This window comes from Sebastes umbrosus, chromosome 16, assembly GCF_015220745.1.
Source record: "Sebastes umbrosus isolate fSebUmb1 chromosome 16, fSebUmb1.pri, whole genome shotgun sequence".
NCBI lineage: Eukaryota > Metazoa > Chordata > Actinopteri > Perciformes > Sebastidae > Sebastes > Sebastes umbrosus.
The window spans coordinates 29,103,638-29,222,568 of record NC_051284.1 but is presented as its reverse complement, the minus strand read 5'-3'; the positions used below and the strand labels follow the sequence as shown (position 1 = coordinate 29,222,568).

Sequence of the window (118,931 nt, the reverse complement as noted above, 5' to 3'; positions counted from 1 at the left end):
ACTTCTATAGAACCAGAGGAGTCGCCCCCTGCTGGCCTGTTGTCCATTAGGTGGAACATTATACCTGCTAAAGCTTGACGTGTTAATATGATCATTGTGAGCATGTTAGCATTTAGCTCAGAGCATCATACTGTTCCTGCAACCTCAGTGCAGCTCTTTATTGCTATTCTCTATTTGCATCCTTATAATTTTTTATTTTCTCTTTACTTTTATACTTTAATAACCCAATTTCCCATGTTAGCATGTTGCCATTGGCATTTAGCTGCAAGCATCATTATGTACAGTACAGCCTCACAGAGCTCTAAACTTTATTTAGAAAGGCGCTATCTTGGTAAAGTTTATTATTGTTCATATTTGGATGTTAACTGCTGCTGTTTAGCAATAGCATATCAAGGTTCACTTTCTGGATGAGAAACAATCGAACAATAAAGAAAAGAGTTCAACGATCAAAGTCTTTATAACCTCAAAGGATTTACGAGGAATTTATGTGAAGTAGACTGTGAAATATTCAACTAAATATGGCCTTATTAAATAGCCTCTTTAAAGACCAGTTCAGAACAATGCATGATGGTCCTGCTAAACTTAAAGGAACAGTTCAGAAATTCTCAGAAATCAGTACAATAAAAGTATACAAATTTCAGAGATATTACTGATATTAACAAATAAAGAGGTTATTGCGTGGAGTTCTTGCTCTGTAAAAGTAACACATAATGTTTTAGATTAACTTTAATATTTCTAAATGCACCAACGTTGTTAACTGTACGATCATTCTGTGAGCGTAGGTGTCAATTTTTCCAGCCAGCGGAGGTTAAATTCATCTTCTTGAGTTTCTATTGTTAGCCAGATGTCAGCTGTGTCTGCATGCAGCTCATCAGTCAGAGCACACTCGTCCCCATGTTTCCCATTTTCTGAGAAAAGCACAACGCTCTGGATGCTTCTCGCTGCATCCCATGACACAGTGACTCATATATTATCTGCACGTACTCAAGAGGAAAATATAGATCTGGTTTTAACTTGTGGCCGCTCAGCTGGGACGCCCGGGATGTTGGAGCGGGAAGCACATCAGATTCAGAGTTGTTTCTCACTGTTTGGATCAAACTATTAGAGCCATATACATTTGGACGGGCTTTATATTAGTGATAGAAATAATGAAGTGAAGAAGCTCAAGTATCACAGGGTCTTGTTTACGAGTGAGGGTAAAATGAAGCGTGAAGAGGGAGCTGAGCCGGAAGGCAAAGCTTTGGATCCATCCCTCACCTGTGGTCATGAGTTCTGGGCAGTGACCGAAAGAATAAGGTCGTAGATACAAGCAGTCAAAATTAGTTTCCTCATCAATCCGACATCAGAGAACTAGCAGCGATGAAAGCCGACTGTTGCGTCGCCTCACGTCGTCTTTGTCTTGGCCGACAAGTTGCATTTGAACACACCGCAAAGACTACAGCCGACGGCCGGTTAGCCCATACGTTCTGCTCCTGCGTGAGAGGAAATAACTCTCCACACCAGCAGGCGGCGGTAGTCTGTGTTCATCATTCAAAAAGGGAAACCGGAAGACCGACGTGTATCAGGGCCGTTAGAGATGGGGTGAGGAGCTCGGAGTCATGGTTCAGGCATCTGATCAGGATGCTTCCTGGTGCCTTCCTTCGGTAGGAGACCTGGGGGTAGACCCAGAACACGCTGGAGAGATTATACATCTCATCTGGCCTGGGAACGCCTCGGGATCCTTCAGGAGGAGCTGGGAAATGATGCTGGGAAGAGGGCATGTCTGGAGATTTAAATCTGCAATGATTGAATGATTCAGATTTGGTGGTCAAAGGTCAAGGCCACTGTGGGGTGCGATAGTTTAACATTTTCCATCTGGCAACGCTGAGCTCTCTTCCTACCATCATGAGAAGACTCCGTTGTAGTCAGCGCTCGGCTCAGTTTGTCATTTGCTAAGCGATAGTTTGTGAGAGATTGTGACCATATTTCACATCAAGGTCGGACACTGAATTGGTGACACTAATCTTGGCGGCCCACCTTGAAACTGTGGTGATTGTATTGATCTGCTGTGTTGCCGGGTTGAAGAAGTGTGTCCACGTTTTAGTATTTGTAGCTTCTTTTCAGCAACATGTACATTTGAAGCATGCTTTATTGGCCAAGCATGTGAACATATTTGGACCTCAAGGTACTTATATGAGTCCTTCACTTCCTCTCTGTGGATGACAACCAGGACAGGAGGCCTCCTGTTCTGGTTTTGCTGATATTGATGAGGTGATTGTCGTTGCACCATGTGACGAAGCTCTCTATCAGCCCTCTGTACTCCTCTCTGGGACAGCATGGGAATTATTCACTGGAATTCTATATGTATATATATACATATATAAGTAAGTAAGTACGTAAGTAAGGTAGCACTACACCAGTCTGTTGCCCTTTAAAAAAGGTGTCGTCATCCTGTTTTGTTATCACAAGGTTGAGCGTCAGTATGTAAAGTCCTGCAGGCAGCGATTAGACCGACACTGAGCCGACATGCAGGTCACTGGGTCCTTGTCTCATATCGCCTTTTTATGACTTTTAACTTCCCCAATGACAAGCGTTTAAACATGTGACATCACCAGCAGCCAATCAGAAAGCCTGTAGCGATGCTATCACAGGTTTTTATACTGTATATATATTCTCCTGATAAACTGAAGGTTAGTTAAATTGAACATGTTGTAAAACTCTGACCAAAGAAAAGTTGAAATTGTATTTTTACAGATCAAATATGTCTTCTCTGTTCTATTTGTTTATTTCACTCTTTTGTTATCTTACGTTATTATGGTGTAATGTATTTTTTTGCCCATGTTGTTTTGAAAGGTGCTGCAAACGTAAAGTTCCTGCATTAAATAGATAATTTGTGCTGCTGAAAGGAGTCAGAAAATCCTCTTAAAAACAGCATTTAAAGATTCATGAGACACTCAAAAAAAACTCAAAAATAATGAAGTTCTTTCACCTGGGACGAACCGCACCTACACTGTAAAACATCACACAGGAATTTAGTGGAATCAACTCATCGGGAGCTCTAGGGTGCTGGAAGGTTTGGTTCTCCTAGATAATAAATCAAGAATAGCTCCACAACTACCAGGTCTATATGCATGATCTTGGTCTCTATGGATAGGTAAGACCTCAGAGAATTCATCCCCAGTGTCAGTAACATTTTGACTGTTACTATGCCTGCGTAAATTTTGATGAACCAAAAGGAAAGAATTAAATTTTTATCCTCGCCTCAAATGTTTTCTAGATTAGACAGTGGATAACACCATTATAGCAATGATGCCATGCACAGAGATGACACTGAATTCATTCAGCAACTCCTCGACTACAACTGTGACAAAGCAGATATAAATAACACATAGCACATAGAATCTACAAAGGTTTTAGTAAAAATAGGACCAGGAGGACTCTCCATTTGGCCACTTGGATACCCAAAGTGTGCCAAATGGGTTTCTACCTCTTGAAAGTGAATCTGGCTCTAAAATACTACTGATATCCACTAAAGGAGACTCTGTGCACACAATGGAGCCTTTGGCCATGACATTGACGTCTTTCAGAAACAATTAGTAAAAAAAGACCACCACGTTGAACCAGCAATTAGAAGTGATGTAAATGCTGACAGACGCAGATTAATCCAAAGCGTGAAAACTCATCTGTTAAGCGTCCTGATATTGTTTCCTTCAGACCATGATGTCACCTTATAGCTTTGACTCACACACAGTCACCTCTGAAGGAGTTACAGATAGCAGCATATCAGCTCTTATCTGTCTGCAGGCACAGAACAGGCTCCCATTTACTCTTTATTCAGATTAGATAAACTCAGATTAAATACTCTCGGTTGCAGTACTTTTCCTTCAGCTCCTACATGTACATGTTGTGAGGAAGCAACAACTCCCTCACTAACTGTTTGGTAAAGCCAAGTGGGGTTGATCACAGTTATCTTTGTTTTTCTTTTGTGTGTAGTTAAGAGGTTAACTGACTGACAGGGACTGAGTGGCTCCAAGTGTAATCAGGTGTGCTATGATTTCCCAGGTTCTCACTGCAGGTGTCTCCAGTCTGAGCTGATGGCAGTACTCGCCTGATAGGCCAGTTTGAACTGGAAGGGCTGATGTTAGGTTATATAACCATGTGTGAAAGCAGAGTTTTGAAAGAGCGGTAAAAAGAGCAGCACCAGGCATGTGGTGAGCTGTGTAATTGAATGCAGAGGATTTTTCCCGCCATGTGTTTTTCCTTTGTTTGATGGAATTTTTTCAGTCTGTAAAAATTCCATCAAACAAAGGAAAAACACATGGAGGGAAAAATCCTCTGCATTTAGTTACACAGCTCACCACATGCCTGGTGCTGCTCTTTTTACCACTCTTCTTCCCCCAAAACTCTGCTTTCACACATGGTCGGAAATCGGAAAAGATCGGGCACTCTTCACAGGAGAGAGAAGACTGTTGTATTGACGTTGTAAACAGACAAAATCATGCAGGTTCACGAAAAACTCCCCCTGCATCATGGGAGTTAACACCGACACCACGCTGCTGAAGGGCCACGCTGCTTTAAAAGCATTTAAATTGTTATATTTCATGCACGTTTTGTCACTTAAACCTCTAAAATGTTTGAAAAGTGCTTAATTTAGCTCCAGACACTTCTCCCCAGAAACATTTAAAAAACTGTGGGAAAAAAGCAGAACTTGTGACATCATGTGACATGAAATTCCTGCAGAGGAAAAGAGAAATGTGTGAATTCAGCTTCAAGTTCAAGTTTACAAACATGTTACTAAAACTGTATCAGGAGTATTTAATCTCCTGCCCTCTTATAATCCTCTCAGAGCTCTTTCTTTCTTTCTGTGGTCCGAGCAGAACACAGGATCCATTTTCAGAGCTGCACAAACTGTAACAAAGACTCAGCTGACGGCTCGGTGACGTCAGAGCGAGGCAGAACAAAAGCCTCGGAGAGAAACCACCGCCGATAACACACATCCAACACGAGGCAGCCAGAGACACAAAGACGTACAGTAACAGCAGCGCACACACACTCAGACTGTACTCATCTGCAGGCGTGGACACTTCCTGTCTGCAGATCTACATTTCATCATTTATATATATCTGATGATTATTGGGCACATTAAACAGAAATTAAATGTTGTTTTGGGTTTCTATAATCAGGAGGAGATTCTGCATGTGGCTGTTCTTGTTGTACATTTTGTCACTACACTGAAACCAGTGGTGGAAGAAGTACTACAGTAGTAATACTACAGTGTAAGTATAAGTAAAAGTCCTGCATTCAATGCAAACGCACTTCTCAGCTATTTGTATTTACTTATTTGCACTGTGGTTTTTGGTTATATACTGCACGTCTTAATGCAAATATTTGTACTTATTTCTTATATTCTCATTTTATTATTTTTAATTTTAGTATTTTTAGTACTTATATTTCTTTACATATATTGTGGCATTATGTACATATTTAAATGTTACTCGTTTATTTCTATTTTCTTACATTTCTTTATGTTTATAAAAGAACAAAAGTATTTTATGTGAAATATAATAATAATAATAATAATAATAATAATAATATGTTTTATTTAAAATTGTATATAATATATTTTATAATACTGTACATATTATATAAAAATACTATATATATTTAAAGTTCTCTATAATATATATATTATATAATATATATTTAAAATTGTATATAATATATATTATATTTTATATAATATATATAATATTGTATTTAATATATTATTATATATATATAAAATAGTATATTATATATTATATATATATAATTGTATATAATATATAATATATAATATATATAATATTATATATATATATATATATATATAAAGTGGCAGAAAATAAATGGAAATACTCAAGTAAAGTACAAGTACCTCAAACTTAGTTACTTTCCACCACTGATGGAAACCAATAGATACTTAAAATGGTATAACAAGTAGTTTTAAATGTGTAAAACACAGTTACAAACTTTGATTATGTAAATAAGAGTTGTTAAAAGTAAAAGTATTAACATCAAAATATACTTAAAATGTTAAATAACCATTATGCAGAATGGCCCATTTCAAAATAATGTATATTATATTATTTAAAAAATACTTCCAGAAATAGTTCTAGCATATAACTTTCCCTAAATACTATGTTTGTCTACAGATTAAACAAACAAGATTCCCCTGCGTCCAGTCTTTATCACATATATTTGTTATTTGTTCTGAATATGTTGTTATTGTTTTAGATTTTTTACCACTTGAATCTGGATAAATCTGATTGTTTCTGTGTATTTTGAGGTGTGAGAGTCTGTTTTTAAATGTGTCACTGTGTCTTTTCCAGGTTTTTCTAGCGTGTTCCTCTTGAACAAACTCCCCTCAAACAAAACTCTCTTTTCCCAGAAGCCATAATGGTCCCAGTGTCCCCACCGCTCAGTGCCCGTTCTCAGCGGTGGACTCCTGCCAACCAGTTCGTCCATTAAATGAAGACGAGCAGAGCAACGCTGATTAACCCCTCCATTGTTGTCCTGCTCGGTGGGTCGACCGCAACACCTCAGGGATGGAGACGATTGGCCGCGATCCAAATTGTGTCGCAGGAATGTCGGCGGGGACGAGCGTGGCGTTGTTTTTTAATGAGGCCGGTTCCCAGGGTGAAGATAAATGTCTCTTATGAGGCTCAGGGGATGGTTGAAAAAAACAGTGAAACTATCCTTTAAATCCTATTTTTATCTGCATTATATAAAACTTTTCTTTTCTTTACTGTTGACCCATTTATGACTCATGTTTCCAGACTGAAATCCCGTAAACTAAACTTAACTTGGAGTTAATGTAGCCTCTTCTGACCCTCATGTGATGGAAGAAATACACTTTGCGATCAGGCAATTTTAAAGATACAACTATTAAATAATACATAAACAATAAAGAGATATATTGATCGGTTGATAGACAAAAAACATTGACAAGTTTTGATAAATAATTGATCAAGAGTCTACAGATCTGTGAGGCTCTACTTTGAGCTAAATGCTAACATGTTGGTGTTTAGCAGATATATTGTTTACCACCAGTATCGTATGGTATCATCAAAACATGCTAACATTAGCTAGCTGATGGGAATGTCACTGGTTTTGCAGGTATTTGGCATAAACTGTATATAAGGACTGGACATAGTTTCTGAGCTGCCGTTTTGAAGCCTCAAGTTCAGCATTTTGTCCGTCGCCATCTTTGTTTTTTGCAACCAGAAGTGACAGGATATTGGATCCGTTTTTCCACAAGCAACATATCTTCTGCACATTCTGACACTAAAATTGCATATTTCAGACAGACAAATTAGGAGAAAATTAACTATTTTCAAGACCTTTCTCTGTCCCAGAAACACACTCTCGCGACATCTGGCAACTAAAGTTCGCTAACGCCCTAGCTAACTAATTTTCGTAATGCTAAATATTTCTTTCTGCTTTCATTCATTCGTTCAAAACACTTCCAAATGAGATGAGGTGTGAACACCACATGACCACGCCCACTTTAGAGACAGGAACTGTATACCATTTCAAACCATTGCCACCTGACCAAAGTAATGGACAAATTAAAATGTTGACCTGATGATGGCAAAAGAGGGAAAGTTAAGGGGATCGCCAAAGTTATTATAATTCATTCATTCGCTTGAGAGCATGAATGGTTGTACCAAATTTCATGGCAATTCATCCAATAGTTATTGAGATATTTCAATAAAAAAACACAAAAGTCAACCTCATGATGGCGCTAGAGGGAAAATCAGAGGATCTTCAAAGTCAGTAGGGTTCATCCTCTGGGGAGCATGAATGGTTGCACCAAATTAAATGGCAATTCATCCAATAGTTGTTGAGATATTTCAATAAAAAAACATAAAAGTCAACCTCATGGTGGCGTTAGAGGGAAAATCAGAGGATTTCCAAAGTCAGTAGGGTTCATCCTCTGGGGAGCATGAATGGTTGCACCAAATTAAATGGCAATCCATCCAAAAGTTGTTGAGATATTTCACTAAAGAAACACAAAAGTCAACCTCATGGTGGCGATAGAGGGAAAATTCGAGGATCTCCAAAGTCAGTAGGGTTTATCCTCTGGGGAGCAAGAATGATTGTACCAAATTTCATGGCAATTCATCCAATAGTTGTTGAGATATTTCAATAAACAAAACAAAAGTCAACCTCATGGTGGCGCTAGAGGTAAAATCCGAGGATCTCCAAAGTCAGTAGGGTTCATCCTCTGGGGGACGTGAATGTTTGTACAAAATTTCATGGTAATGAAGTTAACAGTTGTTGAGATATTTCAGTCTGGACCAAAGTCGTGGATCGATGGACTGACATTTATTAAGTTAAAAATGTAAAATATCTAATATATATATATATATATATAAAATGTGAGGATTTTCTGCTTTCTATATCATTATAAACTGAATATATATTTGGGTTTTGAGCTGTCGGATGGACAAAACAAACTATTTGAAAACCTTGTGCTCTGTTTCATTAATTTCTTTGTAGATTAATGTATTAATCAATAATTCATTGGGGGAAAAAAAACTGGGTGACAAAAATAATCACAAGTTCCAGTTCCTCATTGATGAAGCTTTCCAAGATGGAAACTAAGTAAATTATTCATCTACTGTACATACACACAATAAAAGGTAGAAAGAGGATATGTGTATATATCCAAATGAAATATTACAGATACATAATTATAAAACACGAAGGGACCAGCGTCCATCCAGCTCTCCATCCCAAAACTGATCGATAGTAAATTAGGAGACGAGTGGAACGGATTCAAACAAGCTGCTCATCAATATTTCATACAGTAATTAGACCAGAGAGGAGGCCGGTGGCGCTTAATGTGGAAACATTTGTCCCTCGATGAAACTGGGTCACTAACATGTTCATTTTAAATACTACTGATGGATCCTCAACATTATATAAGATTAATATGTTTCTGTCAGACTGAGCTGCAGGGAAATGATCATGTTTCCTTTTCACATACTGTGACCTCTGACTGTGGAGGTCAGCTTTTTAGGAACCGTTCTTACTGACATAAACACTTCATACACTCCTGACTTTCAGGTTCCCTTTGACTATTGATAAACGTCGTTATTGATCTGAATTAAAATCCATTTCTGCTGCCGTTTTGACAGCGAGATGACGATTTGCATAAGAGGTTTATTCAACAGACGCTTTACTCTCCGAGTCTCTTTTCAGCCTCTAATCTCATCATCGCTACTTTCCTCATCCCTCCCCACCCCCCCTCTCGTTTTCTGTTAGTCCCACCAGGGTTAAAGGGTTAAAAGAAAACAGCGGATTTATCGCATACTGTCAAAGAAAAACAGAATTGCAGCGTACGTACAAGTGAACTCCTGACAGGGAGGGATAAATGAACAAATTATATAAGATGAGCTGCAAAGCTGATAAGTGAATTTAAATAACTTAACATTTCATAACCACGATAATGAAAGAGATCTGAGACTCGTGTCTATTTTGATGCAGTTTTCTTCCTTGCAAACCACTCAGTTGCCCTTTAATTCAGTTAGCACGACCTTTAACTAAAAAACACATTAACATATTTAAATTAATGTGAAAGGAGTCGCTGATGGTAACAAACCCACAGAAGAGTTGTGTAAATAGATTTGTGTAAATAGACACAATTTTCCCTTTTAGCACGACTTTCAACAATATGCTTTTTCCTACGAATGTCCAGCAATACGTGACGCACGTCTCAATTTCCGCTCCAGTTTTTTCAAAATAAAAGTACTTAGTTAGGTTTAGGAAAAGATCGACTTGGTTAGGTTCAGGCAACAAAACTAGTTTGGTTTAGGAAAAGATCACGGTTTGGGTTAGAATAACTCGGAACTAACGGAAATAAGTAACGGAAGTGCCGTAACTTAATACGGAAGTTACGTGACAATTAAATCAACGTTGACTTCTGGATTTACACGAGACACAAACAGCGATCTCCTGTGTTCTCTCATCCACCCCGACCTCCTCCCTACACAGCGTTTATCGCACTTTGTCGCTTTGTTGCTGACCATATAGCAAAAAAATGCAAAATTTGTGTCTATGTACACAAATTAATATATTAACTTTTGAGACTTTCACGAATTGCTGTGCAACTGGGCTGTATATAGTCTTTAAGCTCATTGTTTTGGTGTCTCTCTCCGCTCTCATTGCGTTGTTTTTGGTACCAAACATGCTCAGCAACCACATATCTGACAAAGTTAGCAACTAGCTGGTGAACATAGTGGAACATCTGGCAGCTAAAAATACAGAATTAATGTCTCCTCTTTTACATAAAACCGCCTCTCTGTGAAGCATTAACTCAGTTACCAAGAAAGACTCAGCTATTTTTATCTTTAAAGCGAATGACTGAGTTCTTGTGTCCACTTTGGAGGCCTGACACGCCCTCTCGCCGTGATCTCGCCGTGATGTCGTAGCGTGCCCCCCCCCCGTCACATCTCGTGCTCCGTCTCTCTTGCTCTCTGACAGCGTTGTTTCAGGCCCGGGTGTTTGCCCGGTATCAGCGCTCGGCTCAGGGACGGCAGAAAGACAAGCTGATTAAACGGCAGGATTTCCAGCAGATCAGAACTGCTATTCCCGGCCTCGGAGCCGGGGCGGATTAAGACCCTCCGGAGCCGCCTGCTGCTTTCTGGTCTGCGGGGAGGGACGATTCGCTGAGTGCTCGGGCGTTAGTCCAGCTTTCACTCAATTACATGACTCCGGTTTTCTGGACGCTGACCAGAGAAGCTAGTATTTATTTAATGGAGGGTTGAATAACATCCTCATCAGCCTCCTGGTGGCGATTATAAGCCGCATGTGGGGCATCATTATCCCCCAGAAGAGCAGACAAGAGCATATTTAAATGCTGAAGTGTTTAACTGTTTCAGGCCTTCATCAGTTTCCATTTGGTATAAAAATCAAGTGTTAAAACTTGAGCTTGACCTCGTTATCCATCACAGTAAATATCGAGTTTGCTTTACTTTTAGTCAACGTTGCTTAATCATTGCATGGTCTGCAGGTCTGCACCGCATTACCTCAACAATAATGTCATTAATACAGCATGATGTTCACACAACTCCAGAGTCTAATAACGAGTGATACGGAAATGAATGGACACGTTGGAAACCAATGGATGTCTGGACGGGTCGAAAGCGTATATTTAAAGTTCTAAAACAAATTATTAAAAAAAAATTGTTGTACAACAGCCTGGTCTCATCAGGTTTATTTCTAATACTTGGTGGTGTAATTCACAAACTGAATCATCTGTAAGATTCATAGTTAACATTTTCCATCTGTGTTTTAACACAACAAGAAGATGAATGTGAAGGTTTAATCACAGAAACACCCACCTCCTCCTCCTCGACAGGGAGCGTTACTCACTTCCTCCACCCACTAACAGAAACACTCCCTCCTGCTGATAACCTCCCAACACAAACCACAAAACTCAAAGACATCCAATCAGTCATTACTCTAATTTAACCACTCCTCTGTTTCCCAGCTGTGGATTCATTTATGATCTCCGATCTTCCCACAACAACTCCAAGCATCACATCATTTACTGCTGTCAACTATTTACTAAATTTCTACTTGATTTTGCACCTTTTTGCCAGTAAATATTAGCAATGTATTGATAGTAAAACAGGCTGTTTTCGCTCAGTGAAACACTCAACCTGTCCAACACAGCAGACCAAAACAACCACAGTGCTTTTTATAACCCACGATAAGCTGCAGGATTATACCGTTAACAGGCCAGAAACGACCCGACAGCCTCTGAATGCAGCAGGAGGTTTTGACTAATAACAGCAGCAGCAGTCAGGTTGGAAAAAAAACTGATTTAATGAGATATGATCGGATAAAAAAGTGTCTCAAAATGAGTCTCAAAATGAGCATCTCCAGTCTTTAACACTGAAGCTTTGGAGAGAAAGATGAATGAGAACACCCAGAGTCCAGACTTAAATACAGCAGTAATGATTTTCCGGTGCTGCTCGGTGCTCCGGATCTCTTTGTCGACGTAAGGGGGAATGGGAACGCTCACGTTGGGACGGTGCAATCAGTCAGGATTTGGTTATGAAAGGTGACGGTGGCGGTGGCGGTATGGGAATCTGGGAGGAGGAAAAAAGCAGAAGCTCCTCTGTGTCCTCTGTGTTTAACTGCAGACATTTCTCTGCCTTTTTTGGTGCTGAGCTTCAGAGAAGAGAGACGCTGTGAGTTAACGGGAAACTTAAACATGTAAAAAGAGATCAGTAAGAAGACTTAGGACTTTACCTCGCTGTGAGACAGCCTTTTCTGACGGGGAACTGAAGTCGTTGTATCCATCTGTGCTCTCACCAAAGCCACAAGACTCCACTGAAAAAAACAGTAATTTTACTTCACAGAACAACAGGAGTTGCTGGTCTACCGCTGCCTCGATCAATTAGTTGGTTTGAGTTATTGTACGACTTTGGTGTTTTAAAGGGTTAGTTCAGATTCACTAAAGTCACACAATAACACAAACAAACCGATCAAGGCAGCGGTAGACCAGCAACTCCTGTGTTCTGCAAAGTAAAATTACTGTTTTTGTCAATGGAGTCTGGTGGCTTTGGCAATAGCATAGATAACAGTTTCAGTTCCCCATCGGAAACATGGACTGTATAGCCGTCTCACTGCAAGGTAAAGTGGTGAAAATATTCTAAATATAATTGATTTTTTTAGGTGTTTAAAATGTGTTTAGCTGCTGCCCCCGTCCACAGCAGTACATCACTTTGCTCCCGTGCTTGTACTCCTGTCTGTTTCTCTAAACTGGGGGCGTGTCGACCGTCATCTACTGTAGGTAAAACACTGACTATGGAGAAGTACCTCATACAACCCCACCAAAATCTGAACTATCCATTTAAGCATTGTCTCTGTGCTCCCTTTGTGGGCAGGTATGTCTTAAGGAAACTTTCAACTCTCAGTTAAATAAAAGGAACAATAAGGAAAAGAAGGCTTTCATTTAAAAGAATAACTTGACATTTTGGGGAATCTTTTCACACATTTATTGTATTTGCTTGAATACAAAAGTGCAAAACAAAAGGGAAAATATAAAAACGTTTCTTCCCCCAACGACTGAAAGAATTGATTAAAAGTAATTTATATAAAAGAGGAGACGTAAAGTGTAGTATAGAGTGTAGTATAGTACATTCTTCTCAAATTAAATCACCGTCGACTTGATTTTCACTCTTGCTTGATGCAAGCAACAAACCGGTGCCAAGAGACAGGAGGATAATATTATGTAACACAAAAGTGTAAATCCTCTTGGCGCTGCAGCGCCAGCCGGGACCTGGAGGAGCCTGGTGCCCCCGCTGGATTATCACAGTCTTATTAATGTACACCGCAGCCAACGGATTATACACCCCATCCTGTTCGCTGCTGGTGGAAATGAAGAAAAAATCACTTTAGGTTCTGGGTTTGGTAGCAAAGGTGAGGTACCCAGTGTGACCTGGTATGTCTCTGGGTGGGACGGTGATCTTCATGGTGACGGAGGCCTGGGCTGGAGGCGTTTTCTCTGCGGCGTCGTCGGGCTGAGCGGAGGGGTCGGGGCCAAAGTCGGGAAGCGGAAAGTAGGTGGTTCGCACGTCGTGGACTCTCAGCAGGACCTCCACGGTGCTGATCTCCTCGAAACCCTGATCCACCAACGCCAGGCACGTCTTCTGGACCTGCTCGATACACGGAGAGAACGAACACACCCGACCTCCTGGAGACGAGAGAGAGAGAGAGAGGATAGATGTTGAACGGTTAACGGCTCGTTCTCCAAAAATATTAAAGACCAGTCGGTTGTCAAAATTAGACATGCACATGTGTAACTAAAATCAGATTAACAGACAAACTGGATAATTTATACAGAAGTCTGTCTATAAAACTATTTAAAAACATATTTTTTGCTACTTAGTAGCGAAATCTACTGAAATATTCTGCTTAAATCCATATTTGTTGGCGTTTAGCCTTTCAAAACTTTAGATTATCATTGTAGTTGGATTGAAGGAGCTGGAAAACAGGACTCTTGTGTTTTTGCTTTAACGTTTTGGTACGAATGTGCATCTTAATTGGATGCATGTGCCTGTTTATATAGTCTGTATTTATTCTTAAACATTGACTCCATGCTCCCTTTGTGGTCATGGTTATCTTGAAAAAGAACATTTTAACTCAGGGAGACTTTTACTCTGTTAAATTAAAAGATAAACGATAGCATTAATTTAAAAAGGCATACTTTGGGGAAATTCATGTATTCATCTTCTTGCGGAAAGTTAGACGGATGGAGGGGTTAGAAGATGGATACCACTCATGTTTGAACGCTCAATATGAAAGCTGCAGCCGGTTAGCTTAGCTTAGCATAAAGACTGGAAACAGGGGGAAACAGCTAGCCTGGCTCTGTCCAACAGATAACAAAATCCACCTACCAGCACTTCGAAAGCTTAAATCCATATTTGTTGGCGTTTAGCCTTTCAAAAACAACATTTTTCACTGCGGTCAAAAAACTGTTTCCTCTCCTGCTTGACGCACACAAAGGGAAGCCCGCACCTGTATTAACGGGGCGGTCTAGCAGCAACAGGAGTCACTAACAGCTGTAATTATCTCTAAGTGATCCACTTAACCTGGGATCTCTGTTCATTTCGTCCTCTTAGGGACTATTAAACAAGAAGGTTTATGAATGAGGATACTCAAAAACACAATTTACTATCTTTTCATCAAACATCTCACAAAGGAGCGTAGAAGGTGATTTTCATTGTTATCTAAGATTTATGCTTAAAAAAAAACAGCCATGGACAAAGATAAATAATCTAAACCAGATTTATAAACTTAACATGGACTCTGGAGACATTTAGTCTACTCCAGGGAATCTGTGATACTACTACTACTACTATTAATAATTTGTTTTTCCAACACCCAAAAGCACTTTTCAAAGCATATTGTTTTCCTTAACAAAGCCGGCCTGTGACCCGTTGGGCTCCAGGCTGTAGTTTGGGGATCATCAGGGGATGAAGCGGCGCTCTAATAAACACAGATCACCTCTCGGCTTCGGCCTCTCGTTCTCTAAATGAAACCCCGCGGTGGTTCGCGGCGGGAGGTCGGAGCAACGAGCCAAGAAAACTCTCACGGGCCTGACCCGAAGAGCGAAGAATGTGACTCTGACCGGTACAGCTGGGGAGGGGAGGGGTTAACGAAACAAATCAAGTTTCTATAGGTTTTATACGCCGCATCTAAAGTGCTGGGAAATAATGTTGTCCTGGGGTGGGGGGGAGGAAGGGGGGGGATTTGTGGAAGTGTTAAGGCATGAAATTAAAAGATTTTCCAACCAGTCAAGTTGCAGTTTACATCCTCCAAAATGTAATCATCCCTATCCCGGCAGTGCCCGGCTGCAGCCCCGTGCGTAATGCAGCTTGTGGAGGCTTCTTCTCGGGCCTTTCAGTCCGAGCTTCGCATGGGTTTCGCTCCGACATAAACAACGGTGACGAGGGCTCTTGACTTGTCTCCATGACGCGACTCGGGAAGGACTCAGTCAGACATTTCTCCGTTCTTGGCTGAAATGGATGGCATAGCGTTGCAACACGTGCCTTTCGGTTTTATTAAAGGCGTTCTTTTTTAAGGATTCTGTTAATCGACAGTATTGTTGTTTGTATTACTGAATAAAAAGCATTTTCCAAAATGTTTGGTGTGTTTTATGCATGTTCGTAATCTCGAAAACCAAAATTGAAAATCGATTACCTACCCAAAGATAGAATAATCGTGTCAACAAAGCAAAGCCCTTTGACGCAAATTTGGGATAAATAAATAAAATTGTTAATTCGTTTCATGTGTTTTCTTTCTCCAATACAGTATATGCATGATTTCAAAAGCATTTAATATATTTTTCAGGTGCACTCAAGACTTCAAAAGTACTTCCACTTTGTAGTCGAGGCACTGCATACAACAGTAAACTAGTTCAAGACATCTATTCCTTCAAATCTTCCTTTTCTACCAGCCACAACTTTGTTTATTTTTCACCTAATGAGCATCAGAGGGTCACAGCTGTGCAGCAATCTGCTCATTTAATCTTTTCAGAGGTGAATAATCAGACAAACTGACGTGTGTCTGATTCATGTAATATAATAAAGAACAGGTCTGCAGAGGGCAGCCTCGTTGAAGAGTCCATTGTTAAACTTCGGGATGTTTCAGATAGCGGTCGTTCCTTCAGCCAACAGAACCAGCGTTCTCCCTCGAGACCTTGATAAACACAACTCAATGGTCTCCTAGCAACCAGGACGAACACACAGGGAGGGGTCGGGTTGATGATTATACAAGGGGCGTCTCAGGCATTATTAATAGCCTCAAACATCAATCGTACATCCACGACGAGCATCCATACATGCGTGAAACTATGATTCCTTATCGGGTTGTTGAGTGTTTGAGTTCAGGGGACATGTTTGCTTTTACGGTTGCGTAATAAAAGAGTCTTAGAGCGAGCAGGGGAGGGAGGGTTAGTCAGGATCCAGGGTCCTTTTCTCAGAGCATGATGGGCTGCGGGCCAAAACACTGGAAGAATTACAACTCTCATTCTGGCCGCCGCAGTAAAGCAGCAGCTTTTATTCATGAGCCTGAGAACAGATCTGGAGTCGGTGTGTGCGGAAACATTACCAACAAGGTGATGAATTTGGGCTGTGGGCGATACGTCGTGCCTCCTGTCGTTTCCACTCTGCACAACTCGTCTGCTAAAACAAGTTTCCCATCAGGTGGAGCTTTTGTTAACCTTTAGGTTGAAGTGTTTCTTTGGGGGGCAGCAGTGGTGCTCAGTGGCGCTCAGCTCAGCTTGCCACCGTCTCTCTGGAGAAAACATCCAGTCTGAGCAGTGGGAAGTAAATCAAGCCTTTCCTTATGGAGCCACAGCCACCAGCTCTCCCTCTCCCTGCAGCATAACCCTGTATGGTCATGGGACTGCTTCTACAATGGCTGCACTCTATTTATCTGTATCTGTGTGTGTGTGTGTGTGTGTGTGTGTGTGTGTGTGTGTGTGTGTGTGTGTGTGTGTGTGTGTGTGTGTGTGTGTGTGTGCATGTGAGGGTCAACAGCTCATGAAAGGAATATGTAGCAGTGGCACCATAAAAGGGATTCAGAGAGGAGGAGGGAGAGCAGCATTCCTCTTCATATTGGGGCTTACATTTTGTAAAATCACGCTGCATTAACGAGTCTCAGGAACACAAACCTCTGATGCTGTGCATCTTAACGCACTTTTTTTGTCAGTTCATTGGATAAATTGATTTTAATAAAAAAAGGTTTTGCTGGCAGAGTACAATATTGCTTTTTTTTAAGCCATTGTGACACAAAATATTATTAGGTATTTTCCTTCTACCAAACACTAAAACACCCAGGTGGCACTGCGAGGGATGTCGCAATAACCGCAATATTGCAATACCATGCTATTCACAAGTCAACCACTACAACAGCTATGTTCTAGGGCTGTGTAACTATATGTTCTACCTGTATCATATAAACCTGGACTTCATGTCTAAACACTGACCACCTCAGTGAACTGTCAACCTGCCCAGACATGCTGCTGCAGCTCGTCGTCACAGAAACATGACTTTATTCTGTCACCAGGAAGAAACAGTAAAACACACAAGGACAAAGTTAATGAGCGCTGTGTCGGCTCGGATCGATGGTCGTCGTGTTGAGTGCAGAGCGAGGTGTTGCGGCCGACGGGGGAAGTAAATTCACCGGCTGGTATTTTTAAAATGTGCTCAGTCACAGTCATGTTGCTGCCGTGTCAAGACGAGTCAGAGGCGTCAACATCTGGTGATGGCGACTGTTCCTCGCCATATATACACATTTTATTATTATCAGGACACTTCAGTAACCTCCAGTCATTCATTATTACCAATATACTGAGTTCATGATCACGTGAGACAAAGTAAATCCTCACATTTAAGAAGCTGTAACCATCAAATGTTTGGCATTTTTGCTTGAAAATCTACGTAAATCAAGTATCAAAATAGCAGACGATTAATTTTCGATTAATCAACTAATAGTTGCAGCTTTTGTCGCTGTTATCTGACAATGTAGAGACTAAATGATTCATTAAAAACAAATACATCAACACTGCTCATTGTTGCTGCTAGGGATGTTCATAACGACTAATTTCCCTCCCATTTAAACAAAAGGTCAAACTTAGATAGATCACAATTTAATCTGTAAGGTTAAACACTGTGTATAAGAGCCATTTGAGCTGGCGGGAGATCTCTACTGATGCAAAGTTTATGACACCTGTAGCACACAATCAGACGCAAGACTGATGTTTTTCTGGAGAGTTAACGTGCATCAAGACGCCGCTGGTTTGTGGGATTTTATATAGAAAACAACATCACAAACTCTCGGTTAAAATACCATGAAAAGTGAATCATTGGCATCCAACAGAAAAGTTATTTTTGGACAAAGTAAACGGTACTGAATCTTCAGATCTACACGAATCACAGGTGCCATCAAGCCTGCCTAAGGACAGCTATTTATTACAAATTCTATAACATTTAAAACAAATGTTCTTACTTCACTAGTTGCTTCCACATGCACCTTTCTTTAAGAACACACACTCAGTAAAAGGAGGCTAATAGTGGGAGCTTAACAGACTCCAAAGGGTCGAGTACTAATGCACTGGAGTCTTACCTTGTTTCTTGAGAGAAGCCTTGGCGTGTTTCACAGCCTCCCAGGGGCTGGGGATGTCCAGGAAGACGGCGTCCGCCACCGCGGTCACCCCGAAGCCGTCCTTGCACACGTCCTGGTTCCTGACGGTGACCAGGTGATCCACGCGGTGCTCCTTGAACTCCTCCTCCACCTTCTCCGCCCGCTGCTGGTGGAACTCCACCGTGTGCAGGTGACCCGTCGGGGCGATGGTGCGCAGGATGGCGTGGGAGAGGGAGCCGCTACCGGTCCCTACAACACAGACAACAACAGGGAGGATGAGTCTGAGAACAGTTTGATTCAAACAGTTGAAAACTGAAATAATGGGCTACAAAAGGCTAAAAAAGCTGATTAGACATGGAATGTTTCTCTGAGCAGGTTTGGCAGTATGCTTTATTTAGTATCAATACCAAATGCATCGCTTAATGAAGCATTCAAATATCTGTTATTTAAAACAAAAATAAACGGCATCGACTGCAATTATTAGTCAATCAACAGAAAATTAATCTGCAACTATTTTTTAATAATCAATTCATCGTTTTGAGTCTTTTTTAGAAAAAAAAACAGCCAAATTCTCTGGTTCTAGTTTCTGTAATATGAATATTTTCTGCTCTCATTAGTCTTCTATGATAGTAAATTAAATATCTTGTAAAAAAAACCAATATGATTGAAGATATCACAAAGGGCTTTGGGAAAATGTGATCAGCGTTTTTCACTATTTTCTAACATTCTAAGGGCCAAATGATTAAACAATCAATCCAGTCCTAAAAGGATTTTATATCTCATTTCCTCTAAATCTTAAAGGTCTACACAAAACACCCAGACAAAGACACATATATTACACAAAATTACTAATTATTAAAAAAAAAATTCAGACTTTTCTGAATAAAAACCAGCGAGCAAACCGTCCTCACAGATTCACTCATCATATATGAACATTAACAACTGCCTACTTCCATCCATCCCAAAAGTAAATACCCAATAATGTCAAGCGAAAACTAAAAAAAAAGAGAGGGGGAAAAAGATAACTGTTTACATTATTCACATTATTGGGATTTTGCCCAATTTTAAAAATAAGACTTAATAAGATTTAAGGTGTTTAAAGGGTGGATCTTTAGGGCGGGGCTACCTTGTGATTGACAGGTCTTTACCACGGCGTTGTCAAGTCTAGGAATTGTCTGTGTTTTCGTCTTACAACTTTAACCCTTTCACAGCGTGTTTCCAGTCCGTGAAAGTTAATTATAACCTTTTGGTCACCTAAAAATGTCTTATTCAGTGTTCGGTTGTACTTAGCTCCAACCAAGATGGCGATGGCCAAAAACCAAGACGGCGACGGCCAAATTGCCGAACTCAAGGCTTCAAAACAGCAGTCCACAAACCAATGGGTGATGCCACGCTGACTATGTCCAGTTCGTATATACAGCCTATGCCGTGTACATGCGCAAAACCTAATTATACATGACCTAGTTCTCGAGCTGCTGCAAGATTTCATATGAACACATTTGAGATAATACGGTACTATCCACCGAACGGTTGGTACAAGCATGAAGAACCAGGACAGACAAATCACCAGTGACGCGTGATTTGGGGATCTTTTGTGGATGTCATGTTGCATGTTGAATAAACACTTTGGACACTCAGATTTTGCTCACATCACTATCAGGTCTCAAAACCGAGATAAAGATAAAGGTCCAACTCTACTGTGCTGTGTAATCTCAGCAAAAAACCTCAAACGTACATCTTGTTATGTCTCTAAAATGACGTTCAGAGCTTCCCTCTGTCCTGAGGCAGTCTACACAAAGAGCTCACAGCTGTCACTACAACACACCCTGACTGCTTCTCCCTCCACTCGGCCTGATAATAAGTGGATGCTACATTTCTGAGTGTTACCCTCTCTGCCCTGCAGTGCTCTGGTTGATCCTGCTGCTAATGTGCTGTCTGTTGAAGAGTGATGTGTGATTTTACATGAAGTAAAATAACACCGGTCATGTGACTTGCCGTTACAGTAAGGCTGAGGAGGAGGAGGGGGGGGGGGGGGGGGTAATGAAGCATCGAGAGCACAGCTAGACGCCAGCAAATCCTCTTCCATCCCCCTCCTCTTCTTCTTCTTCTTCTTCTCCTGACATTACGTCACCGCCGCCTTTGTTCGAGCGGCGACAAAGAGGGCAATGTTTACCCCACAGCAACGCTTTGACTTGCTAAAACCTCACACTGCTGAGCCGGATGGAAACAACAGTAAATAGGGAAACTGTGGATGGACGTAGTAAACGGAAGGAATGAGGATAAACGGATGTAAATGTGTAGATAAAAACAACAACAGCTGTCTGTTATAAAACCACATCAGAGAGACAGAAAACTAATAACTCTCAGATAAGCTTTCTGTTTCAACTACCTCATTAATGATAAACACAGCTTTTTTATCGTTATGGGTGAAGGACTAACTGTGCTGATTGTCCTAACAGGACTTTATGTTGATATACATGCAGTGACTAAGTGTGCATGATGTAATGCAATCCAATACAAAAGTCCTGATATGAAAACTACCGTTTTGTCGACGCTGTTTTAAGGAGGTGTGGATTCAGTTCTGTGGAAATTTCTGAGGTTGTGTTTTTCGTATTGTTGTTTTATTGATTGCATTTTTATCTCCATTAAGGAAGTTTTGTTTTCGGCACAATTTATATTAAAAGGCACCAGGGTTCTGCGGCGATGTCGGCAGCCCACCCGACCTGTCTTGAACACGGACCAAGGAGTCTAACGTACGCGGAGTCAGAGGGTGCAAGCAAAACCCTGTGGTGCAATGAAAGTGAGGGCCGGCGCACGCCGGTTGAGGTGGGATCCCGGCCCAGCGGGGGCGGGGGCACACCTCTGTAAAGTGGCATCGGTGCCGTTGTATCGGAGCCGCTTTTCAAGTACAAGTACATGAGCGCAGTATCGGACCCGATACCCGATACTGGTATCGGTGCATCCCTACTTACAATGTCTGTTTCTGTCTGATCAACACTAAAAAATCTAAAGATATTCAAGTTACAATAAAAAAAAAAAAGAAGCAAATCTTCACAACTGAGAAGCTGGAGCCATAGAGCGGTTGGTTTTTGTTTGTTAAATGATTAATCGATTATCAAAATAGCTGTTGATTTATTCTTGGTTGACCAACTAATTGATTCATTTTTTTCAGCACTATTCAACAATAGATGAAACACCTTTCATCATCATGTGGCGCTACAGCAACATGGCCTTATGAACTAAACCACAAACTACAGCCTATCTTTGTTATACAGGCCGAACCCATTGCTCCTCGTCTGTAAAGCAGAGTTTACTATTGAGAGGAAATGGCGGTTCGTCTCCAGCAGAGTTCTGTCTGAGTGATGGTCGAGCCCGGAGCTCAAAATGCAGTCTGAACTCGGTCCGCATTAAACAGACGATCAATCAGCACAGAATCCGACTCCGGACCTCAGGCTTCATGCCAGGCGTCATGCCAGCGTGCTGACGGCTTCATTTTCTATCCAAGTGCATCGCCACCAGCAATACACTCAACATCAGCAGCTTTGTGTAAAAATCATGTCAGAAATTTATAAATTCAAAATGAAATGTGATTATAGAGCACAAATGTTTAACCTTTGTTCTAAAAATTGGTATTTTTCATTTATCAGCAGAGGGAACACAATGTGCATTTTCTGGGAAAGGACAAATCTGACAAAAAAAAGATCTGTTGTCTGTAGCTGGAGACAAATTATTACATTGAGAATATGAGACAGTCGTAAAGTCAAACTCTCCTCGAAACCAGGACTGCTTATAATCTGGTTGCACTCACAGGCTGAAACACTGTTTACTTCAGCTTAGGGAGGCACCAACAACACATTACTCAGTACTGGTTGTTTGTTTGATACGAGCCAAAAACAGATAAGTTCAGTTACAATCTGATTTGACGTATTAAGAGAAGAAGGAACATGTGATAACAACATGTCAGCTGTGTGGAGCTAAAAAAGGGAAAAATGGCACACAACTGATGAAGAAGAAGTATAATTAAAAGGATGCCAAGAACACAAGTCTTGGAAAGACAAAAATTGCTCCAAGCAACGATGAAGCACGAAAACACAACAAAAAAGTACAAAGAAAGTAGTGATAAACTCTTTCCGAGGATAAAATTTGTGATGTTTGACGCTGAGTCGGAGCAGCTGTTGAGTCATATTGTTTTGTCTCAGTGTTGACATTTGTATATTTGACTTTCTGCAAAACGCTTACATATCTTGACAAAGTGCATATTAATGGTTTATTAACAGTGTTGTAGCTTTTAAAAAGGAAACATGTCTGTAGTCATGCTAGCAGCTCTGTGAGGCTGCGCTTAGACACAGTGGAGCTTTGAGCTAAATGCTAATGTCAGCAATGATAATGCTAACATGTTGATGATCAGATATCAGATCATCACTAAAGTTACTAGGATTCGTCATCTGAGGACTATGAACGTCTGCACAATATTTGTCAAGAAATTTCAAGAACCGCAAATGTTTTTGTCCCAATCCATCCAGTAGATTAAGATTCTATGAAATTCCACTATTTCACTGGACAGGTCAAAGTTTGACCTGATGGTGGCGCCAGAGGAAAAATCAGATGATTACCAAAGTTACTAGGATTTGTCATCTGGGGATTATGAATGTCCGTGCAAGATTTAATGGCATTCCATACAATAGTTGTCAAGACATTTCCCTCAAAGCCACAAATGTCAACCTCAGAATAACAATTCAGTCATTAGAATTCATCATCTGGAAACCATAAATGTCCCAAACCATCCAGTAGATGTGGCGCTATTTCACTGGATAAGTCTAAGTTTGACCTGATGATGGCGCTATAGGAGAAGTCTTTACAAAATTTCATGAAAATCAATCCAAAAGTTGTCAAGAAATTTCAAGAACCGCAAATGTTTTTGTCCTAATTCATCCAGCAGATTAAGATTCTATGAAATTCCACTATTTCACTGGACAGGTCAAACTTTGACCTGATGGTGGCGCCAGAGGAAAAGTCAAATGACTACCAAAGTTATTAGGATTTGCCATATGGGGATTATGAATGTCTGTACACAATTTCATGGCAATCCATCCAATAGTTGTTGAGATATTTCAGTCCAGAACAAAGTGGTGCACCGACCGGTCGACCTTGTTGTCTCTAGAGGCATGTTGCTAGCTAAAGAATTAGCATTGTGTTAGTATCAGAATTGTCTGATACTTGATGTTGTGCTATCTGCATTGGTTCATGAAATACAGAAGTGTTATCCAACCACGTGCACTTCGGGGTTTCATGAAGAGGAAATGCAACTCTGTTTAACCCCTGATACGTGAGTCAGCTCAAAGACTTGTTAACCACCAGCTCTGTACAGAGGACAGAAACACGTCGACATTTCCTGTCACCGTTTACGCTTCTACAGTTTGCTGTAGGTGTACTGAGAGCAGACTATTATACAAATGATGATGAATTGCTCTTCAATGAGAACTTTGCTATGATGCAAATGGTCAAAGCAACCCGTGACTCATATCAGCGTTTCTAATCTTCTCACAGAACAAGAAGTCAAGTCAGTAGGAAGCTACTGTACGAGAAGAAAAAGGAGAAGAGGATGATGATGATGGGGGAGGGGGCCGTTGATCTGAACTGTAGATCATCTCTGCTTTCTGTTCTCTAGTGCCATCAGATACTATCATGGCGGTTTCCTGGATGAGAAGCAAGAACCAGACCAGAAGTCAAAGAATTTAACTTCCCAGCGGGCAAATTTAGAAAGTGAAAGTAAGAGAGTAAAGTCCTACAATCATTAACCCACTTCTGTCTCTGTAGACTTCAGTAAAGCCCATAAATGTTGTAGTGAAGGACAACTGTAGGTGGTTATTCTGGCCGATCTTGAGAACGACTGTTTTCTGCTATGAAATAAGGATTTTTTTCTAAAGCAGATTATACAGAAATCAATACATATTTCTGTGTTTAAGCTGCCATTTTCGGGTCCATCTGCGTTCTTTTCTGGGTTTTTAAAATGGAAACGCCCACTCAGCTGTTAGCAAAAAGCAATGACGTAGATTATCAAAGTAAGCTAAACAATAAGGTTATTATAGGCCTGACCTAAATGTTTCGAAGCTTTGACCTTTGTCATGGTAATTGGTAACCAGATTAGTATTTCAATGCTTTGTTTTGTTTGTTTATAATAAATAAATAAATACAAATAATTGACCCGCCCTTTAAACACTGGATCGCTCTCTTTCTCTGTTGGTGGGCTGTGCGCCCCCTGGTTGGTTGAACTTGTCATATTTGTGCGGCCTCAATGACTCAAAAGCCCTTGAGTTACAGTGAGTATTTGCCGAGTATACCGAATCACTGATACAGGTGGGAGGAAATAAAACATACTGTAAATAGTTAGCTTCAAGCACTCGGCCAAGGTGACTCCTCTACATGTAGGCCGAGGGAGAACAGCCAACAACATTATCACCTCTAATCGCTGCAAGTTTATGCAGCTCACTGACAAAAAGTCTCCACAGGACAGCACGTACTAGCTGGTTACAGACTATCAGACTGAACATTATGAGTCACAGGACGCTGATTGACACATAACGAAACTCAAGTGGCAGTTAATAAAATGCTGCATTCAGGAGGTAATTCAATAAACCGGGTATCTCATCTGATATTCAAACCACTATTCCTCTGAATTTAAATGTGATAAGACGTCCAGTGATGGTTTTTAATCTAATGCAAGCACAAGTGTTAAATATGCATTAAAAAAAAGGCCAGAATAATGTGATACCGATGCAGATAGTGCAGCCTTCGTGCTGACTAAACAGATCTCCTACTGAGCTCATTCATCACCCAGGAGACCCTTCCAACCTCACACACACACACACACACACACATACAATTTCCACTAAGTACAATCAATAAAGTGACATGCACAGGGCTGCCAGCAGTAAAACATGATGGAGCACTGCACCACCACACACATATATTAACATCACCCCCAACCCCCCATCACTGCCCTTTAAAATGCAGCGAGCCCGAAAACACGCCACCAACACACTCTGAGTGAGTGCAATTAAACAAATGGAGCTGAAGGCCAGAGACAAAAAAGTGACAATGTCAACAGATACTATATTACATAATTGTGTTAGGCACATCTATGAGCTATCACATGATGTTCAATATCACCAGCTGAGGCTCTGTGGGACAAAACATCCGACTCAAAAAGGTGTGAACAGGAAGATTAAAAACCAGGCGCTTCTTAAAGCTGCAGTGGGGACGACTGGAGGCCTCAATACGTAATAAAATATAGCATAGTATCCCATCCCCCTACTTGAGACCAGTCAGTGGCAGAAGAAGCATTCAGATGCTTTACTTAAAGGAACAGTGTGCAACATTTAGGGGGCTCTATTGGCAGAAATAAAATATAATATTCATAACTATGTTTTTATGAAACTAAGAATCGTTGTGTTTTCTTTATCTTAGAATGATCTATTTATATCTACGTGTTGCTCCGCCATGTTTCTACGGTAGAACCACAGACTGTATATAATAAGTGAACGTAGTCACCGTGGTTTGTCGACTGCCATTTTGAAGCCTCAAGTTCAGCATCTTGGTTTTTGGTCGTCACCATCTTGGTTTTTGCAACCAGAAGTGACACAAGAGGGTAGAGCTAAGTATAACTGAACGCTGAATAAGACATTTTTAGGCGACCAAAATGTTGTAATTAACTTTCATGAAGTAAAAACACACTGTGAAAGGGTTAAAGTTGTAAGACGAAAACACGGACAACTCCCAGACCGGACAACGCCGTGGTAGTGACCTGTCAATCACAAGGTAGCCCCGCCCTAAAGCATCCCCTGCTTTATGGTCTATCTGACTCTAAATGGGACCATAATTTACTAAATGAACATCATGCTGTATTGAAGAAGACTTGAAACTAGCAATTGAGACCATAAACTCATGTTTACCCGGAGGTTGCCCACTGGGTAGAACGGCTACCCTTTTGTCCAGCTGACTTTTAGTATGAAGCTTCACAAACATTAAAAACAATGATTAAATAAAGTTGTAAATCACACCAGGTTCTCTCATGATCAAACTATGTGATACTTTTTCTTGATTTAACCCTTCTAAAAAGCTTTTTACTATTACATTTGTCTTGAATCTGAAGTAACCCTCACCTGACTCGCAGACGACGGACCCTGGCTTCAGCTCCAGCAGCATGGTGATGGTGGCGATGTCGGTGGTGTAGAGGATCTGCGTGCGGTGTGGCAGGGTGACCGTCCACAGCTCGGGCGTGGGGTGAAGCACGTACAGCCACCCGCCTTTGCTGCAGGTGACCTTCGACCCATAGCGCTGACCGATCAGGTCTGTGGAGTGGCGGATGACTCCGTAGCGCGTCTGCGTTTGGGCGCCCTGCTGCACCTTGACTGGCATCATGGATTCATGGCCCAGGTAGACGATGGCGACGTCCCCGTCCTGAATGAAGTCGGAGTACTCCACAAAACTCATGGTAAGCACCGTCAGTCTGCAACACGGAGGTAGGAGATTGTTATTTAATCTTTAATGTACCCCCTTGCAACTGCAGAAGTACCCCCTGGGGCAGGGGTCATCAACCTTTACTAACAAAATAGCCATTTTAGTCAAAAAAAAAAAAAGATAATGTTTGGAGCCGCAAAACATTTAAGAAATTGTGATGAAGGTAACACAACTTATAGTCTAAGTATATAGTATATGTATTGTGTATTGCAGTGAGGGCCAAAGTGCAAATGTGCTACGGAGTATTAGGGTCACATTGAGGGAAAACAAATCTGAGATTTCCAGAATAACGTCATAACTTTAAGAGAGAAAAGACGTAATATTACGAGAATAAAGTAATAACTTTACGAGAGATAATACGTAATATTATGAGAATAAAGTCAGAACTTCACAAGAGAAAATACGTAATATTATGAAAATAAAGTCAGAACTTTACGAGAAAAAAGTTGTAATATTACGAGAATAAAGTCATAACTTTACGAGAAAAAAGTTGAATATTACGAGAATAAAGTCATAACTTTACGAGAAAAAAGTTGTAATATTACAAGAACAAAGTCATAACTTTACGAGAAAAAAGTTGAATATTACGAGAATAAAGTCATAACTTTACGAGAAAAAAAGAAAATAACTTTAAAATTACTACTTTATAATATTGACTTTATTCTCAAAATATTACAACTTTTTTTCTCATGAACTTTTGACTTTTTTCCTCAAACTTATGACTTTATTCTCATAAATTTATGACTTTATTCTCATAATATTACAACTTTTTTTCTCATTAACTTTTGACTTTTTTCTCATAATATTATGACTTTATTCTTGAAATCGCAGATTTATTTATTTTTTCCCTCAATGTGGCCCTAATACACCGTCGTACCATAGACCTACAACAATGATAAATAAAAATGAAAATGTAAACAATAAACAGTTATTCATTTCCATTCTTAAAAATCCACAGGGAGCCACTGGAGAGGAGCTAAAGAGACGCATGTGGCTCCGGAGCCGCAGGTTACTGACCCCTGGTCTGTGGTGTAATGGACACTTAGTTGGTATAAACAGACACTGGTGGCTGTGATGTTAACTGCCATTCTGTTTAAATATCCCAAACATCACGCGAGCACAACCGTTATTTTTTAAATCCAGCATATTTCAAACTGTAGAATAACGGTCGTCTCATTTTAAACTAGACTTCAGAGAGAGAAGGACGGATTCACTTTGTTTCTTTACAACAGAAAAAGAGGACGAAAACATGTCGGCCAACGTCGCGAAAATGTGAGTTAGATTAATTAATTAATAATCTTACATGTCTTTTGTTTCTTGGTGAGAAAAAAATCGGGGTTTGTGTCTAAGTCTGTTTCCAAAATAGTGTTTCCCGTATCGTTAGCTAGCTGTGTTATTTAATCTTTAATGTACTTCCTGCGGTATAATGGACTCCTGGTTGGGAATAAACAGAGACTGGTGGCTGTAATGTTAACTGGTGGATGTCATGTTAACTGGTGGATGTCATGTTAACTGGTGGATGTCATGTTAACTGGTGGCTGTCATGTTAACTGGTGGATGTCATGTCAACTGGTGGATGTCATGTCAACTGGTGGATGTCATGTTAACTGGTGGATGTAATGTCAACTGGTGGATGTCATGTCAACTGGTGGATGTAATGTCAACTGGTGGATGTCATGTTAACTGGAGGATGTCATGTCAACTGGTGGATGTCATGTCAACTGGTGGATGTCATGTCAACTGGTGGATGTAATGTCAACTGGTGGATGTCATGTTAACTGGTGGATGTCATGTTAACTGGAGGATGTCATGTTAACTGCCATTATATTTAAATATCCCAAATATCACGCACACACAACAGTTACTTTTTAAATCCAGCATATTTTGAACTGTAGAATAACGGTCGGTTCATTTTAAATTATAGAATAACGGTCGTCTCATTTCAAACTGTAGAATAACCGTCGTCTCATTTTAAACTAGACTTCAGAGAGAGAAGGACGGATTCACTTTGTTTCTTTACAACAGAAAAAGAGGACGAAAACATGTCGGCCAACGTCGCGAAAATGTGAGTTAGATTAATTAATTAATAATCTTACATGTCTTTTGTTTCTTGGTGAGAAAAAAAATCGGGGTTTGTGTCTAAGTCTGTTTCCAAAATAGTGTTTCCCGTATCGTTAGCTAGCTGTGTTATTTAATCTTTAATGTACTTCCTGCGGTATAATGGACCCCTGGTTGGGAATAAACAGAGACTGGTGGATGTAATGTTAACTGGTGGATGTCATGTTAACTGGTGGATGTCATGTTAACTGGTGGCTGTCATGTTAACTGGTGGATGTAATGTCAACTGGTGGATGTCATGTCAACTGGTGGATGTCATGTTAACTGGTGGATGTCATGTTAACTGGAGGATGTCATGTTAACTGGTGGATGTAATGTCAACTGGTGGATGTCATGTTAACTGGAGGATGTCATGTTAACTGCCATTATATTTAAATATCCCAAATATCACGCACACACAAGTTACTTTTTAAATCCAGCATATTTTAAACTGTAGAATAACGGTCGGTTCATTTTAAATTATAGAATAACGGTCGTCTCATTTCAAACTGTAGAATAACCGTCGTCTCATTTTAAACTAGACTTCAGAGAGAGAAGGACGGATTCACTTTGTTTCTTTACAACAGAAAAAGAGGACGAAAACATGTCGGCCAACGTCGCGAAAATGTGAGTTAGATTAATTAATTAATAATCTTACATTTCTGATGTTTCTTGGGGGGAGGGGGGAAATCAGGGTTTGTGTCTAAATCTGTTTCCGTATCCGTTAGCTAGCCTCGTGATTGGAGTTAACGTTAATCTAGGTTTTAGTTAGCTAGCTAACTCATTGGGGGTTAGTTCGGGTTGAAGTAGCTGAAGGGAAACACGCATCGATGGAGGAACAGACTTAAACACATGTAGTAGGTTTTCTGTAACGTTAACGCTAGCTAACGTTAGCCTAACTGACGCTACAGCTGACGGTTAGTGAGTAGAGTTAACGTTAAGTTAACGTTAAGTTAACGTTAAGTTAACGTTAAGTTAACGTTAAGTTAACGTTAAGTTAACGTTAAGTTAACGCAAGTTTAGAAATGATAACTTACATTTTCATTATCACAGTTTCTAACATCAAACCCACAGCAAAGTCACAGTGCAGAGATGTCGGTAAGCACAAAACGTACTAACGAGTGTTAACTAACTGAATATTGTGTTTGAAACGTTGGTTTGACTTGCTAGCTAACTAGCTAGCATGCTAACGCTAGCTGCCAGTAACCGTAACCAAGGCCCATATAAGGAGGTTGGGTCACGGGTCTTGAGGAACGGGGTTATAGCGCATGCGCAGTGTAACTGAAGCTGCGGCGGTACGTTGCGATTGGCTCAATTTCAGCGAGATTCTACTGCGCATGCGTAATACCCCGAATGCTATGACGCGTGTCCCAGCCTCCTTCAATAGGCCTTGACCGTAACCTGCCAGTAAGACTGTTAAGTTGCGTTAACGTTAAATTATTGAGTCACATTTTAATGCAAGTTTAGAAATTAAAACTTCAGTATCACAGTTTCTAACATCAAACCCACAGAAAGGTCACAGTGCAGAAATGTCTGTAAGCACAAAACGTACTAATGTGTGTTAGCTAACTGCATTCTTTAGTTATCTAGCTAACTCGTTGGGGGTTAGTTCGGGATAAATTTAGCCTCGGGTTAAAGTAGCTGAAGGGAAACAAGTCGATGGAGAAACAGACTTAAACACATTTAGTAGGTTTCCTGTAACGTTAACTAAGCTAGCTGACGATATAGTAGACCACATACACACCAACAAACTGACAATAACATGATATCAGGTGAAATTTCATTCATTCATTCTCACTGTGCAATATCATTTTCCACTTGTGCAATTTTGCTAATAGTCTGTTTATTGTCAATACTGTATATACTGCTCCTGTTTTTTATACTTCCTTCTATTTAAATGGTTCATATTTTGTTTCACTTTGTTTAGCTCTTTTTTTTAACTGTGTTAGCTGATGCTTCTTGTTTTTTGCACTATCCCCTTTGCTGCTGGACACTGAACATTAACCCACTGCGGACTAATAAAGGAATATCTGATCTGATCTGATCTGATATCCTTACTGACGGTTATCGAAGGCTGTTGAGTAGAGTTAACGTTAAGTTAATGCAAGTTTAGAAATTATAACTTAAAAGTCATTATCACAGTTTCTAACATCAAACCCACAGAAAGGTCACAGTGCAGACATGTCTGTTTACGTACCAACGAGTGTTGCTAACTGAATATTGTGTTTAAACGTTGGGTTCACTTGCTAGCTAACTAGCTAGCATGCTAACGCTAGCTGCCAGTAACTGTTAGCTAACTAACTCCTGCTCAGTGAAATAACCGTTGGCTGGTGGATTCTCAACCTACCGTATCCAGGAGTTCTTTCTGAGGTTCAAACGTTGGTCGTTAAACGGTAAGTTGTGTTCTTATAATGCTGTTGAATGTGAGCATGAGGTTCAGCTGCTGACAGCTACTCATTCATTCACCTCACACACACACACGTGGTGTTGTTTTCAGAGGAAGTTGAGGAGACGCGGACCGGATGTTGAGTTACTTCACGGACTAGTAAACTACTTTCACCGTCAAAGAGGCAGTACAGATGATTTGTAAATCTGCCTTTCACCTCCAGACTCTGCAAATAGAAAAAAGCTGTTTCCCTTTTGTAAACTAATATTACATCATGTTTAAGTTGTAAATTGGACACACAGAGAATAACCCACAATTCTCATCACCAGTAAATTTAATAGGGGTGGAAAAATACCCTTTATTTAGTTAAATAAGCAATACCACATTGTAGAACTTGAGGTCCTGTTTTTACATTTGTATTCAAGTAAAAGTACAGAAGTATTAGTGGAAAAAAATAAGTATAAAGTTATGCAAAAAGTCTTACATTATTATTATTATTGTTATTACTGATGCTTTCATGTGCATATATATATATACACCATTTTATTTATTTTATTTTTTATCTATTATTATTAATGGTGGTGCTAATTTGAACTGATTAATAACAAACATTTCTTATGTGTTTAGTATGTTAAGTAATACAACCCACTATTCTCATCACCAGTAAATTTAATAGAAGTGGAAGAAGACTATGCCATATTGTAGAACTTGAGGTCCTGTATATATATATATAACAATATTTTCAGAATCAAATATATTTTCAGAATCAAACATGTATTATTATACTGAATGTTTACTGAATGCATACACACTAGGGCCAATCTTTTGCATAACTTTTCACTTATTTTTTCTTGATTTCTTTTAATTATTATTACTGATGATTTCATGTGAAGCATTAGATTGTTTTTGGTCAAGTTGGTGCTACTTTTAACTGATTCACAACAAACATTTTTGCATGTTTACTATGTAAATTTGTGATGTAAAATATAACAACTACAAATAAACGTAGTAGAGAACAATGTTTACCTCTGAAAGGTAGTGGCAGTAGCATAAAATGGGAAGTACCTGTACTTAAGTATACTTAGACAAATGTACATGTACATGGTTACTTCGTTACTTTCCAGCACTAACAGTGAATTAATAGCACAAGTGCTTTGATTTAGTTTGATTAGTTGTATAATTAATAAATGTACATGCACTCAACTTAACAGTATGTTGGAAAAACAGGTGATTAATCTTATAAAGATAAATTGTTAGATTAGATCACATCATTTTATTTGCAAATTACAGTTTATTGCACATAAAGTTGAATTAGTAGAGTAATGTGTGTGTGTAGACGGAGTCCCTGTTCACTCAGAGCGCGTCCAATTAAATGAATGGACTCCAAATAGCGACCAATAGGAGCAGAGACGGTGTGATATAAACGAGGAGCTCCGGTCCTCATCAGACCGGAGATCTGCTGCTGGACGCTGCTGCTGTTTGAGAGCTCCTCAGTCGGAACAATAGGGATTTTTGTATCAACCCCTGGTAGTAATAGTAGTCCTCAAATCCGACAACAGGTAGGAATATTATTCTATTTCACGAGAAATTCCGTCACAGGCGGATTAAATTAGATTTTTAATGATTAAATAACGTCTGCGCGGTAGACAGATGATCTTGGCCCTTGGCCTATTTAATACATGCGATTTTTAACTACAAGGATTTCTTTTACATATTTGGAGTATTTTTAATAGAAAATGCGATGATTTGTCACATCTGCACCTGTTTAACGCATTCAGAACACTCTGTTCACTGCAGGACATTTCATCGTCTCGAGCTAAAATCCATAAGAATCTCGATTAAGATCCTCGATCCATACAATGCATGCGGGTTTGTGATTTGGCTGCTTTTTCACCGTCTCTCCTCCATCCTCATCCCCATCCTCATCCTCATCCTCCGCCTCAGGGATCAGCCATGCCTTTCGGTAACACGCACAACGAGACGAAGATGAAGTACGCCTCGGAGCAGGAGTACCCGGACCTCAGCAAACACAACAATCATATGGCCCGGATCCTGACTGCTTCCATGTACGAGCGGCTGAGGAGCAAACAGACACCCAGTGGATTTACTCTGGATGATGTCATTCAGACTGGGGTTGATAACCCAGGTAAAAACAAAAGCGGCTTTTCGGCGAAACAGCCATCTGTTCCGCCTCAACGAGCGCGTCTAGTGGCGCTGTGCGCTTTGTTCCTGAGAGGGAGGCGAACAGCTTTCTGCACTGTGACCTTGCCAAGGGGATAACCAACCTTAACAGACATACTGTACTGTATGGAGAGCTCACCCAATCAGGCATCCTCCTCTTTAAACGCGCCTCCATTATCAGAGCATATTCCACAGCTTTATAGCAAATGTTAAAGATTAGCAGCGTTACATAATGTATGCAGGGCGGCAGCTGATAATCCACTGCTGCTTTTATTATGTCACTTTAGAGCCTCTAGTGTAGCAGAATTTATCAACTGAACAGTGTTTAAACCAGATGAACCTGGTCCAGGGTTGGAAATTAGCACCAGCCAAACGCTGGTAAAATATGCAAGTGGCTGCTAGATTTGCTTCACTCGCCAGCCAAAAACAATCCATTGAGTGGCTGGTAAAATTTGGAATCCACCTGCCACATTGGCCGGTGGACAAAAAATAGTGAATTTCCACCCCTGACCTGGTCCCTGCAGAGTAGCAGGTGGCCCTGTCTCACCCTCTAGACTGTCTTTCTGTTTAGTTGTGAGAAAATGTCCCGTCTGAAGCTGAAGAGGCTGTCAGCAGAGGAGGAGTTCCCAGATCTCAGACAGCACAACAACTACATGGCCAAGGTGTTAACCCTGGACATGTACAGGAGCCTGGCAGAGCGGGCCACACCCAACGGCTTCACCATAGATGGTGTCATTCAGACAGGGGTTGATAATCCTGGTACAGTAACAACAGTCCTGAGACCTGATGAGCACATTGAGTTATAGTGAGGATGCTGGTCAGTCTGTCCTCCCGTCTCCTCTGTGAGTGACCCCGTTGACCTTGTGTGCAGGCCACCCCTTCATCATGACTGTGGGCTGCGTCGCCGGAGACGAGGAGACATACGAGGTCTTCAAAGAGCTGCTGGACCCCGTGATCGAGGACCGTCACGGAGGATACAAACCCTCAGACAAGCACAAGACTGACCTCACCGCCAGCAACCTGAAGGTACCGCAGCCCTCTGTTCAGGTAACATGGCTGACTGTAACACTGAACAAACTAAACATGTGTGTCCTCCTCCTCCTAAAGGGTGGCGACGACCTCGACCCCAACTACGTCCTGAGCTCCCGAGTCCGAACAGGTCGCAGCATCCGCGGCTTCTGCCTGCCGCCTCACTGCAGCCGAGGAGAGAGGCGTGCTGTGGAGAAGCTCTCCATCGAATGTAAAGGGGACACTTGAACCTCTTATTTATCACTGACAGTGCAGCTTCTTTGCTTCTGTCCACGCTGAGTCACTGACAGACTGAGTGCTCTGCATACAGATGGAGAGTATGTTGTGTAAACAGCGTTAGAGTAGAAGGCCTGAACAAGTGATGCTCAGTGAAGTCAGCGTGATGCTGGTTGGTCTCATTTGTGTAGCAGTGGGTTCCCTCTAGTGGTAGAAGCAGGAATAACAACATATCTTAGTAATAATAATTTTATTTGTAGTACAGAACATTAAAGGTTAACTTGAATTTATGTTTTGGTTTAGGAAATTTGAGATGTGTTGTTTTTAAACTTGTATCTCCCTCCCTGCAGCTCTGGCCTCCCTGAGTGGAGACCTGAAGGGGAAATACTACGCCCTGAAGAACATGACGGATGCCGAGCAGCAGCAGCTCATCGATGACCACTTCCTGTTTGACAAGCCAGTGTCTCCTCTGCTGCTGGCCTCAGGGATGGGCCGCGACTGGCCCGACGCCAGGGGCATCTGGTGAGACTTTATCATCTTTATCGCCACACAGCCTTGTGGGAGATTTAATTTAAACAGAAACTGAATAATTAATTATTTTCATGTCTAAAGGCACAACGATAACAAGACATTCCTGGTGTGGGTGAATGAGGAGGACCACCTGCGTGTCATCTCTATGCAGAAAGGCGGCAACATGAAGGAAGTGTTTAACCGCTTCTGCACCGGACTCACCAAGGTCAGCAGGAAACATGAAGTTTATCTGTTTACATGAGCCCCACTGAAAGAGGCGTGTTTTGTGTAAATGAGTGTTTCTTTATAGCAGCCCGTTGCTATGTATAATAAACCGTTGCTATGGGCGCAGTTCTGATGTCAGACACTGTTGTGAAATAAACCCCGACAGAGCCGTCCTTGCTGTACATTACCCATCACTTGTATGATCTGTACGAGGACCTGATCATCCTGGTTCTCTCGCGTTTTAGATCGAGAACCTGTTCAAGGAGAGTAACCACCCATTCATGTGGAACGAGCACCTGGGCTACGTCCTCACCTGCCCATCTAACCTGGGCACCGGCCTGCGCGCTGGTGTGCACGTGAAGCTGCCCAACATGAGCAAAAATGCCAAGTTTGAGGATGTTCTCAAGAAGCTGAGGCTCCAGAAACGTGGAACTGGTTTGTACAACCTTCATATTTTCTTTAATCTATAATAATGCTTGTAATGTTTTTATTTCTGTATTTTGAAACTGTCTATATGTTCATCTAGACTACAATGATGCAAAACTAAATTTCTGTCTTGTCCCATCAGGTGGCGTGGACACGGCCGCTGTGGGCGGAGTGTTTGACATCTCCAACGCCGACCGACTGGGCTTCTCTGAGGTGGCGCTGGTGCAGATGGTGGTTGATGGCGTCAAGCTGCTGGTGGAGATGGAGAAGAAGCTGGAGAAGGGCCAGTCCATCGACGACCTCATGCCCGCCCAGAAGTAAAACCGTCCCGACACCCAAACCCCCCCACCCCCGGTCCCCTCTCATCCCTCCCCTCTGTTTGAATGACTGTTTGACTCTCTGTCCCTGAAACACACTCTGTATCACACAGCTTGGTTTGTTTGTGTATTTAAGACGAAACGGTTCCTGTGAGGATGGTAATAAAATAAAAAAATGTTCTGGTTCAACTTTGATTCATGCACTGAGATTTCTTATGTTAACATCATCAAGGTATCATGAATCTCATCACCTTCATTATGTTGTAATGTTCAGTCTCTTACTATTGGTAGTTAATGTGGTTCTGTTCTGGAAACTGGTCATTGAGGTGTTTAATGACACAACTGAAGCGCTGAAGTTGTAGATTACATAATATAGATGACAAAACTCCAGTTTAAACCACCTTTACAAGGTTTAAATCTAGTTTTTACTACTCCATTATGTACTTGTATGTACAGCTGGGACCTCCAAGAAGATACAACCGTGGGTCCCTGAATGCAGCACGTTAGTCGATCACATGTTTCAGTAGTAAAGCAGCTTCAAGCATAACATTTACGCTTCAGATCATGATAAATGTGAAATGCAACATTTTAGTACAGTGTGTTCCAGGGGCTAAAGATGCTACAGAGTTGCATTATGGGAAATGTAGGCTCCAGTGTTTTTGCAGCTTGACTCCTACTAGACCATTCTGGATCTGTCTGCAGATATTTTTTTGTTTTGGTCTCTTTGACTTTCCCAACTTCAGTGCTGCTTTATTGCATGTGTTTATTCTGCAGAGTCACACTGAACCAAAAGCATCTTAATGAGCTGATTTGTCAGTGAAGTAGTTTGTTATGAAGTTAAGACTTCCTGTCCAGCTGTAGCGAGCGGACAGTCAGAAATATGTCCAACAAAATACTGGAGATTCAAACACAAATAATGCCAGAAATACACAATCAATCAGCTGTGAAACCTGAATAACTCAACATTTCATTAAGGGACAGTAAAGCGCGGTGTTTGGGATTTGTAGTCCTGAAGACATCTTTGTATCCGGGTAACAACTGGGCTAAATTAGGTTGAAGTTTTTCGGGTATTTAGACGTCTAAACTCTTGTTTTCCACCGAATTTAACCTCGACACAAAGATGTCTTTTGACCTGCAAATGCTTAGTGAGACTCTGTGGCACAAAAGACACAAAGAAAGGAGTACTTTTCCAAAACAAAATACTACATATCCTTCATTGGAAAGTCCAAGTTCAGCATCTCAAAGTGTACAGATGGAGAGTAACGAGATTTCCAAATATACTAAACCATGAAGTCACAGATGGTGTATTTCTATAATATACAAGCCCATATTTAAGGCTTTTTCAAATTTAAAATCATACACATTTTTTCCTTTTTGAAATCACTTTTCTTTTTAAACGCTGAACAATTCCATGTAAAAACTGGAACAAAGCTCCACACAGAAGCAGCGAAATCAAAGCAAACATCTCGTGTATGGCTACAAATAACCAACGTGAGACGTTCAAGTTGACAGACACTTTAATTGAGACATGAGTGACCCTTAAACCATGTGAGCATTTACACGGACTCCCCCGTCATCTCTAATTTATAACGAAATACAAAAGAAAAAAAAAAAGAGTATTGCAGTGAAGCCGTCTTGAAAGTAAAGATAAACATTATTTACACTGAAAACAAAAAAAACGCTACGTAATTTTTTTTCTTTTTTCCAATTAAGGAAAAACAAAAACAAAAAAAGATGAAATAAATAAGACTAGAAATGTTTCTTTTTTTGTCCACATTCACAGCATGACAAATCATATTCAACTCGTTAATGTCGACCCCGTGTGGCCAGAATAGACTGAGATATTAGTAGGTAATTCAGTGATTATTGCCAAAAGCCTTAATCTATACATTATAATATCAATACATACTCTGTATTTTTGTTTAAAAAAAAGGAGACATTTGGAAACTGCTACTTGGATGATTGTACAGCTTAAATACTTCTAGATATATATATGTATACTTTTAAACCCCCTTTTTGTTCATAGCTTTAACTCGTTGGATACTTTGGAAGCAATGTTTTTGAAAGCGATGGATGATCCGGATATCCGTTTGAACCTGACGCCGTTGAGGGAGAGACGCGGCAGCTTGCAAACCTCCATCTCCCACTGGACGAGGTTCTCGGCTCGCCCGTCACCGTGGACGCAAAGAAGCAGGAAACTCTCTTGCTGTTCGTAGTCGCAGTTGTTGGCGTCGAGCACTTTGCGAATCTCCCGCATGATGTCACAAGGCTCCATGGAGCTGGTGGTCCTCATACTCCAAGTGAATCTGAGGGAGCGGGGTTTACTGTCTTTATTTTCCCCTTTTTGATCCCCAGGTACATGGCGACTGGCCGGGAGAAAAACAACAAAACAACACAAAGGAAAAGTTTTAATATCACAGATTTGACTTGCTGGTTTTCATCACAAGCTGCTTTGACTGTTTCACAATATTTAGTCTTTGGTAGATTAAATATATCAAATGTCTTATCAGTCAAAGCAGCTGGTCAAAATTTAAAGGAATAGTTTGAACTTTTAGGGTTTTATCTGCTTTCTTGCCGAGAGATGGATCAGAATATTGATCATGTCTGTTCAGTAAATTTTGGAGCTGGAACCAGAAGCAGTTAGCTTAGCTTAGCACAAAGACTGGAAACAGGGCTCTGTCCAAACGTAACAAAAATCCACCTACCAACACCTCTATATCTCACTATTTAACATCTTGTGTGTACAAAAAGACATGTTTAGGTTTTACTGGACTATTTGTTGGCCGGGTTGCTTCAGACCTGGTGTTAACATGCATCACAAGTGGACAGCTCTAAGGCTACATCCACACTATTATGTTTTCATTTTAAAACCCATAACTTTTGCTACGTTAACACCTAGAGTCCACACTACAAACGATGTTTTCGAGCCCCTAAAAGGTAGATGTTTGAAAATGTTGCTGACCCCGTTTTAGTTTTAAAACTCCGGGTGTTTTAGTCTGGACGGACAGAGACGGAGACACTTGAAAACAGTCATGTCGTCTTTCCCTGATTCGTCACGCCACATGACTTGAACCTTCTCCGGAAGAAAACAAACAAAATCAGCCTCGATCAAGCCCGCATGAAGAGCGCCAGTCGTTGATGCCAACTTCTGTAGTGGCCAAACGGCGTTACTACAACTTCCGTGTCCATCACATGATGCCATTGGGCCAAAAATACTTTTTCCCGTAGACTTACATTGGGAAAGAGACGCCTGTAACTCAGCGGATACATTTTTTTTTAGGTAAATAAACTCCCTCTCTCTAAAAGTTGGAGAATTAACTAATAGCTGAATCCAGAGTTATTTCCCTTCCTCCGTTCATGTGAATGAGAACCAGACCGAGGGCTGGAGCGCAAGCCGTGATGACAGCGTGACGGCTGTGACCCTGTGACTGAGCGGACGCTACTGCGCCTGTTACATGGGCCCATTGGATGCGGAAGATCGCTGGAAGATCAGGGTACTTTTCCACTCGGAAGTCGAGTCATTTTGGCTTCATGCGCCACTGAGCAACTCTCAATGAACTCTTAATACATCCATGGCCTCGACCACCAGCGGTTCATTTCAACATGGATGACGAGTTACAAGCGTTGCTGACCTTGTTGTCTCTGCTGGCAGCTGTTGTGCCGTTAAATTCTGCGTTTTACAATGCTACTACTGCCTACAGGCTCAGCAGGAAAGCTATTATTAGAGCACTTTACATCAATTCCCGTGTCCAGCGCTGCTTCCTGTTTAAACCGGCACGAACATGCCCAGCGTACGTGAATGGTCATGTGATATGCATTTTCCGGCGTGGTGGTATGGACGAAGATTAATAGTGAAACGGCTCTAAAATGCTCGTCTAGACGGAGATCAGATCTCACTTCCCAGCTCTTTATGCAAATAAACACGAAGACCAAATGTTGTTTTTAACCGGTGGGAGACAGCAGTAGTAATATCCTACATAGTCGTGAATTCAGGTTCATTTTATGAACCTAAAAAACACACATGGTTATTGTCCTCAGCATGAAAGCAAAGTTCCCAAAAAGTCTAAAACGATTCCTTTAAACATTATTCAGCTTTTGTGTCCTGGTGTTTGTTTCCACCAGGACACATCCACTAAGCCCCACGTTTAACCCTTTCACACACACAACATCATCATTACATTCAAGTCACAAAGCTCAGCATTCATTTTTCCAGAATCTCCAGAATCCAAGAAGGTCATTTAACAACATTTAACGCTTTTCTGAAGGTTATTTTCAGATCCCTAAAAAGACTCTTTTAACCATCTGAATGAAAAAATATTCTGCCCACTACATTGTGACTGGTTCATTTCAGGTAGTGGGAAACGTCATATATCTATGCTTAATTAATACGACAAAAAAACCCAAAATGAAAACAATTAATTATCAGTTAAATCCATCTATATTTATGCTATTTTATATTATTTTAAAGGTTAATAAAAATCGTTTTTTGGCAATTCTGAGCCCAAAATTCACGCGGGACGTCTCAGTTACAGGTTATGCTCCTTAATCATTACGCCACTAAAATTATATTTTTTCATACAAAATATAATTTCTGTATTTTGCCGTACAAAGAAAGCAAGGAAATATTTAACTCAAGTTCATACAATCAAAAGGGGGAAGAGCTCAAGTCAAACGTGACAATAAGAGCTGATAAATAGATAAATTTGAGGTCCAAGTTGATGTAAATTTCCTTTACATTAACATGTCCATACATTTAAGAGGCTTAGAGTGTAATAAGTTCATTAGAATATGCTATAAGTACAGAAATTCTACATTATTGTCCTTTAAAATGAACCGAAAGGACAGGAAATCTTGCATATTCAGCAGTGAGTTGGATATTTTTTTATCCAGATGGTTCAAAGAGTCTGTAAATATCTGTATTTATTTTCCAGATAATGTAGCTCTGTGACTGTGAATGTAATGTAAACCGGGGCCACACACATCCATGCTGTATTATTAACGGCAGTGTTTGTTTTTAGGGGGGTTATCAGGAGCATCTTTCAGGTTGACAACAACACAAATATGCCATGCTAACAGAGCAGCACACGGGTACGGAGACATGCAAACATGACAGTACAATTAAATAAAAACAAGCCAAAATGCAACACGCAGGTTTTCAAACATCCCAGGAGAAAGAAAGCAGAGCGGGTCGAGCTGCTGGAGTCGGCAGACGAGGACAAACTGAACGTTTAACGGGGCACCGACACATTAGAGGAGGATAAACGGGGGGAGGACAGGTAACCTCACCTTGAGCCCTCAAGTCTCCCGTTTCTCTCAAACTCGGTTGAGACTCTGAGGCGCATGAGAAGATCAGACAAGGAGGAGGAGGAGGAAGAAGAGGAGGAAGAAAAAAGAAGAAAAAAAGATGTGGATTGGGCACGACATCATCGATCATTTTCAATAATAATAAAAAAGAGAGTATGTGACGTGTAGAAGATAGAGTGACACCAACAACGAGAGCCACCACCAGCGAAAAACACAAAAATACAAAGAAAAGGAAGTTTTGTTTTTTTACTTCCAGTGAAGAATTATGAGAGAAAGAAATAAAAAACAGTGATGGATGATCTCAAACTTTAAAGCAGACAGAAAGAAAAACTCTTAAACACAGAAATGCATCTCGTGAAGCTGGTGTTTCAACCCAAAACAGCAGAATAACAACATGGACTAGAGCCGACAGGTGAGACTCAGGTAGGTAGGAGGTGTTTCAAAGAGAATCTCTAAAGGGAGGGAGGTGATGGTGCAGAGTGAGTATCTCTTACGTCTTTAGTTTCTACTTTACTCTTCTTTAAAAATCTATATCGGAACAGCAAACGGCTCTAAAGCGAGATCCTTTTATTCCCGTTTTGGTGGTTTTAAAGTAGAAATGATTGATATGATTAAAATTAAAGTTATTAATAAGTAAATTATGTTATTCATGAGCATAAAAGTCAATTTTTTTACCTTGAAAACAAGAAAATCTTAACTCAAAGTCCATCTAAAAGCATAACAGTTTATCACAATAAAATCTATTTAATCTTACGCGCCTTCTTCTGAACTTTCAGCTGCATCTCACAGACGTCCGCGGTGCTTAAAAACAAATATTATGAGCTCCATCCACTAAAGGAAGACCATGAGACGCAGTAAAGAGCTCCAGAAACGGCTCAGAGGTGTAAGGCAAGTAACATTTCATGCCTTGATGTTAAATGCAATAAACTGTCTTCTACTGTTTGCAAATTATATAAAAAAAAAAACACATCTAAAATGTAAAAAACAAAACCTAATTGATGGATTATAATTATATATTTTTTAGTATTAATTTGGAAAACAGAATTTGATCATATCAAGTTGTCAAGCTCCTTTTTAAAGCTTTATTATCTGATGGTTTTAAGGCGTCTGTGATTGTTTTTATTGACTGTTGGTCGTCTAACTTTATATCTAAAGTTAAACTTGGTTTCTTGTATGTTTAGTTTCTGACTGGGTCTTTGTTCTTCGGGTCCATTTTTAAAGACTAAATCTGGATCTGAAAGTACAAAACTAAGACGCAGTTTGCATCTTTTCTGGGTTGATGCAGAAGTGAAACGCTCCTTGCAACAGGCTCTAAAAATAAATCCAAAATGTTTCCCGACAGTGATTTGTGTCTGAGGAAGCAACACGTTCAGCAACTCAGCAGAAGTCCGTTCTTTATTTCTTCAAAATGAGGTTGAAACTCAATAAACATTTCATGAACTTCCAGTCATCTTTATGCCCCCAAATTCATGAATAAGCATAGTTAAAAGGGACTAGATGTACGTTTTTACACATATAAATGTTTTTTATTGCCAACGTGTGAACAGGTTGTAATCTAACTGAAAAAATGAGACATTCCGCAGTTCTGGGTTTCTTCTATCAGCGTGTAGACGGCTTTTAATGTGAAGAATGGGGGCCGTTTTTTACGGGAAAATCCAACGGATGCGACGTCATGCACGTTCGCGAGTGCCTTTATTTTCAGCTCCACTTGCAGGGCTAACAGTGTGCAACCGTAGCTAACGTTTGGTTAGAAATAGAGTCCCCTAACGCCAACAAACGACCAGCTCCTACTACAATTCAGACTCTAACACAAAAAGTTATATGTGACCGACATCGGGGGAGAACTAGGATCAACATCGGCCGGGTTTTAGCTGCTAATGTTGCTAACGTTAATCAACATGATGCCTGTCAAGTCAATCACGTTCAGTCTCATGTGACGCCTCACTGATTTGATCAATGCTCGCCCGCGTCTACGTAGTGCGAGCAACAGGACGCTGACTGTCATTGACTTAACGGCCACAGAAGTCGCTGTTAACAAGACATTTGATTCTTATATTCAGCCCCTTTAAAAAAGAAGAGAAGCTGCTGACTGCCATTATTCAAGTGTTGTATGATCAACAAAACTTCGTCGCTTGATGTTTTTGTTTATGTATGTAGTTCCATGACGGTATTTGTTGTTAATATTAGAAACTAGAGTTGATTTTGTTTCCATTAAATGGAGGAGGAACCGGAAGCCTGTGATGAAACGGGGGATATTTTGGAAGGAAGAGGACATTTTCCAGTCACAGTTGCATGACTGTCTTTCCTAAAAATGTACTTTATCGTCACTAATATCAAAATAAAATGACAAACTGGGTTGATTTTATTCATGAGGTTGCCAGGAAATGATAATTTCTTAAAGATAGCACCACCAGCTGTGTTTCTGATGTGCGTCTGCTGGTTCTTCACAGTAACTTTTACTATGAATAAAATGTTTTACTAGACAGGAAACGAGTCTCTGAATCACTACAAACACTAGAAGAATGGTTAGATTAAAGAGACAATAAGCACAAAGCTCCCTGCTCTCCTCTCACAGGACGGCTTTACGGTTTATCAGACTCCCAGCATGCACTGCAGCCTGGAGAACAGAAATAATAATACAAAAAAAAAACAGGACGAGGGTGGAGGAGGAAGTGACTCCAAACTCCCCGACAGCTCGAGAGACTCGACAACAAGAGGACAAAGTGGACAGACGGGACTGACAAGCAGGTCCTGGGTCGGCCAGAGAGGCAGTGAACGCCACCGGACCGACGGGGTGAGAGAGTGAGAGGGTGAGGGAGGGTGAGAGGGTGAGACCCTCCACATAACTCAAGACTTTATCTCAGAAGAAGAAGAAGAGATTGAGGGATTGAAACAGCCCCTTACTCTAGATCTTCATCTTCCTACAACTCTCTATATCTTCCGCTCCTGAATCTGAAAAGAAAAAATGGGAATCTGAAAAAATTTCCTCAACGGACACGTGACAAGAAAAGAAAAAGAGAGAGGGAAAGAATATTAAAATGTATGGACATGGCCGCAAAAAGAAAAAAAAAACATGGGAGGAGGAGGATGAGAAGGAAGGAAGGAAGGAAGGACAGGCTGATGAGAGACCGGAGGACAGAAGACTTACTAAGGGGCTTTCCTCCTCCCTGCGTAGAGGGGATGGCAGGCCCTGATTTGGCCGCCTGCCGTTTGGCCGGGTCAATACTGACCCTGAGAGGAGAGGAAGAGCAGCAAGAGGTCAAAAGGTTAAAGGACACAGGAAGGTTAGGAAGACAAAAAACACACAAACTGTGAGGAGGAGGAGGAGGAGGAGGAGGAGGAGGGAGGAAGAGGAGGGAGGTGACTGAACCTAAAAACGTTCTGAGGAGGAAAATGACAAAAAGTCGTCGGTTAAAGTCTGTTGAGATGTACGGAGGGTCGAAACTGACAAAATGTAGAAAAAGATTATCAGACGAGTCAAAAATGTAGTGGATGAATTAATAGAGAATATTGTTTATTAAATAATTAAAATGTATGAGCTTTATATTTTCAATTTCACTTCCAATCAGTTGGTTATAAAAAAGCAAAAAATACTATAAACTTTATTTTACTCTTTATCTTTCAGTTCTCATGTTATTTTTAAACTCCTTCATTTTTCTATGAACCCCGGTTCATTCACTTCTCTGCACGGCAACTAACCACTATTTTAATTATTGATTTATATGTTGATTATTTTCTCAATTGTTTGTTTTAAAAATAATAAGAAAATTGTGAAAAATATCCATCAGTTTTTCAGAGCCCAGAGTGACGTCCTCAACGTCTCGTTTAGTCCGAAACAAAAAGATTAAAAAGAAATATAACGATTGTCTGATAAATCTATTAGTTGATCAAACCAGCGATAATTATATATGAAAAATAATTAATCGTTAAAAAGTGAGGATTCACTGGTTTTCTATCATCTTTCACTGTTCACACAATCCAGAAAATAATCAACAGATAAATCGATTAGGGCTGTCAAAGTTAACACGATAACATTTGTTTTAACGCCACTTATTTCATTAACGCAAGTTGCGATTTTTAGGTTATAGCTTGCTCAGTTTTAAAGCTAGAGTGAAGATACTGGTATCATATGAAACCAGAAAACCTGATGAATCCATCGGTACCAACCATGTCATACTAGCTTGTCATGAATGAGGTTAAATAACGCTCTAAAGTTACACTAAATTTTGGCGAGGAAAAACTGTCAAGGCCATTTTCAAAGGGGTCCCTTGACCTCTGACCTCCAGATATGTGAATGTAAATGGGTTCTATGGGTACCCACGAGTCTCCCCTTTACAGACATGCCCACTTTATGATAATCACATGCAGTTTGGTGCAAGTCATAGTCAAGTCAGCACACTGACACACTGACAACTGTCGTTGCCTGTTGGGCTGCAGTTTGACATGTTATGATTGGAGCATATTGTTTTATGCTAAATGCAGTACCTGTGAGGGTTTCTGGATCAATATCTGTCATTGTTTGGTGTTGTTAATTGATTTATAATAATAGATATACATACATTTGCATAAAAGCAGCATATTTGTCCACTCCCATGTTGTTAAACGTATTAAATACTTGACAAATCTCCCTTTAAGGTACATACAATTAATAGCAATTTAATATTTAAACGACTGACAGCCCTAAAATCAATTATTAAAATAGTTGTTAGTTGTTGTCCAGAGCAGTGATTGAACCGGGGATCATAGAAAACTGAAGGAGTTTAAAACTAGAATGAGCAACTGAAAGATAAAGAGAAGATTAAATGAAAAGTATAAAGCTCATAAATGTATTTTTTACACTCCGTTATAATCATTTAACAAACAATATTATTTACTGACGTATCCAGTTCTATTTGTGACTCGTCTGTTGATCTTTTACTACATTTTGTCTCCACAGGAAATGAAGACAAACACTGAAAAAACAAAAACAAAGTGAGGTGATTAGAGTGAGATGGGAGGATGGTGATGATGATGATGGATGACTCTGGATGATGAAGACGCTGCCAGAGGAAGAAGAAGACAGTCCACCAATCAGCCAGCAGAGGGCGCTGCTGAGCCTCGAGACGGCACCCTGGGAGGGCCAAAAACCCTCCTCCCTCCACTGCTCCTCATACTGATAACATAACAGAGGCTGCTTCTGGTGTCTTATCACTTATAAAACTCTATTTTCAGGCATGTTGAGTTGTATTTTTAGTGTCCTGGCCTGATGGCAGATCAGTTTCACACCCTGACACCTCATTAGTGGGAGAAATGAACTCAAACTGACCCGACAGGAAACCACCAAGGATCAAAAGAGAAAGTCAGAGATCATATTTGTTTAAAAGTATTCTGAGAAGTTGATTATGAAATTTTATGTTTTGTATTTATAGTCTGTTATTGTACATTTCTGTACCCTCTGGGAGTAAGCGTTATATTTTGCACAAAGTATTAAAAGACAAAAGATGGATGTTGTTTTGTATATTTTTAGCTCACATAACTTGTAAGGAAACCACCTCTGACACCACCCTGACGGAGGAAACTCTCATTCAAATGATTCACCGAAACCCAGAAATCCAGTTCAGGAACACGAAAACGTTCCCCGAAAACAAATCAGAAAGTTGCAGGCGTTTAAAAAGATATTTACTTTTAGTTTAAGTTCCAATAGAGAGGCGAAGTCCCGCCCCGTCCGGTGGAGCACCATGGGAGCTTATTACGGAAAAAATATGAACGGTAGTCAACGGCGAGAGATAAATATGTTTTGTTGATCCCGTTTGAATTGTGCCCTGAATCACACACATGATGTTTGTCAATTTTAAAAGATCATTTTGCAAGTCAAGGAAGTCGCAGTTTGTTGTAAAACTTTTTGAAGCATCAGACTGAAAATACATCATTAGAAAGACGACACACCCAAAAGTCTTATAGTGACGTCTCTCTCTCTGAAGCTACGATGCCTGTGTGTTTCCTACTGGGATGAACTCACACGCTCTCTTCCTGGCTGATTAAAAGACCAGGAGTCGCTGGATGAAACACATCAGGTCAGATTCATTTGTGCGTGGAACATAGCTAAGTGTTGGTGACGTATGTCGTGCGAGACGAGAGATGTAGTTCACTGAGCGGTTTCACACAAAACTAAATGATACTACGACAAACTGAGACTTTCTTGACTTGCAAAATAAATAGGGCTGTCAAAGTTAACGCGATAATAACGAGTAATTGAACAATAGCTAGAGTGAAGATAAGGGATGCACCGATACCGATACCAGTATCGGGTATCGGGTCCGATACTCGCAAAACGGCTCCGATACAACGGCACCGATACCACTTTACAGCAGTGCGACGTTAACCTCCCGTCACCATCTTTCAATGCTTTAAAGCACCATATTTGTCCACTCCCATGTTGATAAGAGTATTAAATACTTGACAAATCTCCCTTTAAGGTGCATTTTGAACAGATAAAAAAAATTTGTGATTAATCAAGATTAAATATTTTAACCAATTTACAGCCCTAAAAATTATTTTTTAAATTGACAAACACTACATATATTCATACCGTTCATATTTTTTTCCGAAATAAGGTCCCTGCCTCTCTAGATGCAATGCAAAAGCCTGATGAAACACTTAAACACCACTGGATAGATCAACCAGAGTCCTACACAAAAAAGGCTCTATTAAGAAAAACTCTTTATGGCCCAGACATTTCCTCCTCTGTCTGAAAACTGGAAAAAAATCTCATCTGACAGCCCCGAGAAATCACATCTGAGCCAGACGGAGTAAAAAAAAAAAAGAAAATCTCTGTTTTATGGTGAATAAACGCAGCAGAATAATGTTTCAGGCTTCGTCTAACAGCAGAGAGAGAGAGAGAGAAAGAAAGAGAGAGAGAGAGAGAGTTCAGTCGATAACAACAATCAATGTGGTGAGAAAACAAACCACGGATCAATGGCAGCTGTAAGAAGCGACCCCATGCATGCATCAGCAATTGATTAGTGGCAAGCTGCTGCTTTGTTGTTGTTGTTGTTGTTGTTGTTGTTGTTGCTGTTGGTTAAATCGACTGATTGGTTCAAGGAGTCTGGTCTGCTCGCACCAATCAGCCTTTATCCACTCAGACCAACCACAGCACACACTGGGTACATTTACACTCTCAGAAACACCCGTTAAAAACCTGATTAATGCAGAACGCTAACTGATAAAATCATCGTTTTAGATTTATAATGATCTCTTCCTCACATGGTTTTATATAGAAATTAAAAACACTGAAATGTTTTTGTTGACTTTAAGATCTTGGGAAATACTTAATGCTTTCTTGCTGAGAGTTAGTTATAAAAGATTGACACCATTTTCATGCCTGTGCGTTAAAATATAAAGCTGGAGTCAGCAGCCTGTTAGCTTAGCTTAGCATAAAGACTGGAAACGGAGGGAAACAGCTAGCCTGGCTCTGTCCAACAGATAACAAAATCCACCTACCAGCTCCTCTAAGGCTCACTAATGATGGGTGTAGTTTGTGGTGCATCATACAGAGAGGTGTTTCTGTTATTTAGCCTAGCCTCGTTGATATAAATGGGGTGGACAAAATAATAGAGACACCTGCAGCCTCCAAAATGACCATAAAGTTGAATCAACAGCTCTCTAAAACAGCCAAAACAAAGACTGAACAGTATAACCTACATAACGGCTGGATTTACTGCAGGACTGTTGTATTAGACGGCATTAGTTTTAGCTATGTGTACCTATTAAACTGGTAACTGTCTGCAGGTAAGACAGTTGACTATTCGTTCTGTTCGTTCTAATCTGTTTAAGTAGGGATTAAAGCGCGGGTCCATCTGAGGGCGTTTACCTCTTTCTCAAATGGAAACACCCACTCAGCCGTTAGCAAAGTAAGCCTATCAACAAGGTTATGAATAATGTGAACGCTAGCACTAGCTGAGTCAACGTTAACTGTGCTAAGTTTGGAAATAAAGTTTTTTTGAAGTGGGGTTGTACGTGTACTCCGCATTCTGCGAGGTAAAACTACTGTTTCTGCGAATGGAGTCTGGTGGCTTTGAAGAGAGCGATATAACGACTTCAGTTTCCCAACGGCGAGGTAAAGCGGCGGTGGACGGGAGCAGCAGAAAAACTGTCAATATAATTTTAAGTGTAAACTATATTTAGAATATTTTCACCGCTTTATCTCGCCATCAGACCGCCCTTTCTGACGGGGAATGGAAGCCGTTATATCGCTCTCTTCAATGTCACCAGACTCCATTCACAAAAACAGTAATTTTACCTCGCAGAACATGGGAGTTGCTGGTCTACCGCTGCATCGATCGGTTAGTTTGTGTTATTGTGTGACTTCAGGATCTAACGTGTCGGTACTCCCGTCTGCTTCTCCAAACTGGGAGCACGCCGACCACCATCTAAGTTACTGTATGTAACCTTAACATCATAATAATAGACCCGTCCTTTAAACAAACAAGATATAACGTGTTAATTAGTGAGCTTTAGAGGCCAATCTTGTTATCTGTTGGACAGAGCCAGGCTAGCTGTTTCCACCCATTTCCAGTCTTTATGCTAAGCTACGCTAACCGACTGCTGGCTCCAGTGTTATATTTAAGGGTTGGTATTGACCTTCACATGTAACTCTCAGAAAGAAAGCAAATAAGACCCAACAATTCAACAATAAATCAACTGTGTTAACAAGTGTAAAATGACATTAATCAGATTATAAACGGCGTGCGTGTAAATGTACCCAGAGAGAGTTGCTTTCCTGCCAAGCGGTGTGTTAGTTCAGCGCCAGCAGCCCCACGCGTCTGTAGAGTTTCAGAGGAAGTTCTTTCAGTGAGATTGTTTTTTGTTTTTTTTGTGGCACAGATTGAAAAAAAAAAGGCAGTACAGGAGTCCTACCTTTTGGTAAACCTGAATGACATGTTTCTACAACAGAATCAGACAAAGAAACAGTGAAAATGGTGAAGGAGGAGTGAGAGGAAGGGTAGGGGAGGGGGGGGTAATGAGGAGTCTGAATGAGTGAACAAAAATGTGGTGATTGGAATCATCAACAGCGACGAGGCAGATCTGTTTTCATTGATCATTATCAAATGATTTCAATTCCTCATTTTAGGTCAGTCATTGCAGGAGTGATGTCGCTGGCTGACGCCGCCACGTTAACGAGCCTTTAAATGTGTCTTATCTCATTTTATAATTAGGGCCGCAATTAATTATTGTTTTCATTGTCTGCTGATTATTTTCTTGATTAACTGAATTACCGTTTGGGATTTAATACGCCAGAAAAAAACAGTCAATCACAGTTTCCTACAGCCAGCAGCAGAAGAAGTACTCAGATCTTTTACTTAATAAAAATTACAAAATAAAAGTAGAAATACTTTGTTACAAGTAAAAGTCCTGCATTCAAAATTTTACTTAACATTCCTTTTTAGCAGAACTTATGACTTTTAATTAACCTTCGCTGGTTGCTGCTTTTATGCTCTTATTGTTTTATGATGTTAGCTTTTTATCAGTTTTTTATATTGATGCTTTTACCTTGTAGCACTTTGAGATTTGTTTCAAATGTAAAGTGCGCTACAAATAAAATGTAGTATTATTATTATTATTATTATTATTATTATTATTATTATTATTATTAATAATAAAAATAAGAACAGAACAGCTCATTTCAGGATCATATATCATATCACTGTGCAATATCAACATTTCATATTAATATTTGCAATAATGTGAACCCAAACATTCAATCAGTCTATTTTTATATCCTGTTTTTCATTATTTATATACTATATCTTCATTTTTTACTTGCTTATTTAGTTTATTTATTAGATCTTATGCGTCTTGTTGTTTGCACTGTCTCCCTTTGCTGCTGTAATCCTGCATATTTCCCCGCCGTGGGGCTAATAAAGGATTATCTTGTTTTATATAATTGGATTATAATTATTGATGTATTAATGTGTTCATCTCTTTAATGTTGTAGCTGGTAGAGGTGGAACTCATTTAAAGTACTTAACATACTGTCAGGTAGCTTAACCTATAATAATAATAATACAGTAAGGCTGCAAATAACGACTATTTTCTCGATTAATCGTTTAGTTGTTTGGTTTATAAAATAGTGAAAATAGTCACTATTTTGATAATCGATTAATCGTTTAAGACATTGTAAAATGTAAAAATATCAGAAAATGCCGTTTTCAGCCTCTCAAATATGGAGATTTCCTGCTTTTCTCTGTTTTATATCATATTAAACTGAATGTTTTGGGGGTTTTGGACAAAACAAGATTAGGGATCGACCGATATGTTTTTTTCAGGGCCGATACCGATTATTAGTAGTCAAGGAGACTGATAACAGATATTTTAAACCGATATACATTTGCAGTAAAAATTAAAATCTTGGTGTCAAAAATGGGAATAACACAAAACTTTGTTGAAATGCCTTGAAGCATATGTTTAATTAAAAGAGAACTTTTCAATAGTATCTTAAAATAATAAGGTCAGGGAGATCCCAGCTTATTATAAAGTTAAATGAACATTTTAATAAATAAATAAATAAATAAAGAATATCTCTCTGAAGTTTTATAAAGTGTAAAAATAAATAAAACTAGCAAAACTTGATATTTAAAGACCTTTATCTTACACCTTGGACTTTGACAAACTGGGAAGGACGTTTTTCACTATTTTCTGACATTTTATAAACCAAACAATTAATCGACTAATCTAGAACCACCACTGAGTAAAACCCAAAGCTATGTCTTCAAATGTTTCGTCAAACCAAAAATCCAACACCTTAAGATATTCAGACGTAAGAAAAGCAGCCAATAAGGTGATTTATTTTATTTTTGCCTAAATTATTTATTCATTGAGAGTCCTTTCTGCTTGTGATAGGACGGTGTGAAAACTGCTTCCAGATTTAGAACCAAAGGAAACCAGCTGAAGGTGTGATTTGCCATTTTATATCTTAATTTTTAACGACATGAAAAGATTTCTTTGTGACTATTATGCAAGAAAATGATCAGCAAACATCTAACTGGGCTTTTATAACCAGCATCAATATCACATATTCCATTAAAAAACAGAGGTCAAATTGAGGCTCGTTCAGAGAGGTGTGTGGTTTGTGGTTTGTGGTTTGTGGCGGACGTCCAGGCAGCGACAGATAAACAATTTAGACTTAAGAATAAATCACATCGTACAGGACAGTGAAGTGTTCCCCCATGTAATTAATCATCCTTAACGCTACAAGGCACTGCGTTGATTGGCTTCTAACTCCAACAGACAGTCACAGGAGATTAAACTGTACAGAGCAGAGAGGGCTGGAGTCTATCCACTTCCTGTTTCACACTTTACATCAATAACTTGATTTTTAATTGAGTGAACAGAAAGCGAGCTAAACCCCAGCCCCTTTGGTCGCTTCACGGACGTGTTTCCTCGCCTACCTGCGGGTGAGTTTGGAGGTGAGTTTGGAGAAGAGGTTACTGGTTCCACGGCTGCGGGTCTGAGAGAGAGGGGTGGCGTCGTGGGAGAGGGTGGGCGAGGCCGGCGGCCCGTTGTACGTGGCCGTGCGGCGGTCCCTCAGCTGGCCGCCGTGGAAGGTGCTGCGACTGGCGGTGCCCCGCGGGAAGCGGAGGCGGTCAGGCGTGGTGGCGTTGGCGATGCTGTTGATGGAGGCCACCGGGTTCCTCTGGCCGGTGGGCGACGCCGCGACACTGCTGAGGTTGAGGAAGGAGAGTGGAGACAGTTATGATCAGAGTTTAATCAACAAAACAGTTTTTCCACTGCAGACGTGTTCACTTTATTGGTAGCTAATATTCTATTCATTAATGTGTCCAGTAAGTGTGACGGAGCAAACTAATTTAGTATATTTTATAGTTTCAAATGTCCTCTGCAAGATTTATCCCCAAAATAAACACACCAATGTTTACAATGTTTATCAAACTGCAATGGAAAAACCCGTATCGTCACCGGTTACATCACATTTCCCTCCTTGTCTTTAAAAGTTTGTTATTCCTACGTGGATTTCTAATGGTGCCATGGGGGTTTGAAGTGAATGAATCTTGCATGTTAGATGTCTGCAGGGTAGGAAATTAAATAAAAATGTAAAGCATCCAATCACATTAGCTGGTGGATTTACACTTTGAATAGCCAGTTTTGTTTTTTCAAAAGTTTATGCTCCTTTTAGACCAAATAGTTTTATGAACTTTGGAGCCACAGGAACTAAATCCGGATCTTAAAAAAGATAGATTGATACAACGGCTTTGGTTCCCTGTTGGAGAGGGCTGTCTGAGGGCGAAGTAAAGCCGTGAACATATTCTAAATATAGCGTACACTTAAACTGATATTCACTTTTTTAGGTGTCTAAAATCCGTTTTGCTGCAGTACATTGCTTTGCTCCTGTGCTGGTACTTCTGTCTGTTTCTCCAAACTGGGAACATGCCGACTGTCATCTACTCTAGGTAATACGCCTACTATGGATAAGTCCCTCAGACAACCCCACTTAAAAACACCCGAACTATCCCTTTAAAGAATAAGCAAGTGAACAAGAGAAAGAAAACTTCTGGCAGAGGGTCACTTTCACTCTTTACTTTGCTCTTCCTACACTCATTGTGAAGCCAAACTACAAATAACTTTGGTTTTAATGACAATAAATATCTCAACAAATGTCCACAACTCATCCTAATAGTGGTGGTTTACTGTGTGAATGAAGCTGGACACAAGTTGTAGCAGTTTTGAGGTTTGCATTTCATTAAATCAGTGACGTTCAGCACTGCAAACTCTGCTTCTGGAGCTGCTTCGATAGCTCCAGAACAGGGACTTTTGGGGGCCAGAATCCACGACGAGTGTCCACCTTAGACCCCGGCTCCTTCATACAAAAGGATAAAGCTTTCAGAGTTGCTAAAATGTTTCTTGTGCCCCTTGAAAACAGGCTATTGCCGAGGTAACAAGACCAAAACACCTCTAAATAAAAGGTCAATGAGGGAGATTTCTTGCATAAATTCACCAGCTAAAGATAACTTTAGAAGAGATTGTAAGTGTTGATGTTAATTTCCCACCCTGAGCATCAAGCTCCTGCCGTGTACAATGAGAGGAGTGAGTTGTGTCCTTGATCAGTTAGAGTCTAAACAAACAGACGATGGAGTCTGAGGGACAGCAGCGGAGCTCGGCTCATCGTGGCCGTGGACCAGAGCAGGTGGAGGGGGGGTCCAGACGGAGAAGATCAGGGGTCAAAGTTCACAGCAGAGGATGGAGAGGAGGAGAGAGATCAGGAGCAGAGCTGTGAGAGAGTTTTGTTATCGTCTGCAGCGGAGACTCGAGGTCCTCCGGGTCATGGTCGGCAGAGGGAGATGATGCAAACGTGGAAAAATATTATCACACACAGAGTTTTAAGAGCTCGTTCATCAAAGCGAGGCAGCTTGATTTCAGTGTGACGATACATATTTTTCTCTTCTTTTATCAGTGTCTGAAATCAACTCCCACCATGTTCCACGTGCAGGTGAAAGGATTTGTTTTTGGTGGATAAATCGCTGAAGTTCATCTGCTGCAGTGAGACTTCCTGTGATGGACTTCATTCAGCCTGTTGTTTTTTTCTTCTAATATTTTCAACGTTTACTCTGCGACTGTAAGAAAATCAAATAGAAGCTACTGTACACCTGATTCTGTATTTAAAAGGCTAATTACTGGTTGCTTGTGTTTGTCCAAAGAGGTTTTTTTTATTATGTTTTTTTTATTTATAGGACAGTGGATGGTCTCACCTCGTCAGGCTGCTTGCGTTTGTAGCATGATGTAAATTTATGCGGCGCTCCTATCGCGATGAATTCAAAAAAGAAAAAACATGAACATAGCGGATGTGGCGGTTGCTTGCCATCTCATGCGGTTGGCTTGTCAATACTGTGGTTATTGGGACAACCCAAAACATAGATTTCGCTTTCTTTCCAACATTAGATCGAGACGTCTTCTGCAGTTGTTTTGAAACATTGCATGGACGAAAGACGTGTTTAAAGTTACATAACAATGACGAAAAAATGTTTGTTTAGCAGGTTAGTTTTTGTTTGTAGGGAAGAAAATGAGCCATGCACATGTTGAACAGCTGCAGAAGCATGTAGTGAAGCCCTTTCTTTTACACCCAGGAGGACAACGAGTGGCTCTGATCATAGTTCATCACTGCAGCGCAGCACTGTTTGTAGGTAAATTATTCTCATGAGTCTTTTCTTTTACCTGCTCGTGGCAGATGAGATGATACATTTCAGACACTGACAACCAAAAACAAGCTGTTTTCCTCTCTGTTCTCAGCAGGAAATGGTGTCCATGGTTAAGTTGAGGGGTTACAGAGTGTGAAGCTGGCTGGATGTGGTGTGGGTTAGCGAGGGGGCCAAACAGGAGCTGAGACATGAGAGGAGACAGACGTGGGGGGGTTGTTGTTTGGAGGCCCTGCCGTCTTACTTGGGCGAGCAGTAGTCCAGAGCGTAGTAGGAGTGGGGCAGCGTGGCCCAGCCCGCCTGGCCAACGTACAACGGGCCGACGTTTTGATACCTCAGCCGCACCGAACTGGACGAGGCACCGAACGCGGCGGCCGCAAAGCCAGAGGAGGGGCTAGTGGCACAAGCCATCTCAGTCATGCTGGTCATGCCGAGATGAAAATAAACACCCCCCCCCCGTCCCAACCGAAACCACAAACACACAGGCAGAAATGAAAAAATAAGATGATGAGAAAAAAAGGGAAAGTAAATACAAGAAAGAAAGAAGGAATAGAAAGAAAAGAAAAGGATGAAATAAAAAAGGAAACCTCTTCTTGGTTCGTCTGGATTTTCTTTCAACAATAAAATGAAACTATTAGAGTTCAACCAGTTTGAGTTGAGAAGGCTGACGTTGATATTTCTGTACGTCCATATTTACCGGCCTTCAAATTGACCACAATCATGTTCATAATGAGGAGTTTTGCATTCTTGTTGGGGAGAAAAAAAAGCTCTAAAGCAGCATTTAGACCACAATACTGGCAGAGGAAAGCACTGACTGACTGACTGCTGGTGAAAGAATAAGAAAATAAACATACTGGCTTCCACAAAAATGTACAGGCTCAATAAAGTCATTAAAAACTGAACAGAAGGAAGTAAAAGCTCTGTGTGTCTGCTGTTCTCTCTGTGTGCTGACACAGATTTTCTCGATGAAACCAGGTCAAAGACAACAAACTCTCACCTGTTCTCCTTCCCGTTGGGGATGACGGAGAGGCGGTCGGCGTTGTTTCTGTCGCTGCAGACGTACGTGTTCCTCCGGGTCATACCTGCCGATGCAGTGATATTCTGCAGAGAGAAGCACAGGCGATACTAGATCAATACACAGTTCCACTGCTACCCATTTGGGTGCCCTAGGGTGTAATTGCTTTGTGGTCACCAGTAATAATAATATTCAGTATTTATTAAAACAAAAAATATCTATAGATAAGAAAAAGCAGGAAACACAAGCACAAGACAAATCAAAATATGTATATCATTATATTTCACTCATAGTTTGAAGCTTTCTAGATAATAATATATAGTAATATATTTGATCTGTATAGAACGTTGGCTTTTAAATCATTAGTTTTTAAGGTCTGGGAGGAGATAACTGATCCGTGTTGGAGCTTGTTTTTGTATTACAGTTCTGTTAGACATATTTTAGGAACAAAAGGACACAGCAGTTAAATAAGTATTTGTTGATGTGACTCACGCTAGGGCCGGTGGTGGCGCCTTTCCTGCGGTCGGGGATGTCGGCCTTGTTGGGGTTGTTGGCGTTGCCCAGCAGGGGGCTGGCGGGCGGAGCCCCGCGGCTCCCCGGGGTGCCGGGTTTACGGAGCTGGACGTCCTCCTTGGTGCTGTTCTCCGCCGTGGTGGTCTGACTCCTCTTTGGATGAGACATCCCTGGAGGGACGTTCTGACCGACTGCAGAGACAGAAAACAGGGAGACAGATGTGACGCGTGACTCAAAGAAGCTGTTTGGACCTCCGGCTAAAAGACTTTGAAGTGTTTTTTTTATCTAAAATGAGACGACCTACATTTGGAAAAAGAACAATTCTGACACAAACTGACTGAGCACATTATCATCAGTACATTAAGGTAAAACTATCTGCCTCTGAATGCTCTAGGTCTCTAGTTTGATCTATCCATCCTCTGAATGCTCTAGGTCTCTAGTTTCATCCATCCATCCTCTGAATGCTCTAGGTCTCTAGTCTGATCCATCCATCCTCTGAATGCTCTAGGTCTGTAGTTTGATCTATCCATCCTCTGAATGCTCTAGGTCTCTAGTTTCATCCATCCATCCTCTGAATGCTCTAGGTCTCTAGTTTGATCCATCCATCCTCTGAATGCTCTAGGTCTCTAGTTTGATCCATCCATCCTCTGAATGCTCTAGGTCTCTAGTCTGATCCATCCATCCTCTGAATGCTCTAGGTCTCTAGTCTGATCCATCCATCCTCTGAATGCTCTAGGTCTCTAGTTTCATCCATCCATCCTCTGAATGCTCTAGGTCTGTAGTTTGATCTATCCATCCTCTGAATGCTCTAGGTCTCTAGTTTCATCCATCCATCCTCTGAATGCTCTAGGTCTCTAGTTTGATCCATCCATCCTCTGAATGCTCTAGGTCTCTAGTTTGATCCATCCATCCTCTGAATGCTCTAGGTCTCTAGTCTGATCCATCCATCCTCTGAATGCTCTAGGTCTCTAGTTTGATCCATCCATCCTCTGAATGCTCTAGGTCTCTAGTCTGATCCATCCATCCTCTGAATGCTCTAGGTCTCTAGTTTGTGGCTGTAAAGTTTCATGAGGCTGTGATTATCCTAGAGGTCACCACAGGTCATTTTATACAGTGAGGCCAAGTTTAAAAAAAAAAATGGTCTCACTACAATGAAATGTCTCCTATGGGGACTAACATCATCACACATGAATACAGTTGGGCTCATTGGATTCACAAGAGTCTCAGCTTTACAGTGATACACAATGTATGTAATTTAAAGACTGTTTATGGACCCCAGTATGCAGAAATATTCAAACACATAATTTATAGAATAGGCCTCTGAAAAGTGAACCTGCTAAAGCCTCTGAAAGATAGTTCAGTCGATCGGGATCGCGAGTCTCAGGAGGTGAATCGAGCAAATAATCTGCAGCTTAATTGATAATAAAAAGAAGCATGTGTTGCAGCCCTACATGTGTCGAACTGTAATTGAACATATTGTCGTTTATGCGTCAAGAAAAAAGTACAAAACTTAAAACAACCGTGGCGTTCTTTAAGAGCACGGTGAGTAATGTCTGTTAGAGCCGGAGCTTAAAGGCTTCTCAGTGCTGCTATTTAAGCTGCAGATCCAACAGAAAGGGACGTTATTGACAAAGCATTATATCACAGTGGACGACACCGAGCTGTGCAAATAATCTAAAGGTTAAAGTGCCGCCACCGCGTGACGGTGGTTTGATTTTAAGTGCTTTTATCAGCCTGACAAAGAGCTACTGACAGAAAACAACCTTTATCAGGAGGGAAAGGCACGACGCAGCTTTTTTTTTTTAATGTTTGATATTTTATTTCCAAACGTCTCGTTGGCCGTGTCCTCCTCACCTTGTTCGCTGTAGCGTCTCTGTTTGTGGTTGGACGAGACACTCCTCTGGACTTTGAGGTGGGATGGTGACTGGCCGTTGAGCTCGCTGTTGGGTCTGGGTTTGGCCAGAGAAAGGTTGCTGCTGGACGCCGACTCGCTGGGCTCCAGCTGGGAGGACAGATGGACACATTAGAGTCAAAACATACAGAACACGGACACCAGAGTGATTAATAATGAGTAGTGGGATGTAACTAAGTATATTTACTCAAGTATACATTTGAGCTACATTCTGCCTTCTCCTCCGGCAGTAAAGAGTTGTAGAATTACTGTACTGTATAGAAACTAGGTTTTATTGTGCTGTACTGCGACCAGGTTGGTGTTTGTACCTCGGAGGCCTTCCTGCCCAGCAGCAGGTAGGTGGCGGTGATCTCGTCGTACTTCATCTTGGCCAGAGACTCCTGGATCTCCTCCAGGTTGTAGCCCATCCCCACCATCACATCTGCACAAGACAAAACACAAACAAACGCTCATTTAAAAAAAGATTACAACCAGCAATTCAACAAAGAAAAATCTACACACAATAAATGACTGAAAGCTCGAGCGGTTTCGTCCACTATGTGACAGAAAAAAACGCTCCTTGATGTTTGAAACATGATTGATCTCCCTAAAACTCAATAATTATTTTAAGACTAAAATTATCAAGTATTAATAATTGTGAATAAAAATGAATATACTTCAGATTCAATCTCTGTGTCTTTGTCTTCTTGTTGTTTATATGTAATTTGTTCTCGGGATATATATATATATATAAAAAACACACTAGACTATGACGTCGTTTCCTCCCTCATCCTCCAGCTCACGTTTGTAGCAGCATGCCAGGTGAAGCAGAGCAGCGTTTCCTTCTGTAGCTCCCGTCGGATCTGCTTTAAACATTTAGTATCTGTGTGTCTGTGCGTCATACGAAGGCTTTCACCCTTTCATCTCAAGACTACGCAGCCTATCAATTTTTAAAAGACCTCTTTCCTTCATCTAAAAACATGCTGGAGAACATCTTCTAATAGAGACTAAAGGTGCGAAGATGAGTCACGACGAGCAGGTCGGCGTCTTGTTTTCACCAGAAGATTAATCTGATTTTAAGATCAAACTCTTTATAGATTAGTTTGTTTTTAACCAAATACAGTTTATCTGTTCCTGCAGCTCCTTCAAAGCCTCGCTGGGATGTTAACAGTAAAGAGTGGAAGCATCGCAGCATCTCTGGGACTCTTTCCACTTCACACAAATCACGTTTTATATTTTTCATCAAATCAATTAGTTGTTAATTTTGATAATTGATTAATGGTCAAGTCTTTAAAGAAAAAGTGTAAGTTTATATTTGCACTCATCCCACTTTGTATTGCAACTAGGGCTGGGCGATACAGCCAAATCTTCTATCACGATATACTGTAGGTAATTTCATGTCGCGATAACGATATATCACGATATAACATGTTTTCTGGTAGTTCAATGAATGCATAATCTATACGAAATAACCACATGGTAAAGCCTATTTTGACAAATGAAGAGTATTTTCTCATTTAATTAAGAACTTTGGTGTTGTCTTTATTATACTTAGATGATTTGTTACAGTTATCCACCAGTTTGCTAAAGGATGCTTTGGTATCTGTCATAACCGGCAATCCCAACAGCATGACTTCTACATTTAGACTTCCTGCACCTTTTGAGCAAATATTCTATAAGTTTAATGTTTTCATATACCCTATAAATTAAAATGACTCATCCTGTCCGACAGACTCTTCTCGGTGTCGGGGTGGAAAAGCCTCTCCGGCAGCGCTCAGATCATCACGTCACACTAGAAGACTCTCCAGCGAAAGCCGCGCTAATGCCATTATTCTCGCTGGGTTAACAGCTCTCCTCTGCAGCTTCTGACTGACGTCTTCTAAATTTAGTGGAATTAAATCTATCCACACCAACGTGGAAGTAATCCACCCCAGCAGACAAATTTAAGTTAAAAAAAGAAAATAACACACCCACGCCGTGATTTTAAGAAACACCTGTCTATTCTATACCTAGACTTGTAAAAACTGTCAGCTCAGGAAGAGAGAACGGAGGGTGAGAAACTGTCTCCGTCTCCGTAACCAGGCAGAATCTGTGATAATCATCTTTCTTCATCCAACTCTCCCTCTTCTCCTCTTTCTCACTTTCACCCTCCTGCTCCCCCTCAACACTTCTTCTTCTGATTCTTCTCCTCAAAATGTGCACACAAGTCCTCGTCTTCACAGCAAATATTAATAGATATTTTTATGATCAGATTCTGATTAGATTTAATAATATTCCAACTAAAAAGCTGCATGTTTTAAGCCCATTTTCAGATGGAATACATGACATTGCTTTCTTCATCAGTCTGTTACAGGAACGGCTTTTTGGAAACTGTTACGTAAATGTTGGTTTCAGCTTTATTCAGACACGACAGCAGCTGATGATGACGTCTCTCTGCTGGAACACAGCGCCAAGTTAAAAGTTATCAAGAGAGTTTTCTGATCTCTCCCAGGCAGCTTCAATGATACATCTTATAACTTATTTCACCATTAAAAGACTTAATTAATGTACACTAATATATTTTAAAATTAATTTCACTATTCAACATAATTAGAAAGCAAATTCTGCAGCATCACACAAGCAGAGAGTGACAAGATGTTAAGTTGGGACTCATTTATTCCCATTTGCTCCTGTGCAAAAAATACATCTATAAAAAATAGTTTGTCCCTGTTGCCATAAAATACCTTAATTAGTAAGTACAGCTACCTCAGCTCCTTTTTAACCTTGATTCAGTTGTACCTGCTGTTCCTTTTCATGTTGTTTCTATTGTGTTTTTATGTAAATGTATTTTTAATGCATCCTGTCTTTTATTAGCAGATTTTGCACATGCAATCAAAAGACAAATTTCTGCCTTTTGCACGCAAAAACTAGACAGTTAAGTAATTTTTATTCTCTTTATGTTCAAGGCGTTTTGCTGGAAATTGGAAATATAGAGAAGCAGAGCTGGTAAGATGGCTCTTTTTTCCTGAATCACAAGGGGGAAATATAATTTTTACAGCCTGAGCTGACACAAGAAGAATCTCCTCCAAGGATACCATTAAATAATATTCTTTATCGATTAATCTGACGATGATTTAATCATTCGGTCCAAAAAAAATGTTGAATAAAATAGTGAAAAATGTACATCAGCTCCTCAGAACTAAAAGTTTATAAAGTTTGACTTTAACTATCATAGAAAACTAGCAATAATTCACCTTCGACACAATGGAAGTCGGTAATTTTCAAAATAAAATAGTTGCAGATTAATTTCCTTGATGAAACTAAAAAAAAATCAATATCAGTTTAAGTGTAAGCTATACTCCGCTTTACCTTGACGTCAGACCGCCCTTTCTGACGGGGATCTAAAGCCGTTGTATCTATGCTCTCTTCAAAGCCACCAGACTCCATTGATAAAAACAGTATTTTTACCTCACAGAACACGGGGGTTGCTGGTCTACCGCTGCCACGATCGGCTGGTTTGTTTGTGTTATTGTGTGACTTCGGTTAATCTGAACTAACCCTTTAAAACACCAAAGTCGCACAATAACACAAACAAACCAGCCGATCGAGGCAGCGGTAGACCAGCAACCCCTTCTGAGAGGTAAAATTGTTGTTTTTCTCAATGGAGTCTGGTGGCTTTGAAGAGAGCGTAGATAACAGCCTCAGTTCCCCGTCAGAAAGGGCCGTCTGACGGCGAGGTAAAGCGGTGAAAATATTCTAAATATAGCGTAGACTTAAACTGGGAGCGTGCCGACCGTCATCTCCTGTAGGTAATACACTGACTATGGAGACGAACCTCATACAACCCCACTTCAAAACATCTGAACTATCCCTTTAAATCTCTCTCTGTGTATTGATCTTTATGTTATTCTGACAGTATTCAATTCAGACCTGTGCATAAAGTGCTTCAGAAATTAAGTTTACGTTAACAAGATGCACGTGCTGTTTCTCCAGGTATTGTTCACGTCTCGACAGTTTTGAAGCATTTTGTCGTGAGAGACTAAAATATGAAGTTTTTGTATTTGGGAAAAAAGTTTTAAATGCATTATTTAGGATTCAGGGATTCCTCAGCAACATTCAGACAGCTTTTCTTTTTACTCAGCACTGACTGGGTGAAGGGGAGTTTGCGTCGACACATGTGCACCAACAGCCAACCCCAGCTGCTGTTACATAAGAGCCCCTCCACCCCCCGTTAACAGCTCTCATCCAGGGCTCGATGGGGAGGCTTCTCCCTCTCTTCCTCTCTCTTATTCTCTGTTTGCATGCAGCAGCTCTGCTCCTGTTTACTTATTCATCATCACGTTTCATCTTTTCTTTTAAAGCTCCTCAGCGCTGAAATAATGAGACCGGCTTTGTGTTGAGGAGCTGTGACCTCGTTAACGTTTAAACGCCTCACACGGTTTTCTCAACGAAACCTACAGATTGTTACTGTGATAGAAAAGGAAAGGAGATATTTTTCTAATTATATAACAGGGTATCACAGTCAATAACACATCATCAGTGTTGTTGTTTTATATTTACCTATTCTCTTCTGATCCGTGATGTCCAGCTCTGGTTCAGTGTAAGGCTTGAGCTCGTCCTCTTCAAATCCTGCATTGATCCATCGATCCTTCATGATTTGCTGCAAAAGCAAAGAGAGACTATTAGGACAAAACACGCGCAGCCCGAGCCGACCAATCACAGTCATTTTGATCCCAACGGCGGCATCTTCAAGTTAAATTTATGAAGCTACCTGCAAAGACTCCGTAAACCCTTAATGCACAACTATAAATCAGACTTACGACAGACACTTATGAGACCAGCTTCATGTTAATAACCTGCAGGAAGGTTTTGGTAAAGTACTGTTTTACAGCATGTTTCACTTATCCCCGCTGTTTCCCCATTAAACCTCGATCATTATTCTGCCCGGTAACATCCATATTGTTCAGCGCTGCATCTCATTTGTTTGCACCTTTATTTTTAATCTGCAGCTGATCAATTGCTCTCTGGGGGGTTTTAATGACGGACAGAGCCAAACTAATTATCGCTGGACGTAACCGGAGCTTCTGCCGTAATCCAGGGCATCATGTGGCATCTGAGGCCAACACATGTGACCCCTCAGAGTCCAGCCAACGACGTTTAGTTTAATCCACTTACATTACAAGATGCAATAATACTGTTTCCATGAAGCGATGCAAACCAAACCTCTTTGATTAGATGGCCCATTTAAAAACCTTTAAACCTGATCCAGTTTAGAGCTCACGTGCCAAAAATAATCTTTAAAAGAACTGATGTTTTATATGTTAATGATATACTGCTGGGTGTCAGGCAGGGCTGCAGATAAGAAGAGACGATCATTAACACTTATGACAATGTGATCGCCGCTCTGATTGATCTGTGGAACGATTCTCTCTCCGTCCTTCCTACATCAAACACGACTATTTTAATCTCAGCAGACGCTCGAAAAGAAACACGTCTAAATATTTCTAGTATTATCGGATTATTAATTGTGGAAGATTAAATAATGATGTTTAACTTGTATCTGTCAGGACATGTTGACACGTTATGACCTCTGATATCACTCGTAGTTTCGAGCCACAAAGCCAAAACGTGTTAAATATAATTTAATAAATAAATAAAATTGTTCTTCATATGACTGGCATGAAAACATAAGACTCAAGTACCTCAAAATTGTAGTAAATGTACTTAGTAACATTCCACCTCAGGTGACATGCAATAAAGTTCCCACAGCTGGAATCGAACCGGGGGCGTTGCGGTCGTACGGCAGCGCTGTAACCATTCAGCCACAGAGGCACTAAGGGGATTTTTGCATTAATTGCCTATATTGATATTGGCCAATACGGTCATGAATAAACCTCCTTTTCAACGGTACGTTCCACTGACAACGACTTAGACTCGACTACGCTGGTTCTATGTGGCGCCCTGAACGCTGTGAGGAACCCTCGACTCACAGACGAAGGCAAAGTGAACAAGAAAGACAATTTTGGTTCAAACACAAGAATGACGATGCATTATTCATGGTTACAACATCAGAAAGGAGGAGGAGAGTGTGGGCCGGGGCGCACACAGAAAACAGGACGCCGTGGGCGTCAGAGGAGATGATGCAGGAGGAGGGTGAGGAGGAGGTGGGGAGGCTAGATGACATTCTCCGATGGTGCAGACGTGCCGGGGGGGGAGTGAGATAAGAACTGAGAGGTATATTTACATTTTCTGCGTCCTCCCTCACCTCGAGAGTACCCCGCTTGGCCGGGTTGAGCACCAGGAAGCGCTTGAGGAGGTTCTCGCAGTCCGTGGACATGTAGAACGGGATGCGGTACTTCCCTCTGAGCACACGCTCACGCAGCTCCTGCAGGGGGAGGACGCCGACAACCAGGATGTTAGAAAAACACGCGTCACATTTTTTATGTTATTGAGCACCTGAAGAAATCAACACGTGGATGTCAGTTTCATGCTGGAAGAAGTGTGACGCCCCGAGGCAGATAGTAGCTTCTAATAACTCGTTAATGTCTACTCACATCTGCTAACGGCATATCTAAGAGATTAAAACTGAAGCAGCTTGAAGTGGCTCTGATGTCTGATTTCACCAATCATCTCACTGCTAAACAGTCCTGAAGTTTTGTTACTACAACTTTGACAATTCACTGTGTAAACACGTTTGGACTGATCAAACAGATCCCCCAATCCATGAGAACATTCAGAGGGTATAACTTAAACTTTGCAAGGAAAAAAAGTAAATGAAAAAACATAAATATACAAATAATGTAAAATAATCATAGTTAAAGAAAAAAAAGAAAAGAAATATACAAAATAATTTAAAATAATCATAAAGAAAAAAGAAAAGAAATAAATATAAATATACAATAATGTAAAATAATCCTAGTTAAACAAAAAAATATACATACATATTATGTAAAATAATCCTAGTTAAATAAAAAATAAAATAAATATAAATATACAAATAATGTAAAATAATCCTAGTTAAAGAAAAAAAATATAAATATACAAATTGTTTAAAATAATCCTAGTTAAAGAAAAAATTAAATAAATAAATACATATAAATATACAAATGAGGTAACATAATCCTAGTTAAAGAAAAAGAAATATAAATATACAAATTGTTTAAAATAATCTTAGTTAAAGAAAAAAAATAAATAAACATAAATATAAAAATAATGTAAAATAATCATAAAGAAAAAAAATATAAATAAAATGCTAAACAAATCAGGGATCTTTCCAAGGCTCGTAGTATATTTTACATATTTTATTATAAGTTTCTATTTTATATTCATGACTCTTGACTTGTTTATTTTGACCGTTAAGGACCAAAATACCAAGATAAATTCCTTGTATGTGATAACCTACTTGGTAGTAATCCTGTTTCTGATTTTTAAACAACATTAGGTCATAAACAGGTCATAACATATACTGAATGTTAACTGCAGTACACCCACACCCTCACCATCCTACCTTGAGGTTCTGTCCGTCGAAGGGCAGCGAGCCGCTGACCAGCGTGTACAGAATGACGCCCAGACTCCAGACGTCCACCTCCGGCCCGTCGTACTTCTTTCCCTGGAAGAGCTCCGGTGCCGCGTACGGCGGAGAGCCGCAGAACGTGTCCAGCTTGTTGCCCATCGTGAACTCGTTGCTGAAGCCGAAATCTGCGATCTTGATGTTCATGTCTGCGTCGAGGAGCAGGTTCTCCGCCTGAGAACAGACACGTGAACATCTGTACATTTAATATACTGAATATCAGCTCAGTCAAAGGGTCGTCCTCAAAGACACTTTTTAGTATTGTTAAGTCTGTTTCACTGTCAGTGTTGGGATTAAAATTGAAGATTAGCAGGATTAGCTGTAAATCTGACAAGAGTGACAGAAAGTATTAATGAGGATTATTAAGATATTTCAGGAAAAAACAGTCTTAACATTGGGTTTAAGTTAAATTGTTTCCAAAACATTACCTCACCTGAAGAGAAGCTACCTAAAATGAATTAACCTCTTTAGAATCGTGATCATTTTACACTAATAAAAGGTATTATTTTTTAAAGCTAAAAGGTAAACTAACAAACAATCTCCATAATCAATTAATCCATAATTTATTATATTCAATAATTGATGAAAGGAAAAGTTTTATTTTAAAGTTTTTTTATTTACTTTCCAAAAAAGTATTGATTGATTGATTGATTGATTAACAAATGACTCAAAACTGTAGTCTGTTGTTTAACTAATTGATAAAATCATTTCAGCTTTAATTAGCACTTGTTCATATTCATATTATGATCTGTTTGCTATAATCTGATTTAATAAAACACAGTTAACATCTCCTTTGAGAATGAAAAGTGTTCAAACGTAGGCGAGGATTTCAACTGAAACATCTGCTCACATGCAGCTGGAGGCCAACGACTAATTAGGAGGCTGAAGCAAAGAGAGCAGAAGAAGAAGAAGAAATCTTCCACTGAGCCGAAGGACTGAACCCACGAGGAGTAAACAACACTCGCTGTAACGTGGCTGACCGTAATCAAATCAAAAACACATTTAATGTCAGTGGGTGACGCGGCTGAAGCCACGAGAGGTATTGTGGTTCATTTGGCGGTTAACCGTGTTTCATCATCATCATCATACGCGTCTCCACCATCACACCTGTGACATACGGACGCCTGCCCTCATTAAACACACACGTATCTGCTGCATACGTAAAGCAGGCCGCTCTGGCGTCTCCCTCCTCATGGATCATTCATGAAGCTCGACACAGGAAACAGTTTAGACGTGCGGCAGATACACGCCGAGCGACTCCCACCGACGCCAAATTAAAAATACACAAGCATCAATATTTATACTCGAAATGGAGGCGGTCCATTCACACTACGGCGACGTGATGAGGTGTGGTTACGCCTACTTTGTGGCGTCATGATGCTGCGTTTTAAAACGAGGTGTTTGTACAGCGAAGAGGATGAAGTCAGAAAAGGGGCAAAGCGGAGCCTCATTAGCAGCGTTTCTGGATGAAGAGTACTGAGTGGTCAGTGGGAATATGGGAGTTAAAGATGAGTCATAAAAGACGTAACGCTGACGTCAGCTCCGTGACCTTTCTATCCGTTATGAGTCAGACGTAATTAGCCTCAGAAGGTGGAGACACTTCGCACACTTAAACACTTCATAAGACGACAGATAAACATGAACACACCTAGAAATGTGTATTAATTTTAGCTCAATAAAGCAGATCAGAGGTGGAAAGTAACTAAGAAAGTACAAGTATCTTAAAAATTGTACTGAAGTACAGTACTTGAGTAAAATTAACTTGAATATTATAATATATTAAACATCCAAAATAAAGAGATATTTAGTTTAGCATCACAGAAGACGGCAAGAAAACCAACAAATGTTCCATGTTTGAGAGGCTGAAACCAGTGAATGTTTATTTAAATAATTACTTAAAACTATTAATCTATTATCTAAATAGTTGACAGTTGATTGACTAACCAATTACTCGATTAGACTAATTATACTTAATTCAAGTGTAACATATTCTTGTTGTACTTGTGTTTTCATTTATGCTTATAATCTATATTTTTATTTACTGTTACTCATATTTTTGAAGTCATGTTTCAGTTCATGTTACAATATATTAATAACGAAATACTTGCCAGTACTTGAGTACTTGCCAAAATATAATATAATATAAAAACCATTGGAAATACATGTTTAACTCTTAATAACCCAGAACTGTTCGGTCTCTAAATTGAGGTAAAGTTTGAAGTTTGTTGTTTCAATTGCTTTCATTTCCCAAAAGGTTTGAACTCCAGAGATCACGGTGATGTTGTTTTTGATAAGTGCTGCACACGTTGCTCTTTTGAACAACCCATTCAAATGCATTGTGGGTGATTGAAGCTTCTGTCAAGAGCAGAATAAAAGTTGGTAATCGTCAGCTACCAGCCGGTGTGGTGCGTCTCTGAACTCACCTTGAGGTCTCTGTGAACAATGTGCTTCTGGTGGCAGTACTGCACCGCCGATACAATCTGTACGAGGGAAAAAAAGACAAGCGAGAGTTTAGTTTAAACGTCTGCTGCTGTTCTGTTCTCATGACTGTGATAAAGGATGTGGTGGAGGAGGAGGAAGAGGAAGAGGAGGAGGATGAGATGTGGTCGACAGGAAAGATAACGCAGGTGGTGCTGAAGACACCGGGAGGGTGAGAGAGAACGGGTTTCCTCTGTGCAGAACATTGATCTGTCTCAGTCCAGGTAGCAGCCTGTACTAATGCTGCAGAAAGACTTTACCAGTATTTAAAGGCACACAGGGGTCCTACATTCACAAAGATCACTCATTACATTTAGTTTAATTCATCTTTGTTTTGAATCTTCAGCTCCAAATTAAATGGGTGTTCAGTGAGGTAATAAAACATTATGAATGTAAAACTGAAACATCCACACCTTTCCAGTTCGGACTGTGTAGAACCCCCTTAGTACATGTTATTGCACAATCATACACATTTGTTTTGCTCCATTTTCAACTTATGCTGAAACCTATATTTCCAAATACACTGCTGCATTTTGAACTTTATTTTAAGTCATATTTTGATGCAAAGATTTGTTAATCAGCAGGACTGTTCGACAATGTCAAAGTGAAAGCAGTGCTCTGTTGATTTAATAATAGTTTTGGTACCGTTTTATTTTGCTTTTTGCTTCTAGAAGATGCACTTTCACGTTTTTTTTTATTTAAATGTGAAATTGCAATCAAAATATTTTGTCCCTAAAAATCAATGACTAATCGTGATCTCAATATTGATAAATAAATAATCTTGATTATCATTTTGGCCATAATCGTGCAGCCCTACTTCTCAGAATGATGATTCCTTTAATTGTTTATTATATGAAATGGTGGAAAGTAGTAAAATAACGAGTTCCTAGAGGCCAAAGTGAAGTCTTCAAATTGACACACAGTTCAAAACACAAAGATATTCAATTAACAATAATATAAATACGGAGAAAAGCAGCACATTTTCAAATTTGAAAAGCTGGATCTAACAAATGTTTGGCATTTTCGCTTGACAAATGACTTAAAACATTTATTGAAATTGTTGCAGATACATTGTCTATTGTTTGACTAACTGACAGCAACAGAAAAGTATTAAGACATTTCTTAATTTGCAGATTGGATGTCTCTTAAAGCTCTAAACCTTCCTTTTAAAACACAAAATAAGTTCAGTTTTTTGCCCAGTTTCTTGTCGTCAAACGTCGTCATTGAGAGGTGAGCGATGGGGAAAGAGGTAAGTTTGGACGTTTCTCATCCGTCTTTAAGACAGCAGAGACGTTTCTGTCCCAGAAGCAGGACGGAGGACAGCGACCTGTCTGAGGCAGAACCGGGAGCAGAGGTGTGAAACCAGAACACTGCAGGGGGAGAGAAAGCTGGGTGGGTACCTGTCTAAATTTAGCCCTGGCCTCCTTTTCCTTCATTCGTCCATGTGCAACCAGGTAGTCAAACACCTCTCCTGCAGAAGAGACGCAGAAACAGAGAGAGAGAGAGAGAGAGAGAAAGAGAGAGAGAGAGAGAGAGAGAGAGCAATGAATGAGAAAACAGAGAATAAGGAAAAGTGAGTCACAACTTCTGAGAATAAGCAGATAAGAATAACTTCACAATGAACTTTTCGGAGCAGCTGGCCTGCACCGTCACCCATGTGCATGGTTGGAGGGTGTTTGTTGACCATATTGAGGCGAGCTTCGGTGCTGCTTCCTCCACACTGAGCGTCTCCCGGAGGCACAAAGCTGCTGCCGAGCTCCGCAGCGCACCCTTCCCATCGGCCCCCACACTTCCAGCCAAAACGTGACTACACTCGCTCGTGTGCTAATTGAACTCTGCCGTGCATGTGCATATATGTGTGTGTGTGTGTGTGTGTGTGTGTGTGTGTGAGGCGAAAAGAGGAACTAAACAAAATAACAAGCAACAAAAAAGAAAAAACGCCTCCCCCACTTTTCCTGAATCCTCGAAGCCCTCCCACTCTCTCAGCGCTGACCTGCAGAGGCGGTCGGCGTGTACGTTTCTGCTCTTCAGAGCTCCAGAAAAGCAACAATTCATCGCTGCTCTGTGACTCAACCGCTGCAGACAGAAAGCGGCAGCGAACGCTTTGCATGTCGGAGCTAAAAGGGCACCGCGTGTGCTGCACATGGGGACGAGATTATGGAACAAAGCTGGAAAAAGTGTAACCCAGAAACGCATGCCCTTAAAAACAAGAGAGACACTCGAACTCTGGATCATGTACGAATGTGAAACAGGAAGTTAAACATATGTTTAAAACATTTTCTGGCAGCTTGACATTCCTGAATAATTCAATAACGCTGAGGCAACTTCTTGAGCCACATTGCCCCACAGAGATGCCCCCGTTGTAATACAACTGGCCCTGATCCAGGACCACATACTACTAACATGGCCCTGGATACTGATGTTAATCACCGATACCAGTACAAATTGTTTTACATACCAAGCTTGTATTTTTATCTCACTTTTATACCTACGCCAACGATATTTTGGAAAGCATTTATTTATAACTTCTCATGCTGTTGTCTATATGTATATTAGGGCTGTCAATCGATTGAAGTCGCAATTAATCATACATTTTTTATCCGTTCAAAATGTACCTTAAAGGGAGATTTGTCGAGTATTTAATCCTCTTATCAACATGGGAGTGGACAAATATGCTGCTTTATGCAAATGTATGCATATATTTATTATTGTAAATCAATTAACAACACAAAACAATGACAGATATTGTCCAGAAACCCTCACAGGTACTGCATTTAGCATAAAACAATATGCTCCAATCATAACATGGCAATCTGCAGCCCAACAGGCAACAACAGCTGTCAGTGTGTCAGTGTGCTGACTTGACTATGACTTGCCCCAAACTGCATGTGATTATCAGAAAGTGGGCATGTCTGTAAAGGGGAGACTCGTGGGCACCCATAGAACCCATTTACATTCACTGATCTGGAGGTCAGAGGTCAAGGGACCCCTTTGAAAATGGCCATGACAGTTTTTCCTCGCCAAAATTTAGCGCTGGTTGGGAGCGTTATTTATCCTCCTTCATGACAAGCTAGTGTGACATGTTGGTAACAATGGATTCTTTAGGTTTTCTACTTTCATATGATGCCAGTATCTTCACTCTAGCTTTGAAACTGAGCCAACTACAACCTAAAAATCGCAAGTTGAGTTAATGAAAAAACTTTTCAAAAACTGAAAACTGAATATCCGAATAGTTGATAGTCCATTACTACTTTAAACTTGCCTGACGTTATTTCTCCACAGTTTACAGGTTGGCGAGAACATTTCCTAACTTCTGGTGAGTTTGCATTTTCAATTTTCTTCAAATAACAAATTTCATGAGTTCCTATGAGAGATCCGTGCGGTCCTGGATCACCCACCAGACAGAGATGAAGGGGTCGCCTTGAGATTCTGCGTGAATTCCAAGAAAATCGAAGCCAAACTGAGAGAAATATTAGATTTACTTCATTTAAAATCTAATGCAATTTGGCGCCTGATCAGAGTTGCCATCTCGGCGGATGTAATGTGATTTGCTCTTTTGGCGAGCGGGTCTTCACAATTTGCCATCTCTTTGCTCGGCTCAGCGGCCCGAATGTGACCTTTCACAGAAATCAATGACGAGATGTGACTTTTAGGGGGTTCTGTATCTGTGTATGTGATGCTGCATTAAATGAGAAATTACAAGAAGCTTTCGCTGCAAGAAAACTCACGGGAGAGAAATGAAAGATTTCTTTGCTTCTTTTTTTGTTTTGTTTTAATCTTTTTGTTTGCAAAGTTTTAAAGATGGGCTCTCTGACATCGTGCACCCAATGACATAACAACGAAATGCCTGTTCATGTCATGTAGCAAATAGTCAAGTGTTTGTCTTTCTACATATTTGTACGTCATTGGAAGCTTTACCAAGAAATGTTTTTCTTAATTTGCACCGTTAACGGGCATCGCTCCTTAATCTTCTTCATTTGTTGTAACACAAAATCACTTACTAATTTACTTTTACCGACTCGTCACTCAAACCGAGATTCACAGCCAGGTGTGTGGAGCTACAGAGGAGGAGGAACTACATTCCTCACGTTTCACCAAGTGGAGGAAGTGCGTTCATATTCGCACTCTAAAAATCTCTACGTCTGATCAGGGCCTGAATGTGTTTCCATCCACCTATTTTTATGAGCATTTTCTATGGATACACTTCCAATTTATTGCCAACTTAAGACCAAATTACATCGTCATCTCCAGTAAATGTTCTAGAAAATAGATAGGAATCAATGGACCCGCAAAATAAACTGTTTTATCTGTATTTTGTTGTGAAAATGCTGATTTCATGCTTCATGTTATGGACTTAACTTCTGATTTGTGTTCTTCTACGTTTGTTCTTTCAGGTGGAAGTAGAAGAGTCTGCAGACTATATGCAGCTCTCAGTGTGTATAAATTATTAACGCACACATTTATCAAATTTTGGTGTTAATAAATCATACCCGGGACGTTGGGAGCAGCGCACAGCGTTCACATTTCTACCGACTATATCTGCTCTTCTGTACGGCAACTGTTCACATTATACCTTTGCATGTGCAAACACAGTAAGTTGTTTCATGTTTGCACTTCAGTGTGAGGATGGCAGCTTCCTTTTTGGATTGGGGGTTGTATGACGCATATCTGAGTCAGACAGGTTTGACATGTTTGAGGTTACATACTGTAGATCTCAGTTTACTGCAACAGTTTTATTTCCGTCTCACCTCCACTGGCGTACTCCATCACCAGGTAGAGCGTCCTCTCCGTCTCAATCACTTCAAATAGCTTGACTAAAGGAGGGAGAGAGAGAGAAGAAGAGAGAGAGAGAGGAAATTATAAATTAAATTACGCCTAATGATTGAGGAGATTCAGACAGAGCTGGTAATGAATTCATAGACACAAAAAGTGTTTGCAAACAGGCACCTAGAGAGAGAGAGTAGAGGGAGGAAGTGAAGTCACGTGGATCTGGACTGTGTGTCGTGACCATGTAAGAAGCCGAGTTTAGCAGCACTCGATATTTACTGTACAGTCCAAAAGCTGCAGTGTGTTCAGCTCCAAGATATAAGAGAGAGGGATGTGTGATGAGCGGCTGAGGGCTGCGCGGCTAAATATAAACGAGGTGGGATGGAAGACAATGAGGGAGCGATGGAGAGAGTACGGGCTGGTGAGCGCTTACTATCACCCTGGTGATTATAATCACATTCCTGCAGAGGAGCTCACGGAGCGCCGGGGAAACGGACAATTAAAGTAATAATTAGCGGGGAATCCCGTCTCCTAAAAACCAAAACGCACCATGGCAGGCTTGTCCGATGTGTGTGTTTTATGACACATGCATGTGTGTGTTTATATTCTGTTCAAATAAGTTCATAAACAAGAAGAGAAAAAATACTTTTTGGAGCCTTGATCTGAGTTTTTAGAGGTGTGTCGGTCCTTACAAACATCACTAAAGCTCAAACGGTTAGCTGATTTATCAATTAGTTGCTCGGCAGAAAAATAATCAGCAACTTTCTATTTTACATAAGAATGTCAACAACCTTTTTTAGGCGTAGGCCGTAGTGTTTGAGCTTTCCTCAGACTTTTGGACGGCTGCTGTATTTACACAAACTGGTTTGATTTTAAAGAACTCTCAGTGATCTCATGTGACGTCTGCGTGAACAAAAACTAAATAAAAAAAAGGAACTAAAACGCTGAAACAGCAGCGCTTATTAAGTCAAAACAAGCTGATGAGATGCAGGCAGACGGCGCGGTGCAGGATCATGTGACTGTCCAGTAACAAAAAGGTCAAAGGTAAGAGAGCCCTGCATGACCTTGAGTAGTATGAAAATGTAAATGATTGAGGAACTCAAACAGTCAACAATATTTTAAATGTCTGATGTGGAAATTCTCAACAGATAGACCACACATGTATCATATTTAATCATATTGAGGTCTTAAAGCTCATGTGACAGGATGCAGTTTGTGCTAATAAACTGTGTTTATGTGTGTGTGTGAGACCCACTCACCTATATTGGGATGATTCAAGATCTTCATTATTCTAACTTCTCTGAAGAGCTGAAAAGAAAAGAGAGGAAAATAAATGTTTATAGTTCCCTCTGTGGGTTTCAAGATTCAAGATGTTAACAACATTTCAACAGGGATACTTTTGATTTGGTGAGCTCAGCACAGCACATGCAGTAACAGTAGGCCTGTACTACGAAGCGAGTTCAACGTACTCAGGGTATCTTCTCGTTATCTGGCTTCACTAACCCTAAAAACCGAGATCACGCTAAGCGGTCCTACGAAGGTGGTTATCAACACGGTAAATCAACCCAGGGTTTCTCAGTCTGACTATGAGCGCTCTCACATGAACGGGGCGGTGTTTGCAGTTTATGACCAATCACAGACATGGACACGTCTACAGACTTGCAGACGGACAAGCAGAGCGGCACATTTTACAAAGGAAGAACAAACTATATTAGACAAATACGAAGAAGTTAAACACTTAATCCAGACTAAAATGAACACAGTTGAAGCTGCCAAATGCAGGAATGACAGCTGGTAAAAGAAAAAACTCCGGATGTGTGAATGCGTAAATTAACAGACTTATTAATTTAACGGAACACTCGAAAGTCAGATAGAGTCGTCAAGATATAAATAGCATTACTATATTCAAAGTATGGATGGATTGCACCTCATTATATCCATTATTTTTGATACAGCGTGTATGACTATTTCAACCTTCTTTCAGCTGCGTCCCCGTCTCCGGCAACGGACTCAAGAGCAAGTAAAAAAATAAATATAAAAACATAATTCAAAGCGGTAAACAGCCACACCATAAATCCAGCTCCACCGAGCTGTGATTGGTCAGTAGGAGGTGCTTTTATACGAGTTGATCTCTTATCTGGAACATAACCTGCTCCGGAGCAGGTTAGCTGTTCAGCATAAGTTACCCTGACGACGTAAGAAGTGATCCACCTTCGTAGGACGGAAAACCCTGAAGGGTTAACCCTGAAGTTACCTCGCTAACGCCAAATCCTGCTTCGTAGTACAGGCCTCTGGTAGAGCAGGCGCCCCATGTCGGGGTTTGAATCTGACCCGCTGCATGTCATACCCTCTCTACCCCCCCATCGAATAAAAAAGACAAATAAATCAGTCAGTTCAGTGTTTCTCCACCTTGCGTCTGAAATGTGTGTCACATTCCTGATGATGAGGAAACAACATAATCACCAACAACAACACTGGAGATCATGAGTGTAGAAAGACAAACACTGCTCCTTGTTTCTGCACCAACATCAACACATTCGTCAAGGAAATGTGATCATTCTGTCACCGCCGAACCAAAAGCCACAACAACAGGGTTCCCTGCAGCCCGGCGTCGGTTTAAACCGGCCTGAGAGGTGGAGGAGGAATAAGAGGGAGATCTGAATGAAGTTAAACATGCAGCGTCACATCTCCACTCCTCGGCTCTAATAACGAGACACTCAGTCGACACACGGCCTCCTCGCCATCAACGTTCACGCTGAACAGACAAGCAGATTTGTAACGGCCAGAAGTGCTTTTTAGTCTTCCGCTGTACGAGGCACAAAAAAGAACTGAGTGCTGTATTTATTATTGATCGGCTGTTAACTACACCTCGCCCTCCTCCCTTCCATAAAAATATAAAAAGACTTCAATGTTTCATGAGGCGGGAGAAGCCACACGGTCGGCTTACTGACGAACAAACCGAGAGGCTCAGTGCAGTCAGAAAACAGACACTGAAATACCTTCCAGCAAACGAACAAATACTGAAGAACATAAACACAATACTTCAGTTATGAGAGCTCAAAATGATGATCAAAAACATCCAACTGTTCTATTAATGATGATAAAAAACAAAAGACGACCACACAAATCTTCAGATTTTTAAAGCCGTAACCATCAAATGCTCCACATTTTTACAATTAATTATTAAAGGGACTGTTTGTAACTTTTTAAGTGTATAAATGTAGCGGGTCGGGACACATGCGCGCTCGCGTATGCGCGTTAGCGTGTGGCCGCTGCCTCAACTCCTCTGCCTGCTTGCCTTCACTCAGACAGCGTGCGCGTTCTCGCTCAGCTCGCTCCACCTCTAGACGTGAACGCGCGCTCACTCCTCACTGCAGAAGAGTTAGTTTAGCTCTGAGAATATCTAGTGAATGTACAGGGGACACATGTTGGTACTGATGTTTCACACTGACCCCTCTGCACTGTCAACCACATCTGGCTGTCCACTGTGCAGATGTTTTACATGCGTTTACATACAAACATGTGCCATTATTTAGCCAGTTACTCTCACTCCGAGTTTGAAGGGTTATAAGATGCCAAACTACTGCGAGGAAGTTTTTTTTTTTTACTTCTATGGAAAGTCATGACGGAAACAATTATTTTGTCTTTCTGACAGTAGAAATGCATTGCTCCTGTTACGAAAGTCATATACCAGGAATGTGCGCTTGCATATTTGTGCCGGAGTAACGCAACTGGTTGAGCCAGATCCAACTTTTCTCCCGGAGCCCCCTGTGTCGTCATCACTGCTGCATCAACAGTGTGGTTTTATTCAAATGAAAGCAGCCTCAAGAGTCCAGCAGGGGTCCTTTACTTCACGTCATCCCTTCACTCTCACTTCCTGTCTCCTCTCTACTGTTCACTGTCAAAATAAAAGGCAAAACATGCCCCACAAAGATACTTAAAAAGCATCCAAAGCTAAATGCAAGATGTTATCATCTGTGTACTGTCAAAAGCATTCTGGGAAATGTAGTTAAATCAACAGACAAGACATAAAAAGAAAACGTATTGCATATGATGACGACAATCTTAGACACATGAGGGCGGAACCTGCCAAAATAATAAATAAATAAATGACTCGATAAATAACCAAATATGTCATTAAATGTAGCAAAAATATTAAAAATAAAATGTAGCTATTAATTAATTGATATTGCAAAATAAATAAATACATTTAAAAATGAATACAAATAAATACATGAATAAAAGTCAAAATTTAACAGAAGAGTAAAGAGTTATTTTCTTATTGTTACTATCAATACATATATACATAATTCCTTATTTTATTTTATTTATTTATTTCTATTATGGGGGAGGGAATAGGGACAGGTTTTATTGTAATTATTATTTATTATTATTATTATTTATTATTTTTTTAAACATCATTATTGGTTTTATTGTACTTGTCTACCTGGTTTAAAAAGGCCTTGTCTGCCTTGTTTTATTGTGTATTCAAAATCACTATAAATCTAAACGTAAAAAAAAAATGAATGAAGAATTTGCTTCTTTTTTTTCTTATTGTTAGTATCAATACATATACACATAATTCCTTAATAATTCCTTATTTTATTTTATTTATTTGTATTATGGAGGAGGGAATAGGGACAGGTTTTAATGTAATTATTATTATTTATATTATTACTTATTTTTATTTACTTATTTCATATCACTGGATAATTAAATCTTTCGGCTTTTTCACTGGTGATCTGACAAAATAAGAAATGTTAAGAGATGAATCTTTTATATTTAGGAGATAATTAATACTTTCCCTGATTATAGTCTTTCTAGTTTCTACTAATGAGGACGTCATCTGTCTCTAGCCTTCTGTTTCTGTCTGGAAAGCAGCTTAAAAAAACAAAAATAAAATAGCTGTAAAGATAAGCATCACTTAAAAATGGTAGAATAGTAATTTGAACACCCAGATCCTGCAGTGAGCGCCGGCTGTGGGAGGTACGGAGATAATAAATCTCAGTTCAGAGACAACTGAGGGGTTAATTATGAGGCCTTGAGGACGGAGTCGACCGGTTTGGACGCCATGTTAACAAACCGAGCCAGGACGAGTCTGGCTGCTGACGAGGAGGAGGAGGAGAAGGAGGAGGAAGAAGAGCCTGAGGTCTCCTCACTGTCATTACACTCTGCACATCATCATTATACTGAGAATACTCTCCTGAGCGCTCGCAGGAGCACAGAGGAATACATCTGAGACAGAGGAAAGAGGAACTTCTGAATAGACATGAGGGTAGTTCGGTTGTCAGTCTCTTATTAATACTTCTTTTTAAAAACTAAAGTGAAGTTTCTGACACGGACAGCAGCCCCTTTGACACCTGGGGAGGTTTAAAAAAACAACACCCCGACGCGTGCATGGAAATACTTTGTCAGGTATGTTATGCAGTAAACAGAACGAGTGGAAAAACACGAGATGATTCACCGTGCAACACAACCATGAGGTCGAGGACGTAAACCCGCCGCTGATCCACTCATACCACTGCAGTGATGCAATGAAGCTCTCCCACTTACACAACCTTGTCTTGTGATCGATACCAAGCATCTCCGGGACAAATGACACACAGTTTCAGGATGAAATCACACCTTCAGTCCAAAGCTTCATGTATTAAGTTGCCTCGATTACAACTGATCCGAGGCTCGTAAACTAAAACCCCACGGGCTCACCATTAGATCATTTACTGCATGTTCCTGGTTAACGTCCATCCCACCAGGTCAGAGACTCTGAGGTGAGTCACAACAAATCAGATTATAGCAACATCAGCTGAGAGCGATGGATGTCTTGCAATAATGGACTCCCCGGTGTTTATTTCAGTCAAGAGAAAAAAAATATATCCAGCCTGCAGTTTTTTGTTCAGCTCAGCTTTCTGAAAAAGACAGAAACCTGCTTCTCAGTGCAGTTATTATTTGTTTCCCATCTAAAACTCAAATGTTATTGTTCCCATCTGGACAAACAGATCAACCTGAGGGAATAAACACTCTGGTTTCAAATTAACTGCTCCAAGTTCAGGGCACTTTACAGAAAACTGGTCCGTCTCAGAGTTTAGAAGTCACAAATGAAGAGATATACCTCGTCGTGATCGGCCTGCAGACTTCAACAGAACAACAAACTTCAGCACCAAGTTGGGAGTTTACGAAGTTTCTCTTGCCCCGCTAATTAGATCAGAACCTCTTCGTTTTTGTGGACCTTCAATATGAAGCCATGATAAGTCTATTTGTTACCCCTCGTCACTGATTGCAGGGTCTGAAATTAACTATTTCCACCGCCTGCCGCTGCAGCAGGCAAGTCTTTTTGTTGTCTGCCATTTGTGAAATATGCGTTAAATGAAGTTATAACATTTTAGATCTGATGTCATTCAATGTTTGATATATTTTTCTAGGTCTGGGACGATACACCTATCTCCCGACTCGATACTATCACGATACTTGTGTGCTGATTCGATACGTATTGCGATTTTAAAGTATTGTGATTCTACTTGCAATTTTTGTTAACTTGTCTAGTGTTTTTTTGTTAACACTAGACAATGGGAAAACGTTGAATCATACACTTCTAGGGACTTTTACTTTGGAAAATATCTAAATTATTACAGTAAAAATATTTGATTTTCAGCGTATATGTAGTCAGAGATGTCCTGAAGTCAAATATATCAGTCAATATCAGGAATTATTTATTAAGTTCTTTTTCCAGCAACCCAAAACTTTAGTCAGGTCGTATCCACGCTGACCCTCCAACGTTTTCTGCTCTCTCGTATCTGCCGGTTTCTGCTCGCTTCGGCCGGCTACCGTTTGTTTTGGTTGACGAATACGGAACGGATATGACATCACGTTACTCAGACTACAACAATAAAAGCGGTAACTTCCTTCTGCCTCCACATAGACTCAAATGAAGAATATATATTGATTCTGGTATTAAAAAATAAATTTCTACATCATAAAAAAAAAAATTTGCGATATAGGTGAATCCATTTTTTTATATGCATGATAAATTGCAGTGTTTGAATTACACCGTAGCTTCCAGGAGAGCCCTATTTTTCAGGTGTGGGAAGGTACTGTTCACAGTACCGTACTTTGTTATTGTCATCTATAGTGGTTATTTATTAAAAAACACACTATTACTGTCTGTGCCAGTGTAAAACTATCATGCGACAATGTGTGTAAATGTTACCGGCAAAAAATATGTCTCGGAAATATGAGACCGGTCATGGTGAAATTGGACTTAATCTATTGATAATACAGTGGAAACCGCTTCCAGTGATCACAGTTACAGTGATCAACCGTTTATATGGATCGAAAAGCTTGGGACAGAATCATTCCTACACAAATGCTGTTCAAATAATTCACTTTTATTAATCAAGTAGTGCGCTTACAGTGCTCATTTTGGGTCTTTTCATACATGAAAACATACGGAACAACATTTTAAAACTACGACTAACGTTAGTTGAATTTTTGAAGGGAAAAAGAACGAGTGCTTACGGTGAAGCACCTGTGGTTGTAGCCGCCCTCGTCAAGTTTGGATTGATAACGCCTAGTCACGTAATGCCCCCCAAAGTGAAACTCTGCCGACCAGCTCCTCGGCGCCGGCAGCTCATGCAAACCGGCGCCCTCCGAGTGAGGGAGCGAGGAATCCCGGCAAAAGGGCCGCCGTTCTGCGTGCACGCTCGCGCTGCAGAGCCGGCTAAAAAACAGCAACGCCTCAACCTCGGTGAGGGAAAAGGCAGAGGAATTAACAGCGTTATGTTGTTTCATAACAGCCTAACAAGTGGTCTATTAAAAGGGCTGATCGTTTGATTAGACAATAATGAAAATAATTATTAGTTGCAGTCATAAACCAGTCGTACTGTACAAAATCTGGAACTAGTAAGAAGATCATTTAAATCAGAATTAAATAGTAAGTAAAGAAGTTTCCACTAACAGATTTAGTATTCAATACTAATGAATAATGTCAGAGGCTTACAGGCTGCAAATATTTGTTGTTCACATGATAAAAGCTCTAATTTTAAATGAAAAAGGTAAAATTAGCTGCTCATAAATATACTTCTTTTCTGTTATATTAATAATTTGATGACGCACTGCAGAGTTTCCTCCAGATTGACAAACGGTGCTATAATGACGTCTAAAGCTCTACAGCTACTGAATGAAAAGTAAAAGCTCAGCACAGGGAGCAGAGGTTGTTTACATTTAATCAAGACTTCCGAGTGTCACACTCCTTCCAAGACCTTTGACCTGGACGACAACAAGACCGTCAGCATGTTGAATGAGGACAGAGAGAAGAAGAAGAGGAAGAAGAAGAAGAGGAGCAGAGTGGGAGCTGAGAGCAGTTTGCCGAGAGCCAGTGACAGATGTGAATGTCGACTCAGCTCCTCCGAACTATTAAGAACAGAGGCTGAAAATAAACATTTAGGCTTCGGAGACGATATCCCCCGCTATCAGCCTCTCGCCAATTCTCCCGGTTACATAAGAGGTCAGGTCGCCGCGGTGCCGGCTCTAAGGCAGGTTGTTACAGCAGCACCGGCTCACAGGAAGGAGGAAGAGTAGCTGAGCAAAACAAACATCTGAACCTGCAACACAACATTTCATACACAAACCTGAGCTCCCTGATGACGTTCAGACGACTCTTAAAATACCAAAAGACTAAATGTTTTAAAGGACAAGGCTGCCAAGTTTTCTACATTTTTATTATTGCCAACAAACCTCATTAAATAACCAAAACCAACAATGAGTTAGTGCGTCTCTCAGGACTTCCCCGGCCTGTCTGTGACGCTCAGCCCATCGGTTCCTACTGAACATCTTTATAAGCAGGTCACAGATATATTAAATATAATGTCATCTTTAAGGCTCAGTAATTCCCTAAAAACAGGAGCAACTACAGCGTTTGTTGGGGATTATTTACTGCAAATTAATGCACATTTGGGAATATAGTGGGTTTTTATTGATGCATTTTTATAGTTATTATTAATAGTTTTTATGGATTACAGGAGGTTAAAAGGAAATCATGACATGCATCAGATTTGTGGCTGATTATAAAGGAATAGTTCAACATTTTGAGACTTATTTCGCTCTCTTGCTAAGAGTTAAATGAGAAGACTGATAAGTCATATCTGTACGTTCAATATGAAGCTACAGCCGGCAGCAGTTAGCTTAGATAGAGACTGGAAACAGCTCGCCTGGCTCTGTCCAAAAGGAAACAAAATCTACCTACCTGCATCTATAAAGATCACTAATTAACATGTTATTTGTTTAATATGTAAAAAACCTAAAGTGCTGCAATATGTTGTGGTTTATGGGAGTTTATGTGCCGCACTATTTCTTGTCCAGGACCACAGACTTCCTCGAGTTCAGTCTTTCTGCTATGCTAAGCTAATCGGTTGATGCTTCGTATTTAGCATAAAGACGTGAGAGTGGTATTGATTTTCCCATCTAACTTTGCACAACAGCTAATAAGTGCATCTTCAAACTATTCCTTTAACATGAGTTGTAGATTATGGCCAGGCTCAATTATTGAGCTACGTACTCTTAAAATAAGCCACAAATCTAATCCATGTGAGGATTTCCTTCAACTCATCAACCAAAAAAAAGAAGAAAAACACAGAAAGCGAGCCTATAAATAGAGACATGTGACAGGAATGGGAACATTTAAAGTGTCAATCATGAAGCAGTGCTAAAAAAAAGTATATTGAGATTCTTTGTTCAAGTGTTCCAGTTCCTTAAAATAAACATTAAAGGAGATCTGAGTCCCTCGAGAGCAGCAGGAAAAATAACCTGACAAATTCCTAAAGTCTTTTATTTCCTCGACTGTGACAAAGCAGTAACCTAAAAACAACAAGGAGCGCAAACAAAAGCCTCGCGCTTTGTGTTTCCGTGAACGGCGCTGTCATGACTCAGTGTTTTTCTGTCAGCGTCGTGTCACACAGCCACAGCGCCACAGGGCCCGGGCCTCTGACACACACAAAGGCCACAAATCAATGGAGCTTTGGAAAAACTGATGGAAAACCACTAGCCGATTGCTGAGAGGGACGAGGGAGAGAAGAGCCGAGCCGACGGGTGGCGGCTGAACGTCAACACATCATCACCACCAACACCAACACCACCAGCAGCTGCTGCAACAGCCACCGCCGCCGCCACGCTCTCTGCCCCGTCCCCTCTCCTCTGTCTGATGAGCTAAAAAAGCCTCCGGAGCTGCAGAGTCGATATCGCTCTGACTTCCCCGAAACCACTTCCAGGCCGAGCCAAAATGTACAGATCAAACACAACCACACCCCCCCCCCCCCCCCCCCCCCCCCCCACCCCCCCCCCCCCCCCCCCCCCCCCACACACACACACACACACACACACACACACATCTCCCCAACTAATGAGCACACACAATAAAAAAACAGAAACAGGGTTACGGGCAGCTCGCTCTCAGCTCGCTGATTTCAAACTGTAAAGTGAAACTGTTTTTCACCAGCTCGCAAGAAAGAAGCATTCACTCTGGAAATTTGCATTTTAAAAGCAAGAGCCGCTTCCTGGTTCGGTCGATTTAACAAGGAAAACAAAACTGTCACTCCCAGCTGCACGACCACCACGAAAATCACATTCAGTTTCTCTTAGAGGGCCAATAAATGTTCATAAAAAAAACCTTCACACAAAGTTTTCAGGAAAAAGACGTTCAAATGGGACAAATCTAAATCTTAAAAACCTTTTCAAAAGTGGCCAAAATACTTTCATTTACTGTTTTCTTTCCCCTGAATTGACTGAACAGAAATGATTAAACACAAACCCCTAACACAGTGTGTTACCTACAGTACATGACGGTCGACATGCCCCCAGTTTGGAGAAACAGACAGTAGTACCATACACCTAAAAAAATCAATATCAGTCTAAGTCTACGCTATATTTAGAGTATTTTCACTGCTTTACCTCGCTGTCAGACGGCCCTCTCTGACAGGGAACTGAAGCCGTTATCTATGCTCTCTTCAAAGCCACCAGACTCCATTGAAAAAAAAAACAATTTTACCTCACAGATCTCAGGAGCTGCTGGTCTACCGCCGCCTCGATCGGTTAGTTTGTTCGTGTTATTGTGCGACTTTGGTGAATCTGAACTAAACCGTTAAAAAAAACACCAAAGTCACACAATAACAGAAACAAACTAACTGTTCAAGGCAGTGGTAGACCAGCAGCTCCCGTGTTCTGCGAGGTAAAATGACCTGTTTTTCTCTGGACCACAGAGGGCCAGCCCTACAAACGCACAAGTCTGTCACTGAGTGATGGAGTTACACAATTGTTCGGCCGAGTGTCGGAGTTTCCTCAGTGGCCGTTGCTCTATCAAAATGAAAAGGCGGAGAACAGTAATTTATGCAAATGAGCCCGTCCAGCGCGACGAGTCCAGCTCACGAAACTTGGACCAAGCTGTGAAACTAGGTGATGTAGTTCTAAAATGAAACTAGATTCAGCAGTGGAAGAGACTATTTCTCCCTTAAAATGTTTTCAGAAGTAGATTTTGGTGGATTGTTTAGACGGAATAACAGAAAGTTTACGAGCAGGCCGCTGTGTTGTTTCCCGTTTGAAACGGCGAGCAGAGACCCAGGAACCAATCAGGTGCATTCCACATCACCGCTTGAACGGCCAGTTGAGCGGAGCAGAGCGTCCCCTAGTGTCCTCGCCGGACCCGGTGGACATGTACCGCTGGATTTAACATTATAGACATGACCACTGACTAATTGAGTAACAATTTAGCCACAAATGAGTCTTGTTTTCAAAAAGGAGTCTGGTTGGTTTGAGGAGATCAGAGGTAACGGCTTCAGTTCCCTGTTGGAAACATACTGTATAGCTGTCTGGCAGTAAAGCGGTGAAAATACTCTAAATATAGCGTACACTTAAAATTATATTGATTTCTTTTAGGTGTCTAAAATCCATTTTGCTGCTGTACGTTGCTTTGCTCCCGTGCTGCTTCTCCAAACTCTACTGTAGGTAACACACTGACTATGGAGACGTACCTCATACACATCAAAACACCTGAACTATCCCTTTACAGTCCAGAGTTTTCATTTAAAACCTTCAGTCGATGTGGAGCTGAAGCATCCCACTAAAATAATCTGAGCTCTTAACTCTATATGGAGAACACACGCTCGGTCCCAGCATGCACTGCTTCCCGTTTACACAATTAATACTCAATCTGTCGTGCTTCATGAATTTATAAATGAATTCTGCCACAGCGTGAGAGTGTACCAGCAGAGAGAGAGAAGGGGGGTAAATTACCTTCTGAAGGCTGTTTGGGTTCAGCTGCGTCTTGTCTATTATCTTAATTGCCACCTGTGGAGAGAGAGAGAGAAAAAAAAAAACACAAAATCGAAAGTGAGTTAAATAGGACGTAACGGCAGAGGAGAAGTGTGAGAAAGAGGAAGTGGGATATGAAAAATCAATCGCAAAGCAAAGAGACAACCACACAGAGAAGGAAGCTGATGTTTATGTTATCGTTAAAGAGTCAATAAAACAGTTTCAACTTCCTCCTCCGGAAAAGAAATATGCTGCCAAATAATTAACAACAGCATCAGGAAGGGGATCGAGGGAAAAGAGAGCAGCAGCGTTTCGTTAAAACATCGTGTGCTGTGTTAAGGAGAAGCTTGCTCTTTCTGCTCATCAATTATGAACAAATCAAAAGCTCAGCAGCAGCAGCAACGTCCATTACTGCCAACAAGGTTTAGAGCGATGAATCTGTCGGTATGTGGAGCCGGTTGGGCTGGGTATCGTATGAAATGTACCCGATACTAGCACCAGTACTACAGACATCAAAACAGTACCTTACTTTAAAGTTTGTTCCTATAAAATCCTTTATTTTATTTACGAAAAGAAGTTCTTAAAGTCCAAACATAAGCAGACGTGTAAGAAATATTGGCAAAATTCTGAATTATTTCAATAACTTTCTGATCAAAGAAGGAAGTAAACAATAATACAGATCTGACAGGAAATTAAATGCCAACTTTTAACAGTTTTATCACTTCAAATTTCGGTCGGTACAAAACAAGTACTGACACAACGCGCTGTGACGCTCAGTCCGTCCCTGTCCTTCTTGTCTTACATCTCAATCCTGACAACTGTGCTACTACTGTGCGGGTAAGGTCGGGTTCGGGTGGTTGACGCATATTTTTTTACAGCGTGGTGTCGATGTTGCATCCCAGCGAGGCGAAGCTCTGCTCCTGGCTAGAGGAGGAGCCGCCTCTCCCGGGCGCGGAGCACCGAGTCCAGGTCGAGACTCCAGGTGAAGCTGGATCTGGGTCTGGGTCTGGTCGCTGCCGGAGGAGATTTTGCGCGGAATCCGACCTGGTGGCGCCGAGGACCAGCATTAAGAATAACTATATAGTAATAGCCAATCTTCTCGCTGATGGTCTCGTTTGCTTATGTAGGTCATATAGAGGCATAAGGATGGAATTGAGACCGTTTCATAACCTGTTAAAAGTTCCTCACAGTAACTTTAAGGTGACACTGCGTCTCTAAATTCAGTAAACCTTTAAGCACGGAGGTGGTCAAATGTAATGGCAAAACTGGTGTAAAATATCTGTAAATCCAACTGTTCAGGCTCACAAAGCACATATCAGACACAAGAAAGGCTACATGTACTTTAAATATTATTTTATGGTGTTAATCTCATCTTGCATATGTTTTTACTTTATTACTTGACATAAATCTCACCATTTCCTTTAATCGTTATTGAAAGAGTGTACAGTTTTATCTTTTCATCCTACTAGTGCTCTAAGGGAAAGATTACACAGATCTCATGTGTACTTTTTAATTTGCCTACTTTCTAATCCATATCTACAATAATATTCTTTATCATATTTCTAAGGTTGCTGTTGTTTTTGGACAGTTTAACCTACGTTAAGTTTCTCAGAATAAGAGTTTGGGTTGAACATCTTAAACGTGACTTCACTGTGTATATAAACAGCATCGTGTGTCCGTCTCACCTCTCTGCCGGTGAGGATGTGTCGGGCCAGTTTGACCTTGGCGAAGTTGCCCTTGCCGATGGTTTTGAGCAGCCGGTAGTTGCCGACGTGGGGCTGCTGCGGCTCCTCGGAGCTGCGAGATCGGACGCCGGTGCGGGCCGGACGCGTGCTGATCTCCTGGCGTCCATTGCTGTGAGACGTGTGCTGCGGGGAGAAGACACATTATGCTGGTTATTGAACCGTACACGCTGTGAAACATCTACATGTATCAGCTGTGACTCATGTTGACCCGGTGTGATGTAACTGCTTAGACTCTGCAGGAAATAAACCGCTGATATTTATAGTTCTGCATCCAGACGAGGAAAGATTTTCTCCCACAGATGGCTGATAAACTCTGTTTTCCAGGCAGTTTCACCATTTCATCAACCCAATATCAGGCAAAGTATTACATTAATATGCAGACACAATCAACACAGAACTGGAACTAACTCCTAGAGGATATCACATCTTCAAATCCAGTTTTCCTTCTTTTTTATGCTTTATTTAAAGCACTATGAGTTGCCTTAGTGTTTGAAATGTGCTATACAAATAAACTTGCCCTTCCTTGACGATTAGTCGGTTAACTGTTTAATCATTTTGTCAATAAAATATCAGAAAATACTGAAAAGCATCCATGACAAGTTCCCAGAGTCCTCCGTGGCGTCTTTAAAATACTTGTTTTGCCAAAACAACAGTTAAAACATCATATTAGACCAAGAAAAGCTTGAAGTCCTTACGTTTAACAGACTAAAACCAGTTTATTTTTCGCATTATTTTCTTGAAAAGATATTTAAATGATTGAATCCATTATCAGTTCTGTTGTAGATTAATCTTTTGTTTTGTTTCAGCTCTAAAATAAATTATTTTATCTGCAAACTGTTGAATAAACACTGGTAACATTTATATGAACTTAAATCCTAATGAAGACAAACTGATTATCAATTAAGGAACATTTTCTGCTGCTTATGGATGATTTTTTAAAATTAAAATCAGCTAAAAATGTCCCACCCAGAAAGCACTGAAGAGACTCGTCCAGACACTGGATCCCACATATTAATGAAAGTCACGTTCACTGACAACTAAATGGAAAAAATGTGACCAGGTTGAAGAGCAGAGATCTTTATCTCAGCTTGAGGACAGATGGTTTTTTTGTTTGTTTCAGATATTTCTACCTCATTTTCTAGTTCTGCGATCTACTATCATAACAGAAGATTTTGTGTATTTCTTTTTCTATTTTTGTATATATATATATATATATATATATATATATATATATATATATATATACATTTGTATTAAATTTTATTGTAGACATATTGAGTTTTTAAATATGCTCCAAAGTGTATTTTCTTGTCCAATGTAAAGCGCCTTTAAGTGCCTCTATGTTTGAAAGGTGATATAAAATAAACTACAAAAAAACAGGATGTACAGCAGAACGTGAAGCAACAAATAAAGGGTTTAAAAAAGGTCAATCTATAACAGCAGTCTGGTTCAAATACTGTTACGACACTATTGTTCTGCTTTACACTGAGAAAGTTGTTCAGCAGAGTTGGTAAACCACAGATCTTGATGCATCTCGTCTCGTTTAGGGCTGCAACCGACGGCTATTTTCATTGTTGATTAATCTGTCGATTACATTCTCGATTAATCTATTAGTTGTTTGTCTATAACATGTTGATCAGTGTTTCCCAAAGCCCAAAGAGACGTCCTCAAATGTCTTCTTTTATCCACAACTCAAAGATGTTCAGTTTATTGTCATAGATGAGTAAAGAAACCAGAAAATATTCACATTTAAGAAGCTACAATCAGAAAACCCATTTACATTCACATATCTGGAGGTCAGAGGTCAAGGGACCCCTTTGAAAATGGCCATGACAGTTTTCCTCGCCAAAATCTAGCGTAAGTTTGGAGCGTTATTTAACCTCCTTCATGACAAGCTAGTATGACCTGGTTGGTATCGATGGATTCTTTAGGTTTTTCTAGTTTCATATGATACCAGTATCTTCACTGGCTTTAGTTGCGTTAAAGAAATTAGTGACGTTAAAACGAATTTGCATTAAATTTGACAGCCTTAAATTGTATTGTTTGAGTCTGTAAAAAGATGTTAAAGGAATATATTCAGAGGTAAAATGGAAACTTCACAATAAAACGTTCAGAAAACCAAATGCATTCTGGTTTACATCTTCCAACACGCAATCAAAGATTAACCGCTCAGCGCAGGAAGAGGTCTGCTGTGGTGATTTTGTGGCTCACAGCGTCTGACAGATACCACCAATGGAGGGATTGATTTTTTTTGGGTGCTGTGTTCAAAAGCACCCCCGTTCTGTGTCCCAGCAGGGACAGGACGGATAGATAGATAGATAGATAGATACTCGGTGCGGCCTCAGTATCGACTGTCGGACCGATGCCTCATTAACAGTGGCGATGCCCTCTGCCCATCCCTAACCTAACTGACCCCATTCACCCTGCAGACAATGAACAGGACAATGATAGAGGAGGGGAAATGAATAACAAGAGGTAACACGTTCATGCAAACATGGAGTTTTATACAAAACCAGATGAGCAAGAAACATTATCTCTACTTTATGTCTGGGGACCAATCCAGTTAAAACGAGTTATAGTTGTCACATTACTAAATCTAGAAGATATTACAGTTAAAATAAGGCTTACCATAGAAAATAGAGTTACCATTTGGTAGGACAAGGTCACAATAAACCAAAAATAAGGCCACTTTAAACTCTCCGCTAAGCAGCAAACACACTTTAAGTCAGTAAAGGAATATTTGAGGCCTTCTACAGTGATAGCAGGGGAGATAAAAATAGGATAAGGTCACTGTTGAATACCACAGACACGCCACTAAATAAAGCCTTCAACGGTTTCCCCCTTTCCAACATCATCTGCTTATCATAAACGAACACAGAAATAAAGTTTTTTTATCCATTTTTCCATCTAACAACTACTTCCTGTAAGAAAAAAAGACAAAACGTCCCGGTTTTAATTTGCCCCTTTCCTTTTCTGTGGTTACTCACGAGGCTGCGGTGTCTCCTGGCGGCCTGCGAGCCCGTCATGTTTCAACAGGAAACACACAGATGATGATGATTCCCATAGAGATTCCCACTACACCAGATTTTCCCCAACTCAGAGCCCAGATAACCACAGAGACCAGAGACAAGAGACCGAGTCCGGGCGGGGGGGGGGACGCACTGATCCCGGTCAAGCCTGATACAGGCAGACGCACCGAAACCAGAAGTCGGGTCAGCATCCTTTCAGATTAAAAGTCAGCTGCTTTCACAGCGTTGTGGAGTTAAGAGGTTGTCTTAATCACATCCACAGTGGTGGAAAGCAACTAAATCTATCTACTCAAGTACTTTATTTAAGTACAATTAAGAGGTACTTGTACTTTACTTCCATTTTCTGATACTTTATACTTCTACTCCACTACATCTCAGAGGGAAATGTTGTATTTTTTACTCGATTAGTTGTTTGGTTTATAAAATGGTGAAAAGTGTCGATCAGTGTTTCCCAAAACCCAAGATGACGTCTTCAAATGTCTTGTTTTGTCCACAACTCAAAGATATTCAGTTTACTGTCATAGAGGAGGAAAGAAAACAGAAAATATTCACATTTAAGAAGCTGGAATCAGAAGAAAAAAAAATTACTCAAACATATAAATCGATTATCAAAATAGTTGCCGATTAATTTAAAAGTTATCAACTAATCAATTAATCGGTTTTAAAGCTAGAGTGAAGGACGCTAAATAACGCTCCAAACTTGTGCCTAAATTTTGGCGAGGAAAAACAGCAATGGTTCTATGGGTACTAGGGATGCACCGATACCACTATTTTTCAGACCGAGTACAAGTACAAGTACTTACATTTTGGTACTCGCCGATACCGTGTACCGATACCGTGCACCGATACCGTGTACCGATACCGAGTACTTCTCTGTGCCAAAAGACCCTCGTTAACAGCCAGCTGGAGGGTGTGAGCGACACACGGCAGGCTGGGGAGTCCCGCATACGAGGCGGTGCGCCGCGACCGGCTCTAGGTCGGCTTGGAAAGGCTCGGGGCGAAGGTGCTTCCCAGGGCCGTTGCCAGTGTGTCACCGGGGGGGACTGTCCTCAGTGCGACCCAACCCCGTCGTGCCCCCAGGGCGGGCTTGGCCCACGTAAAAGGCGTCAGGGGTCTACGGCAATGTCTGCAACCCACCCGACCCGTCTTGAAACACGGACCAATGAGTCTAACGCACGCGCGAGTCAGAGGGTGCTAGCAAAACCCCGAGGCGCAATGAAAGTGAGGGCTGGCGCGCTGACTGAAGTGTGATCCCGGCCCCGCGGGGTCGGGCGCACCACCGTCGGGGAGGTGGAGCGTGAGCACGTGCGATAGGACCCGAAAGATGGTGACGAGAGGCGAACATTGCGCTACCGTAAAGTGGTATCAGTGCCGTTGTATTGGTGCCGTTTTGCGAGTACAAGTACATGAGCACAGTATCGGTGCATCCTTAATGGGTACCCACGAGTCTCACCTTTACAGACATGCCCACTTTATGATAATCACATGCAGTTTGGGGAAAGTCATAGTCAAGTCAGCACACTGACACACTGACAGCTGTTGTTGCCTGTTGGGCTGCAGTTTGCCATGTTATGATTTGAGCACAAGAAGAAGAAGAAGCAAATTCTCACATTTGAGAACTTGAACCATCAAATGTTTTGGCACTTTTGTTTGAAAAATGACTTAATGATTAATTGTTGTTTTTTCTGTTTCATTTATTGCTTCCGCTGGTTTCTAGTCATCTTTTTGCAGCTACTGAAATGTCCTTATTTCCCTTCAGGGATCAATAAAATGTCCCCACATCTCATCACCCCTCAGTGCTCTTGTTTGTGCAGGAGAAGTCTTATCTCTAGCTGCGATGAGTCATGAGATTCTGATGATTTCACACATAGACGTTACGTCTGGCTGCACTTACACATATCCAATAATATGGGGAGAAATAAAAAGGAATATATGATGCAACGAGATGGAGATAAGTGGAGTTATGAATTTATATAACCCACTGAATTCATGTCAAACAGAAAAAAAACTGCTCACAAAGATTAAGTATGGATTATAGCATTGAGAGAAAGAACAAAGCAGCTATAGAAAGAGTAGATTAAGTACAATGAAGAAAAATGTGCAGCTTACAGGTAGATCAAGACAAGAAAATGTGTATGTACAGTGGCTCACTTTTCTCTGTTTCCTGTCAAAACAATTAATGTTCTGCAGCACTAAAAGAATTAGTTGATTAACTGAGTCGATCAACAGCAATTTTGAACACCACTTAATCATGCAGGGCATTTATCAAGCCAAACATTTGCTGGTTTCAGCGTCTCAACTGTAAAGATTTTCTGCTTGTCTCGGTTAGTATAGGTGTAAATTAAATATCTTTAGAGTTGGACTATTGGTCGGGACAAAAAAACATCACCATGGACTCTGAAACTTGACTATTTTCTGACACCTTATAGCCTAAATAGTTAGTTAAATTTATCAACAACAACAAAATAATCAACACAATCAAATTAATCTGCAACAATTTTAATGATCAGTTAATCACCAAGTCATTTACAGGGCTATAATGGCAAACATTTACTGGTTGCTGCTTCTTAAATACTGTTTTCTATCATTATAAAAACAAATAACTGAGTTTGTGAAATTTGAAGACATCACTTTGGGATGTTAGGAGATTTTTAATCTCACTGTGGACACAATTTAGAGCTTAAACAATTAGTTCTTTTGACAGAAAATTAATAAGAACTAACTTTAGTACATTAATTAATTGTTGAAGTCATTTATAAAGTAAAAATAATTAACATCTTCCAGTTCCAGCTTGTCAAATGTGAGGATTTTCTGTGTTGTATATCATTGTTTGAATATCTTCAAGATTTTGGACAATTTGTTAGAGAAAAAAACAGCAATTTAAAGGTGTCGCCTACAATTTTGGAAAACAGTAACAGACATTTTCTAAATAATAAATAAATTACTCAATAATGAATATAAAAGTTGCACTCCGAATGAAACTAATGGAAATAACATTGACAGATTATGAAAATAATTTTTAGTAGCAGCCCTGATTTGTTTTTTTGCCAGAAAAAGTGATGCATTTTAGCTCCTTTGGTTAATAAATCTTTATTTTATATATTTTTAAAATATGCATGCTTAAAAACCTAGAAAATAATAACAATAAATGAAGTGTTTAATGATTAAAACAATGCTATGTTGCCTTTAACACAAACTGGAGATTAGTTTAATTTTGAAAATCCCGACCGGAAGCTACATAGTCGCTACCTTGACAACGCTCTTGATTCTCTTGGTCACGAGGAGGCGGGACTTATGAGGACTAACGAGGGACTCTGAATGGTTGAAACCTTTGAGTGACAGCTGGGAGAGCCAATAGCGAGTCTGGACAGCAACTACTGTTGCCTGCCAGAAATCAGCAGGCAAAGTACTGTAGTTTAGTTGGTGGTTGGGCCTAAATATCCCTAATTATACATTTATACTTATCACAAAAATATAATTTGCACGCAAATTCACATTCATACACAAATTACTTAAAATTCTTCTAAAAATCCAAATTTTCTCTAAATATTTGTCACATATATCACTGCAAATGTACTATCTTGATGTCATATGTCCTGTTTGAGTTGCCTTCTTTGCCACAATAAATGACATTTCTGAACTATATTTCCTGATAATCCTAATAATATTTAACATTTCTACCACTTTTTGATATTATATATAAAGCATTTTAAAATCATGTCAATTACTTGTTAATTTTATTTTTATTCTATTCTATTAATATATAAATATGTATTACTATATATCATACTATTATTACTCATTAATATATATATATATATATATTTACTTTTTGATATTAAATATAATAATGCATTTTAAAATCAAGTCATTACCAGTGTATTTTATTTAGAATTTTTTTATTTTATTATTATTAATATATATTGCAATATAATTACTTATTACATTTATATATTACTATTTACTTTTTGATATTAAATATAATAATGCATTTCAAAATCATGTCAATTACCAGTTCATTTTATTAATATATATCTTAATATATATATATATACACACACACTATTATTACTTATTATACTATTTATTAAATATAAATATTATTATTTACTTTTTGATATTAAATATAATAATGCATTTTAAAATTATGTCAATTACCAGTTTATTTTATTTTTATTATTTTTTATATTTTATTATTAATAATATATATTGTACTATTATTACTATTATATATATATATATATTACTATTTTCTTTTTGATATTAAATATAATAATGCATTTTAAAATCATGTCAATTACCAGTTAATTTTATTAATATAGATCTTATATATATATACACTATTATTACTTATTTACTATATATTAAATATATACATATTAGTATTTACTTTTTGATGTTTAATATAATAATGCATTCTAAAATTATGTCAATTACCAGTTTATTTTATTTTGAATTTTTATATTTTATCATTATTAATATATATTGCGCTATTATTACAATTATATATATATATATATATATATATATATTTACTTTTGGATATTAAATATAATAATGCATTTTAAAATCACATCAATTACCAGTTTGTTTTATTTTTATTATTTTTTATATTTTATTATTATTAATATATATTGTACTATTATTACAAATATATATATATATATATATATATATTACTATTTACTTTTTGGTATTAAATATAATAATGCATTTTAAAATTATGTCAATTACCAGTTTATTTTATTTGTATTATTTTTTATATTTTATTATTAATATATATATTGTACTATTACTATGATATAAAACTATTTACTTTTTGATATTAAATATAATAATGCATTTTAAAATCACAAATATATCCAAATATAAACATTGGATAAATTTAAAAGGGCGTTTTTTACGTAGGATATGCTTGTTTATTTGCTAATTAAGTGCAAAATTCACCTCCTCTTAGAAGACATTTAATTATATTTAATGCAATCAATTAAACAAGCCTTTATACTCACACTTTCCGTCACCTTCTCGTTGACTGTAGGCAGAGGAGTTTTTGTTGACATCTTTATATTCGACCTTAATTCCACCAGTCTCCGTTTAACGTCCAAAAAATCCACCTTCAGTCCGACAGAAACACAGATTACAGCTCTGCTCTCCGGGGGGAAACGGGCTCAGCATGGATCGTGAGACTATTTTCAAAAACCAAACCGGACGTGTTTTGAACCGAGCACCTTGAACTGTTAGGAAACGAAATAAAAAATAAAAAAAATAAAAATAAAATAACCTAATTTAGTTATTTTACACAATCAACTCAAATCAGTGTCCGTCTGTCCGTTTGTGGTGTGAGTCCGTGAAGCTAACTCAACTCAGGCTGACTGTCGCCACTTCAAAAAAAAGCAGAAATCACCTCCAGGCTTTTTATTCTTTATTCTCCCACAAACTGTGTTTAAAAAGCAGCCGTGGCGTCGAAGGTCACCAGCCGATGTTTCTCGGAGGGATTCGGGAGGTTTTGGAGGCTGAAATAGTCGCCGTCGACTCGGGTTTCTTCCATCTCCGACGGCCCAAAGTGAAGCTGCTCTGTCCGTTTTTAGGTGGGACCAAAATGGCTACTCAGCGGCTGGGCTGGATTACGCTGCCTTCACGGACCTCCTCCTCGGCTCCGACGTCAGAGCTTTATCATCAGCAGTCAAACAAGCACAACTGTTATTTTCATTATCAACAGTGGTGGGAGAAGTACTCTGATATTGTACTTTACAGTGGTGGAAGAAGTACTCTGATATTGTACTTTACAGTGGTGGGAGAAGTACTCTGATATTGCACTTTACAGTGGTGGAAGAAGTACTCTGATATTGTACTTTACAGTGGTGGAACAAGTACTCTGATATTTTACTGAAGTACATTGGTGGGAGAAGTACTCTGATATTTTACTGAAGTACCTCTGATATTGCACTTTACAGTGGTGGAAGAAGTACTCTGATATTGCACTTTACAGTGGTGGGAGAAGTACTCTGATATTGTACTTTACAGTGGTGGAAGAAGTACTCTGATATTGCACTTTACAGTGGTGGAAGAAGTACTCTGATATTGTACTTTACAGTGGTGGAAGAAGTACTCTGATATTGCACTTTACAGTGGTGGAAGAAGTACTCTGATATTGCACTTTACAGTGGTGGAAGAAGTACTCTGATATTGTACTTTACAGTGGTGGGAGAAGTACTCTGATATTGTACTTTACAGTGGTGGAAGAAGAACTCTGATATTGTACTTTACAGTGGTGGAACAAGTACTCTGATATTTTACTTAAGTACAGTGGTGGGCTGTCTCGTGCTGCTGGTATGAAATGCTCGCCCTAGTGGCAGCTTTCACTACACAGTAGCAGGAGTTGGTTGGGCTTGACGTGCAGAGACAGCTTGTACACGACCCAAAGCCTGTCTGGCCTCACGTGGTATGAGACTGTAATCCACTACCTGGAAGACAATAAGTTAGGGGAGAGGACTAACAAACCAACTCCAAAACACACCAGAAGCCAGAAATGGTGGAAGGTTAGGCTTGGGGCTAGCAACCCCAACTTGTAAAAAACGTATATGCTACAGAAACGTTGACAACAGAAAGACAGAATCAAATCCTGGTAGAGGAGGGTTCCTCATCAAGAGGAAATATGACACTGTGATGAAAGCCACAAAGTCAAGGAAGTCATAGAGCCGAAACCCCTTCTGTCAACCAGGGACATCCGGGTTCGAACGTGGAACGTTAGGACCATGTATGAGACCGGAAAGACCATGCAAGTAGCAGCAGAAATTAATAGATACAATCTAGACCTGTTGGGAATCAGTGAGACGAGATGGATTCAATCTGGACAACGAAGACTGATGACAGGAGAGCTGCTACTCTACTCGGGCCATGAAGAAGACAAAGCCCCGCACACAGAGGGAGTCGGTCTTCTTCTATCAAGAACAGCACAGAGAGGACTGATTGGATGGGAAGCACATGGTCCAAGAATCATAACAGCTTCTTTCAGAACTAAGAAGCAGAAGATCAAGATGAATGTGATACAGTGTTACGCACCAACAAACGACAGCAACGATGAAAATAAGGATGACTTTCATAACAGACTGCAGAGCATCCTGGAACAGATAAAGGGAAAAGACATCAGTATTCTCATGGGGGACTTCAATGCAAAAATCGGAAGAGACAACACAGGCTACGAAGAAGTAATGGGCAAGCAGGGTTTGGGAGAGATGAGTAAGAATGGAGAGAGATTTGCAGACACCTGTGCTCTGAACAACCTAGTCATAGGTGGAAGCGTCTTTCCACACAAGAGGATTCATAAAGCGACCTGGATATCACCGGATGGCGTGACAGAGAACCAGATCGACCACTTCTGTATAACCAGGAAGTTCAGGAGATCACTTCAGGACCTACGGGTGAGGAGAGGAGCAGACATAGCATCAGATCACCACCTGCTAGTTGCCACTCTGAAGCTGAAACTGAAGAAGCACTGGATGGAAACAACAACAAAGAGACAGAAGTTCAACGTCCGCCTTTTGGAAGAGACACAGAAAAGGGAGGAGTACACGCTGACTCTGAAGAACAAGATCTGAGCATGGAAGAAGACATGCAAGACCAATGGGAAAAGATAAGAGAGGCCGTCACAACAACATGCCAGGAAGTAATCGGACTAAAGACGTGCCAGCAGAAAGAGTGGATATCAGCAGAAACTCTACACAAGATAGAAGAGAGAAGACAGAAGAAGGCAGAGATCAACAACTGTCGTACAAGAACAACCAAGGCAAAAGCCCAACAAGAATACACAGAGGTCAACAGAAAGGTAAAGAAAAGTGCGAAGAAGGACAAGAGAAATTACATCGACAGCCTGGCTAAAGAAGCAGAAGAGGCGACAGCAAAAGGAAACTTTAAAGAGCTGTACGACACCACCAAGAAGCTGTCCAGCAAGACCAGACAAACAGAGCGACCAGTGAAAGACAAGGAAGGGAAGACGATCACAGAACTAGAACAACAACAGGAGAGATGGGCAGAACACTTTGAAGAACTCCTGAATAGACCTACACCACCTAACCCTCCAGACATTCAACCTGCGGAGACGGATTTGCCCATCAACTGTGGAAAACCCACCAAGCTGGAAATTAAAAAGGCCATCACACAATTGAGGAACAACAAGGCAGCAGGACCAGACAACATTCCGGCAGAGGCGCTGAAGGCAGACATGGACACCTCCGTAGAGATGCTGCACCCACTGTTTCAGAAGATCTGTGAGAAGGAGGAAGTACCAACAGACTGGCCAGAGGGCTATCTGGTCAAGCTCCCCAAGAAAGGAGACCTGAGCAAATGCTCTAACTACAGAGGAATCATGCTTCTCTCAGTGCCCGGAAAGATATTCAACAGAATTCTCCTGGAACGAATAAAGAAAGCTGTGGACCCACTGCTAAGAGACCGGCAAGCATCGCTTTCGGCAGAATAGATCATGTGTGGACCAGATCACAACTCTCCGCATCACAGTTGAACAGTCATTGGAATGGAATTCTCCGCTGTACATCAACTTCATAGACTATGAGAAGGCATTTGACAGCGTTGACAGAAGCATCCTCTGGAAACTGCTTCGATACCATGGCATTCCAGAAACAATGGTCAACATAATCAGAAACTCTTACGCAGGGACGACCTGCAGAGTTATCCATGGAGGACAGCTCACCAGAAGCTTCCAAGTGAAGACCGGCGTCAGGCAAGGCTGTCTACTGTCCCCTTTCCTCTTCCTCATGCTTATCGATTGGATAATGAAGACCACAACAGCACAGAGGAGAAACGGGATCCAGTGGACACTCACAACACAGCTAGACGACTTAGACTTTGCTGATGATCTGGCTTTGCTGTCTCACAGTCGACAACAGATGCAAGAAAAGACAACAATACTGGCAGACACGTCATCACAAATAGGCCTCAACATCCATAAAGGAATAAGTAAAGTCCTCAAGGTCAACACAACCAGCGAAGACTCAGTGACCTTGGAGGGAACAGCACTTGAAGAAGTAGAAACCTTTACATACCTTGGTAGTGTCATCAATAAACAGGGCGGAACGGATGTAGATGTCAGAGTCAGAGTCAGAATTGGCAAGGCAAGGGCTTCATTCATACAACTAAAGAACATCTGGAGCTCCAAAGAAAATCAGCTGGCGGACAAAGCTCAGACTCTTCAACTCCAAAATCAAACCAATACTCCTCTATGGTTCAGAGAGGTGGAGGACAACAAAGACCACAATAACAAAAGTACAAACATTCATAAACAACTGCCTGAGGCGCATCTTAAACATCCACTGGCCAGATACCATCAGCAACAATGATCTTTGGCAGAGAACAGGTCAAACACCTGTTGAAGAAGAGATCAGGAGAAGGAGATGGGGATGGATTGGCCACACACTCCGGAAACCCGGTACCAGCATCACCAGGCAGGCCCTTAGATGGAACCCACAAGGCAAAAGAAGGAGAGGCCGGCCCAAGAACACCTGGCACAGGGACCTTGACACGGACATCAAACAGAGCGGGCTGACATGGAAACAACTGGAAAGGAAAGCCCAGGACAAAAGACTCTGGCGGACTGTGGTCAACGGCCTATGCTCCACAAAAAGGAGCGATAGGCTTTGAATGAATGAATGAACATTGGTGGGAGAAGTACTCTGATATTTTACTGAAGTACTATGATATTTTACTTTACAGTGGTGGGAGAAGTACTATGATATTTTACTTTACAGTGGTGGGAGAAGTACTATGATATTTTACTGAAGTACCTCTGATATTTTACTGAAGTACCTCTGATATTTTACTTTAAAGTGGTGGGAGAAGTACTATGATATTTTACTTTACAATGGTGGGAGAAGTATACTATGATATTTTACTTTAAAGTGGTGGGAGAAGTACTCTGATATTTTACTTAAGTACAGTGGTGGGAGAAGTACCCCCTCCCCCCCCCTCCCTCCTCACACACACACACATAGTAAAAAATATTGTACTTTTTTTAAGATTGAAATTATTATTATTAAAATAAATATGATGCATTCTTATAGATTAAACTATCCAGCAGTATATAAAGCACCGTTAATTAATGCATCAGTGATTATAATCCAATAATAATATATATTATTCTGAAATGGGCCATTCTGCATGATGAGTATTTGTACTTCTGGTACTTTAAGTAGATTATATATTGATACTAATACTAATACTTTTTTTTTAGATTTTTTTTTTAGATTTTACTTGAGTAGGAGTTTGAATGCAGGACTTTTACACTGTAGTATTGCTACTTTTACATAATTAAAAGATCCGAATACTTCTTCCACCACTGGAAAAATATAAATACCAGAGTCTAGAAATAATCCTAAAAACCCCCACAAACAAACAAAATAACATTTATTTTAAAATTATTTTTTATTATAAAAATATAAATAATTAATGTCAAAATAATTGTTACATAAATGCAAAAAATAATTATTAAATAATTATAATATGTTTTTTAATATTTGTACTTTTATTAATTATTGATAATAATATATTATAATAATAAATAAAATATAATAAGTAAAAGGACTGAATTCAAAATGTTTCTTAAGTAAAAGTATTATCAGCAAAATGTACTAAAAGTATCAAAAGTAAGTACTCATTATGGAGAAGCATTATATTATTATAGAATATCATTACTAATTACTAATGAATACATGTAAGAACATTTTAATGTTGTAGTACACCAAAGTGAGGGATAGATTAGTATTATAGTACTGCATCATATCATGTTTATATGTAAAAAAGTAACTATAAGTGTCCGATAAATGTAGTGGAGTAAAAAATATAATATTTACCTTTGAAATGTGATGGAGTAGAAGTATAAAGTAGCATAAAGTGGAAATACTCAAGTAAAGTACCTCAACATTGTACTAAAGTACAGTACTTGAGTATTTAGTTACATTCCACCACTGCTTAAGTAAAAGTAACAATACCACAATGTAGAAATACTCTGTTACAAGTAAATGTCATGAATTCAACATTTTTACTGAAGTTAAATTCATCAAAATACCAAAATCAAAATATACTTAAAGTACCAAAAGTAATATAAATGTTATGATCACTTTGATGTTGCAGCTGGTAAAGTTGAAGCTAATGTTAAATAGCTAATGAATTTCACCGAGGGATCAATAAAGTGTATCTTAATCTATAATAATACATCATAATTTATTTGTTGATTATATTTTGTATTAATAATCTAAATCTGCAAAGTAACTGAAGCTGTCAAATAAATGCAAAGGAGTAAAAAGTACAGTATTTCTCTCTGTAATGTGGTGGAGTAGAAGCATAAATTAGCATAAAGTGGAAATTCTCACGTAAAGTACCTCAATATTGTACTTAAGTACAGTACTTAGTAACACTACCACTGATCGTCAATTAATATTATATTGGTTATTTTCTCAATTAGTCGACTCATATTTAATTATATTTTACATTATTACATTATTAAAATACTTTATTTATATTTATATTACATTATTATTATATTGTAAAAGTCAAATATAATGTCAAAGTACTTAATTAAAAATCAAGTTACTTTTTATGTTTGTGAAACTACACAGCAAATATCTGCTGTATTTTTTTTTATCACTATTGATTAATATGAGTGACCCACAGATCACAATAAATCCTGAATTAAATGAACATAATACTGTCATGTTGTGAGGATTGTTGTGTTGAAGTGGTGATGTCTATTTCTCCTACAGCCTCTGAAGGCAGCATCAGTGCGTCCAGCTGAAGGGAGGAAGTGAGGAAACCGGCTGACCTCAGAGTCACAGCAAAACAGGTTTTACACTGATTCACATATTAAAAGGGAGGAAACGCAGAATAACAAGACAAAAACACTTCTTTGCATGAATAAAAACTTTTAAAATTGTGACTTTTGTTGTATATTTTTAAACAAAAAAGAATCTGAAGACAGGTTTACAATTTACAATAAGTATATTTTATACATCCAACCTTATAAAGAAGAGGATTAAAGTCTACATTCATACACAAATTACTTAAAAAGTCTTCTTAAAATCCCAATTTTCTCTAAATATTTATGTCAGTGCAAATGTATTATCTTGAAGTCATATGTCCTGTTTGAGTTACCTTTGCCACAATAAATCAAATTTCTGCACTATTTTTCCTGTTAATCCTAATAATATTTAACATTTCTACCACTTTTGATATTATATATATATCATTTTAAAATCATGTCAATTACCAGTTGTTTTTATTAATATATATTTCATTAATATATATATATACTATTATTACTTATTTACTATTATACTATATATAATATATATATTTACTTTTTGATATTAAATCTAAAAATGCATTTTAAAATTGTCAATTACCAGTTTATTTTATTTTTATTTTATTAATATATATTGTACTATTATAACAATTATATATATTTACTTTTTTATATTAAATATAATAATGCATTTTAAAATCACATCAATTACCAGTTTATTTTATTTGTATTATTTCCTATATTTTATTATTATTAATATATATTGTACTATTATTACTTATTACTAATATGTTACTATTTACTTTTTTATATGAAATATAATAATGCATTCTAAACTCACGTCAATTACCAGTTTATTTTATTTTTAAATTTAATTATTTATATATATAATTTTATATATTTAAAATTTAGTTGGTGGATAAAAGCTTTCATGAGATGGGATGCATAAAAGGTCATAATTTTTGGATGAATCTGATATTTAATTTCACACTATTTATCTTTGAATCACAGATTGGCCTCTAATGTCTCCTGTTTAAGTGAAAAAAACTTGTACATTTAAAATAATCCTTCAATTCCTACATATTTGTTGTACGGCTGCAGCTAGTGAATATTTTTCATCTATTAATTATTAAGTTTTTAAATGTTAGATTTTATTAATTTACATATTTAACGGTAAAAAACCCCCCAAATATTCAGTGTACTATTACAGAAAACCAAATACTCTCATTTGAGAAGCATGGAGGCAAAGACATTTGCTTTCAAATGACTAAATCAACTATCATAATTGTTGTCAATTAATTTTCTATCCACTGGAAGCTGCTACTCAAGTGTTTGTCTCCGATAAACAAACCACAGCTGTTATCAGACATGTCTGTACTTCCTGATGTGCAGGTTCCTCATGAATAAAAGTTAGACAGTAAAACCTGCTTGTGTTTATAAATCAAACTTCTTAAAAACAGTTAAGAGATAACAGTAAAAAACAACAGAGTGTGGTGGATAGCAAAACATTCATTCTTTATTGACTGGAAAAATACAAGGGACCAAAAAAAAGAGAAAAATGTGCAGTCAAAATGATCCCCAAACCCCCGTGATTAAAATCCCCAGAGCGACTTCATTTCATCAACTGAATACATCTCAAAATTACAGAGTTAATGTGCAGCAAGTAAAGCGCTATGTTAAGTCATGCCACAAAGCAGAGGAAGGTTGGGGATGGGGGTGGGGGGGGTGGGGGGGTAATAAAGGAGGGAGAGGCCAGCCGTTCAGGTGGTACAGGGCAGCATCGTGAGTCAAAGCCACAACACAAGAAAAGCATCATCATCGTCGTCGTCTGAGACGCTCAGATCGCATCAATGTCAATGTCGTCTTCTTCTTTTTCAGGCGTGTCTGGTTTCACAGTCTCAACTTTGAGCTCGCGGGCGGAGGACGAGTACACCACCTGAGGACAGACAACAACGCCGCCACGTTTAACATCATCCACACAGTGTTCAGACTCAACAGCTACAACCTTTAACTGACCCCAGTGTCTAAAACAAGGCTGACTTTAAGTAAATACAAGTAGGTTTTTATAAAAAAAAAAAAAAAATTTCCCCCTCCCCATTCAATGAAAGAACTCAAGTTTCAAATCTATTTTGATAATCAATTAAATTGGTTTGAGTTATTTTTTTAAGAAGAAAAGTCAAAATTCTGTGAATATTTTCTGGTTTCTTTCCTCCTCTATGACAGTAAACTGAATATCTTTGAGTTGTGGACAAAACAAAACATTTGAGGATGTCATCTTGGGCTTTGGGAAACACTGATCAACATTTTCTGACATTTTATAGACAAAACAACTCATCGATTAAATCGAGAAAATAAGTGAATTATTACTGTTATTATGGACAAAAAAAACTTTACTGAAAAAAGAAATGAAATATTGCGACTGACATCTGTTTTAATGTTTTCTACATACTATTTAGATTTAATGTGGGATATAATGCAGCTAATCAGCCACTTCACATGAACATAAAATTGTGATCCAAGTCTGTCCGTTACCTCCACGTTCTCATCATCTTCCACCTCCTCTTCCTCGCTGCCACCGCTCTCCTCCTCTGCCTCCTTCAGCCATTTCACAAAAGGAGCGGCCTTAGCGTGGATCTCTTTGGCCAGTTCCTTCGAGACGTACTTCTTGGAGACCTGGTGGAGAAAAACAACAGTCAGTCAGTCAGTAACAGCTAGGATTAAATACAATCACACTTAATTATAATCCAAACGCCTCTGCTAGTGACACATTTAATCCACATTAGGAGTTAATTAATCTCCTGCGTTCTATCAACAGCTTTACTACTCGATTACAGGCAGAGCTCAAAGTAAAACTATATAATATTTTGACAATAATTAAGTTATTAAGGGGAAATTTCATCTGTATCAAGTTAAATTTATAGAAAATTTCAAGGCACAAAGGAAAAGGTGAAAAATTCACAGTTTGATACTTAAAGATTATTATTTTTTTATTTAGAGTAGTTTTTTATATTTTCTCCTCATATGCCATTTGATAAAAATATAAATTTTAATATTAAATGTACAAAACTGGTTTAACATAACTTGTCATGTGACTGTCTAAGTAATATAAGAATTTTTGTTCTATTCTAATGTAGCAGTTGTATTAAATTACACACTTTATTACCAAAAATCAGCAATAAAGCAAATTATTATTATTTATTTGTTGTTAGTATTCAGTTGTATTTTCACTAATAAGTAGTAGTATTTGATTATTCTAGGTGTTTGCTTTTTTTAGATTATATGCGATTGTGTTTTCTTTTGCTTGTTATTTGTTTAGTTTAATTATTTTCTTGTTAAGTATATTTCGTTTTTGCATAATTAGTAGGGCTGTCAAAGTTAACGCGATATTAACGCTGTTGTTGTCTGTTGAGCTGCAGTTTGCCATGTTGTGGTTTGAGCATATTGTTTTATGCTAAATGCAGTACCTGTGTATAATACAAATATACATACATTTGCATAAAGCAGCATATTTGCCCCCTCCCTTGTTGATAAGAGTATTAAATACTGTATATTTTGAACAGATAAAAAAATGTGATTAATATGTGATTAAATATTTTCTTTGATTGACAACCCTAGTAATTAGTATTTTATTTTGTTTGTGAATTGGGTAATTTGCTTTTTAAAGCTTATATCAGTTAATATTCATAACTGGCACATGTAGTGAGGCCTGACAAGAAGAAGAAAAAAGATCTTTATTATTTGTATTATCTTTTTCTTGAGTTTCTGGCCAAAATAATATCCATGTTCAGCATTTAATATTTAATAAAAGGTCAATATATGGACATCTAGGCTCACCTTCTCTGCCCAGGCGAATATGACGTCTTCTTCCAGCAGGTCTGAGTCGTAAAGGTCTTTGAGGATGATGGGAACTCGAGCCAGCAGTTGGACCTGATGCAGCTTCACGACACACTCAAAACCTCCCAACAGATACTTCTGGGCCTTCTTGTTGTTGAAGCAGAACTGAGGGAGGAAGTTTAAAAATCAGAATATCTGTCAAGAAACGAGGTTACATTTGCTCTACAGTTTAGAACTTTTATCCCATAAATAGACTTAATGACAGCTGCACGCTTCGTTCAACTTACTCGTAGGAAGTGGCGTTTGTACTTCTTGATCTGGTCGCGGATGTTCTCGTTGAAGAGCAGCTCGCTGAGGATGAGGGGGCCCATGGCCTTCACATCCAGGCGCTCTGCCTCCGCCAAGATCTCCTTATCGGCAGCGTCGATGGTTCCATTCTCCTTCTTGTGCTGGAAATGGAAACCAGTGAAGTTAAGATTTAATAAGTGTTCACTTCATGATTCTGTGAATAACAGAGGTTTTATACCAACAAGCTAATAGTATATTAAAGTTATTCTGAATCTACATCATTTTTAGTCATTATTAATCATTTTACAGACTGAAGGACTTTAAAGCTGGGCATACACTGTACGATTTTAGCCCGTTTCAGGACCGAATTTCAGCTTTGTCTGGTGTCGTTTGCCATGCAGTGTACAGGAGGGACCGAGGACCGATTTACTCCTTCCGACCGGCCGTCGGACAGTAGGATGAATTTCTGACATGTCAGACATTTTGGTCGGCCGTCTACAGACTCTCGCTCAGTTGAAGCAGAGCCGCGAGCCGATTCCCCAACATCAGCTCTACACTTTTTACAGTAATCAGAGTGTAGCTATCAAGATAACAATGTACAATAGATATAGTAAAACGTAGCTAGCACACCTCCTTCTCTCTGTAAACTGTAAAAGCCATACTGTCCTCGCCACCTGCGAGTCCATATACGTCGGCGCCCCTTTTTGTTAAGAGGTTTCAGCACAGGATGGCACAGATGATCAAGGCAGCATGGTTCTGCCTTGTTAGCATTGTGACCCGTACAGACCTCTGCTAGCAAACAAACTTTACCTGCCTCGGAGCTTTCAAAATAATCTTTATTGACAACTGTCAACAGCCAGAACAGCCCGCAGCGGAGTAGTTTTTTTCTTCTATTTTATACTTAAAGTGTGAGCACCCAGGCCGTGGTTGACGATCGTGGGACCGTCCAGTGTGAGCACAAATCGTGAGCTTTGGCTTTACATCGCCAACGATCTACTCGTACAGTAGGAGTAGGAATTACACAACAATATTTCTAAAATCGTACGGTGTATGCCCAGCTTTTTTGGCGGTTATGTCTCTATCATTATAGCTTGGAGAGGAAGCAAAAGAAAAGGACGTTGTGAATAAAAAGTCAAATTAAGAACAGACAGTCTTACTTTAACAAAGTTGTAGAACAGGTTGACCCTCTCCTCCAGGGGCTTCTCCAGGTCCTCGCTGAGCGTGAGGTTCTTGGCGTGGTCGCTGATCTCCTCCATTCGCCTCCTTTGCGCCTCCTCTGTGGTCTCCTCTGCCCAGTCCCCATCATCAGAATCTCCTTCCTGGCGACAGAGAGGTCAGACAAAATGATGGAAATGTGCTTACAAATGTCTGAACTGCAGGATGTTTGTATAGACAGAGACGACTCCAGACTAAATTAATCGTTGTTTGTTAGAGCTGACTGAACCTGTTGTCTTGTTGTCTTGTTGTCTGTTGGCTTTGGACAATTGTCAACAGTCCAAATGTTAAATGTTGAAACACAAGCAGCAGTGCGAGAACTGAAAATCTTTTTAATGTTATGATTGATTACTGAACGGCTAACTACGAATTCGGTACCAATTTTCAGTACTTGTTAGTTTGTTGATATATTAAGACATAAAAATACTGATCAATAATTTCTGATGTTTTTTTCCACAAAAACGTTCAATTGCCCGGTTAAACAAAATCTTAAAATAACATCCACTCTTCTCCCTCAGAGACCTGACCTCTGGATGTACCAGTAAACAGCCTGATCATCTTGAGGTTTGGTGCTTCATTTGTTCACCTTGGACTACTAGTATTATAATACCCTTTCCCACCAACATTAGCGCATAGATGCAGGGTTTTTTAAACACAGGAAACCCTGCTAAAAATAGGTGAAAGACTCCTTTCCCATTGTGAGTATGCTGTGCCGTTGCACTAGCCTGTTTTTTTAGTTTTTTGTTCCTGGTGTGTCACGTTCGAGGACAAGGACACAACGGCCACCACCGGAAGCAGAGTTAGTAAACAGTGGAAACATTACGGTGGTTACTTCTTTTTTATATATCTGTTACTCATTCAGTCTCTCTTTCAAACTCTCAAACTAGAGTTGGTGATTGTTGGAACAATGGAAAGACTAAAAGATTTATTATTATTTTGTTTCTGTCGAGTTTGAATGAATCAGGTTTCGATGATCATCAAGGTAAAATTAATGTTTCTGTCTGTTTCTGTTTCTTTTCACATGTAACTCGGTGTATTGAGGGTTTGTTTTGACCAAACCAGATTTGGTGATTGTTGGAACAGAGGAAAGACTAACAAAGACAGTTTTGATGAGTTATTATGATTCTGTTGAATTTGAAGTGTGTTTTACGACAATCAGCGAGATAAAATTACTATCGTCTGCCTGGAGTCTGGTGGCCTTGAGGAGAGGATATTAATTGTATGTTTTATACATTAATAAATTATATTAATTGTTCAAATCCCTGTTGATTTTATTTACTATATTCACTTCAATGTGCGTCACACAGCATTGCAAAACGGGGCGAAAATTAGTGTATCTACCGGGGTGCTTGGCGCTGGAGCCGATAAATACCTGTGACTACTGCAGAGTCATTTGTCCCGGGAATGAATGCCGATTGTAAAGGGCTTTAAGATTAAAACCAGTCTTTGTCAATAAAAAAGTAGTTGATGAAGCTCAATCACCACACAGATTAAATAAGAGTCAGAAGTATCACTGGACTGTGAGATAGGGGGTGATTTTTTGACAAGGCTGATCTTTGTTTAGGCAGTGAGTACAGTCGGCTGCTCACAGGGACGTTGACCTCAGCGACCACTTTGAGTAACCAAACGTTTTCTTAAAAAGGTCCAACAGTAAGCAAATAACACAATGTCCGACTGGTTTCATCAGGCTCTGTGTTTGCGGTTGATAAAACTGGTCACACAACTGTCCGACTCTTACGGCAGTGGTAATGTGGCTCCTAGAGAGACTCTAGTTGCCTGATCCTGGACTAGAAACCCACCACAGCGCCAGGAGCGTCGAAGTTTTCCTGGCTTCCAGCCTCTCCGCTGCCGGAGCCGTTCTCCTTGTCCTTCTTGCGGTTCTTCTTCTCCTTCTCTTTCTTTACAGATGCACCGCCTTCAGTGGCCTCTGTTATTGGAGAAGCAAATTAGTTATTATCAAAATCTGCATGAGTGAAAATTTCTAGTATGTTCAACTGAAGTGGGGGATCAACTCTGATTGTAACTACGAGAAAGAGCAAAATGTCACCTGGTGGGTTTTTGAGGATGAACGTGCAGAGTTTGTGTCTGGTGTCTAGCATGCCGCGGTATCCACAGGCTTTACAGGAATTGCCAATGGTTTGTTTCTTGGGATTGACATGCTGTAAGAAAAGACAAATAAAATCTCATTAGATCTTAAAAGCTGCACAATCGAGTCTTAAACTTCCCTGGATCTACGTTGCAGATGCTGTGAAACACTCACCAGATCAGTTTCAGGGTTGTCACACTCGGGACACAGCACAAATTTTCTGATGAACCCATCAAGCATGTCCTGCAACTTGTTCGCCTCGTGGGATCCGTTGACGATGTAACGGTCGTTTTTGCTATCAAACTGGGTCTGAGCACCGAGTTCACAACCAAAAAACTTGGTCGGGTCTGCGGAGAAGATCACACGCGACATCAGACATCACAATGCCAACCGAGACCAACAGAAGATGATACTGCACAGGTCAGGTGTTACTTACATGTTGGAGGCCTGTTCAGCGCCTTTGCAACATCAACCATGTTGACAATGACCGTCTTGATTCCATTCCCTTTGCCTTCAACCTGGAGGAGATAAATACACAGAACATCAACACCCAAAACATCAGAAAAAATGAATGATCTTTCGACAAGAATTTCATAAATGTCCTCTCAGGCAACTTCAATTTGATTTGTGTCATCTGTAATAACTTTTCAAATATTTGCAATAACTCACCTTGGCAATCAGACGGGGCATCTTGTAGCGATAGAACTGGTCTGACACGCTGCGGTTGACGTTGACAGACATTTTGGCTGGATGTTAGCACTATCAGTAAGATAAAAGGATCTTGGTTGGGGATTTTTCGGGATCTTCTGTCTGGAAAAGAGGGGATGACATAAACGACTGCAAGCGCGCTCTGTCTCTGACATGAAAAACGCTGTGCCGCTGTGGCCGCAAGCTCCTTGCTTGAAGGCTAGATTTCCACCACACAGGTTCCAACGGCTGCGCAACAGCTCTGAAAGAGGAGAGCGACAAACAGCAATGAATTAAAAAAATGAAATAACAGTAACTTCATGTGTGAGCTGCTAGTCAACTCGACTGAATAGAGAATATCAGAACTGAAATGTTTTTGTAGCTGGTTCAATCCCGTTAAGCATTTTGTATTGTTATTTAAATGTTTTAGTCTCAGTTTTTTTAATTGTATACCTTGTACTGAAGGCAAAGTGGTGTTTACCCAGTACCATATGTGTAGATATGAAGTGTTGTAACACAACTGCATAAGTCTGTGCCAGTAGTCGGGGAGAAAACTCCCAATATATTACTGAATTGTGATAATTGATTTCCTTTAATGTTGCAAAGATGCCAAAAAAAAAAATGGGTTTGAGTTTCTGTTCTGGTTCAAAATGTAAATATTTGATTGTGGATTAGTTTTGTATGGTGGCAAACTAAATATGTTGGGTTTTAGACTGTTGGTCAGACAAAATAAGTAATTTGAAGATGCTAATTAGGGGTTTGGGAAATTGTGATGAGATTTTTTGTTTTTTATCGGACAGTTAATAGCAGACTAACAAATTATAACCCTGATAATATACTTTATTTTGTAATCAAAGTGGGTTTGTATCCCTGTGGATTGCTCATAATCCACCAGTAATAACACATAATAAATTCAGATTACCGTGGTGCATAATGATATAGTGACTGCCACCATTTAGCCAGACCGGACTGAGTTATAATACAAGTATGTCAGTCCAGATGGACTGGCACTAGAGTCCAGAGACTCTCAGAGACAGCTGGGGGATATTGCAGAGTACCTTAAACAAATATTTCTCCTATTATACAAGTTTGACCATTAATACCTACATTGCCATTTATTTTAGAAGTATATTATTCTTATTATAAATGATTTAGTCTCAGTTTTTTTTATTGTATACCTTGCACTGAATGCAAAGTGGTGTTTTCCCTGCACCATATGTTATCATATGTGTACATATGCAGTTGTGTTACAACACTTCATAAGTCTGTGCCAGTATTCAGGGAGAAGACTCCAATATATTTACAGAATTACGATAATTAGTTTCCTTTAAAGTTGCCAGAAAAAAAAACTGGTTTGAGATTACTTATGAGAGAAAATATTTGGGGTTTTAGACTGTTGGTCAAACAAAATAAGCAATTTGAAAATGCCAATTAAGGGTCTAGGAAACTGATCAAGATTTCTTGGTTTGTTATTTGACAGTTTATAACCCAATCAATTATAACCCTGATTATATAATTTATTTCATAATCAATGTGGGTTTGTAGCCCTGTAGATAGCTTACAATCCACTGGTAAAAAACACATAATAAAACCAGATTCCTGTGGTGCATGATGATGTGAAGTGACTGCCACTATTAAGCCAGATCAGACTGAGTTATGATACAGGTATATCAGTCCAGAAGGACAAGCAATAGAGAGTCCAGAGACTCTCAGAGACAGCTTGGGGATATTGCAGAGTCCCCTATACAAGTTTGAGTATTAATACCTGCATTGCCATTTTTTTAGAAGTTTATTATTCTTATTATAAATGTTTTAGTCTGGGTTTTTTTTGTTTTGTTTTTTTTAAATTGTATACCTTGCACTGAATGCAAAGTGGTGTTTTCCCAGCACCATATCTTATCATATGCATACATATGCAGTTGTGTTACAACACTTCATAAGTCTGTGCCAGTATTCAGGGAGTTATCTGACCCAACCAATTATAACTCTGATTATATAATTTACTTTGAAATCAAGGTGGATTTGTTCTCCTGATAGCTCACAATCCACCAATAAAAACACATACAAAAGAAGATTCCTGTGGTGCATGATGATGATTGAGTGACTGCCACTATTAAGCCAGATCAGACTGAGTTATGATACAGGTATGTCAGGACAGGTAATAGAGAGTCCAGAGACTCTCAGAGACAGCTGGCGGATATTGCAGAGTAATTTATACACGTTTGAGCATTAATACCTGCATGCCAGATACATTACAAATATGAAAAGCCTCTGCACTCAGAAAATACTGCTGACGAATACCCATGTGATCCAACAGTGAGCAAGCATGACAGATTAAGCCACAGGAGAAAAAATGAAACCCAGGCACTAAACTGGATGCTTTTGTGGCCATATACGTACACAAATTGTTTAGTGAAAGCCCTTTGTCTTACATGAGGGCCTCTGGCTTTAGTCACATAAGGCCCTCTCTTGTTATTAGGTCACAAACAGGAGGCCTAGCAGCTGCCAAACAACTCTCTACTCTCTCCCTGCTGCTGACGGCTTTAACACCACCACCACCAGCTAGTCATGTAGTTTCCTCATTATGATCCACATGAAAATGACTCATTGACACAGTGATGTCTGTCGTTTTTCAGAAGGGCAGAGGTCGAGGCTATTTCAGAAGGAGGAGGCTAACTAGCTTAGCAGGCTGCTTGGTGCAGAGTGCGTCATACAGTCAGTCACTGCACACGAGTGAGGGGACTGGGAGACGCCATTTTGATATACAGTGAGCTCAGAAAACATGCCATAATGCACAATAATAACACCCACTAATATAAAAACACACATTTTAAGCAGGCATTTTAAAATAGGGATGCAAATACTTAATGCAAAACTTACCGTTTTCGCAAAACAAAGACATAAACACAACGCTGATCGTCCAAGAGCCGCAGTGAACGGTGGTCGATGGCTGGTGCTGGTGTCCTATTGATTGCAGCAGGGCTTCTTCTTAACGGGGTTGTGGCTCTCAAAGCAGAAGCACAGATAAACACCCTGAAGCGTCCAAACGATGCAGGCGCCAGGCTCAGAGGCTGCAGGGGGGTTTGATCTGGAAACGTCCTCGGGGGGTTTTTAGGGGGGACCTTTTGGTGGAGGGAGGGAGAGGCGTATTGTTATCTAGCGACCCAAACTGCGGACTAAAAAACGCATGCATCATCATCAGGTGTTGTAGTTTCACTGGGTGGGTTAGCTCCACTCAAACCGGTCACGTACACAGCAGAACTATTGTAAGAATGTAAAATGAAGGCTTTTAGAAGCAGACTGACAATGTTTTTAGCCCCTCTTGTTGTGAAGCTGACTCCCAGAAAAAGCTCATTTTTGTCCCCCCCATTTGTCTTCAGATAGTTCTCTTTTAATGCACATTTTAGTGCTTTTGTGAATTGTATTTTATCTCCAGGTATCCTTTGGAAAAGAGGTTCTTAATCTCAATGGGACTAACCTGGTTAAATAATGGTTTATATATATATATATATATATATATATATATATATATATATATATATATATATAAATATATAAAATGAAGGCTTTAGAAGCTGACTGCCAATGTTTTTAGCTCCCTTGTTGTGCAGCTGACTCCCAGAAAAGTTCCTTTTTGTCCCCCCCATTTGTCTTCAGATTGTTCTCTGTTCTTGCTGCTGACCATCTTGGCCATGCAGGTCTCTCTTGGAAAAGAGCTTCTTATAATCTCAATGGGACTAACCTCAATAATAATAATAATAATCTCACTGCATGAGTTGTAAAACTAGTTTTAAATGCAGATAAGACCAAACTTATATTGTATTTTATCTCTTATTTGTGTCTGCAGCTGTGTGTTCTTGCTGCTGACCATCTTGGGCCAGGTCTCTCTTGGTTGGAAAAGAGGTTCTTATAATCTAAATGGGACTAACCTCAATAATACTAATAATAATAAACTCACTGTATGAGCTGAAACTTGTTTTAAATGCAGATTAAAGCCAAACTTATGTTGTTTTAGCTCATAAAATGTTCCTGTGCTTACTATTGATGGAAAGGAGATAGAGGTTGTCAAGGTTAGGTTGTCTTTAGATAGTTTTCTTTTAATGCACATTTTAGTGATTTTGTGAATTGTATTTAATCTCTTATTTGTGTCTGCAGCTTTGTGTTCTTGCTGCTGACCAGGTCTCCCTTGGAAAAGAGGTTATTAATCTCAATAAAGGGACTAAAATAAAGGTTAAATACAAAATAAATAAATAAAAAGAAAAGAACTAAACAAAGTCTGGACGGTTCCAGAAAGGATCCGTTATGTAAAGTAACGTTACTGTAACTAAAGAGAGCAGGTAACGACGTCCAAGCCAGCTGGCAACATAACACGTGTTTCATCACCAAATTACACCCCAAATTATAACAAATATATACGTTAATAAAAGTATATTTCATCCTCAACGTGATACCAGTACATTCCTGCGTCTAAAATACATCTTCACCGTTAGTCCGTTATCATAAACAGTCGCTCCCAGCGTTATGACTCCAGGAAATAGCCGGAGCCCAGCGCTCTACAGCATGATGTCGCCAGGTAATAGCCGGAGCCCAGATGCTAACATGCTAAAGCTAACTAGCGCTGACGACGCGGTATCGGTTGAAGATATAAAACATGATTTACTATATTATTTAAGATAGTTAGCTACATTTTCACTCCGTGTAATTACGATCCTTAGTGTTGAGTCCACGTCAGGATAAAGGCCGAGAAAAAAAGTGATGAAATAAAGTCCCACCGTGATGAAATAAAGTCACAAAGTCACACCTTACCTCTCGAATGTTCTGCGAAACACTGAGCTCTGAAACCAGCGTCTCTTCTACTGCCGGAAGCCAACAAGCTAACTGACGCAGCAGAGATAGCTACTTCCGGTCGTAGCATTAATATAAAAAATAAAAGCACGCTTTTACTTGTGTATGTGGATTATATATGGCAAGGACAATGTAGATATCTTGAATTGAGGGGAATCAAAGATATCTTGAACTGGAATTATGACTAGTCAGAATTATATTGTAGATATCTGAAACTGGAATTACAACATGTCATAATTCAGTTGCAGATATCTGTAATTCACACTGCAGATATCTGCAACTGAATTGTGAGTATCTGTAATCAGATCAGAATCAGAATCAGAATCGTGTTCAGGTGTAAGAGGTATACACTAGGAATTTGCTTTGGTTTTGTCGGTGCAAGTAAGCAGTATAAAAACAAAATAATAGATAAAAACGTTAGAATAAAATAAGAATAAAAAAATTGAAATTCTACCAATATACAATATACAAAATAAGCTATAAACATACACATCGTAGCATTAATATAAAAAATAAAAGCACGCTTTCGTTCTACTTGTGTATGTGGAATATATATGGCAAGGACAATGTAGATATCTTGAATTCAAGATTCAAGATTCAAGATGTTTATTGTCACGCCGGTTGTACAGGTACAAACGTGTGAAATACTTTTCGCTAGGAAGCTCCATTAAATAATAAATTATATTACATTTACATTTACATTACATTTACATTTACATTACAATTATAAAAGGAAATACTTTATACAAGGGCATATTAAGAACATATACAGGCATATTAAGAACATATGTATTAACAATATATACAGTATAAGAAATATTTTTGTGTAAGAATGTGTCAAATTAATTATCTATTTAAAAGTCTGATGGCCTGGGGGAAAAAACTGTTCCTCAGTCTGCTGGTGTGAGTCCTGGGGGTCCTGTATCTTCTACCAGAGGGCAGGAGGGAGAACAGGCTGTTGTGGGGGTGTGTCGTGTCCTTAATGACCCTCAGGGACTTCCTGAGGACCGCTGGGTGTAAAGCTCCTGCAGGCTGGGCAGCTCGCACCCGGTGATGTTGAATTGAGGAATGATGAATTGAGGGGAATTAAAGATATCTTGAACTGGAATTATGACTAGTCAGAATTATATTGTAGATATCTGAAACTGGAATTACAACATGTCATAATTCAGATGCGGATATCTGTAATTCACACTGCAGATATCTGCAACTGAATTGTATATATCTGTAATCAGATCAGAATCAGAACCAGAATCGTGTTTATTGCCAGGTGTAAGAGGTATACACTAGGAATTTGCTTTGGTTTTGTCGGTGCAAGTAAGTAATATAATAACAAAATAATAGATAAAAACGTTAGAAATAAGAATAAAAAAAATTGAAATTCTACCAATATACAATATACAAAATAAGCTATAAACATACACATCGTAGCATTAATATAAAAAATAAAAGCACGCTTTCGTTCTACTTGTTTATGTGGAATATATATGGCAAGGACAATGTAGATATCTTGAATTGAGGGGAATTAAAGATATCTTGAACTGGAATTATGACTAGTCAGAATTATAACGTAGATATCTGAAACTGGAAATACATAAATAATAATAAATAATATAAATAATAAATAAAATTATGAAGATTTATGGATTTTGTTCCCCCTATTAATTTAGACGTTTATACTGTATATATTCTTAATATGCCCTTGTACAAAATATTTCCTTTTATAATTGTAATGTAACTTATTATTATTTTAATGGAGCTTCCCAGCAAAAAGCATTTCACACGATTGTACCTGTATAACCAGCGTGACAATAAACATCTTGAATGTTGAATCTTGAACGTTAAATTTCACTTGTTTTATTTTGAAAGGACAAAAGGAAGTGTTATATGCAGTTTGACGCATGATCTGACGCTCTCTTCTCTGATTGGCTGATTGGCTATTGAGTAAGAAATGGCGTAAAGGCCACAGTTTCCCCCCCCACCCTCTACCCATGTTGGTCTTGGTCACATGAAAGGGGAAAAGAAATGAAAAATTTAAAAAAATAAAAAATAAAACAAGTAAATTAAACTAATTAAGAAAAGTAACTAACTAGAAAAATTAAATTTATTAGGACTGAAAATGTGTTTGAAATCAGATAATGGACTTAGCAAGAAATACAAAATAAAATAATAAAATAAGTACAAAAATTAAAAAAAAAAATAAAAAAAATTCTAACATTTTCTCCATTTTCTTTTTGGGTGTAACTTTGTTGAAAAACTTAAATAAAGTTCTAAAAAAATAAATAAAATACTTCTACCACCACTTATAATTCATTTGAGATATGAAATATGGGAGTTTTATGTAGCCCATTTGCAAGATTTTTCAGACTCATAAAATAATGTTTTCCATGTAATTTATCTTTCAGAACAGATTATAAAGATTTATAGATATTTTCCCCCAATTACCTGAGATGTTAAATTTCAGTACGCATATAATGCAGATATATTGGCCAAACAATCATTAAAACGACACTTAATTGACATACAAATACCGTTAAGTAAAGCAGAGGTTAAAACTATCATGAAGGACTACATGCACAAAACCTGGAAAGGATACTGGGACTTAAGTGACACAGGGAGGCATCTGTACAGTATTCAGAAACATGTAGGAGCCCAAGGGAAGAGATGGACATAACCCGTCTGAAAATAGGACATACATGATTAAACCAAACACTCCAGAGAATAGGCAAGCACCCAACTGACTATGCACTAAGCACTGTAATAAACCAGAAACTGTCAAGCATGTTCTTATAGAGTGCAACAAAT

General features: G+C 39.6%; 4 protein-coding genes and 1 long non-coding RNA gene across 34 annotated transcripts; 1 reads left to right on the top strand and 4 right to left on the bottom strand.

Moving 5' to 3' along the window:
- Positions 1-13,010: 13,010 nt before the first annotated feature.
- On the bottom strand, positions 13,011-32,956 carry trmt61a (tRNA methyltransferase 61A). Of its 2 annotated transcripts, none has more exons than XM_037747062.1 (4): positions 31,652-32,956; positions 26,850-27,196; positions 18,670-18,936; positions 13,011-13,732 (listed from the first exon to the last, which is right to left on the bottom strand). In XM_037747062.1, exons 2-4 carry the CDS (start codon positions 27,178-27,180, stop codon positions 13,434-13,436), a joined length of 897 nt encoding a protein of 298 aa, XP_037602990.1. In that variant the 5' UTR covers positions 27,181-27,196; positions 31,652-32,956; the 3' UTR covers positions 13,011-13,433. The 2 variants fall into 2 exon arrangements, with proteins under 2 accessions (XP_037602990.1, XP_037602989.1); XM_037747061.1 differs by lacking the exon at positions 31,652-32,956 and adding an exon at positions 30,342-30,480.
- Positions 28,354-36,789, top strand: ckba (creatine kinase, brain a). 7 transcript variants are annotated; one of them, XM_037747052.1, is made up of 8 exons: positions 28,354-28,479; positions 34,443-34,630; positions 34,743-34,897; positions 34,979-35,111; positions 35,467-35,638; positions 35,729-35,852; positions 36,097-36,286; positions 36,420-36,783. In XM_037747052.1, exons 1-8 carry the CDS (start codon positions 28,457-28,459, stop codon positions 36,596-36,598), a joined length of 1,164 nt encoding a protein of 387 aa, XP_037602980.1. In that variant the 5' UTR covers positions 28,354-28,456; the 3' UTR covers positions 36,599-36,783. The 7 variants fall into 7 exon arrangements, with proteins under 7 accessions (XP_037602980.1, XP_037602978.1, XP_037602983.1 ...); XM_037747050.1 differs by lacking the exon at positions 28,354-28,479 and adding an exon at positions 29,795-29,931; XM_037747055.1 differs by lacking the exon at positions 28,354-28,479 and adding an exon at positions 29,808-29,931 and having other exon boundaries at positions 34,468-34,630.
- A 1,304-nt stretch (positions 36,790-38,093) lies between these two features.
- mark3a (MAP/microtubule affinity-regulating kinase 3a) lies at positions 38,094-97,003 on the bottom strand. 23 transcript variants are annotated; one of them, XM_037747022.1, is made up of 20 exons: positions 96,372-97,002; positions 88,274-88,456; positions 86,571-86,624; positions 75,554-75,602; positions 74,276-74,341; positions 70,928-70,998; positions 69,473-69,529; positions 66,987-67,223; positions 65,724-65,864; positions 64,040-64,139; positions 59,830-59,942; positions 59,464-59,611; positions 57,589-57,800; positions 57,079-57,182; positions 53,325-53,597; positions 50,794-50,820; positions 45,047-45,129; positions 44,803-44,850; positions 41,881-41,925; positions 38,907-38,960 (listed from the first exon to the last, which is right to left on the bottom strand). In XM_037747022.1, the coding sequence occupies exons 1-18, from the start codon at positions 96,420-96,422 to the stop codon at positions 44,804-44,806; spliced, it is 2,016 nt and encodes a 671-aa protein (XP_037602950.1). In that variant the 5' UTR covers positions 96,423-97,002; the 3' UTR covers positions 38,907-38,960; positions 41,881-41,925; position 44,803. The 23 variants fall into 23 exon arrangements, 21 of the variants coding, with proteins under 21 accessions (XP_037602935.1, XP_037602932.1, XP_037602936.1 ...); XM_037747005.1 differs by lacking the exons at positions 44,803-44,850; positions 45,047-45,129 and having other exon boundaries at positions 38,615-38,960; positions 96,372-96,596; positions 96,767-97,002; XM_037747006.1 differs by lacking the exons at positions 44,803-44,850; positions 45,047-45,129 and having other exon boundaries at positions 38,615-38,960; positions 96,372-96,476; positions 96,767-97,002.
- On the bottom strand, positions 39,136-40,027 carry LOC119474797. The gene is made up of 2 exons (XR_005203657.1): positions 39,668-40,027; positions 39,136-39,551 (listed from the first exon to the last, which is right to left on the bottom strand). It is a non-coding gene; the product is annotated as an uncharacterized LOC119474797 (long non-coding RNA).
- Positions 97,004-104,660: 7,657 nt separating the features above from the next.
- Positions 104,661-116,169, bottom strand: eif5 (eukaryotic translation initiation factor 5). The gene is made up of 12 exons (XM_037747047.1): positions 116,088-116,169; positions 114,162-114,403; positions 111,264-111,543; positions 111,031-111,112; positions 110,769-110,941; positions 110,556-110,667; positions 110,308-110,435; positions 108,451-108,612; positions 107,293-107,454; positions 107,006-107,170; positions 105,704-105,844; positions 104,661-105,107 (listed from the first exon to the last, which is right to left on the bottom strand). The coding sequence occupies exons 3-12, from the start codon at positions 111,333-111,335 to the stop codon at positions 105,009-105,011; spliced, it is 1,296 nt and encodes a 431-aa protein (XP_037602975.1). The 5' UTR covers positions 111,336-111,543; positions 114,162-114,403; positions 116,088-116,169; the 3' UTR covers positions 104,661-105,008.
- Positions 116,170-118,931: the final 2,762 nt, after the last annotated feature.

Excerpts from the sequence above, each read along its gene's own strand:
- trmt61a (XM_037747061.1), bottom strand. The coding sequence starts at position 30,367 with ATGTTAGAAACTGTGATAATGAAAAT. Across the intron at positions 27,197-30,341 it reads GAAACTGTGATAATGAAAAT|ACTGACGGTGCTTACCATGA; the intron begins GTAAGTTATCAT and ends TCCGTGTTGCAG. Across the intron at positions 13,733-18,669 it reads GGCTTCTCTCAAGAAACAAG|GAGGTCGGGTGTGTTCGTTC; the intron begins GTAAGACTCCAG and ends TCTCGTCTCCAG.
- ckba (XM_037747048.1), top strand. Across the intron at positions 35,853-36,096 it reads TCTGCACCGGACTCACCAAG|ATCGAGAACCTGTTCAAGGA; the intron begins GTCAGCAGGAAA and ends CTCGCGTTTTAG. Across the intron at positions 36,287-36,419 it reads GCTCCAGAAACGTGGAACTG|GTGGCGTGGACACGGCCGCT; the intron begins GTTTGTACAACC and ends TTGTCCCATCAG.
- mark3a (XM_037747005.1), bottom strand. The coding sequence starts at position 96,422 with ATGTCAACAAAAACTCCTCTGCCTACAGTCAACGAGAAGGTGACGGAA. Across the intron at positions 74,342-75,553 it reads CTTGAATCATCCCAATATAG|TCAAGCTATTTGAAGTGATT; the intron begins GTGAGTGGGTCT and ends TCCCTCCTTTAG. Across the intron at positions 57,801-59,463 it reads GAGACGCTACAGCGAACAAG|TCGGTCAGAACGTCCCTCCA; the intron begins GTGAGGAGGACA and ends CTGTCTCTGCAG.
- eif5 (XM_037747047.1), bottom strand. The coding sequence starts at position 111,335 with ATGTCTGTCAACGTCAACCGCAGCGTGTCAGACCAGTTCTATCGCTAC. Across the intron at positions 110,436-110,555 it reads CATCCTCAAAAACCCACCAG|AGGCCACTGAAGGCGGTGCA; the intron begins GTGACATTTTGC and ends CTCCAATAACAG. Across the intron at positions 105,108-105,703 it reads AAGATGATGAGAACGTGGAG|GTGGTGTACTCGTCCTCCGC; the intron begins GTAACGGACAGA and ends GTCTGTCCTCAG.